Source organism: Apium graveolens, chromosome 2 (genome assembly GCF_009905375.1).
Source record: "Apium graveolens cultivar Ventura chromosome 2, ASM990537v1, whole genome shotgun sequence".
NCBI lineage: Eukaryota > Viridiplantae > Streptophyta > Magnoliopsida > Apiales > Apiaceae > Apium > Apium graveolens.
In genome coordinates, this window is record NC_133648.1 from 109,379,071 (window position 1) to 109,522,829 (window position 143,759).

The 143,759-nt window shown below is 37.0% G+C and overlaps 3 protein-coding genes, 1 long non-coding RNA gene and 2 other non-coding genes across 6 annotated transcripts; 2 read left to right on the plus strand and 4 right to left on the minus strand.

Moving 5' to 3' along the window:
* Positions 1–7,027: 7,027 nt before the first annotated feature.
* Positions 7,028–103,190, minus strand: LOC141692150 (uncharacterized). Its single transcript, XM_074496890.1, has 3 exons — positions 102,860–103,190; positions 8,029–8,519; positions 7,028–7,780 (listed from the first exon to the last, which is right to left on the minus strand). The coding sequence occupies exons 1-3, from the start codon at positions 103,188–103,190 to the stop codon at positions 7,028–7,030; spliced, it is 1,575 nt and encodes a 524-aa protein (XP_074352991.1).
* Positions 73,366–73,472, plus strand: LOC141709875 (small nucleolar RNA R71). The gene has a single exon (XR_012570430.1). It is a non-coding gene; the product is annotated as a small nucleolar RNA R71 (small nucleolar RNA).
* Positions 97,954–98,060, minus strand: LOC141709806 (small nucleolar RNA R71). The gene has a single exon (XR_012570364.1). It is a non-coding gene; the product is annotated as a small nucleolar RNA R71 (small nucleolar RNA).
* Positions 103,191–111,183: 7,993 nt separating the features above from the next.
* Positions 111,184–111,841, minus strand: LOC141692154 (uncharacterized). Its single transcript, XM_074496895.1, has 2 exons — positions 111,727–111,841; positions 111,184–111,569 (listed from the first exon to the last, which is right to left on the minus strand). The coding sequence occupies exons 1-2, from the start codon at positions 111,839–111,841 to the stop codon at positions 111,184–111,186; spliced, it is 501 nt and encodes a 166-aa protein (XP_074352996.1).
* A 2,401-nt stretch (positions 111,842–114,242) lies between these two features.
* LOC141692168 (uncharacterized) lies at positions 114,243–114,797 on the minus strand. The gene has a single exon (XM_074496906.1). The coding sequence runs from the start codon at positions 114,795–114,797 to the stop codon at positions 114,243–114,245; it is 555 nt and encodes a 184-aa protein (XP_074353007.1).
* Positions 114,798–122,495: 7,698 nt separating this feature from the next.
* Positions 122,496–124,097, plus strand: LOC141706050 (uncharacterized). Its single transcript, XR_012568595.1, has 2 exons — positions 122,496–123,342; positions 123,750–124,097. It is a non-coding gene; the product is annotated as an uncharacterized LOC141706050 (long non-coding RNA).
* The last annotated feature ends 19,662 nt before the right edge of the window (positions 124,098–143,759 follow it).

Sequence of the window (143,759 nt, forward strand, 5' to 3'; positions counted from 1 at the left end):
GATTTTATAAAATCCATATATTTCCTATAAAATCATAAATCATCATAAAAATAAATAGGAAGATATGACAATTATTTATATTTTATTTTGGACATATAAAAATAAAATACTTAATTAATATTATTTTTAAACATCCAAACACATTTAACACTTAACAAATAATTCACAGAATAGATACTGAACACATATAATAATATTCTATTAGCAAAAAAAACAATTACACGATATATTTTCGGATATTACAAATTTTTTAGTGTTCTTAGCTTGAATTCGTTTTTGGATTTCTGTTAAGTGTTGAATGTTTTTGATGTTATAAATAGCTTTAGGATGATCAGGAAAACCGATTGGTGTATTTATTTGGATTGTTTTAGTTCAGAATTGCTTAGTCGAGTTATAAGTATTTTTTCAATTTTTCAAATCGATTTTTTTGATTATTATGATGTTTTTGATAATTTTTGATGATATGGATCGATTGTAAAGGTCTAGGGGTTTAATTTAAGCTATAAATCGTCGAATTTGGGTTATAAATCTGAAGGTTGCGAGTTTGGCCGGGAACTGGAAATCTTCGCCGGGTTTAATGGCAGTTCCGGCCGAAAGGAGTGATTTCAGGTAGTTGTTGTCTGATTAGTGATTCAGGAGTGTTTGGGAATCAATTTAATGCATCCATCTATAGAAACGGGATTAAACGGAAGGGTTATGAACCCGTCGGAGTTTCGCCGGATTCCTGGCGGTCGCCGGAATCTGGTAAAAACCCGGTAGGGTTCATCGGTTCTTGACGACCCGATTAAGCTGCTACCCGACCCAGTTTCTTTTAGTGTTGACCCGGTTTTAATTCAAAATACCCCTTTTCTGTTTCTTAAAAACCGTTTTTAGTATTTACTATTTATAATTAATGCAAAATTCAATTTTCAGTTTTAAAAATCATTTTTTTATTTTCGAAAATTAGTTACTTATTATTTTAAATTCTAAAAAATTATTTTCTTAATTGTTTTAAATTCTAGAAATTATTTCTGTTATTATTTTTCAAAATCCATATTTGTTTTAATTATCTATAATTTGTTTTATTTAATTATTTACAGATTTAATTAATTGGTCAATTCATTTAATCAATTAATTTTATTTTAAAATAGTTAAATAAAATATAATTATTTTTAATTAATTCAAATAATTCCTAAAAATTGTTTTTAAGCTTTTACAAATTATATTTTGGTATTTAAAAATCAATTAATATTATTATTAATTGATTTATTTCGGTTTAATTCTTATTTTATTCGTAATAAATAAACTGTTCGTCCGTTTAATACAAAACGAACGCGTATAGACTCAGAAAAATATTCCGCTTTCATTAAAAATACTTTCTAGACCTAAATTCTTTTGTTTCGGGGACTCGATTGTTTTTGCAAATCTGAGTCATTTATTGATCAATAAATCATATTTTTGACCCGATTTGAGTTTTAAACACACCGAGTCGACCCTTTTGACGAACCAAGGCATGTGTTATATGAATTATGTGATACATGAATTATGTGTTTACATGCTATGTGAGTTATGTGCTATATAAATTATGTGTGTATGTGGATCAAGGATCCTGTGGTTATCTGTTAAATTTATGTGTGGGCTATCGTATGGGTAGACGATAGGCTTTTGACGCGCAGTTCGTTGAGTGATTATCGTTTAAGCGATTAAAGTTATATCTTATAATTATAGATGCGGATCATTCGAGTTGATCGGAATAAGATGTTGGATAAAGAATAAGATGGAATGGTATTGGATGTCTGGCTTCTAGCAATCGCAGGAGCAGCATATCAGTAAAGTGTTGAAAAGAAAGATGGTGATGTTTTTGAGACAGAATGTCAGAATAGATGCATCTTTGCGAGTGTGACTAACTGCTAAAAACCCAAAGGCAAGTACCCCTGACTTCACTTATCGTTCAAGTGATGTTTATTTCGAATCATATTATGCAAGTATCCCTATCATCACTTATTGTTCAAGCGATATTTATCTTGAATCCTATTATGCAAGTATTGCTTTTCTTATTCTCAGTTCAAAATAGATAAATGTTTTACATATCGCTGCACTAAATAATTCTGTTTATGCAAATACTCATCTGCTATTCTATGTTCAGAATAGTCAAGTAATTTTACTTATCCAATTATTGGATTTATAAATGTTTTGGATTTTGAGAAAAGTGATTTGGTTGAGAATATTCCTACCCAAGAATTGGGGGAATAAAATTATGTCGGGTTTCGATTATTATGACCTCATTTCAATAAAATGTTTTAAGATTTGATCATAATTGCGTAAGTGACCGGGACGGACGGTCCAACGGAGGGCTATTTCTAAGTGACATATGGAATATTATGACACAATTGTTGCCACAGGCAGGTATATTGCCTTTTGTTTGAGTACTCGTGTTTTTTTGGGGTCTCGTTTTAATGAATCATGACCTTGTGCTATCACACGGGCTGATCAGCATGTAATAGTACATCCGTCGGAGGATGATCCCAGTCTAAATTATCTTATCATTTTTTATATTCATAGAATAAATGATTTATCAACTGATTCTATTTTGGATTAAAAGTGAATTACGATTTTGATTCAGTTTCTGATTCATGTTGATACTTACGTTGTTGTTAAATATCAAAGGCGGTATTAGTATAGATGATAGATGTTGACTTCAGTATGGAATGTTGTGAGCATCAAAGTTCGTATTGATATCTAATTTGATAGGACAACAAAATAAGTATCAAATTCAATAGTTGGGTTTTGAGTAAAGTTTATGATTCAATCCATAGTCATTGCTTCTTGTTATTGTGGTTTACGATATTTCCGTAAACACTGTTTTACGAGTTTTATTCTCGTTAAGATTCAAAGTATTGCTGAAGCCTTTCGCTTGAAAATATCAAAAAGAGTTTTATGATTCAACAATTATGATTTTAAATTTTCTGCTCTAATGCAGATGTCGGTTTTATATCAAAACGACCCTATATTCGCTATAACAATCTTGCTGAGCATTTCTTCCGCTCATACTTGCCTGTTTTTAAATTTAACCTTCAGTGAGGATTAGCTTGCGCTGTTTAGCTGCGTAATTCAAGGAAGCAAAGAAGAAGCTCTTGGAAAGTGGTTGGTCCAGGGTTTGCGGGCTAGTGTAACTTTTATTGTGTAAAGTTGTTTATATTATATTATATTATAGTTGTGTATTTTATTAGGGCCTAGTATACTTCATTTCGAAGTTATACTAGTGGGTTTAGTTTTGAGTTGGAATTTGTTAAAAAGAGTTTTAAAAGAAAGTGAAAAATTTATTGATGGAATTTGGATATCTTGTTTCTAGAACTGTAACCTTAAAAGATCTTGGATTAGTTTGGGGTCATTTAAGATAAATATCTTCTGCTAGCATTTAATTTTGATTAAACAGGTTATTTTGGATTGAGGTTTCATAGTGACGAACAAATCCCCTAACCCCAGATTTGGGGGCGTTACAGGTTGGTATCAGAGCTGAGGTTATAGTAAACTAGAAACGAGAGTGTGTAGGAGTGTGTATAGCTATGTGAGGACGTTTGAGCTCATATCGAGTTCCTGTTGGACTATTAGATATAGTACCAACAAATAAGTTAAGATAGGCGCATTCGTTTAAGATGGCTGTGCTGAGCTGGATGGGACTCCGGGAAGCTGCAAACTTCTATTGTGGAATCTTCTGAGACTACGATTCGATGACGAGGGAGATTATCGATATCCCTGGAACATGAGGAAGTGTCTAGAAGCGGATAACGAGTCAACAGAAGAGTTCAAAAAGAAGATAAGTATTAAGACCTTGGCAATACCTTCTCTTTTTATAAATTCTTTTGTCATCTTTCAAAAAGAGGTATCAGTTAGAGGATATATTCCCTACACCTGTTTATTCATTTTATGCCAGAATTTTGTTCTCTGGATTTTATTTCCTTCAGAAATATCAGCTTTGAAATATTTTCAGTTTTATTCATTTGATTTTGAATTCCTTTTATATTCTTTTATTCTGACTGTGATGAACAACCCTAACTATAGGGGACACAAGCTATACCTGTCTGTGTGATAGGAGTTGGATGGGACGCCATCACTTGTGTGTATTGTGAATACATGAAGGTTAACAACCTTTAGTAGTGTCTTAAATTGGGCACGCAACACCAAGTTCGTTTGATCATATTGATCTCTCAGTTATTTTTTTATTTCAACAATACTTTTTCTCAAATTCAGATTTTGGTCCCGTTATGGTATCAAATTCTTTTCTTTTTGAAATTCTATGATTTTATCATCCCAAACATTCGAAGGTATGCCAATCAAGTTAAGCTGAGTTATCCTGACCAAGTCAAAGCAGTGTTATGTGATGGAATTACCAAGAGCAACCGTGGACAGCAATGCGATTATAATATCAGTGGAGTATACCGAAGTCGGTCTGTTTCTTTATTACTCTCTCTATTTATCTCTCTCTCTCTCTCTCTCTCTCTCTCTATTTCTCTCTATCTTCCTCTCTAGTCTTCTTTCTCGCAATCAAAGGATTTGAATGGAACAGTGGTGCACAGTGAAGCTCCTGTAAAAGTTTTATTATACAAGGAATACAAGATTTATTTGAGATTATGGAAAATTAAGGTTATTTGGAAATGGAAAGTTGGCTAGAAGATCCCTTAGTGCTTTCTTCTACTGATTCCGAGGACGGAATCCTTATAAGGTGGGTAGATTGTACTATCCCATATTTCCAAATATTATTATTATTATTATTTGGATTTATTTATGTGATTTTATGTGAATTTTAGTGAATTATATGATAATTGGAATTGATGTTTGGGTGTTTATATGTAATATTAATTGAGTATTTGAATTTTTATATGTGCAGAATATAATATAGATAATTGAGGTATTTTTCTGGTAATTTTTGGAGTGTTATATGCTTTTATAATGATTTATGAATTATTAATTATTTTATGAATAATTACGAAATTATTTTATAAAGCCGGGAATCGTACAACTTCAACTATTTTTACGTTTTTACAACCCGAAACTCTTCCGAAAACTCCTTCCTAACCTAATCTGGTAATTCCGGACATTTTCCATGTTTTAACTTTTTCAATCCGGATTACGGTTTGACCTGTACGAGTCCCGGCGTAAAATTTTTGATACGCTAATCATTTTATAGATCGATAAAAATCCGAATTCTCGGAAGGTGAGATAATATTACTTTATTTCTGTATAAAGTATTTTATAGGAAGTCCAGTTTTGATAATTTTCCATATCGGGTATTAAATTGTATCATTATATAGTTACTTAGCGGCTAAGTAACCTATTTTTGGATCCGATATGATCCAATAGGATGCTCGTTACATGTTTTAAAATGCATTTATATGAATCGATCCGTTATTTAGGCGTGTGTTTATTTGCGTATTCGTTTTATCTCGTTTTATGTGTGTTGAATGTATTTTATATGTGTTCGGGTTTTTCGGTAAATATAAGTATCGTTTTTTGTTTTTTGAAAATAAGTGGACCGGGACCCCACCGGGACGTCAAAGCCCGCAAAATTCATGTTTTTATTTTTATAAAATCAATCGCATTTCGAATACCCAGTATCTCTACATTTTTGTATTATTCGCAATTTTGGGGGAATTTTGAGATGAATTTTATATTTTACTGTTTTTAAAATTATTCCCCGTAATTATAATTTTGGGGCTTAATTATTTTAATTATGGGAATAAAAACACCCTAAATTGATTTTGGGGTATTTATTTTGCAAAAAATATAAATAGCTGTAGAATATATTTATTATATTTATTTTATTAAAAATTTCAGAAAATCTATATTCAAGAACATAGTTTTGGGGGTGAAAATTCCTGCAGAAACTTTGATTGATGATTTTGAATGATTCAGGGAATCAAATCATGTGTTCTAGTAATCAAAACGATCCTCTTGAGGAGACCTTTCTGTTGATATCACCTTTGGAAATCGAGGTTAAGTATTCTGCAAAATCAATTTTTTAGTGTTCTTAGCTTGAATTCGTTTTTGGATTTCTGTTAAGTGTTGAATGTTTTTGATGTTATAAATAGCTTTAGGATGATCAGGAAACCCGACTGGTGTATTTATTTGGATTGTTTTAGTTCGGAATTGCTTAGTCGAGTTCTAAGTATTTTTTCAATTTTTCAAATCGATTTTTTTGATTATTATGATGTTTTTGATAATTTTTGATGATATGGATCGATTGTAAAGGTCTAGGGGTTTAATTTAAGCTATAAATCGTCAAATTTGGGTTATAAATCTGAAAGGTTGCGAGTTTGGCCGGGAACTGGAAATCTTCGCCGGGTTTAATGGCGGTTCCGGCCGAAAGGAGTGATTTGAGGTAGTTGTTGTCTGATTAGTGATTCAGGAGTGTTTGGGAATCAATTTAATGCATCCATCTATAGAAATGGGATTAAACGGAAGGGTTATGAATCCGTCGGAGTTTCGCCGGATTCCTGGCGGTCGCCGGAATCTGGTAAAAACTCGGTAGGGTTCATCGGTTCTTGATGACCCGATTAAGCTGCTACCCGACCCAGTTTCTTTTAGTGTTGACCCGGTTTTAATTCAAAATACCCCTTTTCTGTTTCTTAAAAACCGTTTTAGTATTTACTCTTTATAATTAATGCAAAATTCAATTTTCAGTTTTAAAAATCATTTTTTTTATTTTTGAAAATCAGTTACTGATTATTTTAAATTCTAAAAAATTATTTTCTTAATTGTTTTAAATTCTAGAAATTATTTCTGTTATTATTTTTCAAAATCCATATTTGTTTTACTTATTTATAATTTGTTTTAATTAATTATTTATAGATTTAATTGATTGGTTAATTCATTTAATCAATTAATTTTTTTTTGCTAAATTAAGTATATATCAACAAAGGACCAGGGAGCAACAGGGATCTACCCTATGCTCTATGACAGGCCATAGAGAGGGAGCTATCTATAGCCAATCTAAAGCGAAAGATTGGAGATAGAAAGCCAAAAAGCAAACAACAAAAAAAGCTACAAGCTACAGAGCAATACAAGAGATACAGGAATGTAAATCAGGCCTATTACAAGCTAGGTTGTTAAACCAAACTGAACTTTGCAGCCTAGCCACCAAATCTACCAGAATCCCATGCAAGAGCTTAGAAGGACCAAAGACTCCCTTGTTGTGCGCGCGCGCATTACGCTCCCTCCAAACATGATAGCAGAATATTTGCACCATGCACAAGGCAAGGACGCTCCTGGAAGAGTCCTGGAGATCAATCAAAGAGTTAAGCAGAGATAGCCAAGTGTCTCCAGCAATCGAGAGGCCAAGCATAGCAAGGACCCGAGACAAAATCCATTTACTATAAGTGCAATGAACAAAAAGGTGCGAGATTGTCTCCCCACCACCAATACAGAGAAAGCACTGCTGAGAGTCAACAATGCCAAACCTGTGCAATCTAGACAAAGTGTTGAGTCTTCTATGACATATGAGCCACTGGTGGTGGGCATATCGAGTAACACCAAGGCGATGCCATACTGCTTTAGACCACGGCACTAGATCACCCCTGTTTCTGATAGAATTCCAAATATGCCAAGTCTTAATCTTAATTGCATCTAAGCCATCCCAAAGCATAGAATATGTCCCATTAGGAGCAATGGCCGGGTAGTCGAAAGTCTCGAGCCAATGAACAAGCAAAGGATCCAAGTGGTGATGCCTGGAATTTGGCCTCGGGAGCCTCCAAGCACCCAAGTGAATAACACTACTCAGCATAGCACTATGATGCAACCCACACTGAGAGATGATAGTAGAGGTATAAGAGTCAGCTAGACAAACGCCCCCCACCAGGGATCAAACCATAAAGAAATATCATTTCCCGAGCCAATAGAATAGGTGATAAACTGGAGAGCAACCCTTCGTAATTTCAAAACTTTCCTCCAAATCCAGGAGCAATCTGTTGGGATTTTCAAGGTCCAAAAGGATTTATTCTTCAACACTGTCGCATTCACCCACCTAGCCCAAAGAGAACTGGATTTAGTTACCACTTTGATCAGATGGTGGATGATTTGAGCACGGTTCCAATCAATCATGTTTTTGAGGTCCAAGCCCCCTTCTTCCCTAGGGAGACAAATAGAAGTCCAAGCAACCTTTGCACCACCTTTATGGTTAATGTTACCTTTCCATAAGAATCTGGTTAGCATAGATTGGATGGTATGATGGATGGTGGCAGGCAAGAGGAAATGATTACCCCAGAAGGCTTCAATGGCATGCACAACCGACCTGATAAGCATTACTCTACCTGCAAGCGATAGCAAAAGAGTGGCCCAAGAGTGCAATCTAGACGTAATTTGATCAATGAGAGGCATGCAATCATTAACACAAAGCTGGGAGGAAATTAGAGGCACCCCAAGAAATCTAATAGGAAAAGTACCTCTAGGGATAGATAATGTGTCAAACCAGGTAGAGAAACCAGCATCACAGTTACACAAGAACCCGGTACTTTTTGAAATACTTGGAGCCAACCCACTCCAACCTGAGAAAGTATTAATCGAATTCAAAATGTGCTGAACAGATTGCTTCGAACCATGGGAAAAACATAGAACGTCATCAGCAAAGAAGAGATGATTGATTTTGAGCTCCTTGCAACGCCAATGATATTTGAAGTCCGCAGGAGTATTGTTGAGAATGATAATCAATTAATTTTATTTATAAATAGTTAAATAAAATATAATTATTTTTAATTAATTCAAATAATTCCTAAAAATTGTTTTTAAGCTTTTAAAAATTATATTTTGGTATTTAAAAATCAATTAATATTATTATTAATTGATTTATTTTCATTTAATTATTATTTTATTCGTAATAAATAAACCGTTCGTCCGTTTAATACGAAACGAACGCGTATAGACTCAGAAAAATATTCCGCTTTCATTAAAAATACTTTCAAGACCTAAATTCTTTTGTTCCGGGGACTCGATTGTTTTTGCGAGTGTGACTAACTGCTAAAAAGCCAAAGGCAAGTACCCCTGACCTCACTTATCGTTCAAATGATATTTATTTCGAATCATATTATGCAAGTATCCCTATCATCACTTATTGTTCGAGTGATATTTATCTTGAATCCTATTATGCAAGTATTGCTTTTATTATTCTCAGTTCAAAATAGATAAATGTTTTACATAACGCTGCAATAAATAATTATGTTTATGCAAATACTCATCTGCTATTCTATGTTCAGAATAGTCAAGTGATTTTACTTATCCAATTATCGGATTTATAAATGTTTTGGATTTTGAGAAAAGTGATTTGGTTGCGAATATTCCTACCCAAGAATTGGGGGAATAAAATTATGTCGGGTGTCGATTATTATGACCCCATTTCAATAAAAGGTTTTAAGATTGGATCATAATTATGTAAGTGATCGGGACGGAAGGTCCAACGGATGGCTATTTCTAAGTGTCATATGGAATATTATGACACAATTGTTGCCACAGGTAGGTATATTGCCTTTTGTTTGAGTACTCGTGTTTTTTTGGGGTCACGTTTCTACGAATCATGACCTTGTGCTATCACACGGGCTGATCAGCATGTGATAGTACGTCCGTCAGAGGATGATCCCAGTCTAAATTATCTTATCATTTTTGATATTCATAGAATAAATTATTTATCAACTGATTTTGTTTTGGATTAAAAGTGAATTGCGGTTTTGATTCAGTTTCTGATTCATGCTGATACTTACGTTGTTGTTAAATATCAAAGGTGGTATTAGTATAGATGATTGATGTTGACTTCAGTATGGAATGTTGTGAGCATCAAAGTTCGGATTGATATCTAATTTGATAGGACAACAAAATAAGTATTAAATTCAAGAGTTGGGTTTTGAGTAAAGTTTACGATTCAATCCATAGTCACTGCTTCTTGTTATTGTGGTTTACGATATTTCCGTAAACACTGTTTTACGAGTTTTATTCTCGTCAAGATTCAAAGTATTGCTGAAGCCTTTCGCTTGAAAATATCAAAAAGAGTTTTATGATTCAACAATTATGATTTTAAATTTTCTGCTTTAATGCAGATGTCGGTTTTATATCAAAACGGCTGTATATTCGCTATAATAATCTTGCTGAGCATTTCTTCCGCTCATACTTGCCTGTTTTTAAATTTAACCTCCAGTGAGGATTAGCTTGCGTTGTTTAGCTACGTAATTCAAGGAAGCAAAGAAGAAGCTCTTGGAAAGTGGTTGGTCCAGGGTTTGCGGGCTAGTGTAAGTTCTATTGTATAAAGTTATTTATATTATATTATAGTTTTGTATTTTATTTGGGCCTAATATACTTCATTTCGAAGTTATACTAGTGGGTTTAGTTTTGAGTTGGAATTTATTAAAAAGAGTTTGAAAAGAAAGTGAAAAATTTATTGATGGAATTTGGATATCTTGTTTCTAGAACTGTAACCTTAAAAGATCTTGGATTAGTTTGGGGTCATTTATGATAAATATCTTCCGCTGGTATTTAATTTTGATTAAACAGGTTATTTTGGATTGAGGTTTCATAGTGACGACCAAATCCTCTGACCCCGGATTTGGGGGCAGTACATAGATGACATGGCATTTATGTTGGGAAAATGAGGTGGCACATATATGGAAGTAGACACGGCAGTTTTGCAATTAACAGACAAATGATTTACACTACCACACTTGACACATATTTTTCTAGGAGCATATTTATTAGGTGTGTAGTTGTTGTGGTTGTTAATTCCTACTTTACCATTTCTATTGTTTTTCTTTTTAGCCTCTGTTTTAACCTCAATCTTTTCCAGTCTGTCACTCAATTGCTTGACAGTTATATGACCAACATTAGCCTTTTTCTCCTTCTTCACTTGACTGGATTCTCCTGGAACAAAATTCTTGGAAACTGATCCATAATTCTCATTTAACTTGGTAAGTTTGGCTTTACTCACAAGTTTGCTCATAGTCGACGGATGAGGATTTATATCACTCGACGGATAACCCTTTTTGTTATCTGACGGATGACCCTCATCATCCATCGAGTGTACATCTGTTATCAATCCTTCAACCAGATTGGATTCCAACTTCTCCTTATTCTTCTTCCAGGCTGCATTACAAAAGGACTCAATACCTTGAACTTTGGTGATTTAAGCATGAACATCTCTAGATGTTTTCCATGCCTTAATCACCTCCTGTTCTCATTCAAGCTGCTTCTTCAAGATCTTTTCTTTCTTCAAGGACTCAGTTAATTCATCCTTAGCAATTTTACACTCAATTCTCAATTTTTCAAATTCAATAAACTGAGACTCTAGCACATTATTCCTCTCACTTAAAAACAAATTGTTTTCTTTGATTTTTAGCATTTTCCTTAGTAAGAGACTTAAGTGTAACACGCAAATGATATAATTCTGTAGAAATATCATTTATTGCATCATTACACTCAGCTTTAGATAAATATGCAAGGTTAGTGGTGATTACCTGATTACTTGAAGAACTCGTCTCTATTTCATCAGACTTGGCCATTAGGGCTAGATTGACATAGCTGACATCCTCATCCTCATCCAGACCATCTGCTGCCCAGTCATTTTCTTGTATAATGAAAGCCCTTTCCTTTTGTTTGAGCAACTCAAAGTATTTCTGTTTATAGTCCACAGGCTCAAACTTCTTTTTGCTGGAATCTGACTTTCTACACTCACTGGCAAAGTGCCCTGCCAAGCCACATTTGAAACACTTGAATTTTGATTTATCCACCATATTTCTATTTGGCTTAGCTGCTCCAAAGTTCTTCTTGAACTTGAGCTTGGAAAATCTTCTGGAAAGAAATGCTAGATGTTCATCAATATCTTCCATGTCATCTTGGCTCAAAGAATCTTCATTTTCTGCTACCAGTCCCTTGCCCTTATTTTCACAGACCTTTGTAATTGATTCAATAGCTTCCATCTTCATCTCCTTCTCTTTCTCTAACTTAGCAACTAGTGCAATGGATCCTCCTTTCTTCTTTCCTCTCTCCATCCTCTCATCTTGCTCTATTTCAAGCTCATAAGTTTTCAGGATGCCATACAGTCTCTCCAAAGTAAACTCCTTGTAATCTTGAGAGTTTCTCAATGAGACTGGCATAGGTTTCCATTCCTTTGGAAGAGATTTAAGGAATTTAGTATTGGAGTCTTTTGTCTGATAGACCCTTCCATGCAACTTCAGAGCATTTAGTAGTTTTTGAAATCTACTAAAAATGTCAGTGAGAGACTCACTATCTTCACTATGAAAGTGCTCATATTGCTGAATTAGCAGCTGCATCTTATTTTCCCTGACTTGTTCAGTGCCATCACAGATAATCTGTATTGTATCCCAAACTTCCTTGGAAGTTTTGCAATTTATGATGTTGTCAAACATATCACCATCAACTCCATTGAACAGAATATTCATGGCCTTCTTGTCCTTCCTGACTTATTCAATATCAGGATCTGACCATTCATGCCTTGGCTTGGGAACTGATGGCTCATTTCCAGTTGCAGCTCTCATTCGTACATGAGGGCCTCACTCTATGCAATCTACATAGGCCTCATCTTGAGAAAGTAGGTGAAGATGCATTTTTACCTTCCAGTGATGGTAATTATCTTTATCCAGAAAATGAATCTTGACTCCAACATCCTTCTTGTTCATCTTGATGTTTTGTTGTGATCTTTAAACTCTTTGTTTATCAAGAGCTTGCTCTGATACCAATTGTTAGTCCCTAACAATGCAACAAGAATTACAAAAGGGGGTTGAATGGAATTCTTGAACCTTTTTCTCAAATTATAAAATGTTCTATCTTAATAATATATAAGTGTTTGATTTGCAAAGTGCGGAATAAGAAGTTAGTAAAATTAAAACACAAGTAATTAAAAACACAAGTCTTTAAAAACTTTCTGGTGGATTTGAATGTATCCACTAGAGATATATATTATATCAAGAGAACTCTTTGTAACAAGATTTGCTCACAGCTGCTTACAAATGTGAACAACTAAGTTTACAAAGAAATGCTAAGAATACAGCTTACAAATATTTCTCTCAGAATTTTCTTGCTTTTTGTTTTTGTTATTCTATTTGCTACTTCTTGGTTTATATATCACCAATATTACAAAGTAATAAGACAAGATAATAAAACAAAACCTATCAAGTCTAAAATTATGTTGCTTCATTACTCTATTCTAGCATCTTTGAATATCTTCATAATAGCATGGAAATGACAATGCTTCTTTGTTCTCTAAAATCCAGTTGAATAGGCTTCCACATTCCTTTTGCATACACTTGACGCATGTGACTGTGTTGTCACTGTCAACTGATGTTTGAATTGATTATCCGTCGGGTACATGATCATTCGTCGGGGTGCCTTGTTGATCATCCGTCGAGTGGCATTGTTGTTAATCCGTCGGGTAGCAATCCGGCACTTGACTTCATTTCATTTATACAGAATTATAAGACATCATATATGTACAATTAATCAACATATTTTGCATAACTAATTAAAGTCAATATGACTTGACTGCTACTACAAAATCTAAACAAGGTGTATGCAGAAATGTGCTACAGACTCATTATTACACAAGCTACTCACTCGATGGATAATTAGCTATCATCCATCGAGACTATATTGAGTCATCCATCGGGACTATATTCCTTATCCGTCGAGTGCTACATTTTTCACTAAGTAAAATCTACTAAGGTGTTTTATTAATGAAATCATCAAGTTCACAACATATCCACAACACTTCTCGTTTAACTTTGTTAATCTGCTAACTTTTTCATTAGCAACAACTATGCTTATATGAATGTGAAACATTTCCGTGCTCATATTTTCAATAGTTTCTTTATATTGATTCACAATTAAATCAGTGGAGGTAAGAGTTGGTACATGTGATTTAGATGAGGATGATTCTCCTTGCTCCAAGGCCATGAGTGCATAGTTTCCAAGTTCTTCATCTTCATCATTTTCAGAGTCATCCCAACTTTTACCTTCTGCCATATAAGCTTTGCTTTGCTATTTCTTCAGAAGAGCTTCATACTTTGCTTCAAGTTCAAGATAAGCCTTATCTTTCTTTGCCTTATTGGGTTTCCAGTATTCTGTAGCAAAGTGGCCTAGTTCATCATAACTGAAGCACCTTATATCAGATCTGTCGATAAATCCAGTTTTGTAACCACTTTTGGTATCAGAATTGTACTTCCCTTTTTCCTTCCAACTGTTATCTTTGTTAAAAGAATGTCCTTTACTTTTGAAATATCTTGGCTTCCTTACTCTAATGTTAGAGAATTTTCTATCCAGATAGGCCATTGACTGATATAGCTCATCCAGTTCATCAAGAGTATAGAACTCATCCTTTTCCAATTCCAGAATAACTTGTTCCTATGAATCAGTTCTTCTCTGCTCACTTGTTGAGGCAACTGAAATATGAGATCTTGGCTCATCATTAGATGTTTGACCTTCATTTACTATTAAAGCACTTGAGCCATCTACAACATGTCATTGGTCAGATCTCAATGATTGGCTTTTAATCATCTCTAGTTCATATATTTTGAGAATTCCATATAGAACATCCAGAGTTATTCTGCTCAAATCTCTTCCTTCCCTGATTGCTGAGATTTTCTGTTCCAAATGATCTGGAAGAGTAAGCAAGAACTTTAGATTCACCTCTTCAGCTTCATAGTATTTGTCATGAAACTGCAAGTCATTTATCAGCTTATTAAATCTTTCAAACACATCAGTAATGTTTTCCTTAGGCTTAGCCATGAAACCCTCATACTGTGAAATCAGTATCCTTATTTGATTAGATCTAACCTCCTCAGTTCCTTCACAGAGTATTTCAATCTTCTCCCATATATGATTGGCAATGTCACAGTTAACAATATTATTGTACATCACATTGTCAAGTGACCCAATCAATATCAATTGCAAGCTACTATCCAAGGAGACTTTCTCATTTTCAGGGTCAAAAAACTCAGCTGGATCTTTGGGAGCATAATGAGCTGGTATGACCATGTCTCCATCTGTAGATTCCTCAACTCTAACCATAGAAATGAAGGGTCCATTCTTGAGGATCTGAATATAGAATGGATTGGCCATCTTGATAAACAACATCATTTTCTTTTTCCAAAGAGTGTAGTTAGCTTTGTCAAAGGTAGGAATTTTGATGCTACTAATTTTTTGTGTATTCATTCTTTCAAGATCTTGAATCTGTTTACTTTTAGATTTTGCTCTGATACCACTTGTTAGGTAATGAATCACACACGGGGGGGGGGGGGGGCGGTGAATGTGTTTTTCTGATTTTAGGCTTTTCTTGAAAGTTAATGGTTAAACAAAGTAAATTAAATCTTGTATAGAAAAGTGTTCATGCAGAATTTAAACTTGCAGAAAATAAAGAACACAAATCTTCAAAACTCACTTAATTTTTATATTAAAATTAAGACTGTTTTGCTACAAAATTTCTAAGCTCTTTGATATTAAAGAGCTCAGCTTCTTCTTGAGAGTGATACAAGAGATTTGATCTAAATTGTTACTTCTAACTAGAGGACCAGTGTTAACTTTATAACTCAGTTAACTGCTGGTTTACACAGTGGATAATAAACATGCTATTAGCTTTTCTAAATTGTCACTTGTCATTTCTATTTATAGAAAAGCAAATCTTCCAATTCTGGCTTAACATATCTTTAGCATCCCATGTTTACTTTAATCTTCCTTTGTCAGTTAATCTTTGCCATTGATCTTGCACACTCTTCAAGCTGCTTTTTGTAGACTTGTCAATCTAGCTGTTGGATTGTTTGTTGATTATTTATCTTGGATATTGAACTAATCTGCAATTCTGTACTTTGAGACTGTACTTCGAGATCTCCAGTTTGAATTAATAGAACACTTGACATCTCGATAAGTACATAGGCTTATCGAGATCTCTAGCACTCCATATTGAGTTTGACTTGTAGAGGTCTTCAGCTTGTCGAGATCTCTAGTCTTCATATCTTCACTTTGACTTATCGATAACTCTGAATTCTCTAGTGAAGGAATGACTTGTCGATATCTCCAATCTTCAGTTCTTTAAATTGGCTTATCGATATCTTCTTGAGTTCTCGAGTAGCTTTCCTGACTTCTCCACTCCATGTGGATATTGCTCATCCATTGAGTAGATATATAGCTCATCTGTCGAGTAGATATATAGCTCATCCGTCGAGTAGATATTGCTCATCTGTCGAGTAGGTATTGCTCATTCATCGAGTAGATATTGTTTATTGTTAGGAACAAAGCATGCGCTAAATAATTCACGCAAGTATACGCGTTCGCAAGTAATATAGAATGATTTCTAGTTCGTTCCCATACAGACTCTGATTAATTATATCTAATTAACACTTACTCACCAATGTATGATTACTCTCCAATGTCAAGACAATAACAATTAAGGTTGATTAACTAATATTAACTACGAGAATTAAACACTTAAATTAACAGTATTAAACACACATGAGATCATAACTTCATTACTACTTCATTCAATAGTTATTGTTATTACCCTTAGCAAGTAATGGTGATGATATTAATCGAATAACACGAAACTGATAAACTCCAACTTTCGTTGTACGAATACCATTCTACCAAGCATCCATAATTAAGATAGAAGTTGAATAGGCATCAATTATGTTGAGACCCTATATGTCTATAGAATTTGACAACATAACAATTAAAGCGCAAGTTTTTCTTTATAATTACACAGGGCAAGTAAAACGGTTAGAGTTACCCACTAATCATGCATACAATACACGAACCTATGCTAGCATGGCAAGTTCTAAATCTCAAGATTCACTGTAGCTTCACAAGAGATTAACAGGCTACCTTATATGTTCGCGACGCACATAAGACGAATAAGCACAACCTATGCTAGATATCATACAATCACCACGTACAAAGGTATTAAACAATTAATTAAAGAAATTCATAGTAAATCCGCTATGATCCCATGATCACGATTAGCCTATCATAGAACTCATCATCACCATGGGTTCATATGAAAGCATGATAAAAACACAACGATATAAACTAATAAAAATACTTAATAAATAATGAAGTACACAAGAGTATTAAGGTTCAAAGCATAAAGAAAACTAGCATCCAATGTGTAATAACCCCAATTTTTGGAATTTTTTGAAACCCTTATGAATAGTGATTTTGCTGATTATGCTGAATAAGAAAACTTTTCATACCACACTTTGTAGAGGTTCTTTTATTGTTATTCTGAGATCTTATTAGTACTCTATATAGTATATAAGTGTATGTAAAGATCGTCAGAATCCAAATTCGAACACTTTGATTTTTCCCGAAAATCCACCAGATACCGAAAGAATTGAGTATAAGGTAACAGGATAAAAAGGATTTAAATTCAAGGATTATAAGAGAGGATCATATAAGAAATATAATATATTGAGAAAGGTTTAGGGGAACCCAAGTAATAAGATCCCGGGTATGATCCCTCAAACGATAAACGAGAACGAAAATTAAGCGAACCGTATAACAGATAAGCGGTCATTAACCAAACAATTAAGCAAGGATTAGCATAAGAAGATGCTTCCACCACCAAGTGATGACAAGTGGCAAGAGATGAAGTCACCAAGATGATGTCATGCTTAGTCATGCTCCACTCACTTTAAACAACCAACAAATCATCCAAATATCCCATTCACTTCATTTTCCATCACAAAAACATTCAACAAAGCAAATACTCTCACAAGAACACATAGCTCACGGCTTTTTCATTTTTTCAAGGAGAAAAATTCCAAAAATCAAGTTTCTAGCTTTGTTAATTTGCAAGGTAATTACCCAAGGTCCCTTATGATTAGATAAGCATATCCTAGGAGTTTAAGCTTCTATTTCTTCATGAATCTCTTCCAATAAATCAAGGAAGAAGATGAGGAATAGTGTTTTCAAGATTACTAACTTTATTTTCTTTGATTTCTTTTAAGATCCAAGCATTCCTAAGCTATCTCAAGGCTTCTTAAGGCTTCCTAACTACTCTAATCACTCCAAGGAAGGTATAACCCCTCCAAACCCTAACTTTACTTTGAGCATTAGGTTTGGTTTTATTTGTTATGGTTCATGAGAGGCATGGTTGTTGTGTATTTAGAGATTGGTTGGTTTTGTGATGTTTTTGGAATGGTAAATCTTGGTAATTAGTTAATGAACTTAAGTAAGCTTTTAGTTCATGATTGAGAAGTAGTATAAAGTGGAAACCTTGAGATGTTGGGGCTGTTGTAGTAGTATATGGATGAATTTTGGTTGTAACAATGATTGTGGGTTGATTGTGGATTGAATTGGAGTAGTATAAAATTTGGTAATCGCGTAAACATAGCCGTCGTAATGCCCGATTTACTTTAGACTGTTTTTGTTCTTAACATCAGGACCCGTGAGCTCACAGTTAGGTTTTGACCATTGCCATGATTAGATAGTTCATGTTACGAGCTTCGTTTTGATATGTGGTTCGTTAGAATCCGATGTACGGTTTAGGAGAAATGACCGTTTTAAGTAACGGCGCTTCACGACTGAACCATTACCCCTCGCCTTACTTTGAAACCTTGGTTAAGGACCTTAAATGACTAATTGGGGTATGAAACAATTATTTAAAGTGGATTAGGCAGTTGGTAAGGTGCTCGCGAAAGAATTGCCTTAAAACTCTTAATGGTTAATTTATTAAAAATGGTAGAGCCGAGGGTACTCGAGCGACCTAAGAGAATCGTTCAGCGCAAAGCGAGCGTTAGAGTCTAATTGGTTAAAGTATAGATTCATAAGCGACTTTGGTTTAATTCCAACTTATATGTGATTTATAGGTTACCAGACTCATCCCAGGACTTTTACCACCCCCAGTCGCTCAGACAAGTTTTCTACCCGTTATACTGTTGTTGTGATGTATATATGTATATGCATTATCTTGTGTTAAGTGCATGAATGTTATTAGCAAATCTTGCGATATATTGGAGTATGCTGATATGGTATATATGCATGTCTGTTTCATAATCTTGATATCTAATTGTTGATTCAAATGCTTATAAGTTACATAATACCTATGCTAGAGATAAGCAGTTGTTGCGTATACCCTTAGTATAGGGGACCCAAAGGTGAACATATTTCTAAACCGGGAGTCGATGTTCCCGAGTATATTATATATATATTTATATATATATAGATATAGTTTTTAAAACTATTAATCGAATAAGGTTTATTCGATAACTTTATTTTTATTAATGAATATTACTTGGAATATTCATTCGAGGACTTATGACTCTGTTTATTCTATTTAATGAATATTACTTTGAATATTCATTCGAGGATTTATGACTTTATTTATTCTATTTAATGAATATTATTTTAAATATTCATTCGAGGACTTATGACTCCGATTATTTACTAAATAATATTCTTTATTTTATTAAAGAATAATGTTTCGATAATCAAACTTATTTTCGATTATTCAAATAAAGATAGTACTTTCGTATAAGTATATCTTTGGTTATTTAATATTCATTTCAAGTATGAGTTTTAAAACTTCTACTTCAAATTATTTATATAGAGATTATCCTTATGGGAATATTATTTAAATAATAATATTCAGATATTTTCTAATATATCGGGACTGATTTATTTCATTAAATCAGCATTGCTCCAAACATTCCTAAAAATATTTTTCGAGTCTTCAAAATTATTTTAAAAGTTAGAGCGGATCCCAAAACTCATTTTTATATTTAAGATCTTCCTTCAAAGGGGATTTAAATACTCGCTCAAAACCTGAGGGATCCGGCTCTGTGGTGTATTTTATATTCGCAACGAGGTTGCTGTTTTGATAAATGAATTGATTACTTACCCAACGTTCGGGAAGTAAGTCCATCTATTGAGTCGGCATAAGCAACATGGGCTCAGTGGGCGTCCCTGAAAGTGTAAGTGGCTCAGTGGGAGTCCATCAAATGCGTAAGTGGCTGAGTGGCAGTCCAACATAAGGTCCTATTGCGGGCAGGGTGATGACCAGTGGAGAATTCGTCCATCTACCAGTAGAAAAGGTTACTTATTGGTATCTTTGCCTGATCAGCAAGATATCAGGTTTATGCCAAGGTTTTCTCCTTTCCAAATTTATTGGATATTGCAACTCTGTTTATAATTTTCATAACAGAGGTTTTGAAGGAGTGTATGAAATGTATATATATAGGTGTATATATATATCGGGACTTAATGAAGTATCTCGTAACTTCATTATTTATAATGATATTCAAAGATTGAATCTATTCAAATCTTGTCTTGTAGTCTCATCTATGTGATGAACTTTTGAAACTAATCATAATTTGAATGGTGGTAGTTCAAGTAGTATTCGGAAAAGATATAAGTATATTGGAGTATCTTGTAACTTCATCTTTTCAACTTATATCTGGTTAATTATTGTGAATATGTTGTGTACTAGATGATCACTTAAACAAAATGTCTAAGTAGATTTTACTTAGTGAAATAATGTAGCACTCGACGGATAAGAGTTTTAGTCTCGACGGATAACTCATTATAGTCTCGACGGATGATTAACTTATTATCCATCGAGTGAGTTGCTTATGTAATAATAAGTTTGTAGCACAGTGATGTATGCACCTTTGTATAGAATCTGTAGTAGCATATAAGTCATGTTGACTTTAACTAGATATGCAGAATAGGTTGATTAACTGTACATAAGCAATGTCTTGTAATTCTGTATAAGTGAAATGAAGTCAAATGCCAAAATAGCTACCGACGGATGATTAACAAAGCTTCGACGGATGATCAAATGACTATCAATGGATGTTTAACATAGCAGTCGACGGATGATTAATTAAGTCATCGACGGATGATCTGAAAGTCGACAAATGATCATATCAAGATTTAAACATCAGTTGAACAGTGAAAGCTGACACACAGCCGTCGAGTTGGATACAAACACACTGTGGAAGCCCATTAACTGGGTAATAGAGGATGAAAAGCAGCAAAGATCAAGACTGTTAGATTTTATATTTGTTCAATTCTTTTGACTTTGTAATCTTGGTAATATATAAACCAAGAGAGTAGCAAATAGAAAAATAACTGAGATAGCTGAGAAACATACAAACAGAGAAATCTTTGTAAGCACAACCTTTAGCATTTCCTGTATTCTCAGCAGTTCTATTTTGTAAGCAGCTGTGAGCATTTCTGCACACAGAGTCCTCTCGATATATTATATATATCTCTGGTGGAATTGTTTAAATCCACCAGAAAGTTTTTAAAGACTCTTGTTTTTAATTACTTATGTTTTGATTCATTCAAGTTTACATTCCGCATTGTGCTAATCAAAACAAATATATTCATAATCGAGTTGAACATTTTTATTTCAAGAAAAAGGTTCAAGAATTCCATTCAACCCCCTTCTGTAATTCTTGCTATATTGTAAAGGGACTAACAATTGGTATCAGAGCAAGCTCTTAATCTACAAAGAGTTTAAAGATTAAAACAATTCAGCAAGATGAACAAGAAAGATGTTGGAGTCAAGATTCCTTTTCTTGATAAAGATAATTACCATCATTGGAAGGTAAAGATGCATCTTCATATGCTTTCTCAAGATGAGGCCTATGTGGACTGCATAGAAAGAGGCCCTCATGTTCCAATGAGAGCTGCAACAGGAAATGAACCATCTGTTCCAAAGCCAAGGCATGAATGGTCTGATCCTGATATTGAACAAGTTAGGAAAGCTAAAAAGGCCATGAACATTCTGTTCAATGGTGTTGATGCAAACATGTTTGATAACATTATTTAAAGGAATATGTCCTAAGTCCAATCATGTATTAGGATTTAGGAATAACTTTTATGTAATCTGTTTTGATTTCATTGATATTAATAAAAGACTTGTTTTGTTTTTATTATGGGCTCTATCTATTTAAGTGTTTAAATAAGATATACTATAGTTTAGAGTAAAAATTTTATGGATTATGATGAGATCATAATAATGAGACCTAAAAAATGATAACTCTAAACTTAAATAGTTCCTGGTCATAGGATTACTAACTGGTAATTAATAATCCGCAAAGATCGGTACATACTATGCATGCTTCATTTTGAAGGATGTCTGTTCTCATAGATATTTGTGTGGTGACACTATAGCTAGTATGTAGGTGCTTATTATAGAATAAGTTCACTGAACATGACTCGCACAGCTGAACAACTGATGGAGTTCACTCACGTGTCAGCAGTTGTTCACATAGTGATAGTTGTACAAGTATCCTTAGACTTGAGGTCATCATAGTCATCTTGTGTACACTGAACTATGCTTTGGTTTAGTTCTTAGTCTCCAGGGACAATTATTAGGGTTCTACTGGGTATAGGAATTTGTACACGAAGATAGTGTATGATCAATAAAGGATCTACCCCTTCCAGTGAAGGAAGCGAATGTTCAAGGCTGATCCACTTATGCTAGTTCAGGAATCTCTGGCCAGAGTGAATGAAATTAGAGAGGAGTTTCTAATTTGCATAGAACTAAGCATAGTAAATGGTAAGCAAATGATTAAATTAGATAGGCTTGACACAAGATCCATGCCTTGTATTTAATCAGGACATTGTAGGGTAGAAGGAGTTTATTGTACGGTAACTATTCACTGAATAGGTTCTTGGTATTCTAAGCAGTGAATTCGTATTATCCGGATAGTCGCGATATGCTGAGAAGTATCCCTCACGATGTAGAATAAATATGATTAATTAATTAATCATATTTAATAAATTAGAGAATTTATATAAATAATGATAAAATAGTTTTATTATTATTTATTTCTACTACCGGCTTAATATTGAACCTACAGGGTCACACCATAAAAAGAGAATGATTTAATGGTGGAGGAATTAATTAATAATGGCTGATAATTATTTATTTATGAAATAAATAATTAATTGGCAAATTTAATAATTGATTAAATGAGATTTAATTGATTATAAATTAATTAAGAAAAGTTCTTAATATTATTAATTAAGAATTTAATTTTTGAAAATTAAATCAAGAGAGAGAATTATTTCTAAAGTGTTTAGAAAAAGGATTAATAATTAAAAGGTGTTTTAATTATTAATGAGAATAATAAATGGGTTAATAATAATAATAATATTTTATGGGAAAATTTCAGCTGAAAATTTTGCCTATAAATATACTATTATAAACCCTATTTTTATTCTAACCCAAAAGAACCCAAAAGTTTTTAGAAAACCTAATTCTCTCCACCTCCTCCTCCTCCTCCTTAACGTCGTTTTTCTTGGTGGATACCGGTGGAGTGCTTCACGTTTGAGGAGCAGCTGCTAAGGATCTCCGATCGTTGCTTTTGGATCGCTATTAAAGGTTAGTAATCGATTCATATGTTTTAATCACGATTTATATGTTTTTATTTGGATTTTATATGTGTAAAAGTGTTTTATCATGCCTCCGCTGCGTTTAAAATCCATCAATGGTATCAGAGCATAGGTTGTATGCATATAGATCTGTGGTAAAAATTTCAGAATTTTATGTGCTTGTATGAATTAATTATGATTTTTACAAGTTATATCATGGATTAATTTTGTCTGATGAGAAATCGTTTCTCAGAATAATTTTGAATGTTGATCTGGGTTCTACAAGTGTTGTAGATCGTCTGGGTATTTTTTTCATAATTTTATGATGTATAGATTTTTTATTATGAATTATTGAAGTTGTTGCAATTAAATTCGTAATTAAATAATCATATATATATAAATTGTAAGTATATATATATTATGCATCTGCTGCTTGTCTGCTGTTGTCTGTTGAAAGCAAAGCAAAGGTACAGAGAAGTCAGGTACGGCTGCACGGAGTTCGAGAAGCTGTCAGGTGGCAGCTGCAGGCGCGTGTAGCGCACGCGCGCGCGGGAGGGTGTGGCGCATTCCGGGAATGCGTTACACACTGTGGCGCATTCACGGAATGCGTTACACCTTTTAATGGCTTAAAAGGCTTGTAACGCATCACCGGAATGCGTTACAGGGCTTGTAACGCGTTCCTGTAATGCGTTACAACCCGTCTGTTATTTTTAAATTTGATTTCTGGGAGTTTCGTAACTCCGTTTTGGGCGTGCAATATATAGTTGGATTCTTTTTTCCGAGACGGATCTAATGGAGTGATCAAATTTTAGTTTATATAAAAGTTTTGAACTGTTTATATTTCCGAAAGTGTTTTAAAGCCGTTTTTAATTGTTTTAACTGCTTTTAAATGCCTCATGTGATACACAGAGATGTATAATGCTTAGACTAATATGCTAGATGATGTAACATGTCTACCTTGATGTTTATTCATGTTTATATATGTGATATATGCTTAGTTTATCATGCGATGATAGATTTAGGTGAACTTAAATGAACATAAGGCGTTTGTTAGACAACCTAGTATAGTGAAATTATTTCATAACCTTAATAATAATATTATGAATACAATCATGAGATTCTTGTGTTTATGAAACACGTAATTGAATATGAATTTTCAATATTGAGAGAAAGGATGATTCTGTCAATAATAGATTTCTATCTGTAAGAAAGGGTTATTAAATGACGCCTCTTGACAATGCTCCACCCGATCTGGGAATCATCTGATTATTGATTATTGATTTGAAATATTTAATTTAAAAGGAAGAATCTCTTTATAATATTATTATGATTGTAACATAATATAATCCCTCTAAAATTAAATAATATCAAGTAGTAATTGGCCAATGACACAACGGGCTTGTGTCGGTCATAGCCTTCCAACATGATAGAAAAGTAGTTCTTATTTTTAAATCATTGTCGGTTCGTGCTACAGCCGAGGGCTTTGATTTCGAAATAAGAAATACTTGTCTATTACATAGAGATGTGTACATTGAATAAGAATCTAAAGGTCGGTACGTGCCACAGCCGTGGGCCGTTGGAGACTGATTCAAATGTACGGAATATTGGGTTAGACTTGACTTAGAATATTGAGTTTGTCGTGCCACAGCCGTGACTCAATTATTCAAGAGGCTAAAGTTTGATTAGGGAATAACATAAGATGTAATTGATAAGAGTTGTCTGCCTATTGAACATTACATGGCGGTTCGTGCTACAGCCGGGGTTGTGTAATGGAATGTAGCATCCCTATTCCCACTAGCATTATGAATGCTTAATTTTTCATGTAGGGGGTTGAATAAATTAGATAAACTAGTGGGAGCCACTTATGAATAAAGACCCGATTCTTATAGTGTTTTAAAATGAAATCGAATATTTGCTAAGTGTTGTTATGTGTTTATCATTTACAGATTTACAATATACATTATGTCTTCTGCACTATCACTCAGGAGCATACTGGATGTTCACAAGTTGACTGGTCCTAATTATGCTGACTGGCTTCGAAACTTGAGAATTGTTCTCAGGATTGAGAAGCTGGAATACGTGATTGACTCACCTAAGCCTACTGAACCTGCTAGTGATGCACATAATGATGAACATGTTATGTATCGTAAGTGGGTAGATGATGCAAATATTGCTCAATGCATCATGCTAGCTTCCATGAACATTGAGCTACAGAAGCAACATGAGCATATGGATGCTCACACTATCCTCATGCATCTACAAGAGTTGTATGATGTGGCAGGGAGGACAGCTCGATATGAGATATCGAAGGAGCTGTTCGGTTGTAGGATGTCTGAGGGATCATCTGTGAATGACCATGTACTTAAGATGATCAATTTGATTGAACGTCTTGGACAACTTGGTTTTGCCATGGATGGGGAGCTGAGCCAAGACTTGGTCTTGCAATCGATTCCGAGTTCGTTCTCGCAGTTTGTTGTGAACTTTCACATGAATAAGTTGGATGTCAGCCTACCTGAACTCCACAACATGTTGAAGACCGCGGAATCGAATTTTCCCCCTAAGAAGAGTTCTGTTCTTCTAATTGGTGAAGGTTCCAATCCTAAGAAAATGAAGAGAAACCCTTCCAAGAAGAAGAAAGTAGGTGAGAAAACGCCGGTTCCACCAAAAGCTGAAGACCCCAAGAGCAAAGTTGTTTGCTTTCACTGTAACAAGGTGGGGCACTGGAAGAGGAACTGTAAGGTTTACCTTGTAGAATTGAAGAAGAAGAAGGGTAGTGAGACTACCGCTTCTGATTCAGGTATGTTCATGATAGAAGTGAATATGTCATTAAATCAAATTTCTACTTGGGTATTAGATACCGCCTGTGGTTCTCATATCTGCAATTTGTTGCAGGGACTAAGGAGAAGTAGGACTCTTGAGGAAGAGGAGGTGATTCTACTGATGGGAAAGAGCGCAAGGGTTGCGGCCATAGCTATAGGATCATTTAGTTTACATATGCCTACGGGCAAGACTATTATTTTGAATAATTGTTATTACGTTCCCTCTATTGTGAGGAATATTTTTTCTATCCCTATGTTTGATTTGGATGGTTTTTCATTTATTATTAAGAATAATGAATGTTCTATCCTTAGAGATAATGTTCTTTATGGACGTGGAATTTTAAATAATGGTCTGTATGTATGTGACGTAGAGCATGATTTACTTCAGATTGAACAAACTAATAAAAGAAAAGGGATGATGAAAATCTCACTTCATTGTGGCATTGCAGTCTCCATTTAGTAGACATGGAGAGAGGGCTGCAAATTTGCTAAGAATGGTACACACAGATGTATGTGGAGCAATGTCTACGCAAGCCATGGGTGGATTTTCATACTTCATTACTTTCATGGATAATAGATCTAGATTCGGATATGTGTTTGATGAAACACAAGTCTGAAGCCTTTGAAAAGTTCAAAGAGTATAAGTATGAAGTGGAGAAACAAACCAAACATAGTATTATAATTCTTCGATTAGATCGAGCTGGTGAATACTTGAATGGAGAGTTTCTGGATTATCTCAAAGTAAATGGTATAGTCTCCCAGTGGACGCCTCCAGATTGGTATCTGAAAGGAGAAATCAAACTTTATTAGACATAGTTCGGTCCATGATGAGCTATGTAAATCTTCCAGTATTCCTATGGGGTTATACATTGGAAACCTCAGCATATTTACTGAATAAGGTGCCTTCCAAATCTGTTCCTCAAACTCCGTATAAGATATGGAAAGAAAGGAAACCGAGTCTTAAACACGTTAAGATTTGGGGATGTCCAGCTTATGTCAAGTAAGTTGACCCAGATAAGTTGGAATATTGATCCGTAAAATGTAGTTTTGTGGGATATCCTAAAGAGACTTTAGGGTATTACTTTTACACCGATCATCGGGTGTTTGTCTCCAGACATGCTACCTTCTTGGAAAAGGAGTTTATCCTTGAAGGAAACAGTGGGAGCAAAATTGAACTTGATGAAGTTCAAGAAGCACAAACTACTACGGATCAAGTGGAAACACCTGTTCTGACTGAACAACCTTCTGTGGAATAGCCCATTCGTAGGTCAGAGAGAGTGTCTCGCCAACCTGAGAGGTAATATGGCCTTGTCATTGAGAATGACAATGAGTTGTCAATCATTGATGAAGATGACCCTAAGACCTATAATGAGGCTATGAGTAGTGTTGACTCAGAGAAATGGCATAGTGCCATGAAATCCGGAATGAAATCTATGTATACGGGATACAAAAGAATGATTAGAGCAGATGGCCAGGTGGAGACCTTTAAGGCCAGGCTTGTGGCAAAAGAATTCAAATAAAGGCAATGGATTGACTTTGATGAAACCTTTTACCTGTAGCCCTGTTATAATCAGTTCAGATTTTGCTTGCGAATGCTGCTTACTACGACTATGAGATCTGGCAAATAGCCAGATGGTTTTCTTTCCAAGAGAAATGAAAACCTAGTGTGTAAGCTGCTGCGAACCATATGTGGTTTAAAGCAAGCTTCTCGTAGATGGAACATCCGTTTTGACGAGACAATCAAAGAGTTTGGTTTTATCAAAAACGTAGATGAACCATGTGTCTACAAAAGGGTTAGTGGGAGCGCGGTAACATTTCTTGTATTGTATTGAAAGAGAGTTGACACACATAACAACATAGCAGACCCACTCACAAAGCTACTTTATGAAAGTCACTTTGATCATCATAAAGACTAGATAGGTATTAGATACCAGAGTGATTGGCTTTAGTACAAGTGGGAGATTGAAAGGAATATGTCCTAAGTCCAATCATGTATTAGGATTTAGGAATAACTTTTATGTAATCTGTTTTGATTTCATTGATATTAATAAAAGACTTGTTTTGTTTTTATTACGGGCTCTATCTATTTAAGTGTTTAAATAAGATATACCATAGTTTAGAGTAAAGCTTTTATGGATTATGATGAGATCATAATAATGAGACCTAAAAGATGATAACTCTAAACTTAAATAGTTCCTGGTCATAGGATTACTAACTGGTAACTAATAATCCGCAAAGATCGGTACATACTAGGCTTGCTTCATTTTGAAGGATGTCTGTTCTCATAGATATTTATGTGGTGACACTATAGCTTGTATGTAGGTGTTTATTATAGAATAAGTTCACTGAACATGACTCGCACAGCTGAACAACTGATGGAGTTCACTCACGTGTCAGCAGTTGTTCACATAGTGATAGTTGTACAAGTATCCTTAGACTTAAGGTCATCATAGTCATCTTGTGTACACTGAACTATGCTTTGGTTTAGTTCTTAGTCTCCAGGGACAATTATTAGGGCTCTACTAGGTATAGGAATTTGTACACGAAGATAGTGTATGATCAATAAAGGATCTACCCCTTCCAGTGAAGGAAGCGAATGTTCAAGGCTGATCCACTTATGCTAGTTCGGGAATCTCTGGCCAGAGTGAATGAAATTAGAAAGGAGTTTCTAATTTGCATAGAACTAAGCATAGTAAATGGTAAGCAAGTGATTAAATTAGATAGGCTTGACACAAGATCCATGCCTTGTATTTAATCAGGACATTGTAGGGTAGAAGGAGTTTATTGTACGGTAACTATTCACTGAATAGGTTCTTGGTATTCTAAGCAGTGAATTCGTATTATCCGGATAGTCGCGATATGCTGAGAAGTATCCCTCACGATGTAGAATAAATATGATTAATTAATTAATCATATTTAATAAATTAGAGAATTTATATAAATAATGATAAAATAGTTTTATTATTATTTAAATCTACTACTGGCTTAATATTGAACCTACAAGGTCACACCATAAAAAGAGAATGATTTAATGGTGGAGGAATTAATTAATAATGGCTGATAATTATTTATTTATGAAATAAATAATTAATTGGCAAATTTAATAATTGATTAAATGAGATTTAACTGATTATAAATTAATTAAGAAAAGTTCTTAATATTATTAATTAAGAATTTAATTTTTGGAAATTAAATCAAGAGAGAGAATTATTTCTAAAGTATTTAGAAAACGGATTAATAATTAAAAGGTGTTTTAATTATTAATGAGATTATAAATGGGTTAATAATAATAATATTTTATGGGAAAATTTCAGCTGAAAATTTTGCCTATAAATATACTATTATAAACCCTATTTTTATTCTAACCCAAAAGAACCCAAAAGTTTTTAGAAAACCTAATTCTCTCGACCTCCTCCTCCTCCTTAACGTCGTTTTTCTTGGTGGATACCGGTGGAGTGCTTCACGTTTGAGGAGCAGCTGCTAAGGATCTCCGATCGTTGCTTTTGGATCGCTATTAAAGGTTAGTAATCGATTCATATGTTTTAATCATGATTTATATGCTTTTATTTGGATTTTATATGTGTAAAAGTGTTTTACCATGCCTCCGCTGCGATTAAAATCCATCAATTATCAACTGCAAGACTGCCAAGGAAGTTTGGGATACAATACAGATAATCTGTGATGGTACTGAGCAAGTAAGAGAAAATAAAATGCAGCTCCTGATTCAGCAATATGAGCATTTTCACAATGAAGAAAGTGAGTCACTCACTGACATTTTTAGTAGATTCCAAAAGCTACTAAATGCTCTTAAATTGCATGGAAGAGTCTATCAGACTAAAGATTCCAATCTGAAATTTCTCAGATCTCTTCCAAAGGATTGGAAACCAATGACAGTCTCATTGAGAAACTCATAAGATTATAAGGAGTTTACCTTGGAGAGACTGTATGGCATTCTGAAGACCTATGAGCTTGAAATAGAGCAGGATGAAAGAATGGAGAGAGGAAAGAAGAAAGGAGGATCCATTGCACTAGTTGCTGATCTGGAAAAGGAGAAGGAAGTGAATATGGAAGCTGTGGAATCAACTTCAAAGGCCTGTGAAAGCAAGGGTAAAGGGCTAGCTGCAGAAAATGAAGATTCATTGAGCCAAGATGACATGGAGGACATTGATGAGCACCTAGCATTCCTTTCAAGAAGATTTGCCAACCTCAAGTTCAAGAAGAACTTTGGAGCTGCCAAGCCAAATAGAAACATGGTGGATAAATCAAAATTCAAGTGTTTCAAATGTGGCTTGGCAGGGCATTTTGCAAATGAGTGTAAAAAGTCAGATTCCAGTAAGAAAAGATTTGAGTCTGTAGATTACAAGCAAAAATACTTTGATCTACTCAAACAAAAGGAAATGGCTTTTATTACACAAGAGAATGACTGGGCAGCTGATGGCTTGTAAGAAGACGTCAGCTATGTCAATTGTAATAACCCCAATTTTTGGAATTTTTGAAACCTTGATGAATAGTAACTTTTGCTAACTATGCTGATTAAGAAAAATTATCAGACCACGCTATATAGGAGTACTGTTATGGAAATTCTAAGATCGTATTAGTATTCCATAAAGTAAATGAATGTATGTAAAGGTCGTCAGAATTCGAATCCGAACACTTTGATTTTTCCCGGAAATACACTAGATACGGAAAGATTTGAGAAAAAGGTAACAGGATAAAAAGGATTTAAATTAAAGGATTATAGGAGAGGATCATAAAAGGAATATAATATATTGAGAAAGGTTAAGGGAACCTAAGTAATAAGATCCCAGGTATGATCCCTCAAACGATAAACGAAAACGAAAGTTAAGCGAACCGTATAACAGATCAGCGGTCATTAGGCAAACGATTAGGAAGTTAATCAAAGGGATTAGTGGTAATGATGTCATCCAACCAATAGAAAGAGGACAAGGAGGGGAGGATTACATCATGAGGATGACATAGGCATGACAAGAAAGGAAGGAGATGTGGTGACTTTTTAACCACACAAAATCAAGGGCAACTAGGTAATTTACTAAATCAAACACAAAAAACAAGCCAACCAAGCCAAGCAAATCATTTCATCAAAACACAAAAACCATTCTCTCATCCAAGCAAGCTTGCTCTCGGCTTTTACTATTGCAAATGGAGGAGAAATTCAAAATCAAAGATCCAAGCTTCCTAAATTGGTGAGTTAATTCCCTAATCATCTTCATGCTTAGTTAGGACTATATCATGAGTTTAAGCCATTAATTCCTTCTCAATCTTCTTCATTTAATCAAAGAAGAAGACAATGAATAGTGTTTTCAAGTTTTTAACTTGAAATTTTTCTTGTTTTTCTTGAAGATCCAAGCATTCTTAAGACTTCTCAAAGCTTCTTAAGGTTTCCTAGCAACTTAACACCTCCCAAGGAAGGTATAAACTTCAAACCCTAGCCTTTACTTTGATTATTAGTGAGTTTGAAGGTTGAATTTCTAAATGAGAAGCATGATCTTTGATTATTAGTAGTTTGATTTGAATTTGGAGTGATTTGGTGAATGAATCTTGTTATAGTTAATAGAACTTGATTGTGGTTGGTTGAGGTGAAGAATATGAAGAATAAGGACTGGTATAGTATTATTTAGTTGATGTTTTGATGTGTTAATGATTGTGGGTTGTTTGGTGAGGTTTTGGTGTAGTGAGAAACTTGGAAAACTCGTAAACATAGCCGTCGTAATGCCCATTTTCCTTATACTGTTGTACATGAACCTCGGAACAGATAACTCACTGACCAATCTGTAACTTTTCCATTATTAGATAGTTCATGTTACGAGCTTCGTTTTGATATGTAGTTCGTTTGATTCCGATGTACGGTTTAGGAGAAACGACCGTTTTAAGTAACGGCGTTTCGCGACCAAACCATTACCCCTCGCCTTACTTTGAAACCTTGGTTAAGGACCTTAAAGGACTAATTGGAGTACGAATAATTTATGTAAAGTGTATTATGCAGTTGGTAAGGCACTCGTGAAAGAATCGCCTTAAAACCCTTAATGGTTAATTTATTAAAAATGGTGGAGCCGAGGGTACTCGAGCGACTTAAGTAAATCGTTAAGCGCGAAAGCGAACGTTAGGACTCTAAATGGTTAAAGTCTAGTTTCTTAAGCGACCGGGGTTTAATTCCGACTTATGTTGTTGTTCATAGGTTATCGGACCCACTCTAAGCTTAAGTCTACCCCGGAGCACTCAGGCAAGTTTTCTACCCGTTATACTGTTGTTGTGATGTATATATGTATATGTATTATCTTGCGATAGATGCATGTTGGTTAATTAGCAAATATTGCGATATATTGAAGCATGCTGATATGGTATATATATATGCATGCCTTTCTCATATTCTTGAGTTATATATCTGTTGGTTCAGTTGATAATACCTATGCTAGAGGATAGCGGTAACTTGCATATACCCTTAGTATAGGGACCCAAAGGTGAAAATATTTTATAAAACCGGGAGTCGAGGATCCCGAGTAGATTTTGTATATATGGATATGGATATATATATATATTTATATATATATATGGTTATAGTTTTCTAAACTATTAATCGAATAAGGTTTATTCGATAACTTTAACTTTATTTTATTATTGAATATTATTTCGAATATTATTCGAGGGCTTATGACTCCTTTATATTATTATTGAATATTACTTGGATATTCAATCGAGGATGTATGACTCCTTTATTTTATTATTGAATATTATTTCGAATATTATTCGAGGGCTTATGACTCCTTTATATTATTATTGAATATTACTTGGATATTTAATCGAGGATGTATGACTCCTTTATTTTATGAATATTATTTATAATATTCATTCGAGGTATTATGACTCCGCTTATTACTGAAATATATTCTTTATTTTATTAGAGAATAAGGTGTCAATAATCAAACTTATTTTCGATTATTCAAATAAAGATAATACTTTCATATAAGTGTATCTTTGGTTATTTAATACTCGTTTCAAGTATAAGTTTTAATACTTCTACTTCAATTATTTTTATAAAAATAATTCTTTGTGGGAATATTATTTAAATAATAATATTCAGTCATTTTCTAAATATTTTGGGGACTGATTTACTTCATTAAATCAGCTTTACTTCAAACACTCTATAAAGTGTTTTCGAGTCTTCAAAATGATTTTTAAAGTTAGAGCGGATCCCAAAACTCATTTTTATATTTAAGATCTTCCTTTTTTAAGGGGATTTAAATACTCGCTCAAAACCTGGGGAATCCGGCTCTGTGGTGTATTTTATATTCGCAACGAGGTTGCAGTTTTGGTAAATGAATTGATTACTTGCCCAATGTTCGGGAAGTAAGCCCATCTAATTGAGTCGGCATAAGCGACAGGCCGGGGTACGGTCTATCTATGTGTAAGTGGCTGGGTGGCAGTCCATCAACGCGTAAGAGGCCGGGTGGCGGTCCAGCATAAGGTCCTAATACGACCAGGGTGATGACCGGTGGGGGATTCATCCATCTACTAGTAGAAAAGGTTACTTATTGGTATCTTTGCCTGATCAGCAAGATATCTGGTTTATGCCAAAATTCTTTTCCTTCCAAATTTATTGGATATTGCAACTCTGTTCATACTTTACATGACAGAGGTTTTCAGGAAATGTATAAAGAAGATGTATATGTGGATATATATATATATATATATATATATATATATATCAGAACTTAATGAAGTATATCCTAACTTCATTTCCTTTAATAATATTTCAAAGATTGAATATATTCAAGTCTTATCTTGTGGTCTCATCAGTGGGATGAACTTTTGAAATTAATTATAACTTGAACGGTGGTAGTTCAAGTAGTATTTGGAAAAGATATAAGTATTTTGGGGTATTTGGTAACCTCATCTTTTAAACTTATATCTAATTAATAATTGTCTTATGAATGACAAAGATTCTCAGAAAAACGTTGAGACAAGGTTAGATATATGAGATCACCTTGCAACGATATTTTTTTATATACAGTTATACACTGGGACTTTGTGTATATTATGCATGGAAGAGGACTTCCAATATTTTGAAAAGTATATATGTATATATACTGAATATTTTGCGACTTCATCGCATTAAGATATCAAACTTGGTTCATTTCTTTTGACCAAGACTTTCATGAGTATTATGAGTAGGCTCATATATTCTAAATCATTATACATATTATTTTGGTGGGCTTGCTGCTCACCCTTGCTTTATTTCTTCATCACACAACAACAGTTAGGAAAGATGGCCAGACTCCAGCAGACCCAGCGCAAGCGCGTGGGAAGCGTCCCGCGTCTTCCCGTTGATGTTGTAGCTGCTATAGCTGCAGAGGTAGATCTATTGTAGATCAGACCATCTACTTTTGAGAATCAATTATGTATAATTATAACTTGTGGCAGATAATGGCAATTAACTGTAAATTTATCAAGTAATCATTTTGGGTTGTAATAACTTTTAAATTGTGGATTCAAAGACTTGTACTTATTTAAATTTCATCTCTGAGACTATAACGGGTTGTGGTGTGTGTTAGTGTGGGGTCACAGTATAAGGTTATTTATTATTAATTAAGTGAAGTGATATTGTGGAAAGAAAGACCGTGACGACCCAGATCCCCGACCCCGGATCTGGGGGTGTTACAGAAATGGTATCAGAGCTAAGCGTTATAAACCTCAGAGATGATGGGACGTTAAGATAATAAGTTAACTAAGATAATAAGAACTCTTGCCAAGTTCATAGTCGGGCTACCTAACGTAGCACTGACAGTTAAAACCCTTATGGGAACCCTTATAAATATCGTAATAGGAGCGTAGTTCGTTATCGTATATGGTAGCGGGACTCCGAACCCTGAGGTTGAGGAGCAACATCGCGATGATATTTTATTACTAATTGGAGATCGGATTGTGGATCCGATAGAGTGTCCTAATGCAGGACCGGATGATGTTGATATTGAGGATTTAGCGGTTGAGGATGTTGTCCTAGAAGGGATAGTTGTTGAGGAGGATCCCATGGAGGATCCTGAAAGGATTGGATAAAGGACCACTGATGAATTGATGACCATGGTTTGGTCGACTACCAGAGGTAGGATTGGCCGGTCACTACCGGAGGTTCGTTCAAGTTGTAAAGATAGTAGCCCCTTTAACGCGGCTTACTCGTAAGACTGAGAAGTTCGAATGGACAGAGAAATGTGAGAACAGCTTTCAAAAACTGAAGCAGAGGTTGGTGATGGCCCCTATGCTGGCGTTGCCGGATGGAAAAGGAGATTTTGTGAAGTGTAGTGACGCTTCGCACAAGGGCTTAGGGTGCGTGCTTATGCAGCACGGTAAGGTAATCGCGTACATGTCAAGACAATTAAAGTAATATGGAATTCGATATCCCCGCTCATGAGCTTAGGCTCGTGGCAATAGTTTTACCCTAAGGATTGGAGGCTCTACTTGTTTGGAGAGAAGTGCGAGAATTACCTAAGCCATAAGTGCTCTAGTACATTTTCACGTAGAAAGAGCTCAACATATGCTAGAGGAGGCAGTTAGAGCTAATCAGGAATAATGATTGGGAGATTCTTTATCATTCGGGGAAAGCCAATGTGGTGGCTGATGCCCTTAGTAAAAAGGAGAGACTCAGGATGATAATGTCTTTGGGAGAGTTTATAAGAGATTTTGGAAATAGTAGTGAAGGTAACCGGAGCCGGTACCGAAAAGCTGTTTGAGATTGCAATAGAGACCGAATTATTGGAAAAGAGCATATTGTGCCAGAAAAAGGTGATGAATGAAGGCAGAGAGCCAATAAATAAATATGAGATTAATACCGAGAAAGATGATAAGGGAATAATGAGGTATTCCTATAGAATTTGGGTTCCAAATGTTTAAGAGCTTAAAGATGAGATCTTAGATGAAAGCTAGTTTGAGGAATAAGAGTTAGAGCAAACCCTGAACGTGATAGTCAGGGAGGTCGCCATCAAGATAGAAGGAACCCATGACATAATGGAGTGGAAAATGAGGATTTTAAATTAAAAGATGACCCCAATTATGGGGAGTAGGATGAAACATTTTATACTAAGGAAACAAAAAGTCGAGTAAGGAAAGGAGACCCGAGATGGTACCCCTATACGGCAATTCATGGACCTGTCTAAAGAGAACTTAGACTATTATCCCCAACCACCACCCTGAGGAAACAATGCGGTGAGAAATTCTTTCAGGACCTTTAAGTCGCTAAGCTCTCAGAGTTCCAAGGAACAAGCTGACCCAGTCGAGGCAAGAGCCTGGCTAAAGGAAATATAGGAATCATTTGAGATTCTAAATGATTGACGAATCACAAAAGACTATTTTTGTCACTTACCCTCCTAAGAGAGAGGCCACCCGCTGGTGAAAGACCAAGAAAGGCACGGAACAAGAGGTTACAATAAACTGATTAAAGTTCAGTCAATTGTTTTCAGGAAAGTACTTCCCAAGGTTATAGAGATAGTGTAAAAGCTTTAGAGCCAGAACAAAGGCGGACGAGTATGATGAATTATGAATCTAAGTTGTAAAAGTTGTCAAGATTCGTTCTGAGGACACGAATCCAGAATGACGGGATGTTTGAAATCAATGCTTATGTTGTGTTGGTTCATGAAATAATGATAAGAGAAAGGAAAATAAAAAGGAATTGAAGTGGAAAGGAATATAAAGGCAATAGAGTTTGAGGAATGATAAGGGAGTTGGGTATGAGAAAACCCTAAAGACTCGTAGCAATAGAAATAGAGAAGTATGTAATCGTCAAGATGAGGGTGATTCACCATGAGTTAAAAATTGATGGTTGAAGGCATAAGAGATACATATATTTTATTCCCTATAAGTTGGGAGGATTCGAGGAAACCTTGAGATAGTTCGAAGGATAAATAATGAGACGCGGATAGACTAAGTAGACAAGAAAGTAAGAAATTAGGAAAATTGGATGAAGGAAGTGACCTTCAAGAATGTGAAGTGTAAGACTGGTGGCTTGATACCCAGGAAGGGAGACGCCAGGTATGAAAGATATCCCAATATTGAGATGACTATTGAGATAAACAACAAAAGTAAATAAGGATTTATTAAGAAGAAGTTCACGTTGAACACGACCAATATCTTCCAGATCATCCATGTGATCATTACCAAATCAGGAAAGAAAAGCGGATAACCATTTTTATCTTTTGGAGGCCATGTGGATTGACCTTAACTTGAATAAGGATGCTATTGTGAAATTCGGTATAGACTATCGAGGTGGAAATGATTGAATAAGATACCCTTATCAGGGATATATGACTTTATTTATCCATGGAAGGATGCTTGTACCTTTTTAAAGGTGGAATTAAGGATAGAACATCGGTAACTTAAAACGAATCCTAGGGGAATGCATAAAGGTTGGCATTTCACCCTTAATAGGGATAGTATGAGTTTTGACAGTATGAATTGGAAAGAATTAAGGTAATAATAACCTTTAAGGATCAGTGGAGAAATTTTTCAGAAGTATATAGACAATGGTTCTAGTATTAGTAAATGGTATTTTGATATGCCCTGTATATGGGGAATACAGGAGGAACGATTGAAGGATAACCTTAGAGGTTTTACAAGGAGAAAGGAAATATTCGAAATTCTCAAGAATAAAAATGTTGATAAAGGAAATATGACATAATTATAATGATGCCAAGTGGGGCACGTGTTAAACCACGAGAAAGTATGGATCGAACCAGTAAAGGTCGAAATTGTTCAGGGCAATTAGGACCTAAGATAAAAGATGTTCTAAGTATGATTGAGAGTCAGTCGTGACAGTGATTAACCTCTAAAGATTGAGGCAATAACTTATGGAAAAAGATGGTGGTATTTTTTTTTTACTCATTAGATTTTAAGGAAAACATCTTCACATAAGCTGTGATTGAAATGAGGTAGAAAATTATTTGGAGGTGGTTAAAATGACATTGACTGTAAGGAAATTTTACTATCAGGAAAGGCCAAAGAGGTGGCCGACACTTTAAAGGTAAGAGGATAATTATAAGCGTTTGTGCCAAAAGAATACAGTGATGATGGTTAAAGTTGTGAAGGTTGTATTATGGTATGGAAGATTGACATTCCTTCTGATGACTGTGCAATACCCAACCGTAATAGTAGTTGGTAAAGGTTTAATTTGTGTAATTGCCATGAGCGGGCTATCTGTCTCAGAAGGTACTATCTTGAGATAAGCCAGGACCATGTTTCAAAAAGGACTAGACGAACCTTTGAGTTAAGTCTTCTATTTAAGGCATATGATTAAGAATGGTATTAACCTGCTATCGTTGCTTTAATTGAAACTCTTCTACAATTTTATCTGCTTCATGTCATGAAAGTACGTCAGAATTTGGAGTGTTCTTCATGAATTATGATTGGTGATTATGTTAACTCCTTAAAAGAATTCTATACGACATGTATGGACTCCGTACGGTTAGATATTAAGATTTCATGGAAAGTGAATGACGACAGTAGGTCAGTGGTAGACCATAGTAATGCAGCAAGGATTCTGCGAGTAATGAGCTGATTACAACCATGAAAGTTGTATTGGAATGGATGTTGAGATTGAGTACCACTAATCGGGTCGTGTTGATGTATAAGTTATCTTTAATAGAAAAACTAGGTCGATTATTTACCTATTGAATACTTATTCCTTCTTATTAATAGAGAGTCGTATTACTATACGAGGAAGGTTGCGGTGCAAGCATAGAATTCTGAGTAACGACGATGTATAAAATGAGATTCCAGATTCGATTTTCGATGTCGAGGGAGTTTCAAAGGTGATTGAGTATAAGCTTGAGGAAGAGCATGGGTCCATAGAATGATGGACGGAATAGCAAAAATATTTAAGCATGCAAAATACGATGCTATAATGCTTAATGTTGATTTATATACATATATATTTTGTTCTCCTATGATAAACCTCTATAGTTCAGAGGTAGATTTCAAGCCAGATATTTTGTGGCGGTATATATTTTAATATATATACAATTCTCTTCAATTCGTTCTTTTCTCTCCTTTTTATTTCATGTAAGCTGAGAAGAACAGCCCTTCCAAAAGGGGAGGTATTGCCGAATGACTATCTATCTGTGTGATAGAAGCCTAGTAGGATACCATCTATTGTTTAATTGCTTGTCAAGTACTAAAGGCTGGCCACCTTCTGTACTAACTATGCGATATAACAAGTGTTCATGATCATAGTGATCTCTCAACAAATTCCTTTACTTCTATATGATGGATCAAGCTTTCGAAGATGGAAGCAGCTAAAGGAAGTAGTATCAGTACGGTGGTATTCCGATTCTAACGCGTTAGTGATACTAAGGTTGACGTGGTTATTAAAAGGTTATAGAACGCTAACGAGCAAAAGTTTAACCAGTATAATATTAGGAACGGAAGATAGTAACGACTACGAACTGGAAAAGAATGGGTATTGAGAAGCAAAAGTTCTAATGCTAAAAGCTATTATAAGAGTCTGTGCAATAGACTTGGAAGAATTTGGAATGATCACTTAACGCGGATGAGTTTTCTCACGATAATAGATCGTAGGTCAGGTATCGAGATGTCGTCTTATGACATCTTTTAGGGAAGACAATGTCGATCTCCCTTATGATAGGATGAAGTTGGAGAGCGCAAGATGCTTGGACCAGCAGTGGTCCAAAGGACCAAGGATATAATAGATTTAATCAGAGGACGGCTGGTAGTAGCCCAAGATGGGCACACGAAGTATGTTGATTTGACACAAAAGGACAAAGAATAGGAAGTAGGGGACCTAGTGCTGTTATAGGTATTCCCTTAGAAAGGATGGATAAGGTTCGGAAAGAAAGGAAAGCTAAGCCCACGAATTGTTGGACCCTTGGATATATTAAGACGTATTGGGAAATTAGCATATGAGCTAGCCCTACCCCTGAACATGTAGCAAGTTCATAACGTGTTCCACGTATCAATGTTAAGGAAGTGTAATCCGGATGCCAGATAATAGGGGCATATGAGCGCATAGACATGCAAACCAGACGTAACCTATATGGAGCAACCAGGAAGGGTTATTGATCAAAAAGGAACGAGTGCTTAGAAGAAGGGTTATCATGCTAGTCAGAGTTTGCGGCACAACCACAATGTGGGAAAATTGACTTGAGAGTTAGAAAGTACAATGCTAAGAAAGTATCCCCATTCATTTTCTATCTGATTCCGGGACGGAATCCTTTTAAGGAGGGGAGACTGTAATAACCCCAATTTTTGGAATTTTTGAAACCTTGATGAATAGTAACTTTTGCTAACTATGCTGATTAAGAAAAATTACCAGACCACGCTATATAGGAGTACTGTTATGGAAATTCTAAGATCGTATTAGTATTCCATAAAGTAAATGAATGTATGTAAAGGTCGTCAGAATTCGAATCCGAACACTTTGATTTTTCCCGGAAATACACTAGATACGGAAAGATTTGAGAAAAAGGTAACAGGATAAAAAGGATTTAAATTAAAGGATTATAGGAGAGGATCATAAAAGGAATATAATATATTGAGAAAGGTTAAGGGAACCTAAGTAATAAGATCCCGGGTATGATCCCTCAAACGATAAACGAAAACGAAAGTTAAGCGAACCGTATAACAGATCAGCGGTCATTAGGCAAACGATTAGGAAGTTAATCAAAGGGATTAGTGGTAATGATGTCATCCAACCAATAGAAAGAGGACAAGGAGGGGAGGATTACATCATGAGGATGACATAGGCATGACAAGAAAGGAAGGAGATGTGGTGACTTTTTAACCACACAAAATCAAGGGCAACTAGGTAATTTACTAAATCAAACACAAAAAACAAGCCAACCAAGCCAAGCAAATCATTTCATCAAAACACAAAAACCATTCTCTCATCCAAGCAAGCTTGCTCTCGGCTTTTACTATTGCAAATGGAGGAGAAATTCAAAATCAAAGATCCAAGCTTCCTAAATTGGTGAGTTAATTCCCTAATCATCTTCATGCTTAGTTAGGACTATATCATGAGTTTAAGCCATTAATTCCTTCTCAATCTTCTTCATTTAATCAAAGAAGAAGACAATGAATAGTGTTTTCAAGTTTTTAACTTGAAAATTTTCTTGTTTTTCTTGAAGATCCAAGCATTCTTAAGACTTCTCAAAGCTTCTTAAGGTTTCCTAGCAACTTAACACCTCCCAAGGAAGGTATAAACTTCAAACCCTAGCCTTTACTTTGATTATTAGTGAGTTTGAAGGTTGAATTTCTAAATGAGAAGCATGATCTTTGATTATTAGTAGTTTGATTTGAATTTGGAGTGATTTGGTGAATGAATCTTGTTATAGTTAATAGAACTTGATTGTGGTTGGTTGAGGTGAAGAATATGAAGAATAAGGACTGGTATAGTATTATTTAGTTGATGTTTTGATGTGTTAATGATTGTGGGTTGTTTGGTGAGGTTTTGGTGTAGTGAGAAACTTGGAAAACTCGTAAACATAGCCGTTGTAATGTCCATTTTCCTTATACTGTTGTACATGAACCTCGGAACAGATAACTCACTGACCAATCTGTAACTTTTCCATGATTAGATAGTTCATGTTACGAGCTTCGTTTTGATATGTAGTTCGTTTGATTCCGATGTACGGTTTAGGAGAAACGACCGTTTTAAGTAACGGCGTTTCGCGACCAAACCATTACCCCTCGCCTTACTTTGAAACCTTGGTTAAGGACCTTAAAGGACTAATTGGAGTACGAATAATTTATGTAAAGTGTATTATGCAGTTGGTAAGGCACTCGTGAAAGAATCGCCTTAAAACCCTTAATGGTTAATTTATTAAAAATGGTGGAGCCGAGGGTACTCGAGCGACTTAAGTAAATCGTTAAGCGCGAAAGCGAATGTTAGGACTCTAAATGGTTAAAGTCTAGTTTCTTAAGCGACCGGGGTTTAATTCCGACTTATGTTGTTGTTCATAGGTTATCGGACCCACTCTAAGCTTAAGTCTACCCCGGAGCACTCAGGCAAGTTTTCTACCCGTTATACTGTTGTTGTGATGTATATATGTATATGCATTATCTTGCGATAGATGCATGTTGGTTAATTAGCAAATGTTGCGATATATTGAAGCATGCTGATATGGTATATATATATGCATGCCTTTCTCATATTCTTGAGTTATATATCTGTTGGTTCAGTTGATAATACCTATGCTAGAGGATAGCGGTAACTTGCATATACCCTTAGTATAGGGACCCAAAGGTGAAAATATTTTCTAAAACCGGGAGTCAAGGATCCCAAGTAGATTTTGTATATATGGATATGGATATATATATATATTTATATATATATATATGGTTATAGTTTTCTAAACTATTAATCGAATAAGGTTTATTCGATAACTTTAACTTTATTTTATTATTGAATATTATTTCGAATATTATTCGAGGGCTTATGACTCCTTTATATTATTATTGAATATTACTTGGATATTCAATCGAGGATGTATGACTCCTTTATTTTATTATTGAATATTATTTCGAATATTATTCGAGGGCTTATGACTCCTTTATATTATTATTGAATATTACTTGGATATTTAATCGAGGATGTATGACTCCTTTATTTTATGAATATTATTTATAATATTCATTCGAGGTATTATGACTCCGCTTATTACTGAAATATATTCTTTATTTTATTAGAGAATAAGGTGTCAATAATCAAACTTATTTTCGATTATTCAAATAAAGATAATACTTTCATATAAGTGTATCTTTGGTTATTTAATACTCGTTTCAAGTATAAGTTTTAATACTTCTACTTCAATTATTTTTATAAAAATAATTCTTTGTGGGAATATTATTTAAATAATAATATTCAGTCATTTTCTAAATATTCTGGGGACTGATTTACTTCATTAAATCAGCTTTACTCCAAACACTCTATAAAGTGTTTTCGAGTCTTCAAAATGATTTTTAAAGTTAGAGCGGATCCCAAAACTCATTTTTATATTTAAGATCTTCCTTTTTTAAGGGGATTTAAATACTCGCTCAAAACCTGGGGAATCCGTCTCTGTGGTGTATTTTATATTCGCAACGAGGTTGCAGTTTTGGTAAATGAATTGATTACTTGCCCAATGTTCGGGAAGTAAGCCCATCTAATTGAGTCGGCATAAGCGACAGGCCGGGGTACGGTCTATCTATGTGTAAGTGGCTGGGTGGCAGTCCATCAACGCGTAAGAGGCCGGGTGGCGGTCCAGCATAAGGTCCTAATACGACCAGGGTGATGACCGGTGGGGGATTCATCCATCTACTAGTAGAAAAGGTTACTTATTGGTATCTTTGCCTGATCAGCAAGATATCTGGTTTATGCCAAAATTCTTTTCCTTCCAAATTTATTGGATATTGCAACTCTGTTCATACTTTACATGACAGAGGTTTTCAGGAAATGTATAAAGAAGATGTATATGTGGATATATATATATATATATATATATATATATATCAGAACTTAATGAAGTATATCCTAACTTCATTTCCTTTAATAATATTTCAAAGATTGAATCTATTCAAGTCTTATCTTGTGGTCTCATCAGTGGGATGAACTTTTGAAATTAATTATAACTTGAACGGTGGTAGTTCAAGTAGTATTTGGAAAAGATATAAGTATTTTGGGGTATTTGGTAACCTCATCTTTTAAACTTATATCTAATTAATAATTGTCTTATGAATGACAAAGATTTTCAGAAAAACGTTGAGACAAGGTTAGATATATGAGATCACCTTGCAACGATATTTTTTTATATACAGTTATACACTGGGACTTTGTGTATATTATGCATGGAAGAGGACTTCCAATATTTTGAAAAGTATATATGTATATATACTGAATATTTTGCGACTTCATCGCATTAAGATATCAAACTTGGTTCATTTCTTTTGACCAAGACTTTCATGAGTATTATGAGTAGGCTCATATATTGTAAATCATTATACATATTATTTTGGTGGGCTTGCTGCTCACCCTTGCTTTATTTCTTCATCACACAACAACAGTTAGGAAAGATGGCCAGACTCCAGCAGACCCAGCGCAAGCGCGTGGGAAGCGTCCCACGTCTTCCCGTTGATGTTGTAGCTGCTATAGCTGCAGAGGTAGATCTATTGTAGATCAGACCATCTACTTTTGAGAATCAATTATGTATAATTATAACTTGTGGCAGATAATGGCAATTAACTGTAAATTTATCAAGTAATCATTTTGGGTTGTAATAACTTTTAAATTGTGGATTCAAAGACTTGTACTTATTTAAATTTCATCTCTGAGACTATAACGGGTTGTGGTGTGTGTTAGTGTGGGGTCACAGCATAAGGTTATTTATTATTAATTAAGTGAAGTGATATTGTGGAAAGAAAGACCGTGACGACACGGATCCCCGACCCCGGATCTGGAGGTGTTACATCAATCTAGCCCTAATGGCCAAGTCTGATGAAACAGAGACAAGTTCCTCAAGCAATTAGGTAATCACTACAAACCTTGCACATTTATCTAAAGCTGAGTGTAATGATGCAATAAATGACATGTCTACAGAATTGTATCATTTGCGTGTTACACTTAAGTCCCTCACTAAAGAAAATGCTAAAATCAAAGAAAACAACTTGTTTTTGAGTGAGAGGAATAATGTGCTTGAGTCTCAGTTTGTTGAGTTTGAGAAACTAAAAATTGAGTGTAGAATTGCCAAGGAGGAATTAACTGAGTCCTTGAAAAAGGAAGAAATTTTAAAGAAGCAGCTCGATCGTGAACAAGAGGTGATTAAATCATGGAAAACATCCAGAGATGTTCATGCTCAAATCACCAAGGTTCAAGGAATTGATTCTTTTTGTGATGAAGCCTGGAAAAAGAATAAGGAGAAACTAGAACCTATTTTGGTAGATGGGTTGCTGACAGATGTAGACTCGACGGATGATGAGGACCATCCGTTGGATAACAAAAAGTGTTATCCGTCAAATGATAAAAATCCTCATCCGTCGGCTGTAAACAAACCCATTAGCAAAGCCAAATTAACCAAGCTAAATGATAAGTATGGGTCTGTTTCCAAGAACTTTGTTTCAGGAGAGTCAAGTCAAGCCAAGAAAGGGAAGAAGGCTAATGTTGGTCACATGATTGTCAAATAGTTAAGTGACAGACTCGAGAAGATAGAGGTAAAAACAAAGACTAAAAGGAAAAACAATAGGAATGGTAAAGTAGGGATTAACAAACACAATAACTACATACCTGACAAATATGCTCCTAGAAAAATCTGTGTCAAGTGTGGTGGTGTAAATCATTTGTCTGTTAATTGCAAATCTGCCATGCCTACTTCCATGTCTGTTCAGCCTAAATTCTCTAACATGAATGCCATGCCTCTCATGCCTGTTAATGTTATGCCTACACAGAACATGAATGCACAGTTTGCTAATATGCCATTTGCACCTAATTCATATTATGCTGCATACAATATGCCTCAAATGCCATTTAGCATGCCTTACTGGAATAACATGTTTGCACCAAGCATGCCATTTCCTGTTAGCCATAACATGCATGATAATTTTGTTGCATCTAGTGGTTTCAAAGGCCCAACCCAAATGACGAAGGAAGAATTTGAAATTCCTAAGTCAAATGAGTTAAGACCTAAGAAACAGAAGAAGAAAGCTAACAAGACAGGACCCAAGGAAACTTGGGTACCAAAATCAACTTGATTTGATTTTGATGTGTGCAGGGAAACAGAAGGAATCTTTGGTACTTGGATAGTGGTTGTTCAAGACACATGACTGGTGATTCTACCCTGCTAACAGAGTTTGAAGAGAGAGCTGGCCCAAGTATCACTTTTGGAGATGACAGCAAAGCTTATACTGTGGGATATGGCTTGATTTCAAAGGACAATGTCATCATTGAAGAGGTTGCCTTAGTGGATGGTCTCAAACACAATCTGTTGAGTATCAGCCAGCTTTGTGACAAAGGCAACTCAGTAACCTTCAACAAAGAAACCTGTGTTGTGATTAATAAACAAAACAACAAAGTGGTTCTCACTGGTGTGAGAAGAGGAAATGTGTACCTAGCTGACTTCAACTCAACTAAAGCAGAATCTGTAACTTGTCTTCTTAGTAAAGCAAGTCAAGATGAAAGTTGGATATGGCAAAAGAAGCTATCCCATTTGAACTTCAAGACCATGAATGAGCTGGTAAAGAAAGAGCTAGTTAGAGGCATTCCTCTGGTGGAGTTTACAAAGGATGGACTGTGTGATGCCTGCCAAAAAGGGAAGCAGGTTAAAGCATCATTCAGGAAGAAACTTGATTCAGCAATTGAAGAGCCTCTGTAACTGCTTCACATGGATTTGTTTGGTCCAGTCAATGTATTGTCAATTTCAAAGAAAAGATTTTGCCTAGTAATTGTAGATGATTTCTCAAAGTTCTCTTGGACCTATTTCCTAAAGTCCAAAGATGAGGCTAGTGAAATCATCATCAATCACATAAGGCAAGTTAACAATCATCCTGATTTCAAAGTTAGAAGAATCAGGAGTGACAATGGAACTGAGTTCAAGAACTATGTCATGAGAGTATTTTGTGAGGAAAATGGAATCTTGCATGAGTTTTCAGCAGCAAGGACTCCACAACAGAATGGAGTAGTGGAAAGGAAGAATAGATCTCTTATTGAAGCTGCAAGGACAATGCTTGAAGAATCAAAATTACCAACATATTTCTGGGCTGAAGCTGTCAACACTGCATGCTACACTCAGAACATCTCTCTGATTATTGGTGATGTTTCTTCCAGAGTTCAAACCAGGAGAGCAACTCAAGAAGAATGTCTATACGGCAGCTTCCTGTCTAAGGAAGAACCAAAGAAGGTAGAAGAAACTTTGTTAGATCCTGATTGGATTTTAGCTATGCAGGAGGAGCTAAACCAATTTGAAAGGAATAAAGTATGGAAGCTGGTACCCAAGCCTAAAGGAAAGAATCCAATAGACACCAAATGGGTATTCAGAAACAAGATGGATGAAAATGGCATAGTAGTAAGGAACAAAGCAAGATTGGTTGCTAAAGGCTATTGCCAGCAAGAAGGGATATATTTTGATGAAACATTTGCTCCTGTTGTAAGACTTGAAGCCATCAGAATCTTCTTAGCCTATGCAGCCCATGCCAAATTCAAGGTCTATCAAATGGATGTCAAATGTGCCTTTCTGAATGGAGATTTGGAGGAAGAAGTGTATGTAAGTCAACCTCCTGGCTTTGAAGATCCAAATTTCCCAGAGTATGTCTATTATCTACTGAAAGCACTTTATGGACTAAAGCAAGCACCTAGAGCCTGGTATGACACTTTATCAAAGTTCCTTTTGGAAAATCACTTCACAAGAGGTACTGTAGATAAAACTTTATTTTTCAGAAATGTTAATGGCTCTAGCATACTTGTTCAAATTTATGTAGATGATATTATATTTGGCTCTACAGATGAGACACTTTGTAAAAAGTTTGCCAAACTGATGCACAGTAAGTATGAAATGAGTATGATGGGAGAACTAACTTACTTTCTTGGTTTACAAGTTAAGCAAGTTAGTGATGGAATATTCATTAGTCAAACAAAATATATTTTTGATCTTTTAAAGAAGTTTGATCTAATGGATTGCACATCTGCAAAAACTCCCATGGCCACTGCAACTAAGCTTGAACTAAACACTACTGAAAAGTCTGTGGATATTTCAAGTTATAGAGGCATGGTTGGCTCACTTCTATACTTAATAGCTAGTAGGCCAGATATAATGTTTGCTACATGTTTATGTGCTAGATTTCAGGCTGATCCTAAAGAGTCTCACTTAATAGCTATTAAGAGAATTTTCAGATATCTCAAAGGAACACCAAAACTTGGCATTTGGTATCCTAGAGATTCTGGTTTTGATCTAACTGGTTATTCAGATGCAGACTATGCAGGTTGCAGAATTGATAGAAAAAGCACAACAGGAACCTGTCAATTTTTTGGAGACAAGCTTGTGTCCTGGTTCAGTAAAAAGCAAAATTCAGTTTCTACTTCTACAGCTGAAGCTGAATATATTGCTGCTGGCAGTTGCTGTGCACAGATTTTATGGATGAAAAATCAATTGCTAGACTATGGTTTGCAAGTTGAAAGGATTCCCATTTTCTGTGACAACACAAGTGCAATTGTCATCACTGAAAATCCAGTGCAACATTCAAGGACAAAGCATATAGACATCAAGTACCATTTCATAAGGGAACATGTAATGAATGGTATCGTAGAGTTACATTTTGTTCCAAGTGAGAAGCAACTTGCAGATATTTTTACCAAGCCACTAGATGAATCCACATTTTCTAGGTTGGTAAGTGAGTTAGGTATGCTAAATTACTCTTGAATTTATCTGAATTATTTTGCAAGTTGAAAAGTAGCCAAAAATTTAGCTGATTTTTAGTCTTGGATGAAATTTTGGCTAAGTCAAAATTTGCATCTCGACGGATGACCATTATCCATCGGGTTGAGTCATCCGTCGATATACAAATTATAATTAAAAATCAATTACTTTTCTGGAATATTTTAAAGCTCGACGGATATCAGTTTATCCTCATCCGTCGAAGTGTCTAAATCTTAACCGTTAATTCCCTGAACATTATCCATCGAGTATACTTACAGTTTGTAAGCATTACACGACGGATAATGGGTGGAATTTTTACAGTTTATTTTAAAACGGCTATTTTAGGCAATTTCTATTGGGTAATTTACTTCTCTTTATTATTTTTATCCGTTGATTTTGAGTAAAGTATAAAAGCTTATTTCATTCTAATCATTTTCTTTTATCATTCTCAAATTCAACTGTGTTATTTCATTCTCTCTCAAGCAAAAATCCTCTTTCTCTTCAAGCTTTTCTTCTCTAATAATGGCAGTCGTAGTAAAGATCATGTCACAGACTGGGTTCATATATGAAAAGAACAACTTCACTGCTTTGGTCAATAAGGGTATTCAGCAATCAGAAGACTATCATAAGATGATGGACTTCATGAAGAACTGCAAGTTAAGTTTTGCCATGCTGGAATCACCCACAATTTATTGTGAAGTTGTTGAAGAGATGTGGACAACAGCAATCTACAACTCTACTGACAAAACCATCACTCTGACCATCAAAGGTAATGAATTATGTATCAATGGTGATGTAATAAAAGCATGTTTCAAGATTCCTGATGATAATATAACTGCACCACACACTGACACCGATATTGTCAATATGCTCAATTCCATTCATTATGCACTTCCTACTACAAAACTAAGTGAAATTAGAAGACTAGGTCTTAGGAAGGAATTGAGTTATTTGTGTGATGTTGTAACTAAAGTCTTTTCTGGAAAAATCAGTAATTTTGATTCTGTGAATATTTCCATGCTTAACATGCTATACATGCTAGTTACAGACAAATATTACAATTTCAGTGACCTTGTTGTGTATGAGTTAGGTTTTAAACTAGGTGACTTAGCCAAAAGAGGAAAGAATATTTACTATGCTAGATTTTTTATGCTTTTGGCTAACCATCTTTGTCAAGAGATTGTACTTGAGAACCCAGACAACAAATTAGCTTGTTGGGTTCAAGAGAGAAGAATCATTGCAGACTTGAACAGAGCCAACCATCACAGGGATGTGCCAATGTTCTATTTCCCTGCAATGCTGACACCTCAGGTAAGTGAGGTAAGTTCATCCATACCCTCAACTATTCCAATCTCTTCTATTTCTTTGACTTCAGGCATAGATATGGCAACTGTGACAATGACCAAACAGTTGCCTACCAAAGCTTCCAAAACAACTGCAATTTCTAAATCCAAATCAAAGAAAACCCCCTCTGGTATCTCTCAAAAGGTACCAGTTGAAAAATCTACCAAAGCCAAAGAGGGGAGTGTGAAGGAGGGTAAGATAGGTGAGGGAAGGGGTGAACATCAAAGAAACCCCAAGGATAAGGTTGGAGAGTTGAGTGAATCCCAGCCTAGCCACACTGCAGTTTTCCAACAAACTGCAGTACTTAAAAAGGACAAAAGCTCACTTCTAGCTGCATCCTCCCAAAAGGATGTGGCTATTAAACAAAGCTCTCATCCAAGAGCACAGGCCAAGAGGGTTAGGGACACAAGCTCACCCCAAACTTACACTAGAAAGAAGAAATCCAAAACAACTGGGGATGCACAGGGCACACACTTAGTGCAAACTGGTGCTAAAGACACAGTCCCTGCACCTTCTCAAATTCAGATTGATGTGACTCCAATAAATGTGGAGTCACAGCCAAAATCTCTCATTATAGAAGCCATTGAAACACAATACTCACCAACTAACTCACTGGAAGTGGACATGATAAACACTTCAATTCCTGATTCCCCTTCTTTAACTCTGTTGGGGAAGCCAAAATCTAGTGCAAGTGAGCATCATCTTTTAGATGATTTGTTGGCTCACTTGCCAATTCTTTCAGATTCTATTGTGACATCTGTGCCTCAAATAACTTCAATCAACACAGAGTCAACAATAGTTTCTCTTCCCACCTCATTCATTTCTACTCTCTCGATGGATATTGCTCATCCGTCGAGTAGTGATTGTATCCCGATAGATAAGCTTAACAGCAGTTATCTGTCGGATAGCTTTACCACTCACCCGACGGATATCACTTATCCGTCGAGTGTCTCTGCACAACTTCAAACTTCAATAATTTCAAATGCAGAAGATTTAGTGGTAATACAATCACTCTTAGGACTGAGAGAGGAGAGTGCATTGAGTGAGAGGCTGGGTTGCTCCCAGGCAAAAGGAGAGGAAAAAAGTGAATCTCATCAATCCATTCATTCAGGATTGGCAAAAGTGAGTGAGAGGAGTCCCACCTTAGTAGGTGAAGGTGAGGGTGTGAGGGTGGGGAGCCAGGGTGAGACCCTGATGCAACAAAAGAGAGAATATGAGAGAAAGGCAGGTACAGGAGAAATAAGGATGAAACCAGCCATTGCTAGTGAGTCAATGATTGTGGATGATGCTGAAAAGGAAAGACAATTTCAGCAACATTACAAAGCTGTAATTGATAACATTTCCTTGGATGCTGACACTTTTACTCACCCTGTTTCAGCCTATCAATTATTGGCTGCTCAGGGCAATGTGGAGGCAGAGCAGACTTTGAATTTAGTGCATACCACAGAATCTCTTCAAAGAATTTGGAGTAAATTCTGATGATGATGACTCTGGTTCTTTGGATGGAAGCATGAACTTAGGGGGAGCTGAAGGCCCAAGTTCTGCTTTAAGTTTACCTGAATGGGCATGGGCAAAGGAATCTACACCAGGAAAATTTGAGGTGTCTTTGGTCAAACAAGTAATTGCTATTCAACAGGCCCTTCAGGAAACTTCAGATGCTGGTACCAAGGCTGTTCTTCAAGCTCACCTGGACTCTCTACATCTAATAAAGATCCAGCACTTAAGACAAAATCTCAGTGTGGATTAATTGAAAAGGGATATAGCTGACTTGAAGACCTATAACTGTGAGAAGCTGGATTCAGTAATGCCATATGGTACCATGCATGATCTATTACTGAGATTAAGGAGAGAATCAGATTCTGACAAGAAGTTAGCCAAGCTGGAGAACATAGTTCAAGTTATTGAGAATTCAGTGGCTCTACTTCTTCAAAATCAACAGACTCAGACAAATCTTCTTATTCAACTGGCTAAAGCACAAGGCCTAACTCCTCCACTTGATGATGACAAAAAGGGGGAGAGAGAATCAAGTAAGGGGGAAAAAGGACCAACTGAGGGGGAGAAACTTCTAGTTCAAATCAGCAAAGTAATTGTACCTTCAATTACTATCTCCAAGCCACCAGTTGCAGATGGTATAGATTATCAATGCAGCAGCAGAAAATTTGAAAGATGCTGATATAGGAAAGTTGACTCTGATCAACTGGAAAAAGATTGATGAGGACATACAGAAAAAGTTTGAATTAGTCAAGGAACCAGTTCAGTCAGCCATCCATCACTCTCATGTCAAGCCAATCAGTGTGAATGAGATGAGCATGAACTATCTGGAGAAAGGACAATCTTCTTGCATCAAGACTACAAAGGCTGAGATAATTCTTAAACCAAGGGCAAACTATCCAAAGTCATCTTTGAAGAACCCTATGGATACTGTGTATGAGACACCCAAGCCTGATGAAAAGAAGCTTCTGTCAAGATCTATTATCTTCTACAAAGATCCAGCTGATTCAGCCTCAAGAAAGAGAATTGCAAAGATATTCAGAAATGGGAAGGAAATTTGTGTGGTAGCTGGACATCCACAATTTGCTCATGCAAAGGAAGAAGAAAAAGCCAGATTGAAGCAGGAAAAGAGGCAAGCTGCTCTAGATGCAAAGAAGTCTAAACAAAAGAAAGAGCAGTTTGCTATCTTGGCCAAGCTACAGGCTGTGAATTCTTCTCAACAAATTCCCTCTCAACCATCTCAAGCTACTGAATCAAAGAAGAAGATTGAAGAACAGAAGAAATCCCCAAGAAAGAAAGAACTGTTAAAAGAACAAAAAGGAAATTGGATGTTGTTGACAAGGAATTGGAAGATCAATTTCCTAAGGAATCCACTCAAGCTAAAACTCAATCATCAAAGCCCTCTGTGGTATTTGAAGATATAAGGGTGGTGGACCCCTACAGGAACATACATGGTGAGCCTATTGTGCCAAAGGTTGAGCCAATAGAGTGGGATAAATTACCAATTCCTGACTTCAACTTGCCAATTTCTTGTTAAGCCAAGAAGGACAAAGTCAAGGGCAGTCAAGAAAGTGAAGTTGTCACCTCTCAAATCCAAGTCAGTAGTCAAAGCTCAACCCAAGGTCAACAGGGGAGACTACTTGTACTTATGTGACATCAAAGAATTCATAGATCTAAACCTTTATCTGGAGGAGCTGGATGAGGTAAGGGCAATTAATGCATACAGAAACCTACCTGAAAGGTTGGTGTTCAAGTACAAAGGAGGAAGGGAGATTCAGTGGCCTCTTCACAGGATACTTCAAGAAAGCCAAGCTGTGTTGATCAAAGTCTATTCATCCTTCAAGAAAAACTTTGGGTTCAATGTAACTGCAAGAAGATTAGTATTGAAGAAGATTGAAGAGCTAAGGAGTGTTAGAGCCAAAGATGCACTTCCCAAGACTCTTATCATCCCATACACTGGGAGAAGAGTGCATCTAAGGCCCTACTGGCTGATGGAATTCATGGATGACAAGGGTGTGAGAAGAGTCTTCAGATTAGAAGACCAATTGAGTATCTCTAGCAATGAGACTCTCTTGGAGATGCAAGAAATGTTAGATCTCTCAGAATCTGATGAATTAGAATTCCAAAGGCAGCTCCAGAATCAAATTGAAGAAAACAACAGAAAGCTTGGAAGAAGATCCAGACCTTCAAGAAACTAGAAAAATCTGCTCAGGCTAGAGGAGCATCTTGAACTGACTGTGAGCCAAACCTTGTACATTTTATTTAAATTGAAGCACTTTCAGTTTTATCTACTTATCTTTAAAGATATATGTTAAGGATGTTTTGTAATCATCAAGTGTCTCTTAATTTATGGCTACAATTCCAGTAGACATAAATTGGGGGAGATTGTTGTGAATATGTTGTGTACTTGATGATCACTTAAACAAAATGTCTAAGTAGATTTTACTTAGTGAAATAATGTAGCACTCGACAGATAAGAGTTTTAGTCTCGACGGATAACTCATTATAGTCCCGACGGATGATTAACTTATTATCCAACGAGTGAGTTGCTTATGTAATAATAAGTTTGTAGGACAGTGATGTATGCACCTTTGTATAGAATCTGTAATAGCATATAAGTCATGTTGACTTTAACTAGATATGCAGAATAGGTTGATTAACTGTACATAAGCAATGTCTTGTAATTCTGTATAAGTGAAATGAAGTCAAGTGCTAAAATAGCTACCGACGGATGATTAACAAAGCTTCGACGGATGATCAAATGACTATCAACGAATGTTTAACATAGCAGTCGACGGATGATCAATTAGGTCATCGACGAATGATCTGAAAGTCGATGGATGATCATATCAAGATTTAAACATCAGTTGAACAGTGAAAGCTGACACACAGCCGTCGAGTTGGATACAAACACACTGTGGAAGCCCATTAACTGGGTAATAGAGGACGAAAAGCAGCAAAGATCAAGACTGTTAGATTTTATATTTGTTCAGTTCTTTTGACTTTGTAATCTTGGTAATATATAAACCAAGAGAGTAGCAAATAGAAAAATAACTGAGATAGCTGAGAAACATACAAATAGAGAAATCTTTGTAAGTACAATCTTTAGCATTTCCTGTATTCTCAGCAGTTCTATTTTGTAAGCAGCTGTGAGCATTTCTGCACAAAGAGTCCTCTCGATATATTATATATATCTCTGGTGGAATTGTTTAAATCCACCAGAAAGTTTTTAAAGACTCTTGTTTTTAATTACTTATGTTTTGATTCATTCAAGTTTACATTCCGCATTGTTCTAATCGAAACAAATATATTCATAATCGAGTTGAACATTTTTATTTCAAGAAAAAGGTTCAAGAATTCCATTCAACCCCCCTTCTGTAATTCTTGCTATATTGTTAAGGGACTAACATTAATGATTATCTTATGCATGACAAAGATTTTCACAAAAACGTTGAGACAAGGTTAGATATATGAGATCACCTTGCAACGATATTTTTATACAGTTATAAACTGGAACTCTGTGTATATTGTACATGTTAGAGGATTTCAAAGATTGTGAAAAGTATATATGTATATATATACTGAATATTTTGTGACTTGGTCGCGTTAAGATATCAACTTGGTTCATTTCTTCTTGACCAAGACTTTCATGAGTACTATGAGAATGCTCATATATTGTTAATTATTATATATATTATTTCGGTGGGCTTGTTGCTCACCCTTGCTTTCTTCTTTCATCACACAATAACAGATAGACAAGATGAACAGGACCAAGCTCCCAATTTGCGAGCGGATAGGAAACGTTCCGCAGTTTCCTGTAGGTGTTGATGCCGTGTAGCTGAGGTAGGATCTACCAATAGGCTAGGCTTTCAACTTTCGATGTACTAGACTTATGTATATTTATGAATTGTAATAATGGCAAAGAATATGTAAATTATTCAGAAACCCTTTTTAAGGTAAAATGGTTTATAATTTTGGAATAAAATGACTTGTGTTATTTTTGGTATTCATCTCTGAGACTATAACTTGTGGTGTGTGTGTGTATATTGTGGGGTCACAGTATGCAGTAGTTGGTTGACTGTTAAGATTAAGTATTGATAAGGGAAATGGAACCCGTGACAACCTGGATCCCCGACCCCAGATTTGGGGGTGTTACAGAAATGGTATCAGAGCCAAGCGTTATAAACCTCAGAGATGATGTGACGTTAAGATAATAAGTTCACTAAGATAATAAGAACTCTTGCCAAGTTCATAGTCGGGCTACCTAACGTAGTATTGGCAGTTAAAACCCTTATGGGAACCCTTATAAATATCGTGATAGAAGCGTAGTTCGTTATCGTATATAGTAGCGGGACTCCGAACCCTGAGGTTGAGGAGCAACAACGCGATGATATTTTATTACTAATTGGAGATCGGATTGTGGATCCGATAGAGCGTCCTAAAGCAGAACCGGATGATGTTCATATTGAGGATGTAGCGGTTGAGGATGTTGTCCTAGAAGGGATTGTTGATGAGGAGGATCCCGTGGAGGATCCTAACAAGAATGAATAAAGGACCACTGAGGAATTGATGACCATGGTTAGGGAAACTACCAGAGGTAGGATTGGCCGGTCACTACCGGAGGTTCGTTCAAGTTTGTAAAGATAGTAGCCCCTTTAACGCGGCTTACTCGTAAGACTGAGAAGTTTGAATGGACAGAGAAATGCGAGAAAAGCTTTTAAGAACTAAAGCAAAGGTTGGTGGCGGCCCCTATGTTGGCGTTGCCAGATGGAAAAAGGAGATTTCGTGATGTGTAGTGACGTTTCGCATAAGGAATTAGGGTGCTTCTTATACAGCACAGCAAGGTAATCGCGTACGCGTCAAGACAATTAAGGGAATATAAAATTCGATATCCCCACCCATGAGCTTGGGCTCGTGGCAATAGTTTTGCCCTAAAGATTGGAGGCATTACTTGTATGGAGAAAAGTGCGAGATTTACATAAACCATAAGTTCTCTAGTACATTTTCACGCAAAAAGAGCTCAATATGCGCCAGAGGAGGTGGTTAGAGCTAATCAAGGATTACGATTATGAGATTTTTTATCATCCAGGGAAAGCCAAAATGGTGGCTAATGCCCTTAGTATAAAAGAGAGACTCAAGATGAAAATGTCTTTGGGAGAGTTGATAAGAGATTTTGAGAAAATGGAAATAGAAGTGAAGGTAACCAGAGCCGGTACCGAAAAGCTGTTTGAGATTGTAATACAGCCCGAATTATTGGAAAAGAACATATTGTGCCAGAAAAAGTGATGAATGAAGGCAGAGAGCCAACAAATAGATAAGAGATTAATACTGAGAAAGATGATAAGGGAATAATGAGGTATTCCTACAAAATTTGGGTTCCAAATGTTCAAGAGCTTAAAGATGAGATCTTAGATGAAAGCTAGTTTGAGGAATAAGATTTAGAGCAAACCCTGAATGTGATAGTCAGGGAGGTTGCCATCAAGATAGAAGGAACCCATAACATAATGAAGTGGAAAATGAGGATTTAAAACATGTAGGATGACCCCGATTATGGGGAGGAGGAGGGAACGTTCAGACTAAGGAAACAGAAGTCGAGTAAGGAAAGGAGACCCGAGATGGTACTCCTATACGGAAATTCATGGACCTGTCTAAACATAACTTATACTTTTATTCCCAACCACCACCTTGAGGAAACAATGCGGTAGGAAATCCTTTCATGACCTTTAAGTCACTAAGCTCTCAGAGTTCCAAGGAACAGGTTGACCCAGTCGAGGCAAGAGCCTGACTAAAGGAAATATAGGAATCATTTGAGATTCTAAATGATTGACGAAGCACAAAAGACTGTTTTTGTCACTTACCCCCCCCCCAAGAGAGAGGCCACCCGTTGGTGAAAGACCAAGAAAGGCACGGAGCCAAAGGTTATAATAAACTGATTAAAGTTCAGACAATTGTTTTCGGGAAAGTACTTCCCAAGGTTATGGAGGTAGTGTAAAAGCTTTAGAGCCGGAACAAAAGCGGACGAGTATGATGAATTATGAATCTAAGTTGTAAAAGTTGTCAAGATTCATTTTGAGGACACAAATCCAGAATGACGGGATGTTTGAAATCAATGCTTATGTTGTGTTGGTTCATGTAATAGTTGTAGTGGAAACGAAAATAAAAGACTGAAAAGGGAAGGAGTATAAAGGGATATAAAGGAAATAGAGTTGAGAAGTGATAAAGGAGTTAGGTATGGGAAACCCTAAGAAACCCTTGCAATAAATATAGAGAAGTGTGTCATCATCAGCGTGATGGTGACTGATCATGAGATAAATTCAAGGTTTGAAGGCGTAAGCGATACGTAAAGTTAATTCCCTTGAAGTTGATAGTATTCAATGAAAATTTGAGATAGATCGATTGATTAATAAGGAAACACGGATGGACTGAGGAGACAAGAAAGTAAGAAATTAGGAAAATTGGATGAAGGAAGTGACCTTCAAGAATGTGAAGTGTAAGACCGGGGGCATGATACCCAGAAATGGAGACGCCAGGTATGAAAGATATCCCAACATTGAGATGACTGTTGAGATAAATAAAAGAGGTAAATGAGTAGTTAGAACTAAAAGGTTCACGTTGAACACGACCAACATCTTCTAGAACATCCCTGTTATCATTACTGAATCAGGCAAGAAAAGTGGATAACCGTTCTTATCTTTTGGAGGCCATATTGATTGACCTCATTTTGAATACAGATGTTATTGTGAAATTAGGCATATACTATCGACGTGGGAATGATTGAATAAGATACCCTTATCAGGGATATATGACTTGATTTATCTATGGAAGGATGCATGTACCTTTTTAAAGGTGGAATTGAGGATATAACCTCGATAACTTGAGATGAATCCTAAGGGAATGCATAAAGGTTGGCATTTCGCCCTTAATAGGGACATCATGAGTTTTGGCAGTATAAATTAAAAAGAATTATGGTAACAACAACCTTTAAAGATCAGTAGAGAAAATTTTTAGAAGTACATAGACAATGGTTCTAGTATTAGTAAATGGTATTTTGATATGCCCTGTATCTACGGAATACAGGAGGAGCGATTCAAGGATAACCTTAAAGGTTTTACAAGGAAAAAGGTAATATTCAAAGTTCTCAAGAATAGAAATTTTGATAAAGGAAATATGACGTAATTATAATAATGCCAGGTGGGGAACGTGTTGAACCATAAGAAAGTATAGATCGACCCAATGAGGGTCAAGATTGGTGAAAATAAGAAGGATCCTTGATAAGAGACGTCCTAAGTATGATCGAGAGTCAGCCGTGACAATGTTCACATCTAAAGACTAAGGCAATGACTTATGGAAAAATGGTGATTTTTTTCTTTCTCACCAGGACTTAAGAAAAGCATTTTCACATAAGCAGTGATTGAAATGAGGTAGAAAATTTAGTTGAAGGTGGTTAAAAGACATTGATTATAAGGAACTATTACTATCAGGAAAGGCCAATGAGGTGGCCGACACTCTAAGTGCAAGAGAGCAATTATAGGCGCTCGTGCCAGAGGAATGCAGTGATAATGGTTGAAGCCGTGAAGGTTGTATTATGGTTTGGAAGATTGACATTCCTTCTGATGAATGTGCAATACCCAACCATAATAGTAGTTTGGTAAAGGTTTAATTCGTGTAATCGCCATGAGCGGGCTATCTATCTTAGAAGGAACTATCTTGAGAATAAGCCAGGACCATGTTTCAAAAAGGACTAAATGAACCTTTGAGCTTCATGTCTCCTAATATAGACATATGATTAAGAATGGTATTAACCTACTATCGTTGCTTTCATTAAAACTCTTCTGCATTTTATCTGCTTCATGTCATGAATGTACGTCAGGATCAGGAGTGTTCTTCATGAATCATGAACGGTGATCACGTTACCTCCTTAGAAGAATTCGATATGATATGTATGGACTCCGTATGGTTAGCTATTAAGACTTCATGGAAAGCGAATGACTACAGTAGGTCAGTGGTGGACCATAGTAATGCTCCAATGAGTCTATGAATAATGAGACAATGACAACTGTGAGAGTTGTATTGTAATGAATGTTGAGATTGAGTACCACTAATTGGGTCGTGGTGATGTATAAGTTATCATTGAATAGACTAATTAAGTAGATTATTTACCTATTGAATATTTATTCCTCCTTATCAATAGAGGGTCGTATGACTATACGAGGAAGGTTGCGATGCAAGCATAGAATTCTAGTAACGATGATGTCTAGAATGAGATCCCAGATTCGATTTTCGATGTCGAGGGAGTTTCAAAGGTGATTGTGTATAAGCTCGAGGAAGAGCATGGGTCCATAGAATGATGGACGGAATAGCAAAAATATTTAGGCATGTGAAATATGATGCTATAATACTTGATGTTGATATAAATATGTATATGTTTTGTTCTCCTATGATAAACCTCTATAGTTCAGAGGTAGATTCTAAGCCAGATATTTTATGGCAATATTTTTTACATATATACAATTCTCTTCAGTTCGTTCTTTTCTCTTCTTTTCATTTCATGTAAGCTGAGAAGAACAACCCTTCCAGAAGGGGAGGTATTGTCGAATGACTATCTATCTGTGTGATAGAAGCCTAGTAGGATACCACATGTTGTTTAATTGCTTGTCAAGTACTAAAGGCTAGCCACCTTCTGTACTAACTATGCGATATAACAAGTGTTCATGATCATAGTGATCTCTCAATAAATTCTTTTACTTCTATACGATGGATCAAGCTTTCAAAGATAGAAGCAGCTAGAAAGGAGTAGTATCAGTGCGGTGGTATTCCGAATCTAAAGTGTTCGTGATACTAAGGTTGATGCAATTATTAAAAGGTTATAGAATGCTAACGAGCAAAAGTGTAACCAGTATAGTATTATGTACAGAAGATAGTAATGACTACGAACTGGAAAAGAATGGGTATTGAGAAGCAAAAGCTATAATGCTAGAAGCTATGATGAGAGTCTGTGCAATAGACTTGAAATAATTTGAAATGGTCACTTAACATGGATTGAGTTTTCTTACGACAATAGATCATATGTCATTATCGAGATGTCGCCTTATAAGATCCTTGAGGGAAGACAATGTCGATCTCCCTTATGATATGATGATGTTGTAGAGCGCAAGATGCTTAGACCAGCAGTGGTCCAAAGGACCAAGGATATAATAGATTTAATCAGAGGACGGCTGGTAGTAGCCCAAGATGGGCACACGAAGTATGTTGATTTGACACGAAAGGACAAGGAATAGGAAGTAGGGGACCTAGTGTTGTTATAGGTATTCCCTTGGAAATGATGGATGAGGTTCGGAAAGAAAGGAAAGCTAAGCCCACGAATTGTTGGACCCTTTGAGGTATTAAGACGTATTGGGAAGTTAGCATATGAGCTAGCCCTACCCCCGAACATGTAGCAAGTTCATAACGTGTTCCACGTATCAATATTAAGGAAGTATAATTCGAATGCCAGACAAATAGGGGCATATGAGCGCATAGACATGCAACCCGACGTAACCTATATGGAGCAACCAGGAAGGGTTATAGATTGAAAAGGAATAAGTGCTTAGGAGAAGGGTTATCAAACTAGGCAGAGTTTGGTGGTAGGACCACAATGTGGGAAAATTTACTCGAGAGTTAGAAAAAGCAATGCTAAGAGAGTATCCCTATTCATTTTCTATCTGATTTTGGGATGGAATCCTTTTAAGGAGGGGAGACTGTAATAACCCCAATTTTTGGAATTTTTTGAAACCCTTATGAATAGTGATTTTGCTGATTATGCTGAATAAGAAAGCTTTTCATACCACACTTTGTAGAGGTTCTTTTATTGTTATTCTGAGATCTTATTAGTACTCTATATGGTATATAAGTGTATGTAAAGATCGTCAGAATCCAAATTCGAACACTTTGATTTTTCCCGAAAATCCACCAGATACCGAAAGAATTGAGTATAAGGTAACATCATAAAAAGGATTTAAATTCAAGGATTATAAGAGAGGATCATATAAGAAATATAATATATTGAGAAAGGTTTAGGGGAACCCAAGTAATAAGATCCCGGGTATGATCCCTCAAACGATAAACGTGAACGAAAATTAAGCGAACCGTATAACAGATAAGCGGTCATTAACCAAACAATTAAGCAAGGATTAGCATAAGAAGATGCTTCCACCACCAAGTGATGACAAGTGGCAAGAGATGAAGTCACCAAGATGATGTCATGCTTAGTCATACTCCACCCACTTTAAACAACCAACAAATCATCCAAATATCCCATTCACTTCATTTTCCACCACAAAAACATTCAACAAAGCAAATACTCTCCCAAGAACACATAGCTCACGGATTTTTCATTTTTTTAAGGAGAAAAATTCCAAAAATCAAGTTTCTAGCTTTGTTAATTTGCAAGGTAATTACCCAAGGTCCCTTATGATTATATAAGCATATCCTAGGAGTTTAAGCTTCTATTTCTTCATGAATCTCTTCCAATAAATCAAGGAAGAAGATGATGAATAGTGTTTTCAAGATTACTAACTTTATTTTCTTTGATTTCTTTTAATATCCAAGCATTCCTAAGCTATCTCAAGGCTTCTCAAGGCTTCTTAAGGCTTCCTAGCTACTCTAATCACTCCAAGGAAGGTATAACCCCTCCAAACCCTAACTTTACTTTGATCATTAGGTTTGGTTTTGTTTGTTATGGTTCATGAGAGGCATGGTTGTTGTGTATTTAGAGATTGGTTGTTTTTGTGATGTTTTTGGAATGGTAAATCTTGGTAATTAGTTAATGAACTTAAGTAAGCTTTTAGTTCATGATTGAGAAGTAGTATAAAGTGGAAACCTTGAGATGTTGGGGCTGTTGTAGTAGTATATGGATGAAGTTTGGTTGTAACAATGATTGTGGGTTGATTGTGGATTGAATTGGAGTAGTATAAAATTTGGTAATCGCGTAAACACAGCCGTCGTAATGCCCAATTTACTTTAGACTGTTTTTGTTCTTAACATCAGGACCCGTGAACTCACTGTTAGGTTTTTACCATTTCCATGATTAGATAGTTCATGTTACGGGCTTCATTTTGATATATGGTTCGTTTGAATCCGATGTACGGTTTAGGAGAAACGACCATTTTAAGTAACGGCGCTTCGCGACCGAACCATTACCCCTCGCCTTACTTTGAAACCTTGGTTAAGGACCTTAAATGACTAATTGGGGTATGAAACAATTATGTAAAGTGGATTAGGCAGTTGGTAAGGTGCTCACGAAAGAATCGCCTTAAAACTCTTAATGGTTAATTTATTAAAAATGGTAGAGCCGAGGGTACTCGAGCGACTTAAAAGAATCGTTGAGCGCAAAGCGAGCGTTAGAGTCTAATTGGTTAAAGTATAGATTCATAAGCAACTTTGGTTTAATTCCAACTTATATGTGGTTTATAGGTTACCAGACTCATCCCAGGACTTTTACCACCCCCAGTCGCTCAGGCAAGTTTTCTACCCGTTATACTGTTGTTGTGATGTATATATGTATATGCATTATCTTGTGATAAGTGCATGAATGTTATTAGCAAATCTTGCGATATATTGGAGCATGCTGATATGGTATATATGCATGTCTGTTTCGTAATCTTGATATCTAATTGTTGATTCAAATGCTTATAAGTTGCATAATACCTATGCTAGAGATAAGCAGTAGTTGCGTATACCCTTAGTATAGGGGACCCAAAGGTGAACATATTTCTAAACCGGGAGTCGATGTTCCCGAGTATATTATATATATATATTTATGTATATATATAGATATAGTTTTCAAAACTATTAATCGAATAAGGTTTATTCGATAACTTTATTTTTATTAATGAATATTACTTGGAATATTCATTCGAGGACTTATGACTTTGTTTATTCTATTTAATGAATATTACTTTGAATATTCATTCGAGGATTTATGACTTTATTTATTCTATTTAATAAATATTATTTTAAATATTCATTCGAGGACTTATGACTCCGATTATTTACTAAATAATATTCTTTATTTTATTAAAGAATAATGTTTCGATAATCAAACTTATTTTCGATTATTCAAATAAAGATAGTACTTTCGTATAAGTATATCTTTGGTTATTTAATATTCATTTCAAGTATGAGTTTTAAAACTTCTACTTCAAATTATTTATATAGAGATTATCCTTATGGGAATATTATTTAAATAATAATATTCAGATATTTTCTAATATATCGGGACTGATTTATTTCATTAAATCAGCATTACTCCAAACATTCTTAAAAATATTTTCGAGTCTTCAAAATGATTTTAAAAGTTAGAGCGGATCCCAAAACTCATTTTTATATTTAAGATCTTCCTTCAAAGGGGATTTAAATACTCGCTCAAAACCTGAGGGATCCGGCTCTATGGTGTATTTTATATTCGCAACGAGGTTGCTGTTTTGATAAATGAATTGATTAATTACCCAACGTTCGGGAAGTAAGTCCATCTATTGAGTCGGCATAAGCAACATGGGCTCAGTGGGCGTCCATGAAAGTGTAAGTGGCTCAGTGGGAGTCCATCAAATGCATAAGTGGCTGAGTGGCAGTCCAGCATAAGGTCCTATTGCGGCCAGGGTGATGACCAGTGGGGAATTCGTCCATCTACTAGTAAAAAAGGTTACTTATTGGTATCTTTGCCTGATCAGCAAGATATCAGGTTTATGCCAAGGTTTTCTCCTTTCCAAATTCATTGGATATTGCAACTCTGTTTATAATTTTCATAACAGAGGTTTTCAAGGAGTGTATGAAATGCATATATATAGGTGTATTTATATATCGGGACTTAATGAAGTATCTCGTAACTTCATTATTTATAATGATATTCAAAGATTGAATATATTCAAATCTTGTCTTGTAGTCTCATCTATGTGATGAACTTTTGAAACTAATTATAACTTGAACGGTGGTAGTTCAAGTAGTATTCGGAAAAGATATAAGTATATTGGAGTATCTTGTAACTTCATCTTTTCAACTTATATATGGTTAATGATTATTTTATGCATGACAAAGATTTTCATAAAAACGTTGAGACAAGGTTAGATATATGAGATCACTTTGCAACGATATTTTTATACAGTTATAAACTGGAACTCTGTGTATATTATGCATGGAAGAGGACTTCCAAGATTTTGAAAAGTATATATATACATATATACTGAATATTTTGCGACTTGGTCGCGTTAAGATATCAAACTTGGTTCATTTCTTCTTGACCAAGACTTTCATGAGTACTATGAGAATGCTCATATATTGTTAATTATTATACATATTATTTCGGTGGGCTTGTTGCTCACCCTTGCTTTCTTCCTTCATCACACAACAATAGATAGACAAGATGAACAGGATCAAGCTCCCAATTCGTGAGCAGATAGGAAACGTTCCGCAGTTTCCTGTAGGCGTTGATGCCGTGTAGCTGAGGTAGGATCTACCAATAGGCTAGGCTTTCAACTTTCGATGTACCAGACTTATGTATATTTATGAATAGTAATAATGGCAAAGAATATGTAAATTATTCAGAAACCCTTTTTAAGGTGAAATGGTTTATAATTGTGAAATAAAATGACTTGTGTTATTTTTGGTATTCATCTCTGAGACTATAACTTGTGGGGTGTGTGTGTATATTGTGGGGTTACAGTATGCAGTAGTTGGTTGAGTGTTAAGATTAAGTATTGATAAGGGAAATGGAACTCGTGACAACCTGGATCCCCGACCCCGGATTTGGGGGTGTTATACAATGTTACAACGAATTAAAAGAATCACAAGATAAACGTATGCTTCCTCTTCTTCGTTGTTGCATGCTAAAACGGTCTTCTTGATCTTCTTGCCTTCTCTCCTTGTTACTTGTTGTCGAAAATGTCTTCCAAGATTATTTATATAATAGCCCAAAAGAACCAGCGCTAACAGAAGCCCAATAGAACTTGAATTCTAAAAATCAGATTCTGAAAATCCGCACCCAGGCGGCCGCCTCCTCCTTCCAAGCGGCCGCCTGCTACCAGGCGGTCGCCTGCTCTCATCAGGCGGGCGCCTGCAACCTTTCTGGAAAAAAAATATTATTTTGCTTCTGTTTTTGCTGAATTCTTCGCACATCAACCCGGGACTGACTCCAAGCACTTCCTTAAGCTTATTTTGATGAAATCCACCTATCTAAGTAAGTTATACCCTGAAATGCAAAAACACTCGAAAACGCCTCAAATACACAAAATACTCGAGTTCAAGACACCAATTCAAGCCGTTATGAAACGCTCTAAGTGGTATAAAATGCCACTTATCACACCCCCAAACTTGAATCGATGCTTGTCCTCAAGCAGCACAGACTCAAACTCATAATAAAACATGCATGAATGCAAAATATATAAAATGCAACGATACCCATCACGATGACTAAACCAACCAACACATGAAATATCAACAAATGCATTTAGGCGACTAGAGATCAATCAAATCACGCAAGCTATCATACGACTAGAAACGTGGTGTGTGCGAATGCTTAACAGATATTCTTCAAAACTAGATCAATCACCATAACTTAATTATCCTCAAGGCAATCACAAGCTTATACGAAGAATATATTCTAGACACAAAATGACTTATAACACTTCAAGATTATTAGAGTTTATTACGGAATCATGGTTTTTTTCAACACATAAAACAAATGCTTTTTTGATCATGCAATGAGTGAGGTCCACAAAAGACTTGCAATGGTACCCATTTAGCGATCGTTAGGTTAGCGGATCCCAGACTATAAAAGCCTTAGGTCACTAGGCACAAAGTCCCCTAAGAACTTAATAACTTGAATACCAAAGAGCTCACTCGTGATCAATTGTGCATTAAACCGTATTTTTCTTTTTTTTTCTTTTTTTCTATATGTTTCTATATTTTTTTCAATTTCCGAGCAAGTGCGTTTCGCACCATCTTGCTCAACCCTAGACTACTCGTATACAATACGAGTCGGCTACTAGCCATTTGACACCTAGCCACAACTAGCAATGAATTTCAATTTTTATCTCCAATTTTTATCTTTTCATGTCTTTTATCATTAAGAGCCTATCATACATTTTAAGCATAAGCAATAGATTAACCTCAAAAACCATCAAACCATGACAACAATCTAGTCCTTAAGCATACTCTCAGACTTAGTGAAATTACAAGTGTTTCTAGCATGCATGCCAACCTAACAAGATTCAACATCACTCTAACGCTATCACTACACTCGCATCAATATCACATATTAATCGGTAAAGCAACATAAAGGGATCATGGTATATGCATGAGCTATATGACATGATAAATAAAGCTATAAAAAACTATATAAAAAAACTATATGGCAAAAATATGCAACTATATGAGCTAAACTAACATGCAAATGCAACTACATGACACACACACAAATATGTTCCTTAACTACCACCCCCAAACTTAAAATCTTCACTGTCCCCAGTGAAGGTAATAGAAAGGAACACAGGGTATACCTACTCAGAAGAATTATCATCATCATCATCACCCTCAGTGGGTGGAGTGTCAGGAGGTGGATAAGTAGAATCCTCACCATAAACGGGCCACTGGATGTCAACTCCAAGGCCTCTAAATGCAGTCCCAAGTGCTTGGGTGAGCTCCTGCACAAACCTACTCTGTGACTCATATATCGCATCCATCCTCCTGGAAAGCCTCATGTACTGGACATCAGCCAATCCTGAACCATCTCCTCTCTGGGCTCTCGAAGGACCTGCCTCTCCCCGAGCCTGATTGGGCCTAGTCATGGTAGCACCAGCTGCTGGAACTCCTCATGGGAGGTGATATCCCAAACCATGTGACTCGGGCTCTCCACCCGTCCACTCATGCATCACATTTAACGTCGATGAATCAATAAGAGCGGCCGACATCTGCAGCTGCTCATAAGACGACCACTGGACTACACATGCCTTACAAAGCTTCATGACAATAGAGGCATACGGGATAGAGTACTGTGACTTCCCCCTCAAAAACTTCAAAATCCCTTAGTAGATGTACTCACCAAGGTCCACATAATATTCCTCATTCAGAATTCCCAATAACAACCTAGCCCTCTACATTGTAACCTCATGTGCATGCACAGACGGAAGAATATTAGCACACATAAATGCATTCCAAGCACAAGCATACCTGTTCATCGCGATAGCAGGGAAATTACGATACTCGTTGGTTCCCCTTTTGAACTTCCACACTGTGCCCGGCCGACAGAGAGTAATAATAATCAAGTTTATATCAAAGTCCTCAGGGGACTTTTCATTCCAATTTTCTTCCTGTGGTTTCATCTGTCGCTGCCCAATTACACGGCGAATCGCCTCGGGCTGATAATCAACAGTAAGCCCACGAACAACTGAAAACCCATTCTTGTCGGCCTTGGCGTTCGTATAGAACTCGCGAACGATACTCATCGGAACCACCTCAGGTGACTCACAGAATGTAATCCATCCCTTCTCAACAATCATCAGTATCAAATCACTATCCCTCCCTGATGGCAAGAACCTCCTCTCCCTCATTATAGGCTTAGTCAGAAGCTTGGTGTACTCTTCTTCAGCAGCCCCATCCAACAATCGGGGCCTCGCAGCAGTGTTCTTTGAAGAATCGACAATCGAAATGGTGCTACTGCTCCCTACAGTTTGTGATCTCTTTGGGGCCATGGAAACTGAAAATAAAGGTTAGAAAGTTGTGTTTGGTGTGTAAGAGAGATTTTGTAGAGTTGAAAGTATATGGGATATGTATGGAGAGGTTGTATGTATATATATAGTAAGATTAGGGGTTGAATTTGATTAGGAGTGGGTATTGTGGCTAATATTGGGGAGAAAATTGTGGGTTAATGGGGATTGTGGGCTGTGGTTTTTTTTTGTTTTTTATTTTTTATATAGGCTGAAAATTGTGGGTACTGCCGGGTCGGGTGAATTCAATAATAGACATTTTTTTCCAAAATCAGGTCCGCAGGCGGTCACCTGGCACCAGCAGGCGGGCGCCTGCTAGCGCACGGCCGTCTGATCCTAGCAGGCGGGCGCCTGCAAGGTCTCTGGAATTTTTTTTTTCTGCCAACATTTTTCTGATTTTTTTGGGTTTTTTGATAAAGTATTAAATATTAAGGTGTCCTATGGTCTCATATCTTGGGTTGCCTCCCAAGATGCGCTTCTTTTACGTCATTAGCTTGACGTAGAGTAATACGATCAAGTTGACAATAAAACGGCACTAACCACTTCATGGTTTGCCGTATCCCCATTATAGTGCTTCAATCTCTGACCATTTACTTTGAATGCTTGGCTCGGATCATTCTCAAAAATCTCCACTGCTCCATATGGAAACACGGTTTTGACGATAAATGGTCCAGACCACCTTGATTTCAACTTTCCAGGAAAAAGTCGGAGACGAGAGTTGAATAGAAGAACTTGTTGCCCCGGCACGAATGACTTAGGCAATAGCTTCCTTCCATGCCACCTTTTTACCTTTTCCTTGTACATTTTGTTGTTTTCGTACGCTTGAAGTCGAAATTCATCAAGTTCATTTAACTGAAGCATTCGCTTCTTCCCAGCTATATCTAGATCAAGGTTTAACTTCTTAAATGCCCAATAAGCCTTATGCTCAAGCTCCGCAGGTAAATGGCATCCCTTACCATAGACAAGTTGAAATGGGGACATCCCAAGTGGAGTCTTGTATGCTGTTCTATAAGCCCAAACAGCTTTATCGAGCTTCAAAGACCAATCTTTCCTTGACGGACAAACGACCTTCTCTAGAATGCGCTTGATCTCTCTATTAGACACTTCAGCTTGACCATTAGTTTGCGGATGATAGGCAGTAGCAATGTGATGATTCACATTATAGCGTTGCATCATAGAAGTGAACTTACGATTACAGAAATGCGACCCCTCATTATTTATTATAACTCATGGCGTTCCAAACCTTGTAAATATCTGCTTATGAAGAAAACTCAACACTACATTTGCATCATTAGTCGGTAGAGCTTTGACTTCTACCCATTTCGAGACATAATCGATTGCCAGGAAGATGTACTGATTATTGTAGGACGAGATAAATGGTCCCATGAAATCGATTCCCCAAACATCGAAGACCTCAACTTCAAGCATCACATTTAAAGGTATCTCATCCTTTCTGGTAAGATTCCCAACTCTTTGGCAACGATCACACCTTAAATGAACCAATGTGTATCCTTAAACAACGTAGGCCAGAAAAACCCTGCTTGAAGAATACGAGTTGCTATCTTTTTACCACCATAATGTCCACCATAAACTATGGAATGATAGTCTCGTAATATCCTCTCTGTCTCACAGAATGGGATACATATCCTGATGATCTGGTCAGCTCCTTGTCTAAAAAAATCTGTTTCATCCCACATGTACCACTTCACCTCATGCAGAAACTTCTTATTTTGAGCCGCATTCATATTATGAGGCATTATATTGCTATCAAGATAGTTCACAATGTCTGCGAACCATGGCTCTTCCTCTTGAATTGCGAACAACTGCTCATCCGGAAAAGATTCGTTGATCAATGTCTTATCATGTGAAGTAGAATTGGGATTCTTCAATCTAGAGAGATGGTCAGCTACTTGATTTTTAGTACCTTTTCGATCCTTGATCTCTAACTCGAATTCCTGTAGCAAGTGAACCCAACGAATAAGTCTAGGGTTCGAATCCTTCTCTGAGACCAGATAGCGGATGGCAGCGTGATCAGAGAACACTGTCACCTTTGTCCCAAGTAGATAAGATCGAAATTTTTCGAAACTAAAAACTATAGCCAAGAGCTCCTTCTCAGTAGTGGTGTAGTTCAGTTGGGCTCCATTTAGCGTCTTACTAGCATAGTAGACCACATGAAAGATATTAGACTTTCGCTGCCCAAGAACTGCTCCCACTACATAATCACTTACATAACACATCATCTCAAAAGGTTTTCTCCAATCAGGTGCCGTAATAACTGGTGCGGTGATTAAACTCTTCTTGAGAGTCTCGAATGTTGCCAAGCATTCATCATCAAATTTGAAAGACACATCTTTCTCGAGCAAGTTGCACAACGGCTTAGATATCTTAGAGAAGTCTTTGATGAAATGCCGATAAAAACCCGCATGACCAAGAAAGCTACAGATTCCTTTCACAGAAATAGGTGGCGAAAGATTTTCAATGACGCCCACCTTGGCTTTATCTACCTCAAGACCTTTACTAGAGACCTTGTGCTCAAGAATGATGCTTTGTTGCACCATGAAGTGACATTTTTCCCACACCAGATTGGTTTCCACACACCTTTTGAGCACCAAACGGAGATTATTGAAGCATTCATCATACGAATGTCCAAAGACAGAGAAGTCATCCATGAACACTTCGACATTATTTCCAATCATATCAGAGAAAAATGTCATCATGCATCTCTGAAAAGTGGCAGGTGCAGCACATAAGCCAAAAGAAACTCTGTGAAAAGCAAACGTGCCGAATGGACAAGTGAAAGTAGTCTTCTCTTGATCTTCTGGTGCAATGCAAATCTGATTGTATCCCGAATAGCCGTCCAGAAGAAAATAATACTCATGACCCGCCAACCTGTCAAGCATCTGATCAATAAATGGAAGAGGGAAGTGATCCTTCCTCGTGGCCTTGTTCAACTTTCTGTAGTCCATGCATACCCTCCATCCTGTGACTGTTCGAGTGGGGATGAGCTCGTTCTTCTCATTTGCTACCACAGTAATACCTCCTTTCTTAGGTACACATTGCACGGGGCTCACCCAAGAACTGTCAAAAATAGGATAAATGATTCCTGCATCCAGCCACTTCAGAATTTCTTTCTTCACCACTTCTTTCATGATAGGATTAAGTTTGCGCTGTTGCTCAACAGTCGGCTTACTACCCTCCTCTAGCAGAATCTTATGCATGTAGTACGAAGGGCTGATCCCTTTTATATCTGCTATAGTCCATCCGATAGCCAATTTGAATTCTCTCAAAATCCTCAAGAGCTTGTCCTCATCACTTCCTGAAAGGTCAGATGTAATAATAACAGGCAAAGTAGATGCATCGCCTAAAAAAGCATACCTCAAGTGTTCAGGCAATGGTTTAAGCTCTAAAGTAGGTGCTTCCTCAATATGGTTTGAGCTTTCCCTCAGTATTCCTGAGATAAGTATTTCCCAGATATTCAAATGGCATGTCTAGATTTCGTTTCCAAGGAGAAGCATTTAGATATTGTAACTGCTCATTGCCTTCGTCATCTTCACTGTCAAAATCCCCCAATAAGGCTTTTTCTAAGGCATCAGACCTTTGCACATGATCAAGTTCTGAAATAACTGCAGAATCAACTAAATCCACCTTGAAGCACTCCTCATCTTCAGTAGGGAATTTTATCGCATTGAACACATTGAATGTCACATCTTGATCTTGCACCCTCATAGTGAGTTCACCTTTTTGCACATCTATCAAGGTACGGCCTCTAGCCAAGAAAGGTATTCCCAAGGTTATGGGAATCTTCTTATCTTCCTCGAAATCCAGAATGATAAAATCTGCAGGAAAGATGAGCTTGTCCACTTTTACTAGCACGTCCTCCATGATGCCTCGTGGGTATGTAATCGAACGATCAGCCAATTGTAGAGACATGTAGGTGGGTTTCGAATCAGGCAAATTCAGCTTTTTGAAGATATACAACGGCATCATATTGATGCTTGCTCCCAAATCGCAAAGGCACTTGTCAAATGACAACTTGCCAATGGTGCAAGGAATGGTGAAGCTACCTGAATCCTTAAGCTTTGGAGGTAACTTTTGCTGCAGCACGACACTACACTCTTCTGTCAGAGAAACGGTATCAAGATCATCCAGTTTCACCTTCCTTGAAAGAATACCTTTCATAAATTTTGCATAACTAGGCATGTGCTCCAGAGCCTCAGCGAAAGGTATGTTAATGTGAAGTTTCTTGAACACCTCCAGAAACTTACCAAATTGCTTATCCAGCTTTTATTTTTGCAATCGCTTAGGAAAAGGTGGTGGAGGATAGAGCTATTTCTCCCCTGTATTACCTTCAGGCATAGTGTGTTCAACAGTAGTCTTCCTTGGTTCCCCTCTTTCTCCTTTTGCTTTTCTTTTTCATCTACAACTTCAACTTCTCCATCTTTTGCTTTTTCAGCATCAGCAACTTTTCCAAACCTTAAGGTGACAGCTTTGACTTGCTCTTTAGCTTCCTTCCTGCCTGGCACTTTAGTATCGCTGGGAAGTGTGCCAGATTGATGATTGAGCAAGGCATTGGCTATTTATCCAATTTGATTTTCCAAGGTCTTGATAGAAACAGCCTGACTTTTGCACAACAGCTTTAACTCCTCAAAATCAGCACTAAAAGGTGGAGCAACACCTCTTTGTTGAGAATATGATTGCCTTTGAGCAAATTGCTGAGGTTGCTGGAATCCAGGTGGATTAAACTGTTTACTTGCAGCTTGCTAATATGGTTGCTGAACAGCATTCTGATTATTGCTCCAGCTGAAATTGGGATGATTTCTGTTATTAGGATGATAAGTAGCGGGCACAGGCTGCTACGGTAGCTGAAAATTGTTCACATACTGAACATATTCATTAACAAGAGAACACTGATCCGTAGCATGAGAGCCTGCACAAAGCTCATAGACACTAGCTATTTGATTTACTCCATAGTTGGCTAAAGAATCGACCTTCATAGACAGCGCCTGAAGCTGCGCTGCAATAGCTGTAGTTGCATCAACTTCCAGAATACCTGTTACCTTCCCAGGCATCATCCTTTGAGTTGGGTTTTGATACTCGTTTACAGCCATAGTTTCAATGAGATTATAGGCCTCAATATAGATTTTGGCCCACAAGGCGCCTCCAAAAGCTGCATCGAGCATGGGCCTAGATTGGGCCCCCAAACCATTATAGAAACCAATGATCACCATCCAGTCAGGCATACCATGATGTGGACACTTTCTCAACATCTACTTGTAGCGCTCCCAAGCTTCGCACATAGATTCTCCTTGTTGCTGCGCAAACTGAGTAAGAGCACTCCTCATAGCTGCAGTCTTGGCCATTGGATAGAACTTCACCAGAAACTTTTGCGCAAGATCTTCCCAAGTAGTGATGGACCCAGGTGGTAAAAATGTAACCAGTCCTTAGTTTTGTCCTTCAGAGAGAATGGAAAAGTCTCAGCTTGATAGCCTCATCAGTAACACCGTAATATTTGAAAGTACTACAGATCTCGACAAAATTCCTGATATGCATGTTGGGATATTCAGTCGCAGCACCTCCGAAAGAAACATAATTCTGCACCATCTGAATAGTGCCCGACTTGATTTCAAAAGTATTGGCCTGAATAGCCGGATGAATGATGCTTGACTGAATGTCATCAATTTTAGGCCGAGAAAAGTCCATAAGAGCTGGATCAACTTGAACTATACGATCACCCATTGTTTCAGGTTCTTTCTTTTCACTCTCTTTATCCGAATCTTCAAAAACTATCTTCTCCGGAAAGTCAAGAGCTGTATCTGTCTCCTCAACTTTATCCAGATTTCTCTTGCGAGTGCGAGAATGTGTTTGCATAAACGCTCGCTAGAGTACCTAAAACACAACCGGAAGCAGTAAGTAACAAGTTTTAATCAATAAATCCTAATGACCACTGATGGCAAGTACATAAACTAAACAAATTAATACCGAGTCCCCGGCAGCGGCACCAAAAACTTGTTAGGCACAAAGTATGCGCTAAATAATTCACGCAAGTATACGTGTTTGCAAGTAATATAGAATAATTTCTAGTTCGTTCCCATAGAGACTCTGATTAATTATATCTAATTAACACTTACTCACCAATGTATGATTACTCTTCAATGTCAAGACAATAACAATTAAGGTTGACTAACTAATATTAACTACGAGAATTAAACACTTAAATTAACAGTATTAAACACACATGAGATCATAACTTCATTACTACTTCATTCAATAGTTATTGTTATTACCCTTAGCATGTAATGGTGATGATATTAATTGAACAACATGAAACTGATAAATGCCAACTTTCGTTGTACAAATACCATTCTACCAAGCATCCATAATTAAGATAGAAGTTGAATAGGCATCAATTATGTTGAGACCCTATATGTCTACAGAATTTGACAACATAACGATTTAAGCACAAGTTATTCATTATGATTACACCGGGCAAGTAAAACGGTTAGAGTTACCCACTAATCATGCATACAATACACGAACCTATGCTAGCATGGCAAGTTCTAAATCTCAAGATTCATTGTCGCTTCACAAGAGATTAACAGGCTATCTTACATGTTCGCGACGCACATAAGACGAATAAGAACAACCTATGCTAGATATCATACAATCACCACATACCAAGGTATTAAACAATTAACTAAAGAAATTTATAGTAAATCCGCTATGATCCCATGATCACGATTAGCCCATCATAGAACTCATCGTCACCATGGGTTCATATGAAAGCATGATAAAAACACAACGATATAAACTACTAAAAATACTTAATAAATAATGAAGTACGTCACAAGAGTATTAAGGTTCAAAGCATAAAGAAAACTAGCATCCACTGTTATATTGAATTAAAAGAATCACAAGATAAACGTATGCTTCCTCTTCTTCGTTGTTGCGTGCTAAAATGGTCTTCTTGATCTTCTTGCCTTCTCTCCTTGTTACTTGTCGTTGAGAACGTCTTCCAAGATTGTTTATATAATAGCCCAAAAGAACCAGCGCTAACAGAACCCCAATAGAACTTGAATTCTAAAAATCAAATTCTTGAAATCCGCACCCAGGCGGCCGCCTCCTCCTTCCAGGCGGGCTTCTGCTACAAGGCGGTCGCCTGCTTTAATCAGGCGGGTGCCTGCAACCTTTCTGGAAAAAAATTTATTTTGCTTCTGGTTTTGCTGAATTCTTCGCACATCAACCCGGGACTGAATCCAAGCACTTCTTTAAGCTTATTTTGATGAAATCCACCTATCTAAGCAAGTTATACCCTGAAATGCAAAAACACTCGAAAATGCGTCAAATACACAAAATACTCGAGTTCAAGACACTAATTCAAGTCGTTATGAAATGCTCTAACTGGTATAAAATGCCACTTATCATTTATCCATCGAGTAGATATTGTTCATCCATCGAGTAGATATTGTTTATCCGCCGGTATTCTCTAGAGTTCTTGAATGACTTCTCTATAACATTAAATCTGTGACTTTTAGAGATCTTGACTTAGAATATTTTTCTCCAAACAGATTTATTCAACTCCAAGCTTCTTCAAAATTATTCTGAGGCATGATCTTCTTGATCTTCTTCCAGATAGAATCCTTAGGCTTGATACTGTTTTAGGAAAAAGACTCCAGTCTGCTCCTTTGTATTTTTACAGACTTTAATTATTACAAGTACAAAATACAGATTTAGTAACCATACAACTTACTTAGGGTTGACCCCAAGCTTAACAGATTACTGAAAATAACTGTTCATTAATCTTCTACTCAGATCATATGTCCATTTGATTTGCTTCATACTATGATCAGAGATGCTAATGACATTGTTAATTCCAGTAATCTTTGACATCATCTATTATATATTACACGACAACTGAAAAACTCTATTCACTGAATTTATTCCATGCATCAGCTTGTTGAGACTCATGTAATTCTCTGTGGACTTTGATAGTAGAGATTCTTTTATAACTCAAGTATGAGAAAACTGCCTCTACTTCAGACTTGAACATGCAGCACGCCACAACATCATCAGCTATTGAACGGCCGGTAACCAAGAAAGGTCTCCCCAAGATTATGGGAATCTTCTTATCTTCCTCGAAATCCAGAATAACAAAGTCTGCAGGAAAGAAGAGCTTATCCACCTTTACTAGCACATCCTCCACTATGCCTCATGTGTATGTAATAGAACGATCAGCCAATTGTAGAGACATGTAGGTGGGCTTTGGAGAAGGAAAATTCAACTTTTTAAAGATCGACAACGGCATCAGATTGATACTTGATCCCAAATCACAGAGGCACTTGTCAAAAGACAACTTTCCAATGGTGCAAGGAATGGTGAAGCTACCTGGATCTTTAATCTTTGGAGGTAACTTTTGTTGCAGCACAGCACTGCATTCTTCCGTTAAAGCAACAGTCTCAAGGTCATCCAGTTTCACCTTCCTTGCAAGAATACTCTTCATAAATTTCGCATAACTAGGCATTTGCTCCAGAGCCTCAGCGAAAGGTATATTAATGTGAAGTTTCTTGAACACCTCAAGAAACTTACTGAACTGCTTATCTAGATTTTGCTGTTGCAATCTCTTAGGGAAAGGTGGTGGAGGATAGAGTTGTTTCTCCCCTGTTTTATCCTCAGGCAGAGTGTGTTCAACAACAGTCTTCCTTGGTTCCGCCGCTTTCTCCTTTTGCTTAGCTTCTTCATCACCAACTTCAGCTTCTCCTTCTTTTGCTTTTTCAGCATCAGCAACTTTTCCAGACCTTAAGGTAATAGCCTTGACTTGTTCTTTAGCTTCCTTCCTGCCTGGCACTTCAGTATCACTAGAAAGTGTGCCAGGTTGACGATTGAGCACTGCATTGGCTATTTGACCGATTTGATTTTCCAAGGTCTTGATAGGAACCGCCTGACTTTTGCACAGCAACTTAAGTTCCTCAAAATCAGCACTAGAGGGTGGAGCTGCACCTCCTTATTGAGGATATGATTGCCTTTGAGCATAATGCTGTGGTTGCTGGAATCCAGGTGGATTGAACTGTTTACTTATGCCTTGCTGATATGGTTGCTGAATAGCATTCTGATTATTACTCCAGCTGAAATTTGGATGATTTCTGTTGTTAGGATGATAAGTAGCTGGTACAGGCTGCTGCGGTCGCTGATAGTTGTTCACATACTGAACAGATTCATTAGCAAGAGAACACTGATACGTAGCATGAAAACCTGCACAAAGCTCACAGACCATAGCTATCTGATTGACTCCATAGGTGGCTAGAGAATCGACCTTCATAGACAGCGCTTGGAGCTGCGTTGCAATAGCTGTAGCTGCATCAACTTCCAAAATACCTGCTACCTTCCTAGGGATCATCCTTTGAGACGGGTTTTGATGTTCATTTGCAGCCATAGTCTCAATAAGATTATAAGCCTCCATATAGCTTTTGGCCCACAAGGCGTCTCCAGCTGCTGCATCGAGCATGAGCCGAGATTGGGCCCCCAAACCATTATGGAAACCAGTGATCACCATCTAATCAGGCATTTCATGATATGGAAACTTTCTCAACATCTCCTTGTAGCGCTCCCAAGCTTCGCACATAGATTCTGTAGGTTGCTGCGCAAACTGAGTAAGAGCACTCCTCATAGCCGCAGTCTTCGCCATTGGATAAAACTTCACCAGAAACTTTTGCGCAAGATCTTGCCAAGTAGTGATAGACCCAGCTGGTTCAGAATGTAACCAGTCCTTAGCTTTATCCCTCACTGAGAATGGGAAAAGCCTCAGCTTGATAGCCTCATCAGTCACACCATTATATTTGAAATTACTACAGATCTCGACAAAATTCCTTATGTGCATGGTGGGGTCTTCAGTCGCAGCACCTCCAAAAGAAACAGAATTCTGCACCAACTGAATAGTGCCCGGCTTGATTTTAAAGTTATTGGCCTCAATAGCCGGGTGCATGTTGCTAGACTGAATGTCATCAATTTTAGGCCGAGAAAAGTCCATAAGAGCTGGATCTGCCGGAACTATACGATCACCCATGATTACTGGCTCTTTCTGCTCACTTCCTGAATCCGAATCTTCAAAATCTATCTTCTCCGGAATATCAAGAACTTCGTCTGTCTCCTCAGCCGTATCTAAAGTCCTCTTGCGAGTACGAGAATGTGTTTGTATAAACGCTCACTGAGTCCTAATGACCACTGATGGTAAGTACATAAACTAAACAAATACACCGAGTCCCCGGCAGCGGCGCCAAAAACATGTTAGGGCGAAAACACGCGCTAATAACACACGCAAGTATACGCGTTCGCAAGTAATATAGAATACTTTCTAGTTCGTTCCCACAGAGACTCAGACTAATTATGTTCAATTACACTCACTCACCAATGTATGATTACTTCTCAATGTTAAAACAATAACACTTAGATTTGATTAACTAATTATTAACTACAATTAACTACGAGAATTATGCACTTAATTGTCACTTGAATTAACAATATTAAAACACACATGAGATCACAACTTCATTACTACTTCCTTCAATAGTCATTGTTATTACCCTTAGCATGCAACTGTGATGATATTAATCGAACAACAGGAAACTGATAAAAGCCAACTTTCATTGTACTAATACCATTCTACCAAACATCCACAATTAAGTTAGAAGTTGAATAGGCATCAATTATGTTGAGTCCCTATATGTCTACAGAAATTGGCAACATAACGATTTAAGCACAAGTTATTCCTTTTGATTACACAGGGCGAATAAAACGGTTAGAGTTACCCACTAATCATGCATACTCGTACACGAACCTATGCTAGCATGGCAAGTTCTAAATCTCAAGATCCACCGTCGCTTCACAAGAGATTAACATCCTATCTTATATGTTCGCGATGCACATAAGACGAATAAGCACAACCAATACTAGATATCATACAATCATCACACACTAAGGTATTAAACAACTAACTAAAGAATTCCATAGTAAATCCGTTACGACCCCATGATCATGATTAGCCCATGATAGCACTCATCGTCATCATGGGTTCATATGAAAACATGATAAAAACACACGAGAATAATAACTAAAACTACTTATATTAAACCAGAGTACGTCACAAGAGTAATTAGGTTCAAAGTAAAGAAAACTAGCATCCAACATTACAACGAAATAAAGAATCACAAGAAAATATGCTTCATCTTCGTTGCGGTGTGCTAAAACGGTCTTCTTCCTTATCTCCTCGCTCTTCGATTAATACTACGATCCAACCTTTGTGAAACGTCTCTGAAAACTACTTATATAGGAGTCTCATAAATCCCAGATATCTCAGAAGTTGGAAGTTAAACAGAACTAGGAGTCCAAAGTAATAATTCTAATTTTCCGTCCCTGAGCGGCCGCTCGGCATTCCTGAGCGGCCGCTCAGTTCCTGAGCGGCCGCTCAGCTTCCTGAGTGGTCGCTCAGCAGAGCTGAGCGGGCACTTAGACCCCTTCTGGAAAATGCTCTATTTTTCTCCCGTTTTTTCACTGCAATCTGCTCCTATCTTCCCGCTTGCAATGCCAAACACATGCCAAGGCTTATTATTGATGAAATCTCTCCAGAAATGCAAATAATACCCTGAAATGCACAAACACTAGAAAAACGCGTTAAATACACAAAATACTTGATTTCAAGACATCAATTCAAGCCATTATAAGACGTTCTAAGTGGTATAAAATGCCACTTATCACACCCCCAAACTTAAATCGATGTGTGTCCTCAAGCGTCACAGACTCTAAAATAAAACAAAAACATGCATGAATGCAATCTATATGAAATGCAGCGATCCCCCTTACTAGGACCAAACCAACCAACTTACGACATCTCAACAAATGCAATTAGGCGAATAAAGATCAATCAAACCATGCAAACTAACATACAGCTGGAAACGTGGTATATGCAGATGCTTAACAGATATGCTTCGAAACTAGATCAATTACTATAACTCGACTATCCTCAAGGTAATCAAATGATTATACGAAGAATAAAGTTCTAGGCATAAAATGACTTATAACACTTCAAGATTTCTGGAGCTTATTACGGAATCACGCTTTTTATTTAACACAACCACAAATGCTTATTTGACCGTGCAATGAGTGAGGTCCACAAAAGACTTATGCAATGGCATCCATGTAGCGAGCGTTAGGTTAGCGGATCCCAGACTATAAAAGCCTTAGGTCACTAGGCACAAAGTCCCCTAAGAACTTAATAACTCGAATACCAAAGAGCCCACTCGTGATCAATTATGCATTAACTCTCTATTTTTTTCTTTTCTTTTCTTTTTTCTATTTTATTTTTTTTCTTCTTTTTTTCAAAATTTCTGAGCAAGTGCGTTTCGCTCCATCTTGCTCAACCCTAGACTACTCGCATAAAAATACGAGCCGACTACTAGCCATTTGACGCCTAGCCACAATTAGCAATGAATTCCACTTTTTTACTCCATTTTTTCTTTTTATGCCTTTTATCACTAAGAACCTATTATAAATTCTAAGCATAAGCAATAGATTAACCTTGAAAACCATCAAACCATAACAACAATCTAGTCCCTAAGCATTCTCTAAGACTTAGTGAAATTACAAGTCTTTCTAGCATGCATGTCAACCTACAAGACTCAACATCATTTAACGCTATCACTACACTCGCATCAACATCACAAATTAATTGGTAAAGCAACGCAAAAGGGATCAAGGTATATGCATGAGCTACATGACATGATAAATAAAACTATAAATTAAAAAAACTATATGACAAAAAAGATATGCAATTATATGAACTAAACTATCATGAATATGCAACTATATGACATACACACAAAATATTCCTTAACTACCACCCCCAAACTTAAAATCTTCACTGCCCCCAATGAAGGTAGTAGAAAGGAACACAAGGTATACCTACTCGGAGAGATCATCATCCTCATCACCCTCAGAGGGTGGAGTATCAGGAGGCGGATATGCAGAGTCCTCACCAAAAACTGGCCACTGGATGTCAGCTCCAAGGCCTCTAAAAGCAGTCCCAAGCGCAGGGGTGAGCTCCTGAGCAAACTGCTCTGTGTCTCGTACATAGCATCCATCCTCCTCGACAACCTCCTATAATGAACATCAGCCATCCCAACACCCTCATGAGCTCTAGAAGAACCAGCCTCATCTCGCCTTGGCCTGTCCATGGTAGCACCTCATGCTGAACGCCCTCCTGAAAGACGATAACTCAGCCCATGCTCCTCGGGCTCTCCACCAGTCCACTCCTGCATCGCTTGCAGAGTCCCGGAGTCAATAGGAGCGGCCGGCAACTGTAACTGCTCATGAGACGGCCACTGAACTCCCACTGCTCGGCAAAGCTTTGTAACCGTGGATGAATAAGGTATGTTCATGTGCTTAGCTCCCCTCAAAAACTTCAGAATTCCTTGGTAGATGAACTCACCAAGGTCCACATAGTACTCCTCATTCAAAATACCCCATAACAATGGTGCACGCTAAACTGTAACCTCATGTGCATGTGAAGTAGGCAGAATATTAGCGCAAATAAAAGTATTCCATGCACGGGCATACCTATTCATCGCAATCGCCAGAAAATGGCGATACTCGTTAGTCCCATTCTTGAAGGTCCAAACTGTGCCCGGCCTACAGAGAGTAGCACAAATCAAATCTAAGTCAAAATCCTCAGCATTCTTCTCATTCCAATTCTCCTCCGTGGGCTTCCTCTGTCGCTGCCCAATCACACGACGAATCGCCGTAGGGTGATAATCCACCGTCATCCCCTGCACAACAGAATACCCATTCTTTTCAGCCTTCGCGTTCCCATAGAACTCGCGAACAACGCTCGTCGGAACTACTTCAGGAGACTCACAGAAAGCAATCCAACCCTTCTCAGCAATCATAGGCAACAACTTACCATCCCTCCCCGATGGTAAGAACCCCCTCTCCTTCAAAATCGGCTTACCCAGAAGCCTAGTATACTCCTCTTCAGCAGCCCTATCAAACAAACGAGGCCTCGCAGCAGTACCCCTCGAAGAATCAGCAGTAGGAGCAGTGCTGCTGCATCAATAGTCCTGGATCTCTTGGGTGCCATCGAAACTGGGAAAAAGTGTTTAAGATTTGTGTTTTTGAATATGGGAGAGAGTTTAAGGTTTAAAAGTGTATGAGGAGTATATGGAATAGTTGTATGTATATATAGGGTAGAGATTCGGGTAAAATTTGATTAGGAGTGGGTTTGAGGGTTAAAAATACGGGATAATGGGGAAATAGATTGTGGGTAATGGGGCTGTGTTTTGTTTTTTTATTTTTCAGATTTTTTTTGGATTTTTATAAAGCTTTAAAAAAAATCTTCCAGTCGGCCCCTGAGCGGTCGCTCAGCAGAGCTGAGCGGGCGCTCAGCAGAGCTGAGCGGGTGCTTAGGGGTCTTCTGGAATTTTTTTTCCTTTCCCTGTTTTTATGATTTTTTTGTGGTTTTGGATAGTTTACTAACTTCTAAGGGTTCCTGTAACAACAAATTATGGGTTGCCTCCCAAGAAGCGCTTCTTTTTCGTCATTAGCTTGACGTAGCGTACCTTAATCAAGTTGACAACAAAACGGCACTAACCACTTCCCGGTTTGCCGTGTCCCCATAGTAATGCTTCAAACGCTGACCATTAACCTTGAATGCTTGGTCCGGATCATTTTCAAAAATCTCCACCGCTCCATGTGGAAACACAGTTTTGACAATAAAAGGTCCAGACCACCTTGATTTCAACTTCCCAGGAAAAAGTCGGAGACGAGAGTTGAATAAAAGAACTTGTTGCCCCAGCACAAATAACTTAGGATGTAACTTCCTGTCATGCCACCTTTTCACTTTTTCCTTGTACATCACACTTTTGGAGGATTAGCCTGAGTTATGAATGATTAGTCTTGATTGACTAGATGATTATCTGTGGAAGTACTCTTGGGATAGAACCGATCAGATAAGATGATGTAATTCTCTTTCATGTGTTTAGTTGTTGTACTCTCGAACAAATGGTTATGTATATATTTGTTCCTTTCAGTTCAGATCAGTTCTTTTGTGATAAGATCGCAAGTTTATTCATATTGTGAATTAGACTGTTAACATTTAAAAGAGTCATAAAGTGTATAGGACAGGGGAATTCATATTTTCTGACCATGTAAGTGTTGGGTTTCGAGGCATAAAACGCAGTGGAAACAAAGTTTAAAACTGTAAAAACAAGAAAAATTAAATCTCATCGCAGGATCCATGCGAAAGGACTATTTAATTCGTGGTTAAGATATTTACCTTAAGAAGATTTACGATTTCGGTTGTCTAATAGAGGTCCAAGCTTTCAACAATCGCCACGTATCTCGTCACGAAACGATCTACGCCTTGAAGGTATCCACATGAATGATCGAACGGAGGATGAGCATGTACTAGCACTCGTAAATCAGAAGCCTTATTGTCTCTCTCTCTCTCTCTCTCTCTCTCTCTCTCTCTCTCTCTTTCTCTCTCAAGCTGCTAGGGTTTGTGTTTTATCTTATAAAAACGTCCAATCCTAGTTGAGGCTTAAAAAGATATTATATAGGCAAGAGAAAAACACTTCTAACCCTAAACTAATTTAGAGTTTTAAAAAATCCGAAAATCCTAGTTATTATTAATTAAATCTTACTTAATCACCCAATAACTCAATTTCAGATTTAATAGTAAATTCGAATTTCTTATTTATTTAATTAATTAAGTCTTACTTAATTAATAACAAATTATTCGAATTACTTACATTTAATTTAGATCGGAATTTAAATTAAACAATCCTCCAATCATTCTTTGTGTGACCCTTTAGGTTATTATTACGTTGGCAACAATTTTAAATCTAATTTAAAATCATAAACAATGAGCGACATCTAGTAATACATCATTGCTACCCATGTAATAACAATTAAATCGATGATCGATTAAACCTTTCGTGAATAATGTACAATGTAATATAATCCTTTTGACCAAATATTATGGATTAAACTCGAGGCATGTTGTGTGTCATCCTCTTCATGATTTAATCCAAGTTTCCTTGATCAATGAGTAGACTATCATTTCAAATCAACATTTGAGTGCGGCGCCACGCATTTCATAGTCTAGCTCACACAAGAGGCCAATAATATATCTCCTAAATTAGGAGGGTTAAATCCTTTCTAGATCATTCATATTTCTCACACGATTCCTAATATACCTGAAGTCCACTTTTATCATTACTCGGTCAAAGGCAACTTTTGATGTAATCAAAGTATATTTATCGTCGTGTAGAAATATAATGATTTCAAGTCGAAGGACCATTACGTCATTATCACTGGGAGAATTACTTATGACACAACATAAATGTAGAATCTCACATTGGGTCTATCCAGCACCATGTATATTTACATCTGCTTGTGTTTTCGATTTTAGTATCTTTATACCTATGATCAATGAGATGTGATCATCAGTCAACAAACACACTAGTCTTAATGCATTATTATTGTCCCTTAATAATATTACTCGACTAGGGATATTTAGGAATATCAATATTATTCACATAATCTCATTTCTAAGTCATTTACTTAGAGATATAGAATTCATATCATATTCCAAGAATATTTATTAATATACTATTTATATCGCACTAAATTAAGACTTAATAAATTATTAAAAGAATAATCAATAGAACATAAACATAAATAATTCAAATGTCATAAATAAAATATAATAGTGTTGTCTCTAGGGCATAAACACTAATAGTAAGGACTATACGAGAGAAAGACTTAAGTAAAGTAGGTAAAACCAGTATAAAGAGATTCTCAAAATTTTCCAAGCATTATGCCCCCACAAGGAATAAGATTACGGCAAACCCTGAGTTTGATAATCAGGGAGGTCACAATCAAGATATAAGGAACCAAGAACATTATGAAATGGAAAATGAGAATGTAAAACATATAGGATAACCCCGATAATGTGGAAAAAGATAAGAACCTTTCATACTGAGAAAATATAAGTTGATCAAGAAAGGAGAAACCAGGAAGGTACTCCTATGAGGCAAATTCATGGAACTGCCTAAACAGAGTATTATCCCCAACCATCACCCTGAGGAATCAATATGGTGGGAAATTCCTTTAGGACCTTTTAGTCACTTAAGCTCTCAAAGTTCCCCGGAACAGCTGACCAAGAGCCTGACTTAAGGAAATAGAGGAATCATTTTAGATTCTAAATGATTGATGAGACACAAGAGATTGATTTTCCAATTACCTTCCGAAGGGAGAGGCTAACCATCGGAAGAAAACCAAGAAAGATATAGAGAAAGATGTTTTAATAAACTGGTTAATGTCCAGTCAATTATTTCGGGAAAGTACTTCCCAAGGTATAAGAGAGAAATTTGAGAACATCTTCCAAGCACCAAAGAAAAAATTGGTGACGGCTCATGTGTTGTCGTTGTCAGATGGAAAAGGAGATTTTATGATTTATAGTGACGCCTCGCACAAGGTATTAGGGTGCGTGCTTATGCAGTACGACAAGGTAATCACGTACGCATCCAGACCATTAAAGGAATATGAAATTTGATATCCTACCCATGATCTTGAGCTCGCAGCACTAGTTTTTGCATATGGATTTGGAGGCACTATTTGTATAAAGATAAGTGCGAGAATTACGCCGACCATAAGAGCCTCAAGTACATTTTCACGCAGAAGGAGCTTAACATCTGCCAGAGGAGATGCTTAGAACTAATCAATGATTATGATTGTGAGATTCTTTATCATCCAGGGAAGGCCAATACGGTGCTTGATACTCTTAGTAGGAAAGAGAGGCTCAAGATGATAATGACTTCGGGAGAACTAATAAGAGATTTTGAAAAGATAGAGAGATTGTGTAAAAGTTTTAGAGCCATACCAAAGGCGAAAGAGTATAATGAATTATGAATCTAGGTTGTGAAAGTCGTCAAGATTCGGTGAGGGGCACAGATCCAGAATGACGGGATGTTTGAAATCGATGCTTATGTTGTGTTGGTTCATGAAATGAGTGTAATAGAAATGAAAACCAAAAGAATGAAAGGGAAAGGAATATAAAGGAAATAGAATTTGAGGAACAATAAGGGAGTTCGGAATGTGAAACCCTAAGAATCTGTAGCTACGAAGATAGAGAAGTGTGTCATCATCAGGGTGATGGTGACTGATCATGAGATAAGGTCGAGGTTTGAAGGCGTAAACAACACATATAATTAATCCCCTTTAAGTTGGGAGTATTTGATGAAACTTCGAGATAGATCGATGGATTAATAAGGAAACACGGGTGGACTGAGGAGACGTGAAAGAAATAAATTAGGAAATTGGATAAAGGAAGTGACCTTCAAGAATGTAAAGTGTATGTAACATCTGTGACTTGATACCCAAGGGGGAACGCCAGGTATAAAAGATATCATAATATTGAGATGACTGTTGAGATAAATAACAGAGGTAAATGAGTAATTAGAACTAAAAAGTTCATGTTGAACATGACCAGTATCTTACAGAACATCCCTGCTATCATTACCAAATAAAGCAAGAAAAGCAAATAACGGTTGTTATCTTTTGGGGGCATAGGAATTGACCTCAGTTTGAATAAGAATGCTACTGTGAAATTAGGTATAGACTATCAAGGTGAGAATGACTGAATAAGATACCCTTATTAGGGATATATGACTTGATTTATCCATGAAAGGATGCAAGTACCTTTTTAAAGGTAGAATTAATGATAGAACCTCGATAACTTGAGATGAACCCTAGGGGGATGCATAAAGGTTGGAATTTCACCCTTAATAGGGATATTATGAGTTTTCACAGTATGAATTAGAACGATTAAGGTAACAACAACCTTGAAAGATCGGTGGAGAAAGTTTTCAAAACTGTATTGACAATGGTTCTATTATTAGTAAATGATATCTTGATATGCCTTGTACCTAGGGAGTACAAAATGAATGATTTAAGGATAACCTTAGAGGTTTTACAAGGAGAAAGGTAATATTCAAATTTCTCAAGTATAGAAATTTTGATAAAGGAAATATGACATAATTATGATAATGCCCAGGTGGGGCACGTGTTGAACCATAAGAAAGTATAGATCGACCCAATGAAGGTCGAAATTGGTGGAAGCAAGAAGGATTCAAGATAAGAGACTTCCTAAGTATGATCGAGATTTAGCCATGATAATGTTACATTTAAAGACTAATGAAGTAACTTATGGAAAAATGGTGATATTTTTTTACTCACCAGAACTTAAGAAGAGCATTTTCACATAAGCAGTGATTGGAAATGAGGTAGAAAATTTATTTGAGGATGGTTCAAAAGACATTGAGTGTAAGGAACCGTTACTATCAGGAAAGGCCAATGAGGTGGCCGACATTTTAAGTGTAAGAGAGCAATTATGGATGCTCGTGCCAAAAGAATACAGTAATGCTGGTTAAAACCGGGAAGGTTGTATTATAGTATGAAAGATTGCCATTGTTTCTGATGATTGTGCAATACTCAACCATAATAGTAGGTTGATGAAGATTTAATTCATGTTAATCGCTGTGAGCTGGCTACACATCTTGGAAGGTCCTACCTTGAGATAGGCCAGGACCATGTTCCAAAAAGGACTAAATGAACCCTTCAGTTTCGAGTATCCTATTGTGGACATATGATTAATAATGGTATTAATCTGCTATTGTTGCTTTGATTGTAACTCTTCTGCAATTTTATATGCTTTATGTCGTATAGACATCAAGTTTGGAAAATATTTAACATGGATCACAAATGGTGAGTATGTAACCTCCTTAGAATATTTCAATACGGAAGGTATGGACTTCGTACGATTAGCTATTAAGATTCTGAGGAAAACGAATGACTACAGTAGGTCAGCGGTGGACCATAGTAATGAAATAATAATTATATGAATAATGAGACGATAAAAACTGGGAGAGTTGTATTATAATGGATGTTGAAATTTAGTACCATTAATCAGGTCATGAGGATGTATAAGTTATCATTGATAGACTAACTAAGTCGATTATTATTTACCTATTGAATGTTTATTCATTCTTATCCACAAAGAGTAGTATTACTATACTAGGAAGGTTGTGGTGCAAATGTAGGATTCTAGTAACAATAATGTCTAGAATGAAATCCCAGATTCGATTTTTGATGACGAGGGAGTTTCAAAGGTAATTATTTATAAGCTCGAGCAAGAGCATGGGTCCATGGAATGATGGACGGAATAGCAAAATATTCAGGCATGTGAAATACAATGCAATAATATATATATATATATATATATATATATATTTCATTCTCATTTGATAAACCTCTATAGTTCAGAGGTAGATTCCAAGCCATATATTTTATGGCAATATTTTTATATAATGCTCTTAAATTCTTTCTTTTATCTTCTTTTCATTTTGTGAAAATCGAGAAGAACAACCCTTCCAGAAGGGGCAGTATTGTCGAATGACTATCTATCTCTGTGATAGAAGTCTAGTAGGATACCATATGTTGTTAAATTTCTTGTCAAGTACTAAAGGTTGGCTCCCTTCTGTACTAATTATGTGATATAACAAGTGTTCATGATCATAGTTATCTCTCAATAAATTCTTTTACTTCTATATGATTGATCAAGCTTTCGTAGATAGAATCAGCTAGAAAAGAAGTAGTATCAGTGTAGTGGTATTTGGAATCTAACGAGTTCGTGATACTAAGGTTGACATAATTATTAAAAGGTTATAGAATGCCAGCGAGTAAAAGTATAGCCAGAATAATATTATGAACAGAAGTCAGTAATGCTTATGGACTTAAAAAGAATGAGTATTGAGAAGCGAAAGCTGCAGCGCTAGAAGATATGATGAGAGTCTGTGTGATAGACTTGAAAGAAATTAAGAATGACCACTTAGCACAGATTGAGTTTTCTTATGACGATAAATGATATGTCAATATCGAGATGTCGCCTTAGGAGACCCTTGAGGAAAGACAATGTCGATCTCCCTTGTATCAAGATAAAGCTGGACAGCGCAAGATGCTCGGACCAGCGGTGGTCCAAGGAATCGAGGATATAATGGATTCAATCTGAGGACAGCTGGTAGCAGCCCAAGATCGATAGAAGAAGTATGCCGGTTTGGCTTGGAAGGACAATGAACATGAAGTAGGGAACCTAATGTGCTTAAAGCCTAAAGGTATTCCCTTGGAAAGAATTGATGGGGTTCAGGAAGAAAAGAAAGCAAAGTCCATGATTCATTGGACCCTTGGATATATTAAGAAGTATTGGGAAGTTAACATATGAGCTAGCCCTACCCCCGAACCTGCAATAAGTTCATAATGTGTTCCACGTGTCAATATTAAGAAAGTATAATCTGCATGCCAGACATATAGTGGAATACGAACACATAGACATGTAACCAGACTTGACCGACGTGGAGCGGCCAGTGAGGATTATGGATCAAAAGGAGCAAGTGCTTCAGAACAAGGTTATCAAGCTAGTCAGGGTTTTGTGGCAAAACCACAAAGTGAAAGAATCGACTTGGTAACTAGAGAGCGCAATGATAGAAAAGTATCCCCATTCATTTTCTATCTGATTCCGGGATGGAATCCTTTTAAGGAGGGGAGAATATAATAACCCCAATTTTTGGAAATTTTGAAGCCATAATAAATAGTAACTTTTGTTGATATTGTTGATTAAGGAAATTTCTCAGACCACACTAGGAATATTGTTATAGAAATTCTGAGATCATTGAAGAATTGAGTATAAGGTAACATGATTAAAAGGATTTCAATTCAAGGATTATAAGAGAAGATCATTGAAGGAATATAAAATATTAAGAAAGGTTTAGGGAAGCCCGAGTAATAAGATCCCGGATATGATCCCTCAAACGGACAACGAGAACGAGAGTTAAGCGAACCGTAAAATAAATAAGCGACCAATAATCAATCTTGTACAAGAATCAAGGAACTAGAAACAAGGTGACATCATTAAACTACAAGATAATGATAAGTGGAAAGAAGGTGACATTGGAATGATGAGGTAGGCATGATTAATAGATATTTATACAAGGTTGATTTGTGGCCAAGTATTCTAACCTTGTTTAAACAAAGGTTGATGTTGACTAAACTAATAAAACACCACACAAATCACCAAGTCAAACAAGAAGCATTCTTCCCCCATTTCTTTATAGCTTGCTCTCGGCCTTTTCTTCAAAAAGTAAGGAGAAATTTCCAAAGTTCAACTTCCAAGCAAGCTTAAATTCCTAGGTTTGTTTTGTTGGATTCTATAATTATAAACTTAGTTGTACCATGAATCTAAGCTCTTGATTTCAAGGATTTCATGGTTAATTAATTCTCTAAAGTTTTGAGTAAGTAGTGATTTCAAAACTTTAACTTTGTGTTCTTGATTTCTTTTGCAAGATCAAGGTATTAGAAGGTTAGATCAAGGCTCCTTAAGGCTCTCTAGTAACTTATTACACTTCAAGGAAGGTATAATCTCTAGAACCCTATCCTTGACTTTGAGTTTTTGATGAGTTTATGGATGAATTAGTTTTATATATTAAGATCCATGTATTTGTAGTAAGATCCATGTATGTTTAGTTAGTTTTGATGGTTTAAGAGATGAATGTTGATGGATCTATGTTATTACTTGTAATGAGTTATGATTTTGAAGGGTTTTGACTTGAATTGGTATTTTAGGTAATATTTTGTGTTTTTGATGTTGGTTGATGATTTGGTGATTGTTTGGATTGGTAATTTTGGGAAATCACGTAAATATAGCCGTTGTAACGCCCATTTACATTTAGACTGTTTGTGCTTGACTTTAGGAACAGAAAACTCACTGCACCTTTGCCACGATTAGTTATATCGTGTCGTAAGCTTCGTTTTGGTATGTGGTTCGCTTAGATCCAATTTACGGTTTAGGAGAAATGACCGTGTTAAGTAACGGCGTTTTGCGAACGAACCTTTACCCCTCACTTAAATTTTAGACCTTGTTTAAGGCCCTTTAAGGACTAACTGGAATACAAAACAATTATGTAAGTTTGATTAGTCAGTTGGTAGAGTACTCGTGAAAGAGTCTCCTTAAAATGTTTAACGATTAATTTTATAAATATAGTGGAGCCGAGGGAACGCGAGCGACTTACATAAACCCGTAGAAGCGAGCGTTAGGGTATGAATAAGTAAAGCTTAGTTTCTTAAGTGACCGAGGATTAATTTCGGCTTATGTTATTGTTCATAGGTTACCGGACGCACTCTAAGCTTAAGTCTACCCCAGAATACTCAAGCAAGTTTTCTACCCGTATAATTGTTGTTGTGATGTTATATATATGCATTATCTTGAGATAAGTGCATGATTGTTATTAGAAAATATTGCAATATATTGAAGCATGTTGATATGATATATATATATATATATGTGTGTGTGTGTGCATGCCTGTTTCGAAATCTTGATATTTTATTATCAATTTGATTGTTTATAAATGCACAATACTTATGCTAGAGATAAGCAGTAGTTGCATATACCCCTAGTATAAGGGACCCAAAATTGAACATTTTTCTAAATCGGGAGTCGATGTTCCCGAGTATAATATATATATATATATAGTTTTCTATAACTATTAATCGAATAAGATTATTCGATAGTTTTGATTAATAATCAAACAATATTTTCAATTATTCAAATAAAGATCTTACTTTCGTTGCCAGATCAAAGTGTAAGAGGCTGGGTGACAGTCCATCAACGCGGAAGAGGCCGGGTGACAGTCCAGCACAAGGTCCTAATGCGGTCAGGGTGATGAACAGCGAGGAATTCATCCATCTACTAGTAGAGAAAGTGACTTGATTGATATCTTTGCCAGATCAACAAGGTATCGGGTTTATGCCAAAGTCTTCCTCCTTCCAAAATCATTGGGTATTACAACTCTATTTATACTTTTCATAACAGAAGTTTTCAAGGAGTGTATGAGATATATATTTACATATATATATATATGTATATATATATATATATATCGGGACTAATGAAGTATTTTGTAACTTCATTTCTTTTAAATGATATTTTAAATATTGATTCTAATTAAGTTTTGTCTTGTAGCTTCATCTATGTGATGAACTTTTCAAACTAAGTATACTTTGAATATTGGTAGTTCAGGTAATTTTCGGAAAAGATATAAGTATATTGGGGTATTTTGTAACTTCATCTTTTTAAACTTATATCTAGTAATTTAATTATCTTATGCATAAAAGATTATCAAAAAGTTATTGATAAAGATACTATGCATTATTGAACAAACTATATATATTTTGAGAGTATATATATATATATATTGAGTATTTTGCGACTTCGTCGCATTAAAGATATCAACTTGGTTCATCTTTGCTTGACCAAGGCTTTCATAATTACTATGAGAATGCTCATATATTGTTAATTAATATACATGTTATTTTGGTGAGTTGTTTTGCTCACCCTTGCTTCATTTCTTCATCACACAACAACATCAAGCAAGATGAACAGGACCAAGCTCCCAATTCGTGAACAGATTGGAAATGTTCCGCAGCTTCCTGTAGGCGTTGATGTCGCTATGGTCGAGGTAGGAGCTACCAATAGGTTAGGATTTCAACCTTTGATGTACCAGACTTATGTATATATATGAATTATTATAATGGCAAAGAACATTTAAATTTATTTAGAAACCCTTTTGAAGTGTAATGACTTATAATTGTGGATAATATGACTTGTATTATTTTTGGTATTCATTTTTGAGACTATAACTTGTGGTGTACGTGTGTGTATATTGTGGGGTCACAGTACGCAGTAGTTGTTTATTTATTAAGATTAAGTGTTACTTAATGGAAATAGAACTCGCGATAACCCGGATCCCCGACCCCATATTTGGGGGTGTTACAGAAGGTGTGGGGTTTGTGAGCCAGGGAGAGCCCCTGATGCAAGAAAATAGAGAATATGAGATAATACAGGTATAGTTGGATGCACTATGAATATTCTTAGTGATAACTTCAGGAAAGGATGATGCAAATCTCATTCTAATATGTCACACTTCGACTGCATACTATCTAACTATTTTGGAGAAGTACTTCTTCTCAGATACTCAAAGTGAACACTATGTTCTTGATGCAACTTCAAACCCTTCATGCTAACAAAAGGGGGAGAAGTATTAAAGACTTGATAGCTCTAGCTGAGGGGGAGCAAAAAAGAAGTCTGTAGATAGAAGTATTGAGATAGAAGCATTGAAGACTTGATAGCTCTAGTTGAGGAGGAGAAAAAGAGAATTCTGCAGATATATCCAGCTGAGTGGGAGCAAAAGTACTCTACAGATCCATCAAGTTAAAATCTATCCAGTCAAATCTATCCAGTCAAGGAAGAACAAGAGGCATCGAAAAAAATCACTATGAGGAAAATAGTGCATCAAAAAAGGGGAGCAAGAACTCAAACATCTTTTCAAAACTTGGAGGCTAGAAACTGGCTTAGGATGAAGTCTTGTAAACTTATAAAGATTGGTGAAAATTCTGTCCTAAATCATTTATTGTAGCTAGCAAAAAGGCTAGAGTTATAACTGAAAGCTGAGAAGCAGTCAAGAAGTCCAAGGGAAAGAGAACAAACACGGATGCAAGGAAGAAAATAAATTCAGTTTACATGATTACAACTACTATTGAATTTAATGAGGATTCAATTTTGTCCAATGAAGAGTATGTCAATTCTATGAAAAGTTTGCAATAATCTTCTGTTTAATAAAGGGACTTGAAGGCCATCAAAAACAAGAAAGATCAAGATAAATTGCCATAAGAAATCAAATCTTCTAATTCAGAGAAGGGGGATGAGAAAATGACTCAATCATACATTCAGCCAACATAGATGAGCATTCTCCTAAACTTCATCCAAAAAGTTAGGAAGTTGCATTCCATCTCAAGACTGTTTACAAAGTCAGTGTCTAACCTCAAGAAATGGAATTAGCAACTTGTAACCTCTACTTTAATTCTTGAAAGGATGATAATATTCAAAACATGAAGACATGCTCAGACTCAGCAAGAGCTGGAAACTGTCAGAAGTCTAATACTTCAAAGAATTAATGAAGATTCTATATTTCTCTGAAGAGACTAAACTGTCTGGGTGAAGGATGAAGGGATCTTTTCTAAAAGAACAAATTGAAAAATCAAATAGCAAAAGAATCTAGAAGAAATCACTCTCTTACATGCTCGGGATGAAGAAGCTACTTTCAGAGTAACAACTTTTCCTCAAAATTATTTCTTTGTACACCACATTTATTTGTAGCTTAACATAACATAATTATGCACTTTTAATGTCTATGTGTAAGAATGAGTTTTGTTATCATCAAGGCTTTAATTTATGGCTATTATTTTATCAGTCGTAAATTGGGGGAGATTGTTAAATCAAGCCTAAATCCTGATGATAAATAAATCACATTTCATAATTATGTTAAGGCAATATGTAACCTTCTATGACTAACCATCCTAAGGGATAGTCATTGAATGAGTAGCCCATTAATTAATAGGGTTTATGTAATATTTTCTATGAGACTCCTTAAAAAGATAGCAATATAGTTATTCATTCAGAAGTCATGTTAACTCAATGGATAATCTAGAATAAGGTGGCTAAGTGTAAATATTTGATGCCATGTAATTCACATTAAGTGAAGTGAGTCTTCGACTGTTAAATGGGGGAATAACATCAACTGCTATCGAGATCTATATGTCAAACGCTAAGCATGTAACTATCAATGGCAAGGAAAAGTCGCAACAAGAGACTTCCAATGGCTAAGTAATTTTGTAGCTGGTGACTATCAATGCCTAAGAATATATATAGCTATTGATAGTGACATGACAGTGTTCAAAACCTAGACTGTCACAACACATGGGTTGATGGGAATCTTAGAAAAGAAAATAAGAAGCCAAGACAAACTTTGCATGTGATCTTGGATGCTGAAGAAGAAGAAATATTCCATATTCATGCAAGACAGATTGGAAGGATATTCAAAGTAACATATCAGGATACAACCCATCATCATTTGTCAAGTGTCACGAGAAAGAGAATGAAGAAGCAACCTTGGTGGATCTCGAAGACTGTGTTATGCATTGTCTAGCAAACTTGGTAACTTGGTGATATATACACCAAGTAGAATCATATGTTTCACTTAGGAAATATGTTTTACATTCTCAATAGGGTTGTCAAAAAATTCAAAAAATCCGATATCCATACAAAAAATCCGCATTCGTATTCGAAATTAAGCGAATATTATCAGTATCTGAAACAAAGCGGATATTATATGTATCTGAATCCGACGATTGCAGATACGGATATGGATATTGGCATAGTCGTATCCGATAATATCCGAATAAATATATATTACATTTAGATATTTATAAAGTTTAAAATTTATTATATTAAATTTGTAGAGTGTGTATGTGTATATATATTAATAATATATTTAAATAAATTTTATATAACTGTAAAAATAGTATAAACATATATAAAAAAATAATTTGAGTTCAATAATTTAAATCTAACAATTATATTAAAAAGACAAATACAAATAATTTTTTGAATAAATTAAAATAGGGTTAAATTACCTTAACTCTTATTTTAATTTTTTAATTTTTACTATATTTTTTATAATTTTTTCAAATTTTTAATATTAAAATAAAAAATCTGATTAAAAATTGGATTCAGATCCAGATATTATCTGTATCCGGATAGTATCTGATAAATGGCATTTTATACCACTTAGAACGTCTTATAATGGCTTGAATTGATGTCTTGAAATCAAGTATTTTGTGTATTTCACGAGTTTTTCTAGTGTTTGTGCATTTCAGGGTATTAATTGTATTTCTGGAGTGATTTCATCAATAATAAGCCTTGGCATGTGTTTGGCATTGCAAGCGAGAAGATAGGAGCAAATTGCAGCGAAGAAACGGGAGAAAAACAGAGCATTTTCCATAAGGGGTCTGAGCGGCCGCTCAGGAATGCTGAGCGGCCGCTCAGGGACGGAAAATTAGAATTATTATTTTGGACTCCTAGTTCTGTTTAACTTCCAACTTCTGAGATATCTGGGATTTATGGGACTCCTATATAAGTAGTTTTCAGAGACGTTTCACAAAGGTTGGATCGTAGTATTAATCAAAGAGCGAGGAGATAAGGAAGAAGACCGTTTTAGCACACCGCAACGAAGAGGAAGCATATTTTCTTGTGATTCTTTATTTTGTTGTAACGTTGGATGCTAGTTTTCTTTACTTTGAACCTAATTACTCTTGTGACGTACTCTGGTTTAATATAAGTAGTTTTAGTTATTATTCTCGTGTGTTATTATCATATTTTCATATGAACCCATGATGACGATGAGTGCTATCATGGGCTAATCGTGATCATGGGGTCATAACGGATTTACTATGGAATTCTTTAGTTAGTTGTTTAATACCTTAGTGTGTGATGATTGTATGATATCTAGTATTGGTTGTGCTTATTCGTCTTATGTGCGTTGCGAACATATAAGATAGGGTGTTAATCTCTTGTGAAGCGATGGTGGATCTTGAGATTTAGAACTTGCCATGCTAGCATAGGTTCGTGTACGAGTATGCATGATTAGTGGGTAACTCTAACCGTTTTATTCGCCCTGTGTAATCAAAAAGGAATAAATTGTTCTTAAATCGTTATGTTGTCAATTTCTGTAGACATATAGGGACTCAACATAATTGATGCCTATTCAACTTCTATCTTACTCGTGGATGTTTGGTAGAATGGTATTAGTACAATGAAAATTGGCTTTTATCAGTTTCGTGTTGTTCGATTAATATCATCATTGTTGCATGCTAAGGGTAATAACAATGACTATTGAAGGAAGTAGTAATGAAGTTGTGATCTCATGTGTGTTTTAATATTGTTAATTCAAGTGTTAATTAAGTGCTTAATTCTCGTAGTTAATTGTAGTTAATAATTAGTTAATAAAATCTAAGTGTTATTGTTTTAACATTGAGAAGTAATCATACATTGGTGAGTGAGTGTAATTGAACATAATTAGTCTGAGTCTCTGTGGGAACGAACTAGAGAGTATTCTATATTACTTGCGAACGCGTATACTTGCGTGTGTTATTAGCGCGTGTTTTCGCCCTAACAAGTTTTTGGCACCACTGTCGGGGACTCGACGTATTTGTTTAGTTTATGTACTTACCATCAGTGGTCATTAGGACTCAGTGATTAAGACATGTTACTTATTATTTCCGGTTGTGTTTCAGGTACTTTAGCAAGCGTTTATGCAAACACGTTCTTGTACTCGCAAGAGGACTTTAGATACGGCTGAGGAGACAGACGAAGTTCTTGATATTCCGGAGAAGATAGATTTTGAAGATTCGGATTCAGGAAGTGAGCAGAAAGAGCCAGTAATCATGGGTGATCGTATAGTTCCGGCAGATCCAACTCTTATGGACTTTTCTCGGCCTAAAATTGATGACATTCAGTCTAGCATCATGCACCCGGCTATTGAGGCCAATAACTTTGAAATCAAGTCGGGCACTATTCAGATGGTGCAGAATTCTGTTTCTTTTGGAGGTGCTGCGACTAAAGACCCCAACATGCACATAAGGAATTTTGTCGAGATCTGTAGTACTTTCAAATATAATGGTGTGACTGATGAGGCTATCAAGCTGAGGCTTTTCCCATTCTCAGTGAGGGATAAAGCTATGGACTGGTTACATTCTGAACCAGCTGGGTCTATCACTACTTGGCAAGATCTTGCACAAAAGTTTCTGGTGAAGTTTTATCCAATGGCAAAGACTGCGGCTATGAGGAGTGCTCTTACTCAGTTTGCGCAGCAACCTACAGAATCTATGTGCGAAGCTTGGGAGCCCTACAAGGAGATGTTAAGAAAGTGTCCACATCATGGAATGCCTGATTGGATGGTGATCACTGGTTTCTATAATGGTTTGGGGGCCCAATCTCGGCCCATGCTCGATGCAGAAGCTGGAGGCGCCTTGTGGGCCAAAAGCTATACGGAGGCTTATAATCTTATTGAGACTATGGCTGCAAATGAGCATCAAAACCCGACTCAAAGAATGATCCCTGGGAAGGTAGCAGGTATTTTGGAAGTTGATGCAGCTACAGCTATTGTAGCGCAACTCCAAGCGCTGTCTATAAAGGTCAATTCTCTAGCCACCTATGGAGTCAATCAGATAGCTATGGTTCGTGAGCTTTGTGCAGGTTCTCCTGCTATGGATCAGTGTTCTCTTGTTAATGAATCTGTTCAGTATGTGAACAATTATCAGTGACTGCAGCAGCCTGTACCAGCTACTTATCATCCTAACAACAGAATTCATCCAAATTTCAGCTGGAGTAATAATCAGAATGCTATTCAGCAACCATATCAGCAAGGCATAAGTAAACAGTTCAATCCACCTGGATTCAAACAACCACAGCATTATGCTCAAAGGCAATCATATCCTCAACAATGAGGTGCAGCTCCACCCTCTAGTGCTGATTTTGAGGAACTTAAGCTGCTGTGCAAAAGTTAGGCGGTTTCTATCAAGACCTTGGAAAATCAAATCGGTCAAATAGCCAATGCAGTGCTCAATCGTCAACCTGGCACACTTTCTAGTGATACTGAAGTGCCAGGCAGGAAGGAAGCTAAAGAGCAAGTCAAGGCTATTACCTTAAGGTCTGGAAAAGTTGCTGATGCTGAAAAAGCAAAAGAAGGAGAAGCTGAAGTTGGTGATGAAGAAGCTAAGCAAAAGGACAAAGCGGCGAAACCAAGGAAGACTACTGTTGAACACACTCTGCCTGAGGATAATACAGGGGAAAAACAGCTCTATCCTCCACCACCTTTCCCTAAGAGATTGCAACAGCAAAATCTAGATAAGCAGTTCAGTAAGTTTCTTGAGGTGTTCAAGAAACTTCACATTAATATACCTTTCGCTGAGGCTCTGGAGCAAATGCCTAGTTATGCGAAATTTATGAAGAGTATTCTTGCAAGGAAGGTGAAACTGGATGACCTTGAGACCGTTGCTTTAACGGAAGAATGCAGTGTTGTGCTACAACAAAAGTTACCTCCAAAGATTAAAGATCCAGGTAGTTTCACCATTCCTTGCACCATTGGCAAGTTGTCTTTTGACAAGTGCCTCTGTGATTTGGGAGCAAGCATCAATCTGATGCCGTTGTCGATCTTTAAAAAGTTGAATTTGCCTGATCCAAAGCCCACCTACATGTCTCTATAATTGGCTGATCGTTCTATTACATACCCACGAGGCATAGTGGAGGATGTGCTAGTAAAGGTAGATAAGCTCTTCTTTCCTGCAGACTTTGTTATTGTGGATTTCGAGGAAGATAAGAAGATTCCCATAATATTGGGGAGACCTTTCTTGGCTACCGGCCGTACCTTGATAGATGTGCAGAAAGGTGAACTTACTATGAGGGTGCAGTATCAGGATGTGATATTTAATGTATTCAAAGCAATGAAATTCCCTACAGAAGATGAGGAGTGCTTAAAAGTGGATTTGATTGATTCTACGGTTACTTCAAAACTTGATCATATGCTAACGACTGATGCATTAGAGAAAGCCTTAGTGGGGGATTTTGACAGTGATGATGAGGATGGCAATGAGCAACTACAATATCTAAATGCTTCTCCCTGGAGGCGAAAGCTAGACATGCCATTTGAATCTCTTGGTACTTCTGATCTCAAAAATGCTGAAGGAAAGCTTAAACTATCTATTGAGGAAGCACCTACCTTGGAGCTTAAACCATTGCCTGAACACTTGAGGTACGCTTTTTTAGGTGATGCATCTACGTTACCTGTTATTATTGCATCTGACCTTTTAGGTAGTGAGGAGGACAAGCTCATGAGGATCTTAAGAGAATTCAAATCGGCTATCGGATGGACTATAGCAGACATCAAGGGGATCAGCCCTTCGTACTGCATGCATAAGATTCTACTAGAGGAGGGTAGTAAGCCGACTATTGAGCAACAGTGCAGACTTAATCCTATCATGAAAGAAGTGGTGAAGAATGAAATTCTGAAGTGGCTGGATGCAGGAATCATTTATCCTATTTCTGACAGTTGTTGGGTGAGCCCCGTGCAATGTGTACCTAAGAAAGGAGGTATTACTGTGGTAGCAAATGAGAAGAACGAGCTCATCCCCACTCGAACAGTCACAAGATGGAGGGTATGCATGGACTACAGAATGTTGAACAAGGCCACGAGGAAGGATCACTTCCCTCTTCCATTTATTGATCAGATGCTTGATAGGTTGGCCGGTCATGAGTATTATTGTCTTCTGGATGGTTATTCGGGGTATAATCAGATATGTATTGCACCAGAGGATTAAGAAAAGACTACCTTCACTTGTCCATTAGGCACGTTTGCTTTTCGCAGAGTTTCGTTTGGCTTATGTGGCGCACCGGCCATTTTTCAGAGATGTATGATGGCTATATTCTCTGATATGATTGGAAATAATGTCGAGGTGTTCATGGACGACTTCTCCATCTTTGGACATTCGTATGATGAATGTTTGAATAATCTTCGTGCAGTACTCAAAAGGTGTGTAGAAACTAATTTCCTGCTCAATTGGGAAAAATGCCACTCTATGGTGCATGAAGGCATTATTCCTGGGCATAAGGTCTCGAGCAAGGGTCTTGAGGTGTACAAAGCCAAGGTGGGAGTCATTGAAAATCTTCCACTACCTGTTTTCGTGAAAGGAATCCGTAGTTTTCTTGGTCATGCGGGTTTTTATCGGCGTTTCATCAAGGACTTTTCGAAAATATCTAAGTCGTTGTGCAACTTGCTTGAGAAGGATATGCCTTTCAAATTTGATGATGAATGCTTGAAGGCATTCGAGACACTCAAGAAGAGTTTGATAACTGCACCAGTTATTACAGCACCTGACTGGACAGAGCCTTTTGAGATGATGTGTGATGCGAGTGATTATACGGTGGGCGCAGTTCTTGGGCAGCGCAAGAATAATCTCTTTCATGTGGTCTACAATGCTAGCAAGACCTTAAATGGAGCTCAAATGAACTACACCACTACTGAGAAGGAGCTTTTGGCTATAGTCTTTGGTTTCGAAAAATTTCGATCTTATTTGCTTGGGACAAAGGTGATAGTGTTCACTGATCATGCGGCCATTCGCTATTTGGTTTCCAAGAAGGATTCGAAGCCTAGACTCATTCGTTGGGTGCTCTTGCTACAGGAATTTGAGTTAGAGATCAAGGATCGAAAAGGTACTGAGAATCAAGTAGCTGACCATCACTCTAGATTGGAGAATCCCGAGTCTACTTCACATGATAAGATATTGATCAACGAATCTTTTCCAGATGAGCAGTTGTTCGCAGTTCAGGAGGAAGAGCCATGGTTCGCAGATATTATGAATTATCTTGTCAGCAATATAATGCCTCCTAATATGAATATAGCTCAAAAGAAGAAGTTTCTACATGAGGTGAAGTGGTATATATGGGACTTGGAGTCGAAATTCATCAAGTTCATTTAGCTGAAGCATTCGCTTCTTTCCAGCTGCATCTAGATCCAGGTTTAACTTCTTCAATGCCCAATAGGCCTTATGCTCAAGCTCCGCAGGTAAATGACATCCCTTACCATACACAAGTTGAAACGGGGACATCCCAAGTGGAGTCTTATATGCTGTTCTGTAAGCCCAAACAGCTTCATCGAGCTTTAAAGACCAATCCTTCCTTGATGGACAAACAACCTTCTCTAAAATGTGCTTGATCTCTCTATTAGACACTTCCGCTTGACCATTCGTTTGCGGATGATAGGCAGTAGCAACACGATGATTCACATTGTAGCGTTACATCATAGAAGTGAACTTACGGTTGCAGAAATGCGACCCTTCATCACTTATGATTACTCGTGGCATTCCAAACCTTGTGAAAATCTGTTTATGAAGAAAATTCAACACTACCTTTGCTTCGTCGGCAGAGCTTTGACTTCTACCCATTTTGAGACATAATCAACTTCCAGCAAGATGTACTGATTATTGCAGGATGAGACAAATGGCCCCATGAAATCGATTCCTCAAACATCAAAGACCTCGACTTCAAGCATCACATTTAATGACATCTCATCCTTTCTCGTAAGATTTCCCACTCTTTGGCAACGACCACACCTTAAAACAAACTGATGAGCATCCTTAAACAAAGTAGGTCAGAAAAAACCTGCTTGCAGAATACGAGCTGCCATCTTCTCACCAACATAATGTCCACCATAAACTATAGAGTGGCAGTCTCGTAATATCCCCTCCGTCTCACAGAATGGAATACATCTCCTGATGATCTGGTCAACTCCCTGTCTAAACAAAAATAATAAGAACTATCAAATGGGCTGCTGAAGTCACGTCTGAAGTACACCCCTAGTCTCCACCCATTCATTCTACGACCACAAACTTCTTGTTCCATTTGTGGTTTGATGAAGAGAGCTGATATTCATAATACGAGGAACATGAACTCTGTGTTGTATCACGACCCAACCAGGTCTATTCAAAGGAGAATATTTCATCATGAAAATGCTTTGAAACATCGTTACACTCAAGGGGATGCCCAAGTTGTGACATCTCACTATGAACAGAATGATCAAAGCCCACCCGTTGGGGTAAAGCTGGCATGGGTGAATCTTTAGCTCCTCCAGAAGCCTCGGAGTGAAAGGGTGTAGGGGAAACCGTAGCCCAGAGTTCAGGACCGCCTTACACACGAATAGCCTTTGGTGGAAAATATTGCAAGCCCTCTCACTAGGCTTAGCCTTGCGAATCTTTAAGCAGTCGGGCCAAAAGTAAGTCGACTGAATCTCTTCGACATCCTTCTCACGGAGCATACTCCTGTGATGAAACGCATCAAAATAGACGGTACTTATGTACTCGTCCTCCCTCTCATCTAGCATACTCTTTAAATTATTGGAACAACGGTTAATGAAGAAAGGAGAAACGAGAGCTATACCTTGCAGAGAGCGAAGAGTAGCCCTCTTCTGCATAGCTTCCTTCTGGGAGAAAGCGGATTTGTTAGGACCTTGTCCACTAGACATCTTTGAAGGGCTTAAGAGAGTTAGAGAATTTGAGAAGTTGAGAAATGAAAGTGTGAATGAAAATGAACCCTTCTCATCTTCTTTTATAGGAAAAGAGCTACCTGTTGCAACAGGTCGTAACTCTGCCTGGTTCGCGTTGGCATGTACCTCTCAAAAAAACACCGGAAATGGTAGATAAAAATGGCCAAAAAGTGGAAAATGATGACATAATAAATTAGTAAAGTGATGCAGGATACCGCTTACCGTATCAGTCTTCCAGAAATAGCCTGGTTGAGACTAAGCATAAGTCATCAGTCCTAGCTAAGAGCTGATTATGTTAATCACTATGATTAGAAAAACTTATAGAAGTTAAAATAAGATTAGCTTTTCAGCTAAATAAGTTCCGTGAAGGCCAGAGTGCTTACAAGAACTACATCAGAATGTTTTCCTCCTGAAGGATCAGACTACCGTGTAGGAGGCTCCCAAGGTCCATTAAGACCACTCCCAGCCAACCAAACAACAATTGGAAATAATATGGCCGACCAGGAGCCTCTCTAGGATAGCTCGGAGGGCCTCAAAGTCCATTAAGACCACTCCCGGCCGACCAACCAACAATTGGAGGTCATATGGCCGACCAGGAGCCTTTGTCGGACAGCCCGGAGGGCCTCAAAGTCCATTAAGACCACTCTCGGCCGACCAACCAACAATTGGAGGCCATATGGCCGATCAGGAGCCTCTGTAGGACAGCCCGGAGGGTCTCAAAGTCCATTAAAACCACTCACAACCGACCAGCCAACAATTGGAGGCCATATGTCTGACCAGGAGCCTCTGTAGGAGAGCCTTGAGGCCTTTCAAAGTTGTTCTGGTAGCTCCCTTGAGAAATTTTATGCGAATTTGTAAGAAGGGATTGACCTCCGACGGAAACAAGTTTCGTGAAGACCGGGACGTCCACGAGAATAAATTCCATAAAAGATCGGAACGCCAGTGAGAACCAATTCCATGAAGACCATAGGATTCACAGAAACAAGTTTCGTGAAGAGTAAAACGTCCACCATGAAGGATTTAGAGAACTTTTCCTCTTGGCTAATCAGACCTCACTGTGAGTGGCCACAAGGCCTATTAAGACCACTCATGGATGACCAGGCAACGATTGGGGCCTTCTGGCCAACCAGGAGCCCCTGTAAGAGAGTCCTGAGGCCTTTTGAAGTTGTTCTGGACAACCCCCTGAGAAGTCTCTTGAAGATTTCTTGAAAAGGATAACTCCCAGCGGAGCTAAATTTCATGAAGACTAGAACGTCTACGAGAACGAGTCTATTGGAGTACAGAACATCCTATAGAGAAATTTTGGACAAGCTCAGTGAAGTATAGGACTTCCTATAGGAGCAAGTTCGATAAAACACAGAACGCTCAGTAAGAACAAGTACAGAACGTTCATTGAAATGAGCACGGAACGTTCACTGAAACAAGCGTAACAGAACCCTAAGGAACTCTAGGATAACCATAAGATTAATTCCATGGGTAACTAAGAGTAAGAGTAGCCTAGAAAAGAGCACAAAGTACTTGACTCTAAGTATGAGTTTTTATTCAAAAAAAAGTTTGGAGCAAACACCCGGGTCAGCACGGAGCAAGAGGACCTGCTCCAGGACAACCAGGAGGTGGCCGACCTCCCTAGGCCGAGCAGCCACATGTGAGGGCATGTGGTCGTGCAGAGCCTCCTGCAGAAGAAGGTTCTTCTCGGCCCCGGTGACCCCCTACGAAAATTTTCAATTTTTTTTAAAAAAATGGAAAAAACAATTTTTTTTAATTTTTTTTTTTTAGGATTTTAAGATTAAGCCTCGGTTAGGGTCGATTAGTGAAATGTAGCCTATATTAGGGCCGAATAGTGTATATTAAGCGTAATTAACCCGAACCAGGGGGAATTAGTGATTTGTATAATGAAATTAGCCCAGATTAGGGCTGTTTAACTTATTCACTATTGTAATTAGTGTGAATTAGGGATAATAAGCGTCTTATGCATGCTGATTAGTCCTGATTAGCCCCGATTTGGGTAGATTAGCCTCGATTAAGGCCAATTAGTGCATTCTAGCTTAAAATTAGGCTCTTTTGAGCCTAGTTAGCAGCTTGTACATGGAAATTAGCCCCGGTTAGGGCCAATTAGCATCGATTAAGGCCAGTTAGCAGCTTTCACCCTATAATTAACATTGGCGAAGGTTAAGGGGTGATAAATGCTCGCTTTGTAGTCCCGATTAGGACCAATTAGTGTTGAACACTATCCAAATAGCTTTTGCAAAGGCCTTAAATGTGTATACTCATACTAATAAGTCGTTGCAAATGTGTAGGTCGCTCCACACTTTACGATAAAATAGTGATACCCATGAAGGGCCGATACCCATGAAGGGCTGATACCCATGAAGGGTCGACACCCATGAAGGGCCAATACCCGAGAAGGGTTCGTAAAAAAGACCGTTATAACTTCCATGAATACTCGAGCAGTATTCCCGGAAGTTGGGGGCAAATGATATGGATAGAAAATACATCCTAAAGACACATTAAATGTCGCATTAATTACATTTGAGCTTCTTGTCTGAAGTCCAGTACATACGTGTCTGGTCCTAGCTCGTAGCAGACTCAAGAAGGCTCATGTAGACAAGGCCCGCCAGCTGAGGTCGTCAAGGTCCACGAACACAAGCTGTTTTTGGACTAGGCCCAATACGTCTAGAAGAGCAGAGACATGTGTCCTAAACGGACTCAAAGTCCTACACAGAAGGTTTTGGAGTTCCTTCCCTTATAGGACTCCTAATAACCATCTAAGTTGGAGACTTGGCCACTAAGTCTCCCAACACAAGTCTAACCCTAGACTCACCTTTATATAAAGGGCTCTACCCCTCAACCTAGAACTACATTTTGGCTTGATTCTCTACCACACAGAGATACGTAGGCATCTTGCAAGGACTGATAGCCCCAAACGCAAAGGCAGCCATTAAAGCTCGAAGCTTACAAACCCTGGCATTAAATACTAACGCACTCTAGTTTTTGTTCCACAACAGCTTCAATCACTGAAACCCTTGATCTTCAATACGTCAAATCAATACATTTCATTATCACAAGAAGTCCTTTGATATTTTATTCTTCAAGGAGGCTTAAACATATTAATTAACTTCTTTTCATGACCTGGTTACGGAATTAGAGCATTAATTCTATCTTTTGATTATTTGTATTTATCCAGTCTTCATCTTCAGGGTTCATGTGCTTCACAGTTAATATTATTTATCTATTTATGTTTCATGTTTAGTTATATTTCCTCGGTTACATATTATGTTACATTATGCTTTACAAGAGTCATAACCCAAAATCTTGCTAATCAATCTTGAAATCAAAACTCACGTAATCACCCAAACAGTTCACCTACTCATCCCATGAATGTTGGTTAATAACCAGTACCTCAAGGTAATTTTATAACTCTTGAATTCATGGTAAAATCTTACATTGAAGTTAATATTCACCAATCTCTCATTCATATCACATGTAGCTAAAATTGTGCTCTTAAATCTTTAATCAATCTTCACAGACTTTAACTACAATGACATCTTACATTCATCTCATCAGTGGCTATATATCAGCCATTGATAAGTGTTAGTCCATCAATGGCTATTCCAACAACACAACCATTGATAGTTCAAATTGTTCCATCAATTGCTACTTCATAACAATTGATAAAGGTACATGTTGCATTGCATATGCACATCATCAAACAGTTATTCTAACACTCATAGGTCTGAGAGAAGGAAGTGAACGCTTCGAAAGTGGAACTGCTCTAGTAGCAGTCAAAAGAGAAGTGTGAATGAGGCAAACTAATTCTTCAAATCTTGTAAGTAAGACAGAGAGTTCCACCGTAGAAGGTGATGGTGAAGGTGTAATAACCCCAATTATTGGAAATTTTGAAGCCCTGATGAATAGTAACTTTCGCTGATATTGTTGATTAAGGAAATTTATCAGACCACACTATATAGGAGTACTGTTATGGTAATTCTGAGATCATATTAGTATTACATAAAGTAAATGAGTGTATGTAAAGGTCGTCAGAATTCGAATTCGGACACTTTGATTTTTTCCGAAAATCTACCAAATACCGAAAGAATTGAGTATAATATAACATGATTTAAAGGATTTCAATTCAAGGATTATAAGAGAGGATCATTTAATGAATATAAAATATTAAGAAAGGTCTAGTGAATCCCAAGTAATAAGTTCCGTATATGATCTCTAAAACGGACAAAGAGAACGAGAGCTAAGCGAACCGTAAAATAAATAAGCAACCAAGAATCAAGCTTGTACAAGAAGCAAGGAACTAGAAACAAGGTGACATCCTCAAACCACAAGATAATAATAAGTGGCAAGGAGGTGACATGAGAATGATGAGGTAGGCATGATTAGTAGATATTTTTACAAGGTTGATTTGTGGCCAAGTGTTCTAACCTTGATTAAACCAAGGTTAATGTTTACTAAACTAACAAAACATCACATAAATCACCAATTTAAACAAGAAGCATTCTCCCCCCATTTCTTCATAGCTTGCTCTCAGCCTTTTCTTCAAAAAAACAAGGAGCAAATTTCCAAAGTTCAACTTCCAAGCAAGCTTAAATTTGTAGGTTTATTTTTTTGGATTCTATAATTATAAACTTAATTATACCATGAATCTAAGCTCTTGATTTCAGGGATTTCATGGATAATTAATTCTCTAAAATTTTGAGTGAATAGTGATTTCAAAACTTTAACTTTGTGTTCTAAGCAGTAGTTGCATATACCCTTAGTATAGGGGACCCAAAGTTGAACATTTTTCTAAACCGGGAGTCGATATTCCTGATTATAATATAAATATATATATATAGTTTTCTATAACTATTAATCGAATAAGATTATTTGGTAGTTTTGATTAATAATCAAACATTATTTTCGATTATTCAAATAAAGATCTTACTTTCGTATAAGTATATCTTTTGTTATTTATTATTCGTTTCAAGTATTAGTTTCAAAACTTTTACTTCATTTATTTTTATAAAACTATTCTTTATGGAAATATAATTTAAATAATAATATTCAGATATTTTCTAATATATCAGAACTGATTTATTTTATTAAATCATCCTTACTTCAAACGTTTTCAAAAATATTTTTGAGTCTTCAAAATGACTTTATAAGTTAGAGTGGATCCCAAAACTCGTTTTTAACTTAAATATTTCCTTTCGTGACTTAAATACTCGCTCAAAACCTAAGGGATCCGACTATGTGGTGTATTTTTATCGCAACGAAGTTGCTGATTTGATAAAAGAGTTTTTGATTACTTGCCCAACATTCGGGAAGTAAGTCCATCTAAATGCGCTGGCATATGCGACAGGCCGGGGTACGGTCTATCAAAGTGTAAGAGGCTGGGTGACATTCCATCAACGCGTAAGAGGCCGGGTGATGGTCCAACGCAAGGTCCTAATGCGGCAAGGGTGATGAACGGCGAGGAATTCATCCATCTACTAATAGAGAAAGTGACTTGATTGATATCTTTTCCTGATCAGCAAGGTATTGGGTTTATGCCGAAGTCTCCCTCCTTTCAAAATCATTGGGTATCATAACTCTATTTATACTTTTCATAACATAAGTTTTCAAGGAGTGTATGATATATATATATATATATATATATATATATATATATATATATATATCGGGACTAATGAAGTATCTCGTAACTTCATTTCTTTTAAATGATATTTCAAAGATTGATTCTAAACAAGTTTTGTCTTGTAGCTTCATCTATGTGATGAACTTTTGAAACTAAGTATACTTTGAACAATGGTAATTCAAGTAGTTTTCGGAAAAGATATAAGTATATTGGAGTATTTCGTAACTTCATCCTTTAAACTTATATCTAGTAATTTAATTATCTTATGCATAAAAGATTATCAAAAAGTTGTTGATAAAGATATTATGCATTATTGAACAAATAATATATATTTTGAGAGTATATATACATATTGAGTATTTTACGACTTCGTCGCATTAAAGATATCAACTTGGTTCATCTTTGCTTGACCAAGGCTTTCATAAATACTATGAGAATGCTCATATATTCTTAATTAATATACATATTATTTTGGTGAGCTGTTTTGCTCACCTTGCTTCATTTATTCATCATACAACAACAACTAGGCAAGATGAACATGACCAAGCTCCCAATTCGTGAACAGATTGTAAATGTTCCGCAGCTTCCTGTAGGTGTTGATGCCGCTATGGCCAAGGTAGGATCTACCAGTAGGCTAGGATTTCAACCTTTTTTTGTACCGGACTTATGTATATCTATGAATTATTATAATGGCAAAGAACATGTAAATTTATTCAGAAACCCTTTTGAGGTGTAATGACTTATAATTGTGGTTAATATTACTTGTATTATTTTTGGGATTCATCTCTGAGACTATTCATCCTTGAGTGGTCGAAGAACTGCATTACTCCTCCTGACCTCCAATTTGTCTCTTCTGGCGAGAAGCTTTTCGAGGCCGAGATGCTGGAAGCTCAATCCCTATACCAGGTACACTTCAACTTGTATAAATTTCCGTTTAAGCGCACTTTTTTTTAGAACTTGAAAAATTTTATGGGAATCACTCATACAGGGGGTCCTAGTCGGTCTCAAGGTTTCACTTGTAGCCTGCTCGGCCAAAGCTAGTTGGCCTAGCTTGAGGCCTTGTGTCTTGGGGACTCGACCCTTCTTACTTAAGCTTTTTATAACTCTATTTATTTTTTCCTTGTCAGGCCAACGCCTACTTCGCGGCGTCCTCCATTCAGGATATTAAGATGAGAGGCGACTATGCCGCACAGCAAGTCTCCATGAACAAAATGAAGATTTCCTCAGAAGACTGTAATCCAAAGATTATGAAGCAGAGGGTAAGATTGGTACCTTCGAGAGGAAGTGCACCAGTACGGAGGTTAAGAGGAAGAGGGAATGGAAAGACCTTGTGGAAACGTACCACATATCCTCGTTGTTCACCAAAATGATGGACAAGCATGATGATGAGATGTGCCCTATTAACCTGGCCATAGGTTGGAAGAGGGGATTCAACGATGCTCAAGGCTTGTGGCCGGATGTTGTTGATCCGAGTCTTCTATCTTGCCCCTGACAGCTACCCGTCATGGACCCATCCAGGAAAGCTTCCGGATTTGTGCTCGAGACTCCTTACATGAGGTCTCAATCACGTTCTAGCCACAGTGGTTCCGGTTCCAAGGCCCCCTCGGGTAGCCCTAACTTCAGAACAGCCCTTCATGGGAAAATAAGGGAGCCTATTCCAGGGAGTAGCAGTTCTTCTTCCGAGGGAGGCTCGGATGAGAAGGAGGATGGTAAAGGGGAGAATTCTTCTGACGAGTGACCGTTGTGGCCTTGCATGGCTTTGATCGCCGTATGTGGCTTTTATTTTTAGAACTTGCTTATTTGAACTATATTAGTCTGTAACCTATTGGTCCTTCGAGACTTAACTAATGATCCTTCGAGATCTTTGTTTATGTATTTTGTTTAATTTTATTTCATACTTGTCTTTTATTTTCGGTATTTGGTCCTTCGGGACTTGCAATCTTTTGATACTCGTACTTAAATAAATTGGTATACAAGATGATAGAAATAAACTTGCATAAATAGATAATATCTCTGAGAACTGAGTTCAACCCTTATAATAGATGGTTTCATCGACCTTATTTATAAACTTAATACTAGGTACTAAGAACACATCACAAATTTCCTAAACATATTAAACCTTCATATTTGAAGCGTTCCAAGTACGGGGCACTTCATCACCGTTCAAGGTCTCCAACTTGTAGGATCCCCACCCTAATGTCTTTTTGACCTTATAAGGTCCTTCCCAGTTAGGGGCTAGCTTTCCTCTCTCCCCTACTCCCGATGCCTCAATTTCCTCAGAACCAAATCTCCCCACTGTAAGAACCTTTCTTTAACCCTTCTATTGTAATAGAGGGAGTCCCTTCATCGATGCTCTGCATTGTGGGCATTGGCCTCATCTCTGACCTCATCAATGAGATCGAGAGCGAGCCTCATGCCTTCTTTGATGGTCTCTGGCTCGTAAGCTTCAATCCTAGGGGATCCATGAGTGATCTTGAGGGGCACCACGGCCTCGGCTCCGTAAGCCATCATAAACGGGGTAGCTTCGGTAGTCACTTTGTAGGTGGTGCGATACGCCCATAGTATATGTAGCAACTCATCTGCCCAAGTGTTTCTTGAGCGTTCAACCTTTTTCTTAATTCCATCAAGGATGATTCTGTTGGCAACTTCCGCCTGCCCATTTTCTTGTGGGTTAGCAACCAAGGTGAAGCGAAGCTCTATGCTGTTATCATTGCAGTACTCTCTGAACTCTACATTATCAAATTGTCACCCATTATCCGTGATAAGGATGCGTGGTATTTCACATCCACATATCACATTCTCCCAGAAGAATTGGGTAATTTGCTTGGTGGTTATCTTGGCTAGTGATTTAGCCTCAATCCACTTCATAAAGTAGTCTATGGCTACCACAATGAACTTCCTCGTTCCCGATGTTACAGGAAATGGTCCAAGTATGTCCATTCCCCACATTGTAAAAGGGATGGGCGTGTTGATAGATGTAAGCCTCTCTGGGGGCTGTCATACTATTGGAGCGTGCCTCTGGCACCTGTCATATTTCTTCACATAAGCCTTTGCATCAGCTAACATAGTTAGCCAGTAGAATCCCAACCGAGTTATCTTGTGAGCGAGAGCCTTGCCCCCAAGTATTGTCCACAAATCCCTTCATGGGCTTCTTTAAGCGCCTCCTCTGCTTTAAGAGGTCTCAAGCACTTCAGGTACGGAATAAAAAATGACCTTTTGTAGAGAAGGCCTTCAATCAATGAATATCTCAATGCTCTAATCGACAGCTTGTGTGCCTCCTAGGCATCTTCAGGGAGCCACCCAGTCTCTAAGTGGGTCTTCATCGGGTCTATCCAACAGCTTGTCATACCAAATGGTGCTATCAGATTTATGACATGAATAGTAGAGGTCTTCAAGACCTGGAAGTAGATACTTCTCGGATAGTTCTCAATTTATGACGAGGCGAACTGGAATAAGGCATCCGTCGTAGTGTTTTCCTCTCTCGAAACATGTTTTGCGTACCATTCATCAAATTGAGTCAATATTCCCTTTACGACTCTCAGGTACTTGGCCATAGTATCATCTTTGGCCTCAAACTCTCCATTAACTTGAGCAACTACAAGTCTTGAGTCTCCACAGATCTTCAGGTTTTTGGCCCTCACGGCTCTAGCCAAGTCTAAATCGGTTATCAACGTTTTGTATTCTGCTTCGTTGTTCGTAGTTGGGAAGTCTAACTTCAAAGCATACTCAATCATAAACCCATCAGGGCTTTGCAAGACTAGGCCTGCACCACTAGATTTTTTTTTGGACGCTCCGTTAAAATGGAGAACCCAATACTCTTTCAGGGTTGTTCCTTTATTCTTCACTTTCTCTCCTCCTTCCGGGGTTACTATCTCTTTCCCCCGACTTCTTGGTCGTTAATAGTGCATTTGAACACGAAGTCTGCTAAGGCATGAGCCTTGATGGTCGTTCGAGGCTTGTACTTGATATCAAATTTTCCTAACTCAATTGCCCACTTAATGAGCCTTCCAATGGCCTTCGAGCTATGAAGAATGTTCCTCAAGGGTTGGTCCGTCAGGACTTCGATCTTGTGAGCCTGGAAGTATGGTCTAAACTTCCTCGAGGCTGTGATGAGAGAAAGCGCGAACTTCTCTGTGGTGGAGTAATTCAACTCTGCTCCATGGAGTACCTTGCTTATATAGTATACAGGCTTCTGAAGTTTATGTCCTTCCTTCACTAAGATTGCACTCACGGCTTGTTCAGATACTGCGAGGTACAGATAAAGGGAGTCCTTCGAACTTGGTTTGGCCAATAATGAGGCTTCAGTCATGTAATTCTTTAGTTGTTCAAAGGCCTCTTGGCTCTCAGCTGTCCATTCAAAATTCTTCACCTTCTTAAGGGTTTTGAAAAAGGGCAGGCATTTGTCTCCAGACTTGGAGATGAACCTCCCTAGAGCTGCGATTCTTCCTGTTAGCTTCTGAACATCCTTGATGGAGCGTGGTGGCTCCATGTCTAGGATGGATTTGATCTTGTCGGGGTTGGCCCATATTCCCCTCTTAGAGACCACGTGACCCAAAAAATTTCCAGACCCAATGCTAAAAGCACACTTGGCTGGGTTTAACATCATCTTTTTGTGCCTGAGCACTTCAAATGCCTCTCTGAGGTGACTGATATGATCGGCATTGCTTAGGCTTTTGACTAACATGTCATCGATATAGACCTCTATGGTCTTCCCAATTGGATGAGCAAATATCTTATTTACCAGCCTTTGGTAAGTAGCTCCTGCATTCTTAAATCCCAAAGCCATAACAAGAAACAAAATACACCAATGTCAGTTATGAAAGATACCTTGGATGTGTCATCTTTGTGCATTTTAATCTGTTTGTAACCGCTGAAATCATCCATAAACTTAGTATTTTGTGTCCAGCAGTGGCATCGATTAGGGTATCAATCCTTGGTAGGGGTAGTAGTCCTTGGGATAAGCATCATTCAAGTCAGTGAAATCGATGCACATCCTCCACTTCCCATTGGCTTTCTTAACGATTACGGGGTTGGCCAACCACTCAGGGAATTATACTTCATCAATGAATCCAGCTTCTAAAAGCTTCTCGACCTTTTATTAATGACTTCCAGCCTATCAGGGGCATAAGTTCTCTTTTTCTGCTTCACAACCTTTCGAGTTGGGTCAACATTCAACCTATGAGTTATAAGGTTTGGGTCAATCCTAGGCATATCAGCTGTTGTCCAAGCAAACATATCACTGTTTTCTTGTAGGAAAGTTGTCATTTGTCCCTTCAAGGGCTTTTCCAGAGATGCCCCAATATACGTGACCTTCTCCGGGTCTAAGGGGTCTAGGGGAATTGAGACCAAGTCCTCGACTTGCTTCCCTCGCAGTTCGTCATTCTCTCGGACATCAATGTCTTCTATGGAGAGGACCTGCCCCCGATTCTATCGGGCCTAAGTGCTGCAACATAGCAACCATGGGCCATTTTCTGATCTCCTTTCGCTTCTCCAATACCATTCCTAGTTGGGAACTTCCGAAATATGGGGTAGGTTGAGGACACGGCTTTAAACACATGGATCTGTGTTCTACCCATGATAGCATTGTAAGTAGAGGCTGCCTTAACAACCTGAAAGTTCAACATCTGTGTGCCCTCCCTGGGCTCTTCCCCTATTGTTACGGGAAGTTGTATTGCTCCTTCAACTTTGCATTCCACGTGGTTAAACCCGTAGATGGGTACATCAGACGGAGTTAGTTGAGAATCATTATAGCCCATCCTTATGAATGTGTTATGGAACAGAATATCCATGAAATCTCCATTATCCACTAGGACCCTCATAACAGGACAATTTCCAATTATCGGTGTGAAAACCAGGGGATCATCCTGAGGAAATTTTAAACCTTCAAGGTCTGGGTCACCAAATTCAAGCATCATCTCTGACTTAGAATGCTTAGATGGGACTCCAATTTTGCTCATCTCGGGAGTTCCTTATAGTACCAGCTGCTGTAGGACCGCCTGAGATCATATTGATTACTGGCCCTCGGGGCTGTGGGTTGCAATTTCTGTCGCTACCCCTTCAATCATCATCTCTTCGATCATTGTCTCTTTTCTGGCCTCCAGCCTCTTCGCCCTTAGTGAAACGTCCGAATTTTCCCCTTCGGATCAAATACTCGATTCGTCAGTATCATGACCAACATCTTTGTGGAACCTGCAGTATCGACTCTTATCTCTTTTCTCGGAGTCTCTCCTTAGTGGCTTCGACCATTTGAAATCTTTGTCCTTCTCAATTTTCATGAGGATTTGGCTCCTTGGAGCGTTCAACCTCGCATATTTAGTGAATCTTAGTTGCTGATTCTTTTTAGAAGAGGAGGAGTCGGAGCTTTTGTTAATTTGAGGGTACTTATCCTTGGCATCGTACTCCTGATCCGTCTTCTGCTTCTTGTTTCCAGCGGGTTCATTACTCACAACTGTCTTCTTCATACTTTCCTCCACCTTGATATACTTTCCGGCCTTATCCTGGAGCTGCAGCATGCTTTCGGGAGGGCGCTTATCCAGGGACATCTTAAAGAACTCGTCTCTAGTCCCTTGTTGTAGGGCTATCATAGCTACCTTATCGTCAAGATCAGGGACCTTTAAAGCCTCCTTCGTAAATCGATTCAGATACTCTCTCAGGGAATCCTTTCTTGGACTATGCCCATGAGAGAGGCCGAACTTTTCTCCTGTACTCTGCTACTTATGAACAACTTGATAAAATCTAGGCACAAGTCCTTAAAGGATCCAATAGAGTTTAGGGGTAGACGGTTGTACCACTTTTGAGCCATACCCGATAGGGTTTGGGGAAAAGCCCGATACTTAATAGCGTTGTTCACGGGCTGTAGCAATAGGGAGTTAGAGAACATCCTGACATGATTATCAGGGTCTCCAGTACCATCGTATGCTTTGATGGTGGGCATCTTGAACTTCCTTGAAATGCGGGAATTCATTATTTCATCAGTGAATGGTGGGTTTGGATCATCAGGATCTCCTAGGGGCATAAGATCACTTGGATCAGCCCTTGGAGCAATAACCCTTCTTGATATTTGACCATCCAGGTCTATGATTGAAGGAGGATCTCTCCTCCTCAGAGCAAGTGGGGTTCTTTGAGTCAAGTGCGTCTCCAGGTCACGCTTTATCCTTTGGATCTCGACTTCATGAGCCCTGATCCTTTCCTGGACATCTTGGGGATTCGTCCCTTGAGTGCTTCTGGGGCCCTGGTCAGTACTAGATATCGTCTCTTTACTAGCACGCCTCCTTCTCGGAGCAACATCGTCGTCCGATGATTCAGAGTCTCTATTAGTATAAGGTCCAGAGAATTCTTGATCCTCTGGAATAGGAGCCAAGCCATGTATGTATTGGGGCATATGCCCTTGTGCTTCACTCATATTAGAGTGTCCACTTCCTCCGGCTACGGGGTATTGAGGCATCCCGTAAGGGGGGTTAGTGGTCACGATCGTCGAGTACTCATACCTAACGGGTCAAGAGTTCAAAGGTGCGTGTAGCTGCTGAAATTGGGGATTCGTCCCTTGAGGAGCCGAGGGATTCGTCCCTGGTGGCTGAGCCTCGGTTTCCCCTACCAGGGTTCCTCCTTGGGTGGAGGCATAAGTTGAGTGCGGTGGTACTTCTACCACTGATGTGATTGTTCATTTTGGGACATGAGTGTCTGTTCAACTATTGTTTATGCTCCGTGTATTCACCATGATTGTTGTAATTTTCCCATAAACGGCGCCAAATGTTTTGGAATAAAAACTAGAGTGCGTTAGTATTTAATTCTAGGGTTTGTGAGCTTCGAGCTTTAATGGATGCCCTTGTGTTCGGGACTATCGGTCCTTGCAAGATGCCTATGTATCTCTGTGTGGTAGAGAATCAAGCTAAAAACGTAGTTCTAGGTTGAGGGGTAGAGCCCTTTATATAGAGGTGAGTCTAGTGTTAGACTTGTGTTGGGAGACTTAGTGGCCAAGTCTCCAACTTAGATGGTGATTAGGAGTCTTATAAGGGAAGGAACTCTAGAACCTTCTATGTAGGACTTTGAGTCCGTTTAGGACACATATCTCTACTCATCCGGCCGTATTGGGCCTGGTCCGTGAACAGCTTGTGTTCGTGGACCTTGACGATCTCAGCTGGTGGGCCTTGTCTACATGGGTCGTCTTGAGTCTACTACGAGCTCGGACCAGACAGGTTTGTACTGGACTTCAGACAAGAAGCCCAAATGTAATTAATGCGACGTTTAATTTGTCTTTAGGATGTATTTTCTATCTATATCAAAAGCAATGAATGACTAACAAGTTATATCAGCTCATATTTGTAAAGAGATCGAGTTCAATCAATTCAGTGCTAGTTGTTTGTGAAGCAGACCAGTGCACTAAGCATCAGCACATCAGAAAAGAATTAATTTAATCGCACAGAAGATTTGAAGGTGATATAATATAGAGGGGATCAAGGGAATGAAAAAAGGTTTGTGTCAAAAATGCTTTTAAGGAAAATAGGTTCATTGTGGTCGTAACTTAGGAAAACATTTCTAAGGAAATTAATCTTCCTTATGGTCGCAGCTCAAGAAAATGACTCTAAGGAAATTGGTTCCCTAGTGGTCGCAAATCAGAAATCTTTCTAAGGAAAACAATTTTTCTTGCAGTCGCAACTCAGGTGAAATCTAAGGCAAAACAACATGTCTCCCTGTATTAGCAACTCAGAAGAAATATTGTCAGGGAAAATAATTCCCCAGTGTACGCAACTTAGAAGAAAACCATGTGTGCGCAAGTGAAAAGAATTTTAAGGCAAAGTCTTCCCCTATTGTCGCCACTTAACACTTGGTAAATTCATTAAAAACAAAGAAGCATTTGATTTAATGCTTGGCTAAAATCAAGCCACGTGTCCAATACAAATTGAAGTCTACACAAAAGAAGCAGAATGAATTGAATTCACTCAGTTATCTTCTTCAGCTCCCAACTGTATTTTGACGAAGCACCACTGAAGGCCAAATTTATTAGCTTGTAAATATGCTGTGATGCTGTTGAATTTATTGTAGCTAATCAATTGATTAATTAGAGTGTAGCAACCTCAAGGTTTATATTAATAAAAAAATATATTTCTCAAATTGTTTTGTGTCTATTTTGATTCCGTAAATTTAACGAAGAAATTAAAATGAATCAAAAAAGATTATAGGTATCATATTCAACCCCCCCCCTTCTGTGATACTTTGGGACTAATAACTGGGATCACAGCTTGTTGATTGACATACAAATCAAGATCTGGAGAAATAAACAAGTTCTTGAAATTTCTTAAAATTTTTTAATTTTCAAAAATTCTCAATCTTGAAATTTTTGAATCTTAAATAATTTTAATTCCGCCAAGATCAAGGTTCCCCCATTTGATCGAGAAACATAAAACCTATGGAAGAAAAAGATGATATTGTTCATTAAAGCTTTGAATTCGTTATATATTTGGATATTACTGAATTGTCCTTATGTTCCGATGAAAGTGTTTGCTGAATCGACTACCCCAACCAGTGTAAGAGTTCTTTCCATATCTACTCCCAGGAATCCGTCCAAATATATGAAGACTGACAAGGAGTTGATAAATCTGGACATAAGCCTTAAACTCATAATAGTGGAATTGACCGATTAAGATATGAGTCATCAACTCTTAGGAGGTAATAGTGCAAAGGAAATATGGGAAACCATTGAGTTGTTAATGGAAGGTATTGTTGAAGTCAAGGAAAACAGAATGGATATCTTGACGACTCAATATGAAGCGTTTAAACTAAAACCCGGAGAAATACTGTCTTCTCTTTTTGAAAGATATGCAAGACTGTTGATGTGTAAAAATAATAAGAATTATAAGCGCACAGTGTTTAATTGTAGCGATTACAGATCGATCCACAGAGATTACGAATTTTCAAAATCCTAACATTTTAAATCATGCAAACTAGAAAAATAGATTTGAGATGAGATTTATTTAACCTAATTAGCAAATAACAAATAATATGAAAAACCTAGGAATCCGAATCCGTTAATCAATCACAATCAATATCAACTCGCCCTAAAATCAATTCTCTTTTCTTCACACAAATAACATATATCATTTAACGAGACAAGCATATACTATAAAACTTTTTATATAACAATAACCCATTAAAACTTCATGGAGCAAGCATATGTAATTAAATCTGGTAACAATAATATATCAAAATTACTTTGTCAATTGAACAATTAAACACCAGGAAAAATTATGAGAATCAAATAATAAGAATGAGAAGATATCAAAGCAATTAAATTAACTTCATCTTCATACTAGGGAACAAATTTAGTTACACGTGATAAAAAGATGAGCAAAACAAATAACTAACAAAATACAACTCTAGATTGGTGTGCAAGATGTTGGGTGTTGGCTGTGTAAAATACAAGAGGAGAGGCCCATATATATTGGGGGAAATATGAGGGTTTGGGTCTTTGAATACAAGTAGGATTCTAAAAGTATTTCCTTGTATTTCTTTTTCTTTTCCAACAAGTATTCTATTTATCTTCCAATTCCTTTGACTTCAAGAATAGTTCACCTCCTTCCTTATTTGCACCTTTTCCATCTCAAATTCTAATTTTATTAGTTTTTCTACAAAACAAAATAAAACAATTTATTTATTTATAAAATTATGAAAATGGACATAAAATAGATATTAAAAAGATGCTAAATATGGACCTATCAAATGCTCCCATACCTATCTTTTGCTCGTCCTCGAGAAAAATCAAAAAAAAATGTTAACTAATAAACATCTTATGCTCCTTTTCGTAGGCGTGACAGGAAATTTTAGGTTTACCAACCTGTTAAACTCATAGACGATCTCTATAAGAGTAGTGTTGTCTCCTAAGGGTTTACAGAAGATATGCCCATAAAATCTGTGAAATACTCGAGCAAGTGTCCAAACTCTATCAACAATAATATTTATTGGTGTCAACACAAGAATTTCTAGGAAAATACATGCATTTAAGACTCTTCTAATTATAGCCAAGATGTAGGTATCAACAATTCACTTATATCGACTCTGAACATCAGCACTTCGTCAAATCACTGTATTCGTAGATGTTAAAGATTTGCCCAAAGTAGTTCAGGTGTTCTTCGGGATCAGCCAATCCATCAAAAGAATCGAAGTTGAAGTGTTTGAGACCCGCTTCCCGGGGTATAAAATCCAGTTTTCTAGTAAAAGGTGTGGTGGCTGCTCCGACCTCCATATCACCTTCCACCTTTCTTTTCAGATCGCATAAGGCCCGGGTCATCTGTTTCTGCTTCGTCTCCTTCTCGGGTTCATAATCCGAAGAGGGAATTTGGATTTTATGAGCCTTTTTCTTTAAATTTTCCTCCTCTTCTTGGATCCTCTTCATATATCGAGGCAAGACTTTAGGGCTCTCTATGGATCAAGTCTTTGACATATCCTTCACATGATATTGGGTGCAAGTTTCTCCGAAAGATATTGATAGCCTCCTTTTCCTCCAGGTTGGAAAGTTGATTGACAGCTTCTTGAAATCTTTTAATGAATTCGGGAAGCGATTTTTTGCTTCTCTATTAAATTGTTTCCAAGTGGCACATCCACAGTTCATTCATGTGATTTTCCTGGAACTGCTTTAGAAAAGTTCACAGAAGTCTTTCCAAAAGTCTAAACTCCGTGATGGAATTCTGTTAAACCATTTTGACCTCTGCATTTTAGTGTTGATACAAAAAATCGACACTTCGTCAAATTACTGTATTCGTAGATGTTAGATATTTGCTCAAAGTAGTTCAGGTGTTCTTCAAAATTAGCCAATCCATCGAAAGAATCGAAGTTGAAGTGTTTGAGACCTGCTTCTCGAGGTATAGATTCAAGTTTTCTAGTAAAAGGTGTGGCGGTTGCTCCGACCTCCTATCACCTTCCACCTTTCTTTTCAGATCGCGTAAGGCCCGGGCCATCTGTTCATGCTTCGTCTTCTTTTCGGGTTCGGAATTCGAAGAGGGAATGTGGATTTTTTGAGCCATTTTCTTCAGCTTTACCTCCTCTTCTTGGATCCTCTTCTCAATTGCTTCTTTAGTTTTTGCCTCTTCTTCTCTTCGAATTATTTCCCATAGAGTGGCCATGCGGATGTCTTCCCGGGCATCATCAGTTGGCCTTTTTAGGTTCTTGGCAATTCGATCTAGGGCGGAGCCTCGAGTTTCCCCGGAAAGTTCCTCTTGGTCGCCCGGGCATTTTTCTGGGTCCTGGCTATTCTTTTCTTTCCATGGGTTAATTGTAGCTTGGATCTGTTCCGAGTTCATGTTTTCTCAGGGGTTTCGTGGTGCTTGTGGCCCAACTTTTCGATGAAGAGTCTCATCTCCTGGTTGGAGATTTTGGGATGAGTTGTGGGTTGTAGGGTGCCCATCCTCGGTCTCTTCAATAAAGTCGTCCCTGTTTGAAGCGGTGTTCGCCGGAATCATGCCGGAAACAGAAGCTTTGTTCTTTATCGTCGTCATATTACTCAATATTAGTCAATGAAACGCACTTTTATACTATAATAATAAAGAGAAAAGCTGGGGTTTTATCCACAAATAAGTAACGAAACTATCAGCAATCTAGATCTACGCAGCCTCTTAAGGAGTATAAGTACTATCAAGTAGATCTAAAAAGAGTAAGTGAACAATCTTATTGTGGTGTAAGATATTGGCTCCTTGGACGGAATTTTTCGGCTGAAGTGAACGCCACCACAAAACGGAGGTTCAGGCCCCTCCTTTTATCGCTAATGGTAACTCTAATTTTTCCCCGGGCGCCTCTCTTTTTCCTACCCGAACTCTGATTCCATTGATGCAAGAACCTGGTTTTGTGAGGTTTAGATGATAGTGGGGTTCCTAAAAAATAGAATTGGACGGGGGTGGCATCCCCGCGACACCTCCAACGTGAGAATGAGATATGACTTTGAAGAAGAAGGGTGAATTACTTAAATATATGTGGTGTGTATATGTGTGTAAGAGAATAGAAAAGGTACCCTCAGAACGCCTTTTTGGTGGCCTTTTATAGACATTCAATTAGGGTTTGGGAGCTTGTACCTTAAATCGGGGCCGTCGGAGTGTCTTGGTTCTTTGGGCACCTCGACGTCTGTGATGAGAGCACGTGTCCAGATGCTCTCCCCGGAATCCGGACTGTCGAAATCTTCTGGATCTTGGATACGTGGGCGCCCACGATATGGGCACGTGTTCAGGTATCCCCTGTGCCCAAAGCGTGCCAGGGTGTGTTCAGCGTGTGCCACCTATGTGGGAGTGTGTGTATCGTGGGCGCCTATGATGTGGGCACGTGTCCAGGTATCCCCTGTGCCTGAAGCGTGCCAGGGTGTGCTCAGCGTGTGCCATCTATGTGGGAGTGTGTGTAACATATTTCAAGAATATTCCTCGTATTCACAAATTACAAGAGCATCTGAGGTCCACTACCACATGAACTGTATGCTAATAATTGGACCATGAACTCCTTTTATTGAGTTTCTTCAAGGGGAAATCTGGGTAAATGTTATCCTAGCCTATCATTATGTATATATCTTCAAAATGAAAAACAATTACCAAAAAATTATATATTTTTATTTTTAAGGTTAAAAATTTGGAGGTTAAAACTTTTAATATAGTCTATCAAGTTGGTTGGACGTTGGACCTTAATATACATGTCCGGATAAAAATCCATGTCGCATTACTGAGTTGAATGGATAAAATTTAGAAGAGGCTCCGAGTGTAGCCCATGCTTTTCGATTGAGAATATTCATCAAGACTTATCTGTCTGTGTTCCCAACGGGTGCTGATGTGCTGGTAGATGTACACTATTCATATTAATTGTGCATATGTAGACGTCAATAAGACAACTGTATTCTTTGTTTAAGATGATTTATTTGCTTTGTTGATGTATTTTTAATTAACAGCCTTCTTAAGAACCATCAATATGATTAAAGTATGATACGTGACTTTAAACCATGAGCGGAAGCTAAACCAGGATGTGACATATTATTATTTTTATAATAATAATAATAATAATAATAATTATTATTATTATTATTATTATTATTATGTGTAGGCAGTGCAGTTGTGAACTTGCAGTCTTTGATCAGTGTTTAGTCAGGGATGAATAGAGAGTAATTAGTTGTTAATCATGCTAGTTTTCAGTTGGTTTTCAATTGTATGTAGTTAAGTTGGATTCAGTTGGTCTTATATTTGGAATTGAATTAGGCGTGAGTATATACTATTGTATGACTTAAAACTCTTTGGTGGCCAATATATGTTTTCTGGTTATATTTGATCATATTAGATGGCAACAATGGAGTAATGGAAGGAGTTAGTGCTCATGTTAAAGGGAATGCATGAGGAGATATGAGTGATACTCGATTAAACAAGAAGAAGAAGACTACGAAGCCCAGAAGTGAGGGCCGGGGGTTGTGGACACTTTAAGAAGTTGATTGCAATGCGGCAGTAAATATAAGGATGACTCGGTAAATGGAACTTGCAATCTGGCCAGGTACATCAACTATTGGAAAGTTAAAAATTTAGATTCAGTTCGAGTACAATTAGCTTTTAATAGCATGTTAAAATGATTGTAGCTAGACCACCATATGCTTTTGTTGGTGCCTGCTTTGTAGGGATGATATTTTTCATTTGAAATTTTGAGGAACAGGATACCAGTGATAAGAGTGTGTTCAAGGTCACAATTTACTTGAAAATTGAAGAAAGTTGGTATTAATTTTTTATGCTTTATAAAGAGTCGTCCAAAAGTTGAACCCACGGAAATCTTGATTTTGTACAAAGTTAGCAGCCACATGAACAGAGCTGTACAAACCAGTAATGGACAATTTGTTGGAAAAATAGTAATTTATTGTCATATGGCTCTTGAAATTCGTAATTGTGTTTTATCGGAATCCAAATCAGGATCCAAATTCTGAAGTGGATGCGAGAGATTTGTAAATCAGGAGCACAAGAGACGGGCGTTCAAGTAGTCCTATGCAAGCAGAAGTTCTCTTGTTAGCCATGGTTGCAGGGGGAGACCAAATCTAATACCAAGAGCATACCAGATGGAGTATAATACAACTCTAAAAAATTCGTACTAATGTAGAATTGAAGTGACACATGACACGTAATAAGACAGAGTTGGATGAAGGCTTGATATATCCCATGTATGGATAAAATGGAAATGACATTATTGAGTGGGATGTGTCCGACAGAACATGGAAGCCTTCTGAGTGGGGTTCTTATCTACTACCTATGTGTGTTTGTTTCCCCCATCTGTGTTGCCGTGCTGCTTCATGTACACTCCTCCTCTATTTATTTTGTGCATATCCAGATCATACGTGTCAATTGGACAATTGTATTTTGACTTTGTCAATTTATTTTGAAAATTAGAGACTTCAATTACACAATTTACACACATAATAATTGAAGTCTGTTGCCAACTTTTCACGGAAAGGTAAAGAAACGAACATGCGACTTTAGCTCTAATCGCGCTCAAATAATAGTAAAAAAATGTTATTTTCTAAGCAATTTATTTATTTTCGGAATGAAGAAATAGTAAAGATATAAAATAATCTTTTACATTTACAATAAACAATTCTTGAAAAGACTAAGAAAAAAGTAATTTGATCATTTCTGAAAATAAAAATTTGCTATGCAAATAATAATTCGTACGATTACGATAATCTCCATGTCTTACGTCTCAAAATCGTTTTCTTTGCATCTTTAGGCAAATGTGATGCGCCGAAAGTGGATTTGTCACTTTGCTAAACTTCAAACGTCAAGCACAGGAAAACACGAATAAAATAACTAGTTTAACTATATCTACAACATGCCAGAATTATGTCAATTTAATTCTATATATTATTTTTCGGTAAGTTTTTTAATACTTTTTAATATATAATTTCTTAATATTCTTTTAAAAAAAATCTGAATAAAAGTTTTATATTTAAACTTTTATTTATAAAAAAATTAAAAATATATTATAAAACTATAATCTATAAAAATCTCGAAATATGTGTAAATAGTAAACATATAATATCTACCGGACGGAAATAATATTAAATAAAAGTAATTCATTAAAGTACTCACTTGAAACTTTTAAAACCTCATCAAGACAAAAGGGCCTATAATTATATTTAATTTGGATGTTTACAGTTAAAGATATGTCCGATTCCGTCACAATACTCGAGTGTACAAGATAAAAGTTCGACAATACTTTGACAATTAGAGCAAGTCCAACATTCCCTTTAAATATGTTTTTTAACTCCAAATATAAGAAATATGACAAGAAAAAATTACACCCCAACAATATTTTAGTAGTTACTTATATAGTAAGACACATGATTCATGACTTATCTTTAAGGGCAAATTCAACAGTGATCCAAAAATCCAAATTTGGGACAAATTATCCCAAATTTCATTCCAACAGTGATCTAAATGGTGATCCAAATTTGGATCAGTGTAGATCAGTGTTACTGATCCAAATTTGGATCAGTGTTACTGATCCAAATTTGGATCACTTGATTTAATATAAAATAATGGTTTTGCTATTTGTAATTTATTAGATTTTAAATTGGTTTTTAATTATTTAATTATATAATTAATAATAAAATATAATTAATAGTTAACAAAATTTATTTTTAAAATAAAACTTAAAATAATGAGAAAATATAATTTCATTAAAATTTAAAAATAAAAAAATAAAGAGACACATATTGCACTTAGAGATGCATTAATTGAGTATTTGTGGGAAGAATATACTAATTCGGAAAATTAGTATGTATCAATGATATTTTGTATATTAATTATTGCAATAAATGTGTTTTTCATGAATTAAGTGCACAATTTTAATATTTTTATGTATATTATTTTTTTTTGATTTAATTAATTTATGAAATGTTATATAAATTGTTAATAATGATTAAATGATAAATTTAAGATAAAATTGCTTAATATGATACTTATATATTATTATATGTTAAAAGTAATTTGGACCAGAAATTTGGATCACACTATTGGAGTTGGTCAGAAATTTGGATCAGTTGGTGATACAAATTTGGATTTTTGGATCACAACTGTCGGAGATGGCCTAAGGAACCACAAGTCATCCTTTATTTCATTTTTATCAATAAAAAATTGATTTCACTCTTTTTTTTTTATTTCTTTTCTAACATTTCCTTTTATATATAATTCAAATGTAGTATTATTATAATAATAAGGAATGAAAATAAGGATCATTGTTGGAATTTAAATTCAAAATCATGTAAATCAATAAAAGTTAATATTTTATAATATTTATAAGAAATATATTAAGAGACTGTTGTACTTGCTGGTAGCCATCAAATTAAAGAGCCCAGAATACAATATTTCAATTCCCAGCGTTGAGAACCACTCTGCCAACAATTTAATTTTGGAGCGGGCTCCCGGACATTTTTTGACACATTTCAACTGAAACTTCAGCTTTTTGGCACAGGCGTTCAAAAAATTTCAAAAGTGACACATAACGCCACTTCCTTCGGGGTTCAACCCCAGAGGCCCAGAAGAAGTGGCGTTCTAGGGTTTTTTTTGTTTTTTTTTCTTTCCTCCCTGATTGAATTGCACTTGGGGTTGAATTGTTTGTAAGTGTTTTAAGTGGGAAATATGTAATGGAGACCTAGTTTTGAGTCTTCATATTAAATTTGAAAAAAAATTATTTTGGTGGTAAATTTTTTTTGTTGGGTAGTCATGCAAGCCTATTTGTAGTATGTAATTTTTGTTTTTTAAAAAAGAAGTGTATGTATGACTTTTTGTGCCCTCAAAAAGGGTACCTTGGTAGTCGGCGACGAAAAAATTCAATGAAGACCTAGTTTTGAGTCCTAATATTAAATTGGAAAAAAACATTTTGGTGTAATTTTTTTTATTGGGGAGTCATGCAAGTCTATTTATAGTATGTAATTTTTGTTTTTTTAAAAAAAGTATATATATGACCTTCTGTGGCTTCAAAAAAGGGTACCATGTGAGTTGGCAAATAAATATTTTTATGAAAGGGTAGTTTGATTTTTTTTGCTGTAATAGAAAACAATAACATCTTTTAGTAAAAGTAACAAGATGAAATCGACTTCTCAACTTTTAGAAGTCCGAATCTTCAGACAAATATGAAAAGTTAAAAGAAGTACTGTGTTTACGTAAAGGAAATGCAGATTTCGTAAATTCACGGGAGTAGGCACAAGCAAATTTTTGAAATGATTTGACAAGTCAACTTTCGTTTTGAACTGAATGACACAGGTGAATAATTTCATTTTAAAATTTATAGGGTCAATAATATCAATTATTTCCACATTCGTAACTGCACAACCTAATATTACATATTGACCATGTAAAATTATGCCTATAAATAGCTGCAAAACTATAAGCCAACAACTAAATTTCCCCCTTTGTAGTATATTAGTTTCTAAATTTTGAGGATGCTACAGTCAGGTCATGGACAAGGGCAAGGGACACGCTAGTTCTGATATTCATGATTACGGAGAAGTTAATTGGTATAAATGGACCGAATCTCAAGCACGGGATGAAGCTCAACAAGCAGTAATTTGACAGGTCAAACAATTTGTGAGAAGAATGCGAGGTATACGGGCCGCACAAGGGCATTCCGTACGTGATAATGAACAGTTCGTTGGCTATGGGGAAATGCACCTGAAGTTTATGAAATCATCGATCGAGTATGAAGAAAACATTAATAAGAATTTCAACTCTGGTCACACTTCAAAGGAGGAACATGAGTACGAGTTAAATAAAATGTCTCGACATTACCACTTCATGGAGGACGAGCTTGAGATGAGGAAAAAGGAGTACGAGGATGCATACGCAAAGCGTAGGGCTGAAAGGATACGTGAAGAGCACAAGGAGTGGGATGAAAAATATGCAAAATATATCATCAAACTTGGGGATTTTTCTCAAGGACACGATGATGATGGTATGGCTACAACTATATGTCATGGAAATCAGGTGCTCCACGCATTACCATCGCGTGATACTCGGTCGAGTACGTACGCCTCGACCCACGGATATGGGGAGGGAGGTCATATGCATACATCCCCTCACATACAAGAGGATGAGGACGTTGATGATGAGTTTGATCAGTACGTAGTTAATCTTGCGGATGACTAAAAAAATTGCGAGATTCATTCATTTTCCAATTTCCAGCTGTAATGTATTTCTCTTATTATATGTTTACATAATCAATGTTCCCTTGCAATGTAATTTGTTCCCAAGATGAATGGAAAATGCACTCGTTATTGCATTTTTTTTTGTTTACTACTTTACAGAAATATTTGTACTAATTATGATAATATTCCCAAAGTTGATGACTTTTTTAGAAGTGGTTGTAAATTTATTTTTGGAAAAAGTTTGTTCCACATATTAGTATTTTTAGAAAAGTAAGTAGCACGTGAATCTTACAGTCATGTATTATTACTTGTTGGTAAATTTATGAGTTTTGGCTACTCGGAAATGGAAGTATAAAATGATGATAAGGAAAATGACAAGGAAATGAGTTAGGTATCCCGTGAATTCACAGTAGAAAGCACATGCAACAGTTTGACTGAAGTTTTCACTTTTTAGAGATGAAAGTTAAAGAAGTTACTTTTACGAATGCCAGTGTGCAACTGCAAAGTTGGAAGGGTCCTCCACAGATAGGTAGCGACATGCAGACTACAAGAAAGTAATTGAGTAGTCTTGTCAAATACAATAGAAGTTGTAAAAGCTGTATGATGTGACAAATGAATGTTAACTGTTTCGAAGCAGTATGAAACGTAAGTACCACGTGAATGTTACAGGCATGTCTACTTAATTTGTGTGGCTTTTCATCCTTGTTTATTATATAAATATGATGTTGTTCGGAAGTTAATGTTGTATACTAATAGAAGAGCAATGAGTTATACTCCTGGTGATATTATTCGAGCTACTGGTCAGAAATGGTTTTGTGATGACGATTTTAGATATTCAGTGGATCCTAATTTACGTTACTCAAGAGGTTCAGTAATCACGATGCATAGGGAGTGGGAATGGCGTGTAGGGTGTTTGCAAATATGTGTAGCCCAATGTCAAGAATATGGAGTGCGAGTAACTAAACAACGCGCCATACACATGCAGCGAGTCACCGCTCAACAATTGGAACTAGCTTTATTCTGTGTAAGAGAGGAAGAGAATCGAATGAGAATGCGTTTAAACCGGATGGATCTAGAAAGAAAATGTAGGGAGTTTGCTGAAGATGGTGACCATCACAGCGCAAGAATGTATCATCATTTCGCTACGAGTCCCGACTATATTTCCGATTTCTACATGTCCGATGATGAGTAATATTTCTAAATATTGTATTTTGATAGTGTACTTTATTATTTTAAGCTTTTGAAATTATTATTTTATATTTCTGAATGATTTGACTACTCAGATAGTGTGTCAGTGTTTATGATAAATTTAGTATGAAGTACTGTACAAATGTAATGTGACGTAGTTCTTAGCATGCCCTATAAATGTCTTGGTCATTTCAATTGAAAAGCATAAAATGGATAAGGGTAAAAAAAGATCATCGTCAAGCACATCTAAGTCCAGTTGGCGTCTGTTATTCCCAAGGAACTAACAATGAGATTTACAGAAGGGGGGTTGAATGTAAATCTCAAAACTTTTTCAAGTTTTGAGCAGTTTCAAAGGCTAAGTGTTTTGATGAACAGTTGTGTGTGAATTGCTTTGAGCAGGTGCAGACAGATATATATTCAAGACACAAATGTAAAGAACACAAAGGCTTTAAAAACTTTTCTGGTGGATTTGTTGTTCCACCAGAGATGTGTATTTCAGAAAATCTGTGATTCAAAAGAATTGATCACAGCTGCGTCCTAGTACAAACTAGATGATTTTTTCTCTATGTTTTTCTAAACAGCTCTGGAAAATTCACCATCTAATTACTAGCTGCAACTTGGTTTATATATCACCAAGATTACAAGTGAAGACAAAAGTACAAATATAATTAAAAAGGTTCTTCACATGTTTCTTCTTCATTTCTCTATCCAATGCAATATAGGATAAACTGTGAATCTTTGAATACTTCCTTGTTTGCACCAGAATGGAAACGCTGCATTTTCTTGATTCCTCCAAGAGGCTACCACATTCCAATTGTCTCTGTCAACCCATGTGCCTCTGTCAGCTTATGAATTGTCACTATCAACTGCTATTGAACTTAGCATCCATTGAAACTTTCATCCGTTGATGGCTTTATCCGTTGATGCACTAGCAGTTGAAGCTTTATCCGTTGATGCACTCATCCGTTGATGGATGTTATCCGTTGAAGCTTTAGAGACATCCGTTGAAGCTTTGTTTCTCATCCATTGAAGGCCTTTAATCTATCAGTTCATACTACTTCATTTATACAAAATTACAAGGCATGAATTATTTACAATTAGCCCTCCTATTTACATATCCACTAGTAGTCAACATGACTTATAATTTCCCACAACATCTAAGAATTATAACTTAAATACAGAAACCGAAATATGCTACAATACTAAATTTATTTCTATATAAATCTACTCCATCAACGGATAGCCAGAATGGTCTTATCCGTTGAGGCTACAAACATTAGATTTCTACTTAAGTGTTTTATTTAACTTATCATCAAACTAATACACGTATTCCTAACAATCTCCCCCTATTTATGTCTATTAGATTTGTAGGCATAAATTTGGGTTTAACTTGATGATAACAAAACACTAATCAAATATATGAACTGAAATCAAGTAGAAATTTAAAAGTGCTGCAAAAGTGTATTTACTGCGATAGAATTGAAGAATTACATTGTTTTCAAGGATGCTCCTTTAGACTGAGCAAATTATTTTCTTTTCCTTTGATCCCTTGTTTTCTTCCCTAGCCTCCTGTCATTTTCCTCTACTTGGAGTTGGAGTTGTCTGTAGAATTCAGCTTCATCTTCTTCACTGATATCCAACTTAAATTGCATGTCTTTGAGAGTTTCATTACTGGCAATTTTAAGCTGATTTTCAAGTCTGAAAAATCTTCTAACTCCTTTATTGTCTCTGAACTCCATCAACCAATGAGGTGATTTATGAATTGTAATTCCATGCTCAGGGATGAGTAATGTTCTAGGCAAGGAATTAGACTCCCACCAAGTTTTCCTTATGCTGGCAATCTTGTTGAGAATCTCAATTTTGGTAGTCATGGTAAAGCCAGAATCCTTTTTGATAGATGAGTAGACTCTAACCAAGGTAGAATAGCCTTCATTCATAATTCTTTGAAGAGGCCAAGTCCTTTCCTCACTTCCTTTATACTTGAACACTAGCCTTTCTGGGAGCTGTTTGTATGCACTTATTCCCCTTACTTCCTCCAGCTCATCCAGATAGAGTTCAATATCTGTAAACTCTTTTATGTCACAAATATGAACATAATCATCCTTTGAGGCTTGTGGCTTAGGCTTAGGTTTATATTTCTGAGTGAATTTACTTGAGGTTGGGGGAGGTGTTGATTTGGATTTTCTTTTCAGTTTCTTTGGTGGTGGAGAGGTAGTTAGGAAGGTAGGCAAGTTGATGGTGTCCTCATCAATAGGTTCCTCTTTAGGGATGATTGGTTCACCATGGACATTTATACTAGGATCAGCAACAAAAAGCTCAGGAATGGAAGGTAATGGTTTAGATTTTGATTGGGCCTCCACAGTGTCATCTTCACTCTTCCATTGGCCTTCTTTCTGTTCCCTTTCTGCCATTCCTTTCTTTCCTCCACACTCTCCCCAAACACATTCCCCATATCCACATTTCTGCTTTCAATCTTGTCTTCTTCACTTTTGTCTTCAATCTTCTTCTTTTCTTCATTCTAACTTGACTTTAGCTGTTTTTCAAGCTTTGCTTGTGCTCTTTTGTCAGTCTTCAGCTTTTTAGCTTATTCCTTTAACCTCATGGTTTCTTCCCTCTTGGCTTTTGAGAATTTGGGATGTCCTTGCATCACACAGATACTCTTTCCCTCTCTACAAATGATAGCCATATTCATTCTTTCCACTACATCATTGGTCTCTTTGTGCTTTATGATGCTACCACCCAAAAATTTGTCTTCATCAGGTTTTGGAAGAGGAAAATCCACTTCTTTTGGTTGACCAAGGTTTAGAGGGTTCTTTGTAGAGTCCCTGTTGAATCTAGTGGATGGCTTGAGTACCATGGGTTTCAAATTCCTGAAGAAAGTTTCTCCAACCTTATTCCTCCTTACTGGCTTGTACTCCATAATGATTGGCTCAACTTTTGTGCTATGTTTCACAGATAAGGATTTTGTAGTTGTAGAGCCAAACACCTGTTGCATCCTTTCATCAATTTGTCTCCTTTGCTCTTTCACCTTCATCTCAGCTGCTGCTAGCTGGATTAGATCAATTCCATCAAGCTTTCCTTTGATCTGAAGTGTTGGAGAAGTAGTGATGGCAGGAACTAGCACTTTGGATATTTGAATGTTTGTAGATGGCTCCCCTCCCCCTTCCACTTTATTCTCCCCCTTTTTGTTATCGTCAATGAGAGGAGTCAATCCTTGTGCTTTGGCCAGTTGCATTAGAATACTTGTTTGAGACTGTTGATTTTGAAGAATGGTGACCACAGAGGTTTCAATGACTTGAACTATGTCCTCCAACTTGGCCAGCCTCTTTTCAACATCCGATTCTCTTCTCAATCTCAGTAACAAGTCCTGCATGGTACCATAGGGCATGATTGAATCCAGCTTCTCAGAATTATAGGACTTCAAGTCAGCTATATCCTTCTTGAGTTCATCCAAACTCAGATTCTGTCTTAATTGCTGTAGCTTCATGAGATGTAGAGAATCTAGGTGGGCTTGAAGAAGAGCCTTGGTACCAGCATTGGAGGTGTTCTGAATGGCTTTTTGGATAGACATGATTTGTTTGACTAAGGATACATTGAATTGTCCTGGTGTTGACTCCTTTGTCAATGCCCATTCAGGTAAATCTGGAATAGAACTTGGGCCTTCATCTCCCCCTAAGTTCATGCTTCCATCAAATGAGACAGAGTCGTCATCATTAGAATTTACTCCAAATTCTTCAGATGGCTCACCAGCTGTAGAAGGCATCAAGTTGACAACAGCTTTATCCCTTTGTGGAGATTCTGAAGTATGTATTAGATTTAAAGTCTTTTCTGCCTCCTCATTGCCCTGAGTAGCCAACATTTGATAGGTTGACACAGGATGAGTAAAAGTGCCAGCATCCAAGGAAATGTTATCAATTACAGCTTTGTAATGTTGCTAAAATTATCTTTCCTTTTCAGCATCATCCACAATCATTGATCATTAGCAATGGCTGGATCCACCATTATACCTTCTGTACCTGATTTTCTCTCAATTTCTCTCTTTTCTTGCATCAAGGGCTCCCCCTGGCTCACACTCCTCACACCCTCACCTTCACCTACTAAGGTGGCACTCCTCTCACTTTCTTTTTCCATGCTGGAAGAAATAGCATGCATATTTTGACTCTCAAGCTCTCCTTTTTCCTGGGAGCAACCCAACCTCTCACTCAAATTTTCACTCCCTTCCCTCAATCCTAGAAGTGATTGTACAGTAACCATGTCTTCTACACTTGGAATGGAGTTAGTTGTTTGTGTAGAGACTATCAACGGTTAGGGAGTATCCGTTGAAGTAGAAACTGATGGTATCAACGGATAACTGCTATTAAGCTTATCTGTCAAAGAACAACCACTTGTCAACGGATGAGGAATATCCGTTGAAGAAGGAAAAGAAGTAGGAATTGAAAGTGACATAATTGTTGAATCTGTGTGGATTGATTTTAATTTAGGTGACATAGATTCTTCAACTAAGTCTGAAAGAATTGGCTGATGATCCAACAAATCATCTAACATATGATGATCACCAGTATTTGAGTGGGGCTCCTCCCTGAGTTGTAAAGAGGGAGAATCAGGAATTGATGTGAATATCATGTCCATATCCAGATATGGTGATGGAGAATTTGGTGATTGATGTGTGTCAATTTTGAGAGAATGGGGTTGTGACTCCACATTTGTTAGAGTCACATCAAGCTGAATTTGAGAAGGCATTGATACAGGTGAGTGTATCTGTACAGTGTGTGCACCCTGTGTGGAAACTGAGGTTTTGACCCTCTTTCTTCTTGTAAAGGCTTTTACAGGAGAGTGTGTGGCTTCAGTGTCCCTCCCTCTTTTGTTCTGTGTCCCTGGTTGGGCACTATTTTCAATAGCTGCACCCTTTTGGGAGGATGCAACTAGGGATGAGTTTGAATCCTTTTCAACCACCACAGTCTTTTGAGAAATTGTGGCTTGGCTAGCTGGGGTACCACTCACCTTCCCTACCTTATCCTGGGGGGTTTCTTAATGTTCACCCCTCCCCTCACCACTCACACCCTGTTCACTCCCCTCAGGGTTTATGGTAGTTGTTACAACTGTTGTCTTTTGAGAAACAACAGAGGTGGCTTTCTTTGACTTTGGTCTTGAAACTTTAGGTTTGGTGGCCTTGGTAGGAATCTGTTGGGACAAAGACACAGATTCCATGGCCACACTTGAAGGCAAAGAAATAATGGGGTTGGAAGTATTAGGAGTTGAAGAAGTATTTACCTTACTTACCTGAGGTGCATTCATTATTGGTAAATATACCAATGGCACCTGATTGTTGAGGTTAATTCTCAAAAGGTCTGCAAGGACCCTTTTCTCTTGTGCTCAGCATTTGAGTTTATTACTCTCATTAGTTATGACCAAACCTTCAGCAACATGGTTAGCCAATAACATAAAGAATCTAGCATAGTAGATGTTATGAGGTCTATTAGCTTTGTTACCTAACCTGGTGCCCAATTCTAGCATAACATAGTTGCTAAAATTAAAATACCTATCAGAAACTAGCATATAGAGCATATTAACAAGAGATGAAGTTATTGCATCAAAATTACTAATTTTCCCAGAGAAAACCTTGATAAAGGTATCACCAAGAAAACTCCATTATTTCCTAAGGCCTTTTCTTCTAATACTCCCTAAACTAGCATAATCAAAAGAATAGCCTATGGAATCTAACATGCTAGATACATCATTATCAGTGTGTAGTGTCATGGCATTGTTCTCAGGTAGTTTGAAACAGGACTGTATATCATCACAGTTAATACAGTAATCTTTACCTTTGAGAGAGAAAGTGATGGTCATATCAGTGGGGTTTAACTCTGCGGTTGTCCAAATCTCCTCAATTACCTCACAGTAAATAGTTGGGGCTTCCAGCATTGCATAGCTTAGTTTGCAGTTTTTGGTGAAGTCCATCATCTTGTGATAATCTGAGTGAGCTTCATTCTTTTCCACCAAAGCTACGAAATTGTTTTTCTCATAGACAAATCCAGACTGGGACATTATCTTTACTACTGGTGCCATTGTAGTGGGTAGAGGTTGCAGAGAAAAGTTGAGAGTTTTGGGAGAGAAAGAGAGTAAAAGCTTTTGAAAAATTGCAAGAAAACGTAAAGTGAAAATAAGAATTCAAAGGGCTTTTATACTTTCTCAAATTAAAACGTAAGGAGAATGATTAAACAATATTTTTAAGTAAATTACATCCGTTTGAGAATAAAGAAAACTGTATGAATTCTAAAAACTAAATTTAATACAAACACATACAACTGTGTGTATATATATATGTATCAACGGTTAAGTAAAAGAATCAACGGTTGTGACTTACTTAAAATAACTGATGTGACACTTCAACGGATGAGGTAAACACATATCCGTTGAATATTAACACAATTTTATCCGTTGAAGGATAAAATTACCAGAAATGTATTTATCTTTCAACGGATAATGAACATCCGTTGATAGAACAATTTTGGCTTTCAACGGATAGGGAATATTCATTGATAGAATGATCTTTACTTAAAGCCAACTTTGTTCTTGCAACAAATTCATTTCAGGATACAAAGCAAATTATAATAGGGACATGAATTTATGAATAATTAAGCATACCTAGCTCACTTACTAATCTTGTGAATGTTGATTCATCAAGTGGCTTGGTAAATATGTCTGCAATCTGCTTTTCACTTGGAACAAAATGGAGTTCCACTGTACCATTCATCACATGTTCCCTTATGAAGTGGTACTTGATGTCAATGTGCTTGGTTCTTGAGTGCTGTACTGGATTTTCAGTAATAGCAATGGCACTTGTGTTGTCACAGAATATTGGAATTTTGTCAACATTTAGCCCATAGTCAAATAGTTGATTCCTCATCCACAGTATCTATACACAGCAACTACCAGCAGCAATGTACTCAGCTTCAACTGTTGATGTAGAAACAGAATTTTGCTTCTTGCTGAACCATGACACAAGCTTATTCCCTAGAAATTGACAGGTGTCAGTAGTACTTTTCCTGTCTATTTTGCAACCTGCATAATCTGCATCTGAGTAGCCAATTAGATCAAAACCAGAGTCTCTAGGGTACCAAATTCCTAGATTTGGAGTCCCTTTGAGATATCTGAAAATTCTTTTAATAGCCACTAAGTGAGATTCTTTAGGGTCAGCTTGAAATCTAGCACAGAGACATGTAGAAAACATTATATCAGGTCTACTAGCAGTTAAATATAGAAGTGAGCCAACCATGCCTCTATATCTTGTAATGTCCACAGACTTTTCAGCCTTGTTTAATTCAAGCTTGGTGGCAGTGGCCATGGGAGTTTTTGTAGATGAACAATCCATTAAGTCAAACTTCTTTAAAAGATCATAAATATATTTAGTTTGACTGATGAAAATTCCACCACTAACTTGTTTAACTTGTAAACCAAGAAAATAAGTTAGCTCTCCCATCATGCTCATTTCATATTTACTTTGCATTAACTTAACAAACTTTTTACAAAGCTTATCATCTGTAGAACCAAATATAATATCATCTACATAGATTTGAACAAGTATTGTAGAGCCATTAACATTTCTAAAGAAAAGAGTTTTGTCAACAGTACCTCTTGTGAAGTAATTATCTAGAAGAAATTTTGACAAAGTCTCATACCAGGCTCTGGGTGCTTGCTTTAGTCCATAGAGTGCTTTCAACAGATAATACACATAGTCTGGAAAATTTGGATCTTCAAATCCTGGAGGTTGGCTTACATAAACTTCTTCCTCCAATTCTCCATTCAGAAATGCACTCTTGACATCCATTTGATAGACTTTGAAATTGGCATGGGATGCATAGGCTAGAAAGATTCTGATGGCTTCAAGTCTTGCAACTGGAGCAAATGTCTCATCAAAATCTATTCCCTCTTGTTGAGAATAGCCCTTGGTAACCAATCTAGCTTTATTCCTTATGACAATGCCAGTTTCATCCATCTTATTTCTGAATACCCATTTTGTATCAATAGAGCTTTTGTTCTTTGGCTTGGGTACCAGCTTCCATACCTTGTTCCTCTCAAATTGGTTTAGCTCCTCTTGCATTGCTAAAATCTAATATGGATCCAATAGAGCTTCTTCCACTCTCTTAGGTTCCTCCTGTGATAGAAAACTACTGTACAGACATTCATCTTGAGTAGCCCTTCTAGTCTACACCTTAGATTTTGCATCACCAATGATCAATTCAAAAGGATGATTCTTGGTCCATTTCCTTTGAGGTGGTAGATTGGCTCTAGATGAGGTTGCCTCAGTATTGTCATGATGTGAGATAGAGTGTTGATTGGTTGAAACTCCCCCTGAGTTACTGATCCTTTGAAAGGAACTGGGAGTTCTATCAACTAATGAAGTAAATTGATTATCCGTTGATAGACTATGATCAACGGATGCTTTATTATGTACTTCAACGGGTGATGCACTTTGTCTTTCAATGGATGTTGCATTACTTCTATCAACGGATGCTGAATTATGACTTTCAACTGATGCAGCATTTTATGCATTATCCAAAGGTAGATTTTGAATCCTTTTCGAGGTGCCTTCTCCATCATTCTCATCTTCACTGTCATCACAATATATCTCAATGTTGTCAAATTTGAGTCCTTCATGATGTCCCTCGTCTGTTAGTCCATCAATCTTTTTATCATCAAACACAACATGCACAGATTCCATAACAATGTTGGTTCTTAGATTGTAGACCCTATATGATTTTCCAGCAGAATAACCAACAAATATCCCTTCATCAGCCTTTGCATCAAACTTCCCTTTGTGATCAGGTTGATTCCTTAGAATGCAGCATTTGCAACCAAAGACATAAAGAAAGTTTAAGGTTGGTTTTCTTCTCTTGAACAATTGATAGGGAGTCATGCCTTTTGCCTGACTGATTAGAGAAATATTCTGAGTGTAACATGCACAGTTAACAGCCTCAGCCCAAAAGTATGTTGGGACTTTTGACTCTTCAAGCATTGTTCTTACAGCTTCAATTAGTGATCTGTTCTTTCTTTCCACCACACCATTCTGTTGTGGAGTCCTTGGAGCTGAGAACTCATGCATGATCCCATTTTCTTCACAGAACAACCTCATGGTAGAATTCCTGAACTCAGTTCCATTGTCACTCCTGATATTCCTTACTTTGAAATTTGGATGATTGTTGACTTGCTTTATATGATTGATAATGATTTCACTAGCTTCATCCTTTGATCCAATAAAGTAGGTCCATGAAAACTTTGAGAAATCATCTACAATCACTAGGCAATATCTTTTCCTTGAAATTGACAATACATTGACTGGTCCAAAAAGATCCATGTGTAGCAGTTGTTATGGTTCATCAATTGCTGATTCAAGCTTCTTACTGAATGATGCTCTCTTTTGCTTTCCTTTCTGACAAGAATCACACAGTCCATCCCTTGAGAATTCCACTAGAGGCATTCCTCTAACTAAGTCCTTTTTGACTAGATCATTCATTGTCTTGAAATTTAAATGGGACAGCTTCTTGTGTCATAGCCAACTTTCATCTGGACTTGCTTTGCTGAAAAGACAAGTAATTAATTCTGCATCTGTAGAGTTGAAGTCAGCCAAGTACACATTCCCTTTTCTAACTCCAGTTAGAACCACTTTGTTGTCCTTCTTACTTGTGACAACACATGCTTCAGAATTGAAGGAAACAGTATTCCCTCTATCACATAGTTGACTGATGCTCAATAGATTGTGTTTGAGACCATCAACCAATACAACTTCATCAATGATGACATTTTCTTTTGAAATCAAGCCATATCCCATAGTGAACCCTTTGCTGTCATCTCCAAAGGTTATGCTAGGGCCAGCTCTCTCCTTGAAATCTGTGAGCAGGGTGAAATCTCCTGTCATGTGCCTTGAACAACCACTGTCCAAATATCATAGATTCCTTCTTTTTCCCTGCACACAAAAAAAATCAAATCCATTTGATTTTGGTACCCAAGTTTCCTTGGGTCCAACCTTGTTAGTCTTTTTCCTAGACTTCATACCTCCTGTATCTTTTGACTTAGGTAACTTTGGGTCAACCTTGGTCTCAGATGTAGTTGGTTGAAGTGTAGGGTTAGTCACAGAATCATTTAGCATATTTGGTTGAATTTGATAAGGCATAGATTGTGCAAACATATTATTCCACATAGGCATGTTGTATGGCATTTGAGGCATACTGAATGTAGCAAAATAAGGATTATTAACATATGGCATGTTTGCAAAATGTGCATGAGGATTCTGTTGAGACATAACAGGCATAGCATGCAGAGGTGACATAGACATGTTAGGCATGGAAGGAGTTAAAGGCATGGGAGCATTCTTAACAGACTTGCAGTTAGCAGATAGATGATTAACACTTTTACAATGCACACAACTTTTTCTAGGAGCATACTTATCAGGTGTGTAATTGTTGTGTTTGTTAATCCCTACCTTCCCATTTCTATTAGATTTCCTTTTAGTTTCCTTTTCATCCTCAACCATCTTAAGCCAATTTTTCAACTCATCTAAAGTTATGTGTCCTATATTCACCTTACTGGCATCTTTGGATGTGCTAGCTTCTTCTTTGACAAAGTTCTTGGAAGTTGAACCAAATTTCTTATTGAGATTTTTCAAATTGTTCTTTTTAGAATCACTTGCATGTTTTAATTGATGAGCCTTCGACGGATGCTCCTTTTCTTCCTTCAACGGATAACTTTCATCATCCGTTGATTCCACATCCGTTGACAATCCATCAATTAATTCTACTTCCTTTTTGTTTTTCTTCCAGGCATTCTCACAGAGTGATTCAATTCCCTGAACCTTGACAATTTGAGCACTAACATCCCTAGATGTTTTCCAGGCCTTGATTACATGTTGTTCACGTTCTAATTGTTTAGAAAGAATTTCTACTTTCTTGACAGATTCTTCTAGTTCACTCTCAACAGATAAGCACTTAATTTTAATTTTTTCAAGCTCAATTACCTTACCCTCTAACACAACATTCCTATCACTTAAAAACAAATTATTCTCTTTAATTCTTGTGTTTTCTTTAGCTAATGATTTAAGGGAAACACGCAAATGATATAATTCATTGGACATATCATTTATAACTTCATTGCATTCAATTTTAGAAAGCTGAGAGAGGTCAGTAGTAATTACCTTGTTGATTGATGAACTAGTTTCATTTTCATCAGAATTAGCCATCAGGGCTAAGTTGACATATTCCATATCATCATCTTTATTGGCTCCATCCGCTGCCCAGTCATCCTGAGTCAGAAAAGCTCTTTCCTTTTGTTTGAGCAAATCGAAATATTTCTTTTTGTAATCCACTTGCTCAAATTTCTTCTTATCAGAGGTTGGCTTTCTACACTCATTTGCAAAGTGTCCACTTATGCCACAGTTATAACATTTGAACTTATATTTTTCCACCATGTTCTTGTTTGGCTTAGAGAATCTAGCATTTTTCTTGAATCTCATCTTTCAAACCTCCTGGACAGAAAAGCCAGATGTTTATCAACATCATCAGAGTCATCTTGACTGGAACTATCTTCAATTTCAGCTACTTGCTCATTTCCCTTGCTTGATTCTGATTTGCTTGTGCCAATTTTGAGACTTGGCATTGTCTTTTCTTCATTCCTGGCTTCAGTCTTCTCATTGTCAGCTACAAGTGCAACTGATCCACCTTTTCTCTTTCCCTTTTCCAACAGCTCATCTTGCTCCATCTCAAGTTCATAGGTCTTCAAAATTCCATATAATCTTTCAAGTGTGAAGTCCTTATAATCTTGAGAATTCCTTAATGAAACATTCATAGGCTTCCATTCCTTTGGTAGAGACCTCAGAAATTTTAAGTTGGAATCCTTGACTTGGTACACTCTGCCATACAGCTTCAATCCATTCAACAGTTTCTGAAATCTATGGAAGGTATCATTCAGTGATTCTCCTTCTTCAAAATGAAAATATTCATACTGTTGAATAAGAAGCTGCATTTTGTTTTCTCTAACTTGTTCAGTACCTTCACAGATAAGTTGCACAGTATCCCAAATTTCCTTAGCAGTTTGGATGTTAATGATATTATCAAACATATCTTGATCTAGGCCATTAAACAGAATGTTCATGGCTTTCTTGTCCTTGTGAACCTCTTCAATATCTTCATCAGTCCATTCTGCTTTTGGCTTGGGAATAGACTGTCCAACAGCAAATGTGGCAGTTACAGCTGTGGCTACCTTGTGAGGGATGTGAGGACCATTTTCAATGCAGTTGATGTAGCTTTCATCTTGGGAGAGAAGATGTAGATGCATCTTCACTTTACAGTGATGATAATTATCTCTTTCCAGGATTGGAATCTTTACACCAATATCCTTCTTACTCATGATGTTAGTATAATAGATCTTTAAACTCTTTGTAAGTTAAGAGCTTGCTCTGATACCAATTGTTATTCCCAAGGAACTAACAATGAGATTTACAGAAGGGGGGTTGAATGTAAATCTCAAAACTTTTTCAAGTTTTGAGCAGTTTCAAAGGCTAAGTGTTTTGATGAACAGTTGTGTGTGAATTGCTTTGAGCAGGTGCAGACATATATATATTCAAGACACAAATGTAAAGAACACAAAGGCTTTAAAAACTTTTCTGGTGGATTTGTTGTTCCACCAGAGATGTGTATTTCAGAAAATCTGTGATTCAAAAGAATTGATCACAGCTGCGTCCTAGTACAAACTAGATGATTTTCTCTCTATATTTTTTTAAACAGCTCTGGAAAATTCACCATCTAATTACTAGCTGCAACTTGGTTTATATATCACCGAGATTAAAAGTGAAAACAAAAGTACAAATACAATTAAAAAGGTTCTTCACATGTTTCTTCTTCATTTCTCTATCCAATGCAATCTAGGATAAACTGTGAATCTTTGAATACTTCCTTGTTTGCAACAGAATGGAAATGCTGCATTTTCTTGATTCCTCCAAGAGGCTACCACATTCCAATTATCTCTGTCAACCCATGTGCCTCTGTCAGCTTATGAATTGTCACTGTCAACTGCTATTGAACTTAGCATCCGTTGAAACTTTCATCCGTTGATGGCTTTATCCGTTGATGCACTAACAGTTGAAGCTTTATCCGTTGATGCACTCATCCGTTGATGAATGTTATCCGTTGAATCTTTAGAGACATCCGTTGAAGCTTTGTTTCTCATCCGTTGAAGGCCTTTAATCTATCAGTTGATACTACTTCATTTATACAAAATTACAAGGCATGAATTATTTACAATTAGCCCTCCTATTTTCATATCCACTAGTAGTCAACATGACTTATAATTTCCCACAACATCTAAGAATTATAACTTAAATACAGAAACTGAAATGTGCTACAATACTAAACTTATTTCTAAGTAAAGCTACTCCATCAACGGATAGCCAAAATGGTCTTATCCATTGAGGCTACAAACACTAGATTTCTACTTAAGTGTTTTGTATAACTTATCATCAAACTAATACACATATTCCTAACAGCGTCAGCTTAGTATCGCATAATGTATCGGTCGCGGAAGGAAAATGAAAGAAGATGAGAGTGGCAGAAAGAAGAAGAAGTGCATGAATCAAAATATTTTGGGGGAGATAAAAGCTGATAAAGAAAAGCTCCCAAAGGCTTACAATGATCGGTCCCTTCCGGAGGACGAACGCATCCTTCAGATCGATGAAGTGTATAAAAAATATGACAAAATGGAAATCAACCTGATTGAAAGAGAAGATAGTGAAATTGCATGGTATGTTGAAGGTCATCAGGCCTGGCGTGACGCTGGAAAAGATGTGGATGAAGAAGAAGGTGAAGTTGTGGAGAGTGCAGGAACTGATGAGGATCAATATGTTGTAAACCTTGCAGATTTTTAAGCTCTTTCTTATATTTGTTGTATAATTTTAGTAATATTGAACGCCTAACTGGAATGTTTATTTTGAATGGGATAAACCTGATAGTAGTTCCACATTTTGAAGCTCGAATGGACAACACAAAAACCAACTTTTGCATGTAATGTTCGAGATAGCAAGATAGAAAACTTAGATTATACAAATGATAATGGTAGTACAACATTTGAAATGAAGCTAAGAAAATGCAATGAAACTAAGAAACGAGCAAGTAAAAGTTCACGTTGTTAACTGTGGACGCCTTGGGCATTTCTTGCTACGCTTGGTGTGACCTTCTTGGTTGCATACACTACATTTCTTTCCTGACCGTGGACCATTAATCTCCGTTCAGATCCGCATCCATTGCCCCTTATCTCCACGTTTTTGCTTAAGTTTCTTCAATGATTCATCCGCTACTAACTTTCCATACCCCTGCCAAAGTGGGGGTAATTCATAGTTCCAGTATTCGATTGGTTGCAAGGGATAAATAATTGGCCGGTACAAGTTCTCCATTGTCTGGTTTTTATGGCAATTTTTAATGAAATGATCCCAACTCAGTCCATGTCTTATACAACCAGCCATTGCGTGAGAGCACATCATGTGATGCGTCACCCATTTTCCACACGTGCACGTACGGTCGTTGAGGTTGACGACATGGGTCTTACCTCCCTT

Bases quoted from the DNA above. Each gene is read 5' to 3' on its own strand.
- LOC141692168 (XM_074496906.1), bottom strand. From the start codon at position 114,797: ATGAGCAAAATTGGAGTCCCATCTAAGCATTCTAAGTCAGAGATGATG.
- LOC141692154 (XM_074496895.1), bottom strand. From the start codon at position 111,841: ATGACAGCCCCCAGAGAGGCTTACATCTATCAACACGCCCATCCCTTT. The intron at 111,570-111,726 runs GTAGCCATAGAC...TTGATAATGTAG, and splicing joins GAACGAGGAAGTTCATTGTG to AGTTCAGAGAGTACTGCAAT.
- LOC141692150 (XM_074496890.1), bottom strand. From the start codon at position 103,190: ATGTCTAGTGGACAAGGTCCTAACAAATCCGCTTTCTCCCAGAAGGAA. The intron at 8,520-102,859 runs GTAAGGCGGTCC...ATACTTTCTCAG, and splicing joins CCACCAAAGGCTATTCGTGT to GTTGGAGTGGGTTGGCTCCA. The intron at 7,781-8,028 runs GTAACTAAATCC...ATCATCTCTCAG, and splicing joins TCCACCATCTGATCAAAGTG to TGTGGGTTGCATCATAGTGC.